Here is a 144179-nt window from a genome sequence, read left to right on the forward strand (position 1 = left end):
CTTCTTGGGGAACTTGACCCCAAGGAGAGAGAAGTACTGGGGGGACACAAATGGCGGGGGCAAGGGTGGGGGAGGCAGCGGAGGCTCCCTCTGGGGAGGGCAGGTCCGAGGCAGTGGGTGCCCACTTGGCCTTGTTGTCGTTATCCAGCAGCGGTGTGTTCTCGAACAGACGACCCACGACCCTGCTCGTCGGGACTGTCCAGAGAATGACAGAGCCGTGCCCGTGGTGACAGCACCCTCAGTGGGCTGTCCACACCCCACCAGGTCCCCCAAGGGGACACGGGCCAGCATCCAGGGACTGCTGCGTGCCGTTCCCCTGCTCGGAGACTCACCGGCCACGTTTCCTACTGTAATTTCGCCCAGCAGTGTCTCCTTCTAAAGACTCTCTGAGAAGCCTCACAGCAAGAGAAGCCATTTACCTTTCATTCAGCATTTTCCAAACTTTCTTGCACATAAGTCGTTTCCAATTTTTGCAGAACATCTGTCACAATCACACAGAACAAGTGTTCCGTGGGGCGCACTTCGGGAAATGCCACTATACGACAATCCAACTGCATGCCAATGCGATCTTCTAGTTCAGGTGTGGCTTCATCCATCCTGAGCCCCTCGCCTCTTGCCCCGTGCTTCTAGAACGAGTCCCAAAGCCGTGAGGTGGGCAGAGCAGGACAGGCCTCGTCCCAGCGGCAGGGTGGGCGAGGGTGTCCCTGAGGGGAGAGTGACCGGCAGGCGTGTCAGAGCGCCATCAGGATGAGGAGGGTGACCTCACGTGTAAAGGTCACCAAAGTCAAAGGCTGAGGAACTTTCCAGACTGAGGGAAACTCAAGAGAGACAGGGCAACTGAATTGGACAGGATTCTGAATGGGGTCCTCTTAGTGAAAACGGTGTTGCCATGATAACTGGCAGGACCACGTGGGCGTTCTGGGTCCAGAGAGTGCACTGTGCTCATGGGGAGTGACATCCTGAGGGGCCTGGGATGACAAGGCACCAGGGAGGCAGCTCACTCTCGCAGTTGCGGGAAAAAAGTTCTTTGTCCTATATGTTCAAATTCTCTGTGTTTTGTCAACCTTTTTTTAAAATTTGAAGCCAAGGGTCACAGGGTCTGCCTGGGACCTGACCCTCTACGCACCCACCCCATGGGATCCAGCCCCCACGTCACTTCCCTGCTCTGGTGGAATGAGCCTTGCTCCCCGGGCCGCTTTCTCCAGGACGGCGCTGAGAGCAGCTGCCGAGTGACCTGCATTGTCACCCTGTTCAGGGGTGACGACCAACAAGACCCCACTCAACTCTGCTTTCCCCTAACTCCACGAGTATCAAAGTAACAGCATGAATTTCACTGAATTTGATTCTCAAACTGGTCAAAACAAAATAGAATTAAGAGGTGGGCTTCCCTGGTGGCGCAGTGGTTGAGAGTCTGCCTGCCGATGCAGGGGACACAGGTTCGTGCCCTGGTCCGGGAAGATCCCACATGCCGCGGAGCGGCTGGGCCCGTGAGCCATGGCCGCTGAGCCTGCACGTCCGGAGCCTGTGCTCCGCAACCGGAGAGGCCGCGACAGTGAGAGGCCCGCGTACCACAAAAAAAAAAAAACAAAAAAAACCAAAATAGATTAAGAGGGAAAGAAACATGAGTAGCTAATAATTCGTGGCCTACCTTTGGCCTTTCCCTCTACTTTTAGGGGAAACACTGCATTTCCCCCAGGGTGGTACTGACAGCGACTTCCGTGGGACTCTCCAAGTTCCAGGACTGTTCCAGCCTTACCTTTGCAGCGCCTCCAACCCCTCCGTCCCTGAGCACACGGCTGCCTGTCTCCGGGCCCACCCCAGCCCAGAGAGGAGCTGCAGGACCACCCGGCCAGGCCACCCCACCCGGGCTTTGTGCAGCAGGCCACCCCGGGTACCCGTCCTTCCAGGAGGCACAGCACGCTCAGCTTCCCTTGAGAGACGCCGGCTCCACATCAGCCACGTTCATTTGGGGAAATAAGAAGTCGTGTCGTGATGTCAGAGTCGCGGGTATTCTCCAAAGCTGGTGAGGGGGGTTTTATCAATCTAAGCTGGCCAGTACCTTCCGCTCCCGAGGCACACCATCCCCTTGTGACCTGATCCCCTGGAAGGGAGCTAAGACCTCCATGCCCACTTCTTGAACTGGTACAAGGGGACCAAAGAATTCCTTCTGAATGCCCGGGTGGCAGTCAGCCTCCCTAAAGGAATCGTCAGATGACCAGCCTATGTCAGAGGTTGGTGGAGAAATGGATTCAGCTGCGTTTAGAATGTTCTTGGCGGGAGCCGTGTTTCCACTCTCCCGTGGATTTCCTGGGCTCAGGGTTTGACCCTCCACTTATCCCATTCCTCCGCCATTCAATGGACAGTCTCAAAAAAGCGGCGGGGCTTAAAGAATTTGGTTAAAAGGAAACTAACTAGAATCTTAAAAGATTCTAATTCCTATTTGCTGTCAGGGAGGCGTTTTCCTAAACTACCTGTGACCACAGCTGGCACGGGCTGTTAGTCTGTTTGCAGGAGCTCAAGAAAAGAGCCTGAGCAAAAGCTTCACGCACATGGTCACTTCCCCATCCCTCTGCGGCCGGCACAAGCTGGGCACCAGGGCAGGTGGCCCGAGGTGCAGACGGAGAACTTCCCCACCATCAAGTTTACCAACAGGGCCAGTGAGCACCTGCAAGTGCCCCCCGCCCCCGGAAGAGAGGGGAGTGGCTTAGAGAACACTGGGCACAGTGTCCAAGGACCAGCAACTCTGGGGTCACAATGTAAACCTTGATAAGACCCCAGAGTGCCTGTCTCAGGAGTGACATTGTAAAATCCTTAAAAATAAAAAAAAAGTCACCCCAATTGGAAATAATCAGAAAATGAGGAGGGAAGGATGCTAACGCCGAGAAGTCTAGTCTGACATTGTAGTAACTCCCTGTTGGGTCTGCTTTCACATTAATATCTAAGAAGCTCTCATTACTAGGCAGTAATTTCAGATGGAAACCCAATTTGTGCAAGAGAAGCCCTCCTGCCCCCACGTTAGCTCGGGCTGTGCACCAGGACGCTTTCTGGCAGTATGGGATCTGCACACACGGTGGCTGTTTTGGTAACAATACCCTTTCTCGGAAGGAAGAAGAATCAGGCGTGGATGGAGCTGACAGAAGCCCTGGGGGCCTCGGGTGAGCACCTACACGCAGGGAGACTCCAGAGAGAAAGCTGATGTGCTGCACGTGAAGGGCCGGCTGCCATCCGGACACGTAACAGGAGGCACAGAGAGGGCACTGGGCTTGGCAACTAACCAGGCAGCTTTTCACTCTCGTGGGGAAAAAGCAGGAACACCCGTTAATAATTTATCTTTTATTCAAATTGTTGAATACTTCATATTACAGTAAATTTGATTGAAAAAAAAAATGAGGAAAGAAATCAATTTTTAAAAATACACTCATGTTGAAATCAAATAAGCCATCAGCCAAACGGAGTACAAACCAAGGAGCCCTGTAGGCTGGTTTGCTTTCCAGGATATGAATACCACTGAGTCTATATACAGTTCTATAATGCAAGAAAAGTCATTCATTAAACACTTCAAGAAAGGAGCCGACAGCCGGGAAGGACAGTGGTCTCGCCCTCCCGTCCTGCAGACTGAGAGGCTGGCCTTGGCCGCCCCCCTCCCCACCCCCCACCGAGCAGGAATCCAGGTGCAACGCTAGGAGCGAGAATCTGGCCCACTGGCTTTCATGCAATTTCCGTGAGTCACACACTGTGCAAATTAAGGCTTCTTATAGGTCGAATGGTTGATAAACACTTTCTTCTTAAAAAAAAAAAAAAAATAAGCACAGTAAAGGTGGTATCATGTGAACCTGAAGAGGTGAGACCTACACCCCCAAGTCCGGAAAAAAGTCTGACATCTCAACTCCATTCTCTCTCTCTCACACACACATACACACACACACGCATGCACGCACAAATCAATCTTTGGGTGGGTTGTCTGACTTCACCAGCTGGCGAAAGAAATACTGATAACTGTGCTCTGTGCACCTAGGATTGAAGACGTCATGCAAAAAGCTGCAGCCGTTACTGACCAGAGGCATACAGCAGGCAGACCCTCCAGAGCCCAGGCACTAGGGGCGCACACACACGCCCTTACGAGACAGAAGCAAAAGGGAAAAGAGACAGAACGGCGGAGTCTAACTTAGAGGACGTGTCGTGGAGCAGTTCAAAACCTCGTATGAAACCACCCGAGCGCCCCAGCAGCCTCCCCGCTAAGGGACAGACAGATAGATTACCCCCTGCCGGCAGGAAAAAACTGTTGTTGTTATTGTGTTTTTCCTTTTTCGCAAACCTGAGTAATTGTCAAAGTCAATAAATAGGAGGAGAGAATTAAATGCTAAAATATAATGATCAAATACCCTACAGGGCCTAAAGCAGCAAGGGTTTTCCGCAAACGCAGCCCTCTGTTCCGAGACACGTCTGGCCCGGGCGCAGTAGGAAGCGCCCGGTGGCCACGTTCTATGCGAGGACTTGGGACTAAACACGGGGCCCCGGTGCCGCCCCCTGGCAGTTGGAGCGATGCCCCATCCCGGTGACCACAGAGAGCGGCACCCACCTCCTCACCCTCTCCCCCATCACCAAAACTCTTCCCTTTTGAGACAGTTTTTGTTAAAGGCAAAAATGATAGAAGCATCACGGAGTCAAAAGTCTTATTTGGTTGGAGGTGCCGGCGGAGTTGCCGAGTGCACCCCGCAGTCTAGATGTGCAGGAGGTCCTCGTCGCTGTCATCGTGGAAGGAGCTCACGGTCTTCTGAGCGGCCCGGGGCCTCCCCCTCCTGGCCTGCTCCCCACTCATCAGCCCCACCCGGTCGTCCGCTCGCTCCCGAAGTGCCTTCCTCGGCGGGGGCCTCAGTGGGTGCACGCCTTCAGCCCCGGTCCCTCTGCCCAGGTGCACTTTCACCTCCGGGATGGTCAGCACCTCATCCTCGCTGTCTTGGTCATCCCCGTGCAGGGAGGTAAGGGCTTCGGCTTTCACGGACTTGGTCGTGATGTGACCATTTTCCTGCCCCTCCTTCCCGGGCCTTGGTGACGGCAGCTGGATCTCTTCCATCAGCCACTCAGTTTCGTTCTCGTCCGCCTCTTCCTCCTTGTTCACCTGCCGGGACACAGCAGAGACCGTGGGTCCGCCTGAGACCTCGTCAGCCTCCTCTGCCCCCCTCCCTCCATGACCCACCCGGAGTCGGGGACCTCTTCCCAGCCCACCACAGCCATCACGGTCCCATGTTCCTCCTCAGGGAGAAGGGGAGGGCTGGCGACTGCCAGCTCCTGCTGAGACCCAACCAAGGCAGATGGTGTCAGGAGGCAAGAAGGCGGCCAGCGACAAGGCGGCAGTGCTGGGGGACGGAGCCCCTCTGCTCCAGGTGCCCTCGGGCAGCAGGGAGAGGGGCCGCGCGTGGGACACGTGGATGACTGTAGTTGAGGGAAGCCTTTCAGAAAGCAGTTGGCAGTACAGTCAAGAGCCATGAGTGCATTTAGGCACTCTGGCCTAAATTTCTAGACACTCATCCAAAGGAAGCCATCTAAATGCCAGAGGCACAGAAATTTTCATTACCATCTTTTTTTGTAGAATAGCCAAAAAAGTAGAAGTAAACTAATACTAAACACTGTAAGAAATTAGCTGCAACTACAACGACAAAAACTTGAAGGAAAAAGAACAAAAAGTGTGTTCGGGTTAAGAGCAGAGGGACATTTTCCCTCTGTCCACTTCAAACTTCCCGCGATGACAGTTTCCTCGTAGTCACTGACCAACAGCACGACAACGGTTCGAGCGCGTGCGAGCGTGTTGCGTCACCCAAAGACCTCAGCAGGGAACTACCTTTGAGTATTTGTAGGACACATTTGCGCTTCTTCGACAGCAGCTGGTGAGCTTGCTCATCACCGTCTCCCTGAAAGGAGACCCAAGTTACTCCAGGCTGGAGCCGCGCCCCCCTCCGGCTCCCGAGGGCCTGCTACTGGGAGGCTGCACCAAGAGCGCGCTCCCTCAACCCACGACAGCAGGGCTGTAAACCACTTCAGCAGGAAGGATGCTTTACAATCAGACGGACGCGGGTCCAAATCCTGCTCCCCGTTTTCATGGTGTAAGAAGGGCCAGAGTGAGTGAGCCAGCATTTGTCCTTCTGCTTTTTCACGTCAATACGATGACCCACACCCTCCCGCCGCCCCAGGGCTGCGCTGAGATTACTGGGCCGACGGACGAACGCAGGGCCGGCTCACACCCAGACCTCCTGCCCCAATCCTGCATCCCGCTGACAGCCTCTCAGGGTCGGGATGGCTGCGGTCAGCACTCCCTGACCCTCTCTCGTTTGCCGCTGGCTCCTCGGGCAGGTGAGAGAGGCAACAGGGAAGCCCAGAGCTGGACCATCCCTGCGCTCTGGACAGGGGTGACTACACACCGAGCCCTGGGCCTCATTCATGTGTGACATGAAATCTGCTGGACGGTCGTGCTGCCTGTGAGTGACAAGACCTTTCACCAGCAAAGGGGAGCCCATGCAGGAGGTGTCACAGCCGGTCCCTAACAAATGCTTCCCTTTTAAAGGGCAGACAAGTCAGCTGGTCAGAAGGAAGTCAGCTCGTGACAGGTGTTTAACTCTCTGTCCATCTGTGGACACGTGCAGAGAGCCACATCCTGGGAACAGGTGGGCCAGGCCAAGGCCCACAGAGCATCTGCCACGTGACCTGACAGGATCCACAGCCCTGGTCTGGTCAGACGGGACACATCGTCACAAGGACGCAGACGTCTACAAAACACAGCTTTGGGGACCGCTTCCACACTTTGGCTGCTGACGAGCTCAAAAAAAGGAGCCCAGATATAGACTCTGAACCACTGGCCCGTCCCCCGGCCCACTCCCCTCTCCTTACCTTCGCTCCTTCTTATGGAGCAGCAGGGCGAGCAGGCAGCCAGTGAGTGCCACCAGCAGCAGGCTGAGGACGGCCCCGACGGCCTGGCTCCGCTCCGAGAGCCCCTTGCGCTCCTGCGCGTCGTCCCCGGCGCTCTCACTGTCGAAGCCCATCCTGCGGGGAGGCCACAACACTCAGCCACCACCACCGCCAGTGCCTAGCGAGGCCCAGCTCAGGCGGGGGCCCTGCCTTTGCAGCCCCACAGTGAGACGGTTCCACCAGAGGTGGAGGTCAACAGCGGACAAACCCCTCTGATGATGAGACTAAGGCAGGAGGACTAGGAAAGGTGATCCCCCAGCCACACGACCCTTCGCCACTAAGGGAACGAGAAAAGCCGAGCTCTGGGCAACACGCCTCCCCCAGGCCTCTCTGATCCCTCTGCAGGGCCCCAAGAGCACAGAGGCGCTTCTGGAGCAAAGACTCAGGGACACGCTGGCCGCCCTCATCTCCCGGGAACACGGCTCTCTTCTCTGGGAAGAAACAGTGATCACAGCCCAGGTAAGAGCTTCTCCCTCTCAACAACTCACCTTGGGACACAGCCTCAATGCTCCTGGAGTTATGGGAACACCGTGGGGCAGGCCCCCACTTACCCCAGAGGACACACGGCAGAGGTGTACCAGGAGAAGAGGTACTGGCAGTCGGCGGTCTCGTGGCTGAACTCGGGGATCCCGTCCTTCACCAAGGGGTCACAGTGGAAGAAGATGGTGGAGGAGACAGATTTCGTCTTGTCTTTTCCACACTTGGAGGAAGAGGCAAACACCACATCCAGATCGCCATCTGTCAACAAGGCAGGCACACACACAAGCACAGCACCATTACCATTGGTGTTTCAGTAGTGGGCCAAGTTTACCTTTTCATAGCCTGTAAAGTTTGCAGAGAGTTAAAATCAGACGTAAGGGTCCTTCATCAAATGTCCCAGGTGAGCTCTCACAGACTGCTCAACACACATTATGGAGCCCCTGCCCTAAGTCAAAATGTGGGAAAGACTTGAACCTTGCCCAAAAAGAGGTCTGGCCTTTGTCCTCCGCTAACAATATGACCTGGAGAGGGGGCTGCCTACACGGTATCAGTCCACCTGGAGACCGAGGTTGACCAACCAACCAACCAACCAGCCAGCCAGTCAGCCCGTCAACCAACAAATCAGTTAACCAACCAACCAGCCAGTCAGCCAACCCACCAGTCCACCAACGAATCAGTTAACCAACCAACCAGCCAGTCAGCCAACCCACCAGTCCACCAACGAATCAGTTAACCAACCAACCAGCCAGTCAGCCAACCCACCAGTCCACCAACGAATCAGTTAACCAACCAACCAGCCAGTCAACCAACCCACCAGTCCACCAACAAATCAGTTAACCAGCCAGTCAACCAACGAATCAGTTAACCAACCAACCAGCCAGTCAGCCAACCCGCCAGTCCACCAACGAATCAGTTAACCAACCAACCAGCCAGTCAACCAACGAATCAGTTAACCAACCAACCAGCCAGTCAGCCAACCCGCCAGTCCACCAACGAATCAGTTAACCAACCAACCAGCCAGTCAACCAACGAATCAGTTAACCAACCAACCAGCCAGCCAACCAACCTACCAACCGAGTGATCAATCAGTCAAGCCTATGCAATGAAGCCCCAGTAAAACCTCTGGACACTGAGGGAGGGGTGGGCTTCCCCGGTCAGCTCCTGAGCGCTTGTGTGTGCGTTGTCACGTTTATGCTGAGAACATAACACGTCCTGATTCCACAGGGAGAAGACAGCAGAAGCGTCTGGCTCCCTCCCAGACCGTACCCTACCCACTCCTCCCACTGGCTGACTTTACTCTACGTCCTTTCATTGTAATAAACTGTACGCACGACTAAGACAGCTCTTGGCTCTGAGCATCCGTCTAGTGAATTATCAACTCTGAGGCGGAGATGGAGCCCCCTGAACTTGCAGCTGGTGTCAGAAGTGAGAGGAGCTTGTGTGGACTCTGCCTTGTGTGGACAACTTCGTGGCTGGAGACTCAAAATCCTCACGACCGGCCACCACTGGAGCACCAGGGAGCGCAGCGTGTGCAGCGACGCGCTCGGAGGGCGGCCGAGACCCGGCCCCGCGGGCTGGGCTCGGGAACGCCCCGCGTGTCCTTACTCACAACTGGCTGAGCCATGACCTGAGTGGGCTGTTCCCCGGGCTGGAACGAGGGCACAAACTGGTGAGCCAGAGAGGGGCCGAGGTGGCAGCTCTGAATCTCAGCCAGAGACGGGCTTTGCGGCTTCCCACTCTTGCCCACTCGGATGCATGCAGGCTCGTGAAGGGCGTTAAACTGCGGTCTTCCTGAAATGTGGACGAAGGCTTAAAACTAAACCTACTTCTTAGCGCTGGTGAATGAAGGCAGTGAAAACGTCTGAAATGATTTCATTAACCAAGAATAAATAAACGTGCGCACACAAGTGTGTGTGTACATACATACACACAGACGCACACACACCCTGAAGCTGGGGGGCCGCAGGAGGCCAACTAGACTAGATGCAGGCCTTACGGACGCGAAGGTTCTCACTCTAGTGGCTGGGCCCCTGACCTGGGCTGTGGCGTGGAGCCTGACCACTGCTGCAGGCACACCCGCAGCCGCGCCCCTGGGTGTGAGAAGGGAGCACCTCGCTGGGACAGGCAGCAGGAGGAGGATGGGGCGGGCGGAGGCAGTCCAGCGGGAAGGCCCGTGCAGCGGCGGCATGGGACCTGCAGGGGCTCGTGAGTAACCTGATGGCTGGGTCTGGGTGCGTTTGCAGGACCAGCCACTAAGAAAACGGCAGTCTGTCAAAATCTTCCAGGCTGTGCTCAAAAGAGCTTGGACTTTCCTTCTCTGCGGAGCAGTGGCCTTGGAGGCGTTTAAAGCAGCCCTTCAGTCAGTCAGCAAACATTTACCAAGCACTTACTACAGGGCCAGGCCCTGAGGACAGCACCTCAAGAGAGGGCCCAACCAGCCACTGCACAACTCCAGCATCTGACCCAGAATCACCGGAAGAGAACAGGGGACCAGCGGGCTGACCCTATGACAGGGAATCACGGAAGCGAGCCAGACTGACCTGGCAGGTCTCTGCCCGGCCCCTGGTGGGCGCTGTCAAGTGCAGTGACCAGCTCGGTATCTGAGCACAGAAACGCCCTCTTCTAGGCTACACCTACTCAGGGAGCAGCTGCTCTCCCCTCCTCGCCGGGAATCTCTCTCTCAGCAGCCCTTTGAGGTCGAAGTCAGCTGGTTTTGTAAACACATTTAATTGTTTAAAAAGCGAGTTCATTCACCTCGTTCAAAAATCACATCATGGGGCTTCCCTGGTGGCGCAGTGGTTGAGAGTCCGCCTGCCAATGCAGGGGACACGGGTTCGAGCCCTGGTCTGGGAGGATCCCACATGCCACGGAGCAACTGGGCCCGTGAGCCACAACTACCGAGCCTGTGCATCTGGAGCCTGTGCTCCGCAACAAGAGAGGCTGCGATAGTGAGAGGCCCGCACACCGCGATGAAGAGTGGCCCCCGCTCGCCACAACTAGAGAATGCCCTCGCACAGAAACGAAGACCCAACGTAGCCATAAATTAATTAATTAAAAAAAAAAAAAATCAAATCATGAAATGGTATATAGTGAAAGACTAGCTGTTTAAAACAAAAGCACATGAGCTGCCTCCTGGAAATATTCTTTCAAGGTCAAGAAGGAATTAGGAAAGAAGTAAGTGAGGGCAATTAAGAGGTACAAACTTCCAGGCGCAAAATAAATGAGTCACGGGTATGAAGTGTAGAGTGTGGGGAATGTGGGCAATAATCGTGTGACATCTTTGCGTGGTGGCACGTGGTAACCAGACCTAGCGTGGTGACCGTTTTGAAATAGCATTGTAGGTCACCTGTACTTCAAAAACAAACAAACTCACAGAAAAAGAGATTAGATTTGTGGCTACCGGGGGAGGAGGCTGTGGGGAGAGGAAACTGGATGAAGGTGGTCAAAAGGTACAAACTTCTAATTATAAATTAATAATAGGGATATTACATGCTACATGCTAAACATAATTAACCCTGCTGTAGGTTACATTTGAAAGTCACTAGGGGCGTGAATCCTAAGAGTTCTCATCACAAGAAAAAAAATTTTTTGTTTTTCTCTTTAATTTTGTATCCACAGGAGATGACAGATGTTCATTAAACTTGCGGTCATCACTTCATGATGTATGTAAGTCAAATCGTTAGCTGTGCCCCTTAAACTTATACAGTGCTGTATGTCAATTATATTTCAATAAAGCTCGAAGGGAACAAAAGGAAAAGCTCCGTCAGCGCAGCGGAACGCCCTCCCCTCCACACCCACCCGAATACCTGGGTCAGGCCTCTCTTTTCTTCTCATCCTTCTGACAAACACGAAACCTCTTACCCTTCTACAGTAACATCTGAAGTTTCAAAATAAAGATGTATCGTGACAAAAATCAAACCAAAGGGAATTCCGGACGTGGCCATGCACGCCCACCTCACCACCTCTGGTTTAGACCAGGTTTTGCTTGTTTGTTTAGGAGGTAAGTCTTCCCTACAGTGAACCGCTCGGGTCTGACACACGCTGCTCGTCCGCTACGACAAGCGCATGTCAAGACACAGGATCGGACCCAGGGCTTTTGTGCTAAAACTGATCTGACGTTTCAACCGCAGGGCGTTTGTTCATGAAAATATGTTACAGATCCTCCAAGGAAGTTAAACGTGGCACATGGATGGAGAGAGTTACCTTGAACGTAGTATTTGGTTTTGTCAGAAGTCCCAACTTTCCTACTGAAGTGCTGGTCGTTGGGCTTCACCTGACAGATGTTGGCCCCGGAGCACGCAGGGTTCGTGGAGCTCGTGATGGAGGACAGCTGGATCTCATACAGGTACTTGTCCCCATTCGTTCTCATGTCCCCAGAGGCGCTGAATCGCCTAAAGAAACAGTAAAGGTCGGGTGACTCCAACGGTCCTTCAAGAGAGCCCTTTGTCACCTGGACCCAAAGCCCAGGTACGGGGCAGGGCTGCAGGATACTGCCGAGGGCACCTGCCGTCTCTCCGTCCTACCGCCCACCCTTCCGTGCTCTGAGCTTCGCTGTGCCCCGCACCATGCCCGCTTCCCCCTGCCCAGGCACAGCCCCGGACACTGAGACCCACCCAGTGACACCGCTGAGCAACTGACTTTTTAATTCACAAACTAGTAAGCCCAGAAGTTCCTCATCAAAAATTGTGTCAGAAGGTTCCAGCTCCAACCCCTGGGCGAGGGAGGAGGGGCGACTTTATTTTTACGCTCAAGAGAACTCGGCACCTTTGGTGTCACGCTCAGTAGCCGAGCAGTGCTTGCCCTCTGCTTGAGCAAAATATGACGACTACCTGGAAACAGTAACTAAAACACACAAACACTTGGGCCTCTTTATCTCGCAGCCCTCGGCCGGGGAGAGATCTGAATACATGGCAGCACCCGGAAGGAAAACGCTCCACTGACTTGAAATAAATGTCCCCAAGGCTGAAGCTCCTGCCATTGGCCGGGTTGGTGATGGTCCCATTCACCATCTGCACCTCCTGTGGCTTCACTGCACAGGCTGCGCGCGAGTCCCAGCTGAAGTGGTAGGTGCAGCTGTCCACGTCGAACCTGCAGGCGGCACACACACCACGGTCACGGCCACCCTCCCGAACCGAGGACGCCGCCGAGCTAGGAGGGTGACTTACGGTCAGGAAGATGCCCATCCAGCATATCTGCCACGTGAAAGAGCAGGCAAGCGCTTACGCGTATTCTTAAAATTTAGAAACTGTGCACTGTCTAAAAGCTGGAAAGATTTGCTCCTAGATTTCTGAATATTTGCTTTACAAGCACCTCACGCTCTCCAACTGATTGAATCCTCTGACAACGCCTGGGTCTCCCCCTTCCCAAGCCCAGTTTCTGGAAGGAATCGGTCGGTTCACAAACACAGCAGCTCACACGCTCCCTCTGCTGGCCAAACGGTGCCGCCCCCAGCCCCAGACACAGAGCTGCCCAGAGATTTCCAGGATAGTCCAAGAGCAAGCATCCCAGGTGCCACCGTGCCGGCCGCGGGTCCCAGACAGGCTGCTTGAACAGCTGGCCTTGGGTGGCACCCATCAATGCCCTTTTGGTTACAATGTGACATTCAAAGCCGGAAGCCGGTGAAATCCTGCTTTTATGCCTGTCGCAGCCCCCATCCAGGGAACCCTCCCTGTGCGGGTCAGCCCCGGCTCCACCAGGCCGCGCGTCTCAGCGGCCGGTGCCCCTCGCCGCCCCCAAGGGGAAACCACGGGGAGAAATTCCGACGGGATCCCGGCACACCCTGCGCACAGCTTCCCTGGGGGACCCCCATCCCCTCACCTTGTGAATGAAGGCCGGCCCACTGTCTTCGCACAGGTCAGCTCGATGACGGCGGATGCCGTCTTATTGTCACCACACTGATGGCCTTTTGAATAAGTCACGATGACTCTGTCATCTGAAACACAAACGACAGAGCTGACGCTATTTCTAGGGCATCACCAGAGCCCCAGTGTCAGAAGTGAATCCTGTATCACGAACAAACGTCTGTGCCTCTGGAGACTCATTACGCGGGTCATCAGCACTGCCAAGCCTGGTGACCACACCCGGCCCGCTCGCCGTCTCCTCACCTGTGCAGCCGGAGACCCCCGCAGCATGCAGTCCGGGGCCGAGCGGGGAGCACCCAGTGCAGCGTGCACGCAGGGCCCCACCGCCACGCGCAACTTCTGTGCCGTTTTAGGCACTTCCCCACCCTGAGCCTCCCGGGCAGGACAGGGCAGGCGCCAGACGTCCACCCTCCAGCGTGACACTCCACACACAACAGCTCTGGTTTCCTCAGGCCCCCTGGCTCCACGTGGAGCTGTTTCTCCTTCTGAAGATGACGTGGTCAAAGAACCAGGGGAAGCCCAGCCTGCAGGGGCCGCGAAAAGCAAGGCCGCGCTTCCAGGGGCACGTCTCACAGGGGCCAGCGACTCCGACCGGCAGCCAAGAGCCGTCCTGGGGGTGCCCGAGGCCAGCCCGGCTCAGCGCACAGACAGTGGCTCTCGGGGGCAGCACGGGACAGTCCTCCGGCCTGACCCTCACACACCGACCCATGTCCTTCGAGGCAGGGGACGCGGAGGGGACGGCACCCGCTGCCCAGGTGTTCTCCGGGGCGTGGCCAAGGCACGGGGACCCCTTGACAGGAGGTGAGGTCCACGCTCCCGGACCCACCCAGGCTCAAGGCTGCTCTGGGTGAGTTTGTTTTAAATATTGGGCTTTGGTGAAAATTTTGTTAAGAAAGGGTTTCACAGCTTTGAAGAGAAATTCTTAAACTTCTGGAATGTGGAACCAACAGGTATAGGTCTTGATGAAGTGCCCCCAGCCCCATACTAGATGAACAACACACTCAACCTTCCACACATCCAGTTACCCAACCTGTGAAATGGAGTCTAACACCTACCCGGGCCACTGAGGACTACACGTGTACACACGCGTAAATCACACACGTACACACACGTATAAAGCCTGGTTGCTGGGGACTGTTAACTCCTGGGACAAGAGTCCAACTCTTCGCCCCACAAGGTCACACCCCCTAAATGCTCATGGGGGTCACGGCGACTGGCCTTAGATGGTCGTCCTGTTGGGGCCTAAGGGTAAGACCCCGCCTGGTGCGTCAGGGAACAGGTTTTACTAGCTCATCTTTTCCCGAGGCTTCAACGTTCTAGTTTTTCTCACCTGGCTATGGGAAACCGAGGGAGAGACGGGTCAAATATCTACATGTGAGGACGAGACAGCAGGGACAGACCCACCTGCAGCCCCTATGCCCTTCGTGGCGGCTACGGCAAAGATTTCCAACGGAGGGCGAGCCGTGGGCCACGAGGTCTGGCCACTCCTGCCGGGGGAGTGACTCGCCCCACTTCCAACCTGCAGAGTCGGGGTTTTTCTCAAGGGTAACAGTGGTTCCCCAGAATTCCCCTTCTCCCTGTCAACAGCTGAAGTGGACATAGGCTCCCCGTGTTCTAATCAGGACAGCTTGGGGACCCCCTCCAGCCAGACAGGCACAGCGAACGTTGTTTCTTCCTCGTCCTCCCAACGCACCTGACTGCTCCTAAACTAAGAAAACCCCGCCTTTTCCTTTTATGTGATGAAAGAATCCTTCAACAACCAACTGCAAGATGAATTTTCTATTAAAACTACTAAGACAGCTTCATTTTGTGTTTCCGAATTAAAACATTACGAAAATGTATCCTGAATCGTCTTTACCAGGTTCTCTCATGTCATCGTTCAGCTTCCCCGGATAAACACTTGCATATATACATGGAGGCTGGAGCAGGGACTCAGAGGAACCCTGAACGTTCTGCCCTCCTCCTGAGGACAAATACCTTCCCAGGATCGCCCAGCGCTCTAGACACACAGACTAGGTACCTGCCGTCCCGGAGGATACAGAGCAGTACCTATTCTAATGCTCTGGGAGGTGCCAAGTGCCTGAGAAACAGTCGCTGAAAATGACACCTGGAGGCTTCAACCAAAGCCAGTGCTGACCCTCCGGTCACAGGAAGACACCTCCACATTCCCGAATCTGACACGACACCTGTGACCATGCGACAAGGGTCCAGGCCTTACCTATGACGTCCAGCTTCTGCGTGTGAACGAGCCCCAAGACCTGGACGTCGCCAGAGGGGCTCTTTCTGCAAACGCTGGCTCTTTCAGAGCAGTCCAGGGGCCCTTTGTATATTTTCTGACACAAATTGATGTAGTACCTGTAAAATGACACAGAGAGAGGCAAGGTCAGTGTCTGTCCTGCGCACTCGGGGGCAGCTCCTTCCATTCCTTTCAGAAAAGGTAATCGTTCTGATAGCCAAGGATTTCACAGCACCTCTGCACGCAGCACTGAAACAGGTCTCAGGGTAAAGAAGGGCCAAAGAGCGGCTGGATCCTGAAGAAGCGAGTGTGCCAACCAGGCACGCGGGGTGAGCCCCGAGACTCGGGTGGTTTAGAGTCAGGACAGGCAGCAGCTCAAACCCCGGCGAGTCATTCCCTCGCTTACGGCTACTTAGGCCCTCCAGGTCCACACTCCCCCCTGCCGTGTGGACGGAAGGATCCCGGAGCGCCTAGGGGAAGGCTCTATGCAGGGAGCAGTCAGTCCAGCTAACCCACCGTGGGCCAGCATGGCCTAAGGGACTTCGGGCAGCAAAGCTGGGACGGTTCACGCACCCCGACACACGCAGCCATGGACGGCTGCCCCTCACAAACATGAACCAAATCGAGACTAATTCCGCCAGGCCCACAGCTGACCGGCAGCTTCTCTGGGTTCTGAAGGTTTCTGTCACCTCTGCTTCCAAACCACCCGCCGCGCACCAGGCCGCCCTGAGCGTCAGAGGAATGAGGCCATCCCGCCTTCAGAGTCTGAGCTCAAGCACCAAGCACCCAGCCCTTCGGCACGCGGCCAAGGTGGGGGGTGGGCACTCACGAGGTCCCGTCGTGGACAAAGAACCAGGAGCCGGTGAGAGAGGACAGCAGCCGCAGGTCGTAGGTCCTGTGTTTCTGGATGAACTTGCACTCCATCTTCTTCGGGGGGCAGATGACTTTGGTTTTCCACTCAAACGTCACCTCGCACCCACGGATTTCACTGAAGACCTGTGGCCGCCCCACATCGGCATCCTCGTCGCACTTGAAGATAATCGCAGACGTCCGGTGGCTGTTGGCTGGGGCAGCACACGGGGACCAGTCAGACCCGGCCTGTCCCTCGCTCGTCCTTAGGCTCCTCCCTGCCTCCGCTGCGCTGGCCCTTAGGGACCCTGTGCATCCCTGGCCGCTCCCCAGGCAGCCCCGGCCAGGTCTCGTTGCGTTCCATTCATGTTATCTCAACCCTAGATAGACCAAGTTCCCCCGGGGCACAGTGTCTCCTTCTGCACTCATCAAGCTCACAGCGATAGCGCGGTGCCTTGCAGACAGGTATTCAGTGTTCGATTAATGTATGAATGACAATAAAAAATGAAAACAGGGGCTTCCCTGGTGGCGCAGCGGTTGGGAGTCCACCTGCCAATGCAGGGGACACGGGTTCGTGCTCCAGTCCAGGAAGGTCCCACATGCCGCGGAACAGCTGCGCCCGTGAGCCATGGCCGCTGAGCCTGCGCGTCTGGAGCCTGTGCTCCGCAACGGGAGAGGCCACAACAGTGAGAGGCCCGCGTACCACAAAAAAAAAAAAAAAAAAAAAAAAAAAGGAAACAGTAACAATAAGATACCTGTAATTCATTACCTAAAAACGCGTCATCCGACAGACCAGGAGAAAGGTCCTGGCCTAATAAGCCTCTGAAGAGAGCTACAGTTGTCCCTTGTAAACTTACCGTTTCTGACTCCTGAATTTGTATCATTTTGCTCCCTGATGACTTACAAACACTAAACAACTTCTCGTGCATTTATCCCATCGCCATCCTTGGGAGCTCACGTCAGTCTGTGCCACACGTGTTACTAGGACTCCCTCGTGTGCCGGTTCTCCACGCGGCAGCAGCAAGGATGCTGGACCTGGCTGGCCGTGACCCCCGCCCCAGCCCAGCCCAGCCCAGCCCCCCACAGAGCAGACGGTCAGCCTACGAGCCCCTGCAGGCCTGACCACCCCACCACCACCCCGCAGACCCGGACAGCAGCAATCCTGCTGGGAGTGAGCATGAACCACTGGTGTGTGGACACAAGTCCCTCGAGCCGGGGAGTGGGCAAGCTGACCACCTCGAACCTGCCCCTCACCTGGCCCCGCGGCGATGCACGTTCACGGTTACGCAATACGCCCCACGGAACAATTAAAGACGACTTTTCTTTATGGAAAAGAGCCCTGGCTAGAAGATTATATGCAACAGAATCACTGCCGTTTAAAAGACCTGAGCACAAAGCAGGCCTCCAACGGGTACAAGGCTACTTCACTGGCCTGGCTGGGCCCTGGCGCTCTCCCACTTACAGTGTCTGCAAAAGCCCCACTCGTGGTCTCTGTCGTAGTCTGCGGTGGTCGCACACCAGAGCCTGGCCCTGCCCTCCAGAACACACTCCTCATAGCTCTTCCCATTGAACACAAAGGGGAACACACACGGGTCGCCTTCTTCAGTTTCTGGAAAGAGAAGAAGTCTGCGTAACCCTGATTATCAGCACCATGTTGGCTGTGCCTTACCAGGCGCCGTCACCTCAAACAAGGATTCCCCATAGAAATGGTCACCCTCAGCCAACGTGGGGACTGCCAGGCCTCCCGGCCACAACGTGACAAGCAGTTCGAGGGCCTGAGCGCTCACACCTAGGGCTGTTAGGATGGATCGTGCCACGGTCTGAGCAGCACCTACAGCATCACTCCTCAGCTCTCTCCTCCCGCCAGGTCTGCTTTCACGTTTCCTGGGAACGTAAAATTCACCCCCCTGCAAAGATTTACCTGGAGGACAATTATCTCCGTTGGCGTAACTTAAAATGACAGCTTCATCCTGGTGCCTGTAGTCCAGTCTCATTGACGCCAGCCTCCCGAAGGACACCCCCTTGCTCCCGGAGAGCAGACAGACGCTTCCGTCCTTGCAGCCTCCTTGGTCCAGGCCCGCAGCCGCGGTGCACACCCCGACGCTGTAGGTGCGCGAGTCTCGGGTCACCTGGAGAGACATCACCCCGCGGCTGTGAGGGGTCTCCAGGTGCAGGGGGCCAGCGCTGTGGGAGGCGGGCGCGTGCCGGCAAGCAGCAGCTGGGTCCGCAGGCTGTGCCCGGGCGCCTTGGCGCTCACCTCTTCCTCTGGAGCCCTGACCCCCTCCAGAGGGCGACGCCCTGTCCACTCTCTGGGCGCCTTCCACACCGAGGCCCTGCCCTCCGGTGGCAGCCCTGCTGGCCGTGCTCCCGCGGGCCCGTGGAGGGTGGCAGCTGCGAGACCCCAGCCAGCTCGCCCCCCCTTCCCGAAGCCCGCGTCTCCCGCCTGTAACCTGTGAGCGCCGAGGACTCAGAGCTGAGCGCAGAGTGGCCGCAGCCTGACCGAAGGTGCCTCCCTTACCGCCCAGCCTCTGCAGGCCGCACCTGCTGTGCACCTGTCAGGAGGGCCTGCACCCAGGCACGGTCTCTGTTACAGCAGCCAGGCCGCTGGCACCTGGGCACACAACTCGGAGCTCACCGCTCACCAGCTGCCGTCCCCTGGGAGGCAGGGGATCTCGCGGGCTCGGTCCACGGCCATACGACTTAGCAACGCCTACATCACAGGGACGTAGGCCACGGCCCCAGACACGTAACGAACAGTCCACAGCGCTCAGGCCGGGACCGGACCAGCCCCCTACACACCCAAACGTGTTCGAGTCGGGGGGCCCACAGCTCCCTCCCCCCGGCACCTCTGTGGTCACGCTGGAGACAGAGGGGGTCCACGGGGCCTCTGCCAGCCTCGCCCCTTACGGGCACGTGGTCACACACGTGTCCACATGCGGTCACACACGAGCGGACACCTGCTCTCCATCTGCGACAGGAAGAGCCCCCCTGCCCCCTCACCGGGCCGCGGAACCCTCCAAAACAAAGAATCGCTCTGACCGCGACACTCATCTCAGGTGTGAGCCGCGACTGGTTTGCACACCGTCCGAGCCCCACCCGGGACAGAGTAAGGCCACCCCCGGCCACGCACTGCCTCGTGGCCACACGTCCTCCAATGATCACACGTGCCACGCTGCGAAATGCAAGCGAGCGTCAGAAAGAATCCAGGCGGCAGCCCTGAGATGGCGGGCGCCGGGGGAGCAGCGCTACCTTGAAGGTGCTCTTGGAGAGGGTGGACAGGTTGAAGCTGTAGTGCAGCTGCTCGTCCGTCAGGGAGCAGCCCTCTGCCTTCACCTCGTCAGGACACACCAGCGGGGTCTCCCACTCGAACACGAAGTCGCAGTCGCTGGTCCTCAGCAGCTTCGGAGTCCCCTGTTTTAAGGAAGGGCTCGGGCTTGAACCCATGCGGGTTAATAAACACAGCGTCCTCCCTGTTCCCCCGCCAAGTGCCAGAGACACCTGCCCGGGGGCTGCGGGCTCCTGCGCTGCCTCCAGACCGCCAGGGGCTCGGGGTGACCCACGGTGGCCTCTCTCCAAGAGGAGGGAGCCATCGTCCTTGCCAGCGCCAAGGAAGCAGCACTGCCCAGCAGGCCTGCCCACGCCCCAGCTCCTCGCTGCCCCTAGGCTGTGGCCCTGCACCTAGAGAGGGACAGCGTCTCAGTGCTCCACGCTACCAGCTCAAAGGCAGAAAGGAAGGGATCTTTAAACGTCGTGACAGAGAAGTGTGTGAAACCAAGACCCTCCCGCTGCAAAGGACGGAGGCAGGTGATTCTGTATGCATCTCTGCTCCACCATCTCTGGAAACTGAGGATGTTTACAGTAAGGTAGAGAAGTGACCTGGCAAGACATTCCACAGGCCAAGTATCATAAATAAATATAAATCAAGGTGCTTTCTCCCTCCCTCATTCAGCAACAGCCACAAAAACAGATGAGGAGAAAAAAAAAAAAAAAAAAAAAAAACAGATGAGGAATTTCATTTTTAGCTGTAGCTGAAAATCTGTTTTTCTATAAATGTAAGTGAATAAAATATCTCCACTAAAGATAAAAAACAGGGAAATAAAATCTCCTTGAAAATCTTTCCAAACTTGACTGCACACGCAGCGTGAGATACCGTTTCTAAAACCCCAAATTACCGATCGCTCTTAGCGCACCGCTGCTCCGAGACCAGCGCAAGTCCAGGGGTACCTGCGGACGTGTGTCCAGACGCCCCCGCTTGCGGAGACGAGGGAGCCGACGGTCACGGCTTCCCTCGCCTTGATCACTCAGGATTATCCTCACACCCAACAGTCTCTGAACAGGGAAAGGTCTGTCTGGGAGCTGTGGGGCTCTATATGCAGAGGCCCCAGAAAGCAATGGCTTGTTTCTCCCCCTCCTCTCAGTGACGGTACTGTCTGTTCCTCCTCAGCCGGCTGCTGCCAGGCCACTTCCTGCCACTGTCCAGTCACCCATCTGTGGCAGCCACAGCCCCCTCTCCCTCACAAACCTGCTAGAGGCCAGGGAATCAGAATGTCATCTTACTGAGATTCCATGTTACAGAACCACGACCTTTTACTTGCACTCCTTCAGCCACAAGAGCCTTAGAATTCATCACCTTCAGGGTTTTCAGAGGCAGTTCAGGATACGTGTTTCTTACACACACACACACACACACACACACACACACACACACACACACACACACACACGGTCCTGTAATCAAGTACATTAACACTTCTACATATTCACGTTAGCTGTGACAAATACAGACCATAAGTCGCCCCAGTCCACGCACATCAAAGGACTGTAAGTTTTTGGAGTTTTAGAGATTTCAGAAGCACAGGGAAGGGGCCGAAAGCTAGGCTGCCTGGAGCAAAGAGTTCTCCACTGGAGCAGTGGGTGGGCGCCCAGCTGCCCCTGCAGAGCCATGTGACATCAGGCGGCCCTTCTGAGTCAGTGCAAAACAGAGGCCACAATCTACCAATTTATCTCCCATTCTCAGAGCGAGGTCGAGAGAAAACGAATGCAAAATTCTTTATAAAATAGCACTTTGTTTTTTAATGGAAACCAGTTCTGTTTTTTAAATGCATGTAAAACAAAGATCAATGGCCTCCTTAAAAGCAGGTTGTACGAGTTTGTTGTAGCTATTTTGATTCCAGAGGTCTTCTTTCGTTTGCCAACTTCCAAAGTTTGGATTATGTCCTGAGTGATTACAGCTGCCACAACATCTGACTTGCGAATAAGATCAGTAATGTTGTAATTTTTTAAAAAAAAAACTAAAGTTGACACTTTTGTATATCGGTAGGCAAAGGTGAAGGCCGCTTCTATGCTCAAGTGTTTCACATTTTTAAATTACAACAGGCCTCTGTGAGCAAAATCTGCCCTGGTAACTCAGGGTGGGCTTACTTATTGTTAACTTAATGGCTTTAAGTTACTCCATGCACCACTGGCACACCACACGATGCAAGACAGGCGTTGTGAACACAGGCACTCTTGGTCCGAAACAGATTTTATGGGTTTCCAGCTCTGGTTCATCGACCCACACTTTGGCTCCTACCTTGTAAACAGGCGCTCACTTACCATGCTCACACCCCTCTTACAATGAAAGGCGATCAGCGAGGTGTAGTTGAAACGCTTGTTCACCAGACAAGGAGTAGTACTTTCGAAGTTCAAGTAAACTTCGTTAGCTATGGGATTGAGTATCGGAGGTCCTGTGACTCGACCAATATCCTAAACAAAGAAAAAAGCCATGTTTCAGAAAAGTAATTTTTCCCCAAGTTAGTGGAGAAACGGCTAGCAGAGAATTGCAAAAATTACATGCCATCTGTCTCAAAGATGAGTAGCACCTAAAGACACTGGGTCAATAGCAGCTCACTTGAAATGTCCTGACAGTAAGGCACCACAAAGAAACCTCAGTCTGCCGGGGTGGTTATCAGTTTCGGTCCTACATTAATAACAACGGTTCTACTTCTACTCAGGGTCAATTTTTGACGATTCCAGGCAACAGGAATTTCTCTCCCCAGTTACACCGGGGCGGCTGCACAGTCTCTGGCTCCAGTTGGTGGGAAGCAGGAGCCCACGTGGCTGCCCCAACGATGCCCGTCTCATCCTGCCCAGCACTGCGCTGGGACAGCTGCTTCCTCGGTGGTGCCCACAGCGTGGCCTCAGGGGGCACTGAGCACAAGCTTACTCACTCCCCGCCATCTTCTGCGGCTTCGCACAGCCCCTGGCACACACTGGCTGCTCAGCAAGTGTTTTCGAGCAAATGAACACGCAAGTGAAAGGAAAGTGCCCGGCCAGGAACAGCGTGTGTGTACGTGTGTGTGATGACTGTGCGTGTGCGAGTGTGCGTGTGGTGAGCGAGATGAGTATGTGTGTATTGAGTATGTGTGTGTGAACGAAGCCACAACGTGCTTTGTTCACCACTGTGGGGCATGTTAGGTCCACGATGACACAACACTCTAATTAGTTCTCTAATTAGAGAACTTCCTGCGTTTTTTTAAATCTGAGAAAAGGTAGCCAGATGGGAAAAGCAGACTGGATCTGTAAGCAAGTGGTTCACACCAAGGCTCCCCCCTGCACCACTAGAAAGGCTGACACCACAGCACTTCCTGCCAACATCTGGTTGCTCCAGGCCCTGCACTTGTCACGTAGCTACGCCTCTGTCAAGTTCATAACACGGCAACTTCCCCACCCCTCCCAACATCTCTCCCCACCAACACCACAGCCAACATCCATTTCTTAAAAGGACACCTAGATACCTTATGACAGGACTCACTGTTTAAAGAATGCAGAGAAACACACCACTTTTGAGATGCATTTCAAATAAAACATACCAAGAATTTGACAAACCATGAATACAACTCATGGAGACAAGGTTTAGAGTTCCAAATCTGTAACGGAAGGCAGAATACTTGGCTATTAGCAAAGCAGCTTATACCCTTAATTACAACTCATTTACCAAAGAACCTGCTTGCACTTCACAAGCGTTTCAGTGACACAAGACCCGCGTGTAAGCCAAGAAACCAAGTTCCATCGACATCCTTGAGCCTTCTGACCTGATACAAAACGGTGTGTCTGCACGTGTGTGTCCACGTTTTCTCCCGTAACTGCTGACTACCCTCGTCTGCCGACAGCTCGATGCACAATTCCTTACAGCCCGCCTCCCCTAGGGGACTCAGACTCACGTAGTCCTGGCTCATTTCCCCATTCTTTCTGCCTGAAGTCTCCAGTGAAAGCCAGAAACACGGCATGAAGGAGATTGTTAAAAATGTCGCAGGATGGTCTCCGCCCTTGGTTCCCTACTCACCACGGGGGCGCCGTCGACGGGAACCTTGCACACAGCAGTGCCGGCGGGACAAGGCACCCCGTGCATGGGGTTCAGCGGCTGGCAGACGTTGATGTAGAAGTCAGGGCTGGTGTCAGAGGCGTCGTCCTCGCTCTCATCGTACGCTTCGTACCCCCCGGTGCGGTGGATGAGGGGGGACAAGTCGATGATGGAGCTGCCGTTCCTCACCGAACATTCCGTCTGTCGAGAAGGAAACACGCCTCCTTGGTGTGTGCAATACGTGTTCCCGACCACCAAGTCACCCACGACAATATAAGCTGATCCAAAAAAGCACGAAGGGTGGAAGCAGTGCCCCCAAATGCTTGGTTACCTAACATCGGGCACTTTGAACCAAGTATGACTGGGGGCCCCAGGAGTGGGTGAGACAGGCTGGGGGCCCGAGGGAGTCGCAGGAGAGGCGGAGCAGGGCCCCTGGGTGGGCCGTGCCGCACGCGCCCAGCCCGACTCACCACCTGCTCGCAGGCCAGGGGCGAGTGCCAGTAAAAGAAGAGTGTGCACGTCTGCTTGTCCAGGGAGATGAGCACGGGCCTGTTAGTGGGCCCGGACTCGGGCCTGCACACGAAGCTGATCACGCTCTTGTAGCTCAGGCCGGTCTTGGAAGGACAGGGGGAGCCGTCCTCGTACACCAGCTGTAAGACCTGGTCCACGTACTTCAGCCTCTTGTTCGCCTTGCCCACGCTGATCCTGGTCTGTCCGAAGCAGGCCCCTGTCCCAAACACAGAAGGGAGAGTGGAAAACACACAATTACGGATTGTGTCCAAACCACTCGCTTTCCGATGAGAACTTTCTGCAGAACCAGACTTTGAAATTCACAGCTAACACTCTGGAGGGTCCCGTGTGGTTTTAGCAAACGTTACACATCTAGTATCCCATCACGTGGCCACGAAGCCCCCACACCCCTACCAGCCCACTGCTGCCGATGAAGGAAGGCGTCTGACCTCTTCGCCGGAGGGACGCGGAGGCCGAGGCCGACCTCGGGGCCGGGAGGGCGGGCCACACACACTCACCTACACCAGGGGCGCAGTTCTCGTTGTCCCCGCACACGCTGAGGTAGACCAGCCCCTTCTCACTGTAGGCGGCAGTGTACCCGGCCCTGCCGCTTAGAGAGCTCAGGTCAAACAGGTGTCCTGCTCGGGGGAAAGGATGGGGACACCGTGACCCATCACCGGCGCTCACACACAGATCCCGCCGGCCATCGGGCCTCCTGATTCCTTGTCACGTGTCACTGCCCCCCTTCACTGACGCGGCCCCCAAAACCTTGCTGACAGCCAGAAAGTACCCAGGGCGTCCTCCTGCGCCTGGGCCACTGCGGCCACGGCGATTCCAGTGGGGTTGGGAGGGCCCGTCGGCATCCCTCCCGCTGCCAGTGACCCAGCCCCAAACCTTTCCGGGCCCCAGAGCTGAGATCCTGTGGTTTCCTCGTTGCCCCACGTCAACTCTGAAAGGACCGGGAGACTGACTCCAGCTCCGCCAGCCTAAAGCTTGGGACCAGCACCCCAGAAACAGGAGTTACGGGGAGCACGGCTTTCAGGGAGGTGCTTACTCTCTTCTCCGCTGAAGAACCGCAAGTCAACAGGACCGGGCCGATCCAGCAGAAAAGGCCAAACGCGCACCCACAGACAGGATGCTACTGCCCGGGGTGCCTGCCCCCCAGCCTCACACTGGGTCTCTCACCGCTTGCGTGCACACACGCACGTGTATGCACGTGCGTGTGTGCCCACGTGTGCGTGCGCGTGTATGCGTGTGTACCTGTGTGTGTGTGTTGAGGGTGTGGGGATGGGTGGCCGGCAGCGGCCCTCACCTGTGGAGGGGTTGGTGACCTGGCAGTCGTCGTGCACGTTGCTCTTCACAGGGCAGGCAGCGGCCGTAGGCCAGGAAAAGGTGTACTCGCAGTCCTCTATGGCACTGAGGAACATGGGCCTGGAGTTCTAGAAACAAGCGAAGGGCAGACAGCTGCTGACAGGATGCGCGCCTGATGCAGGTAACAGCGCCCACTGGCGCCAAGCAGGAGCTCCTCTGTGATGCACCACAAGCCCGTGACACACCCGTCTCGGTGTCTTCACGGGACGAGGGCAGACTGGGGAGAAGCAAAGGGTCAGGGTTTGCTCCTGAGATACCCCTGGGGGCTTGACACACACAGGGTGAGACAGAGCCGGAAATCCACTCAGGGGGCAGGGACGTTTTCCTACAGCTAAGGCTTTTAAGGTGGGGTCGGGGACAGGGTGGTGAAGGATGCTCAAAGGGCTACTGTGAGGCACGAATGAGGAAATAAATGATCATGTCCTGAAAAACGGAACCAACATCTGTTATGATGGACATAACAGGAAGACCCTCAGGGAGAACTAGCCATGAACTAACTAATCCCTCCACCCCCTGGGCTAAGGCTCCCTGCCTCTCAGACGTGTCTCGTCCACACGGCGAGGGTAAAAGGGTAAGGTTCGTGCAGCAACGCCCTCCTTCCCAGATAAACCAGCCCCCGGCACCCGCGTGCAGAGCCCTCCACGGACCAAGCAGCTGTCTTGCTCTGCCGTGAGCCTCTCTCCTCAGATACACAGCTGAGCTAGTCTATGGGGGCCCAGGAGTCCGGACCCCAGCAGCACAGGGGTCCAGGCTCAGCCTCTGCACAGCCTCCTGAGGCGGAACCTCAGCTGCCACCCCGTCAAGGGGGCAGACCTCAGGCTCCTCCCACCACAGCTGGCCGCACGCAGCTGGACAGTGGTGCTCTGTCCCGACACTGAGGATGGAGTGCACCGGGCCAGCCTGACCTCACTCCCGAATCTTACAAGACAGCACACAGGCTGCACCTTAATCTCCGTGGCAGAGATGCTCCCGCGGTGAAAACACAGTCCAGAGAAACCATTAATTCAGCCCCCACCTGCTGCACTGCATGTACCGACCCGTCAGGGAAGGATTCATCCAGAGATGAGACGAGAACCCAGTTACCACGCACCAACCACATGCCAGAAACAGTGCCCGGCGCTTCACGCCTCCTCTCTCTAACCTCATGGCGATCTGGCAGGACAGGCCGAGCTCGTGCTGGTAACAGGTGCCCCGTCTAGGGAGGTCAAGTGACCGAGGTCCACGGCCAGGAAGTGGAAGAGCGACCTTGGAACCGGGTCTGCCCGACCTTCTGCTTTACCCAAGTGCCTCCATGAAGACAAGGGCAGGTTACCAAATACCAGTTCTCTCTGCGGCCTTCAGGGATCTGAGTCAAACTCCAAAGAGAACCACCAAATTCTGGAACAAGAACTGCCGGGGTGGACACCCCGGGACCATGGGCCCGAGCCGCGCCGCCCACGCCCTTTGTTAGGCTGGGTCACCCTGAGCTCTTCAGCTCACATCCCAGGAAGTGAGACATCGGTCTCGCTGACCCTGGACTCGCACTGGGGCCGAGACAGCTGCGTCACTTACGACTTGGCTCTCGCTGCACGAGAAGCGGATGGTGGTTGACTTCTTCCGGATCTGGTCCGGACACGGGTCACCATCGACGTACCGCAGGAGAGTCATGCCCTCGCTCCCCTGAGGGCCATCCCTCACTCTGCCCAGGTTCACGGGCTTGGAGCCACCCAGCAGACACACGGCCGCCTCTGGAGGGCACGGCTCTGCAGCACAAGCAGAGACAATTAGGAGTGACCGTCAGCCCCTGTCCAGTCTAGGACTTAACAAGGGACGTAACGTCCGGCACGTGACACAGTCGATTCTAACAATTACCTCAAAAGAGAAATGATTTCTCTCATTAAGTCGGATGCCAATGACACCATGAGTTCTCACTCCATGAAACGCCGTTTTACCGCAGATGGGTTGGGGGTGAGCATGGAGTGTGGGGAGAATTCAAGGCAGAACAGCCTCAATTATTTCTGATCCCCAAACGAGATGAAGCTGAAACACCTAGATTACGCCCGTGGAACATTTTAAATGGCCTCTATTCACGTACTATCTTACTTTAAGAAGTCACCAGGAACCGTGCCAATCTCCCAGTCCCCGAAATGTCTGAGTCATCTGCCCTGGGTAAAGAACGAGTCCCACTCCGTGGATTAATAAGAGCCTCGGCGTCCCCAATCTAGCCAGCATACAAAGCAAGGGGAAGTGGGCCATGGCCTCAACCATGCAGAGGAGAAAAATAACTTTCTGGGGTTTTTGTTTTTTAAAAAAAAAAAAGACAGCAACAGTGCCCACTTTGAGTTGAGCCAGACAAGAGGCTGCCTCAGTGAGGCTGCATAAAACTCCAAGAGAACGGGACAAGTTTCGTCCCCAGGATCCCAAGGGGCCATGGATGGCACCAAGGTCTCCGTGGGATGCTGCTCCCAGTTGCACGGGCACAACTGAGTTCTAGCCTCATCACTGGCACCAAGGGTCTGGGTGCATCCTAACAAGACCCCACCCCCTCTGCTCTCCATGAATACAGAGGGCACATACCCAGAACTCCATTTCCCACCCTCCTATCTCCTGCCCTGGCTAAGAATTACCTGCCACGGTGATTATTTCTACCTACCCTCCAGCTCCCCACGTTCAAACGATGGTTACAACGCTCCCAACAGAGCCTTCAGCACTGATTTATCCTGGACCACGCCAGGGATGGGTCATCAAGACCCTCAGATAATTCCTCCTGCTGCTTCTTGGCAAAACCACTCATGTGTCAGAGAGCAATGCGCCATCGAAGAATCCGTTCTTACTTCCTCTTCACCCATAAATTCACTACAAGCCATGAGCACCTCCGCCAGAGACCTCACTCACCCGAGCCGGCCTGCGGAGCCAGAGACTTGCACACGTTGATGAGGTAGTGCTCGGTGGCTCCCGTCCTCGTGACGGCTTCCCAGTTGTCACTGTACCTCGACAGGGATGAGAGATCGAAGGTGTTCCCAGCCCCGTCTCTGAAGGAAAGAAAGCACCACGGTGAGGTTCGGCTGGACTCGAACGGAGTCTAGCGCTCCGTCTGCAAAGGATCAGTATAAAGGCAGAGTCTGCTCCCGACACCCCGGGAATCAGACCCTGCCAGGGACAGAACTCGACACTGGACTCTCCCAGATCCAGGCGGAACCAGCAACAACACAGCTTGAGTTCAGGAAATGTCAAGCCTTAGCTCAACAAAATTACGTATTAACCAAAAAAAGCTAAGAGTAAGCACCTGTCCTGCTCAGGCCGGTGAGAAGACAAGGGTACACAGACAGCTAAGACACGCAGCGCCCAGGGCAGCCCGGGCAGCCCTGTCCAAGCTGGAGGACACCAACAGTCACTGAAATAAACCAGGCTGATGTTGACCTGCTCAGGTAACGGTTTACTTACTGCATGAACCCCAAGTAGGGACAGACACCGAGAGCCAGCCCTACGCCAGGTGCAGAGCATTAATGGTAAGCAAGACAAACACTCCCTCTGCAGGGCGCCAGACCCAGGTGGAGACAGAGGACAGCCACAGATGCCACTTCACCAGGCGGTAACCTCAGCACATCAGAGGGGACTGACTGTGAATCACCCGTGAATCACCCATTCATTCAAAAACTACATGCCAACTGGGGCTACTGTGTTGAAGGAGAGATAAAAATCGCCCATTTTATGAAGTCTACAGAAGTCACAAGGTAATATTGTAAAACGTACAGACGTCAGATGGCAATTAGAGAGAAGAGGGGAAAAAGGCAGGGAGGTGGGTATGAGGTTTGGGAGGGGAAAGAGGAGGTGAGATTTTAGACAATGGCCGCAGAAGGCCTTCCTGAGGAGGCCACCTCTGAATAAACTCAGAAAGACGCGGGAGAGCTGGTCACGCGGGGACCCGGCAAAGCGCAGCACAGGCAGAGGCAGCAGCGGGAGCAAAGGGCCTGAGGTGCAGAGAGCCCGGTGCGCTCACAGGAAAGCAAGGAGCCCCACGTGGCTGGAGCAGAGCAGACACGAGGAGTGACACAGCAGGGGCTGAGCGTAGCATCACATGGAGCGTTCCCGCCAGCAGAGACAGGGGCTTCACCGCACTGAGGGGTCGCAGCAACGGCCTGGGCCGACTTACAGTCCAACAGGGCCACTGTAGTCACTGTGCGGGACTAGCCCAGCGTGGGTCAGGGGACCCCTGAGGGGCCACTGTGGCGATGCAGGGGCGAGATGAAGATGGCCTGAAACAGGGCAGGGAGGTGCTTCCGGAAGATAGAACCCTAGGCATTTTGAAAGCTGATGGACCATAAATGGGATGAGAGCGAAAGGATGGAGCTGGCATTGATACCAGCCTATGTGGGAGACACAGGTATTTATTTGCAAAAGCAGGTCCTCAAGAACTTCATATAATAGACCATCTGATAGAGACTTATTGTAAATGGTTAAAGACCTAAAGGAAGAAATTGAAACTATAATAAAAGAAGGGGGGTAGAATGGAGGGAAGAAATGATGAATTAGAGTACCAACACGGACTTCCCTGGTGGTCCAGTGGTTAAGAATCCACCTTCCAACGCAGGGGACGTGGGTTCCATCCCTGGTTGGGGAACTAAGATCCTACATGCCCTGTGGGGCAACTAAGCCTGCGCGCCGCAACTACCGAGCGCCACAACTGAAGAGAAGCCCGCATGCCACAACAAAGATCCCGTGTGCCGCAGCTAAGACCCAACGCAGCCAAAATAAATTAAAAACTTTTTTAAGTTAAAAAAAATAATAAACTGTTTCTAAAATAAGTTTTAAAACAGAAAGAGTACCAAACAGAACTCCTACATGAAAAGGACAGTCATGAAAATTAAAAAGGGAACAGTCAAAACAGCAAATTAAATCAGCTGATAAGAGAATCACTAAGTTGGAAATAGGTCTAAGGAAACAGAATACCGTCCAGAAACAGATAAATAAGATATCTAAAAGACATGGTGAGGGCTTCCCTGGTGGCACGGTGGTTAAGAATCCGCCTGCCAATGCAGGGGACAGGGGTTCGAGCCCTGGTCCAGGAAGATCCCACATGCCACGGAGCAACTAAGCCCATGCGCCACAACTACTGAGTCCACATGCCTAGAGCCCGTGCTCCGCAACAAGAGAAGCCACTGCAATGAGAAGCCCGTGCACCGCAACGAAGAGTAGCCCCCGCCCGCCACAACTGGAGAAAGCTCGCATGCAGCAACAAAGACGCAACACAGCCAAAAATAAATGAAAAAATAAATTTTTTTTAATTAAAAAAAAAAAATAAGTAAAAGACATGGTAGATAGAATAGGAAAGCCTAAGATATTAATACAAGTCCCAGAAGAAAAGAAACAGAATAGGTTAGAGGCAACCTTCAAATCTACAATGACTGCAAATATTCCTAAGTGAATAACAGACATTCATCTTTAATTTAGAAAGCGTCAACTTTCAAGCAACATAAATAACAAAGCCATACCTAACAAAACAGACTGAGACTGCAGAACAGATACGAGAGAAAATATACAGAAAAGGTAGGTTATCTACAAAGGAATGAAAACAGGACGGACGGGGGCAGATTCTCTAACAGCAATACTAAGCACGGGAAGATGGTAGATTACCTTCAAAGTGCTGACACACACACACAAAGTACTCACCTGGAATTCTGTGCCAAGCTAGTGACAATAAAACTAAGCCTTTTCAAGTAAAGACCAGTATTTAACTCGACAGAGTCTCTGTTCGAACCAGCAAGCAGTGTGACTCACTGTGCGATTTGTACCCAGGACCAGTCAGCAACCGTGGAAGGAGCCAGCGCCACAAGATGAACCAGTAATGGACACTGGTTCCTTCGCTGTCCCTAGTGCAAGGTGACACAGCTCTTCACCCCATCAGAGACCAGAAGCAAACAGTTTGCAAACCAGCACTATGCACAGCATTATACTAAACAGATACTTAAAGAGAGAGAATTGAGTCAAAAGCAAGGGGTAAAATGCAAAGAGGAAGGGTAAGCCAAAGAAAGAGAGACATTTCTTTTCCTCTTCAAAAGAAGAAATTTATATAGTCAAGCAACCAATGGATATTTTTAAAAATCACAATAATGACTTATTCAAGAGGTAAGAAAACACATCAGAACAAAAGCACTCGACCACAATACCATGGAGATGGGGAGAGAGTGTTGGGGCTACAACACTCTACGTTATTTTATTGTTGGAGAGATGGGTATAGTTACTAACTTTAGCTTTCCATTAAATCAAAAATACGTGTTTAAGGCAACCATTAAAAGAAAATGAATTATAATTCAGGGAATGCATGATGAGATTTTTTTTAAAAGAAACAAAAAAAATATATCATTAGTATCCTCAGAGATGATGAGAAGGACTTATTTGAAATTCCAAATAAAAATCTCCAAAGGATAGCTGATTTTCTCAAGTTCAGAAAATATTCCAGAATGGAGTAAAAACACGAAAACAGAAGATGAGCAATTAACTTTTCCACCATACATACACAGTTCTTGTAGGAAATGGGACAATGCCTTCAAAACTGAGGGGAAATTAATTTGAATCTGTAATCCTACTACAGCCAATCAGATTTAAGAGCAAGTTATGGGCATTTTCAGACAACGCATGGGTCCTCTCCCATCCAACCTCTCTAAAGTATAGGAGGATACACTCTAACAAAACGAAAAAGGAAGCCAAGACAAAGGGCGTGAAATCCAAGAAGCAGTGGATCCAAGCCAGGAGTGATCCCCAAATGAGCTCTGATCAAAGAGCAGAAAACACACGGCCCAAATCCGAACTGAGACCTTCCTGAAGAAGAACGGTGATTATTCGTAGACACAGCATCGTGAAGAGCCCTGACAGTCCGAGATACAATGGGAAGGCATATTATTCTGTCAACAATAAAAGAGAGAGACTACGTAAAATGCCAAGATTTAAAACCTATTCGAGGTAGCTATGTCCCAAGTATTAAGCAAACAACGTGGAATGATTTTTTGGCGCAACTTAGGAAATAGAAGAAATGGGAATCTTCTGACCTAAACACTAAGCCTATCTTCCTTCAGTTAAGAGGAAGCTAAGAGACACAAGATGATGTCATTTCTCTGCAGATCCAATCAGACCATGTGATCTTGCAGCAAATGATGTTTATGTGATACTGTAAACGCCGCTTATTAGTGTTTGATTCTTTAGAACCACCCTCTGAATAAAGCAGGTAAGACCATTAGAGTTACCCAGCAGGAGACACATGTTCTAAACCTTGGCAATGCACCAGCGACAGCCTGCTGGCACTGAGGCAGTGGGAGGAGCGGCTGAGGGACAGGCAGAATCCGAGGCCCTCATCTTACTTAGCGGGAAGTCAAGAGATGTCTAAAGGTGATGAAACAAGAAACAGAGCTTATAGTGTATCATCCCATATTCTAAAGGCAGCCAGAAGAGGAAATAAAAATGGAACTAATGAACGCGGGGCAGGGGAGAGGGGAGAGGAGACCAGAATTACATTTCTGGTGTCTGAAGACAGAGTCGACCGATACCATTTGAGGTTGACAAGCACGGGTATATTGCTCCTTTAGAGTCATGCAAGGCTCCAGACAGAACTACAAGAAGACACGGTAAAAAGTGGGATGAGGCTGAGGTGGGGGAAGCTTACTTCATCTGACACAGTTTTCTACACTTATGAATTCATACAATATACACGCATAAGCTTTCATTTTAACTGATTCTTCAATTAAGGATAAAAACTGGAAGGAAACAGGGAAATAATTAATTTTTCCCCAGGACGGAATGCTGTAACTCAGTGATTCTTTTCAGGCTGGGTCCTCATGCAACAGAAACGTCAGCATGTCCCTTAAATATCCAGAAATGTGTAGACCAAATGTGTAGAAACCAAAATCTCCAGGGATGGAACCCAAGATGTGTAATTTGTAACAGTTTTGAGGGTGACGCTGATGAAATTCACACACAATGAAGACCTCCACCTTATCTCAGGAGCTGCCAACCACCTCATTTCAGGAGCCTACTTGAGCCACAGGTAACAGGACAAAGGAACCGGTGATGGCAGCTGAGAACCTGCAGGGTGGGTGTCAGCCCCTGGTGCTCTCTACACACACACACACACACACACACACACACACACACACACACACACACACACACACACACACACACACACACACACACACACACACACACCCCACCATGCAGCTCCACCATCTCCCTCTCCACGTCTTTTTCACCAGACACAGGCAGCATCCAGGGAAGAGCAGAGGCCAGGGGACACCCTGGTCACTCCAATCCACTCACACCCATGAATCATACAAGGTTTCCTGTTTCAACTCCAGTCACCTCCCTGTACCTTAACACAAGGTAATCAAAGAATATGAAAGTCGTGAAGGATTTAGCAGTTACCCTAATCCAACTCCTCAGTTTAACATTCAGGAATTAAGGCTTAGAGAAATCACCTGACTAATCTAATCCTGTCCCCTGCCCAGACACTAAGTTTTTGTTTTTTTTTTTTAATATTTATTTATTTATTTGGTTGTGCTGGGTCTTAGTTGCTGCATGTGGGCTCCTTAGTTGTGGCATGTAAACTCTTAGTCACAGCATGCATGTGGGATCTAGTTCCCTGGCCAGGGATCGAACCCAGGCCCCCTGCATTGGGAGCATGGAGCCTTAGCCACTGTGCCACCAAGGAAGTCCTGCAGCCACTAACTTTTTTTTTTTTTTTTTGCAGTACGCGGGCCTCTCACTGTTGTGGCCTCTCCCGTTGTGGAGCACAGGCTCCGGACGCACAGGCTCAGCGGCCGTGGCTCACGGGCCCAGCCGCTCCGCGGCATGTGGGATCTTCCCGGACTGGGGCATGAGCCCGTGTCCCCTGCACCAGCAGGCAGACTCTCAACCACTGCGCCACCAGGGAAGCCCCCGGCCACTAACTATTAAAGCAAAATATTATCAAGTAAACCTGACTGCCCCAGGGACAACACCCGCATCGACTTACTTGAATGAGCACTCGGTCAGGTCGAAGGGCGGGCAGGCATACTGCGTGTGCCACTCGAACAAGTAGGAGCAGTCAGAAGTCTCCTGGAGAAACACCGGCTGCGGAAGTGGAGAGACAGTCCGTGAAACGGGACAAGTCAGATAGGCGGTGCTTTGAGGATGCAAGTAGTAAGGGATGGGCCTGCTCATTACACTCTACACAGACTGATCAAGGTGTGAACACAGTAACCAGGAAGTTTTATGAGACGTAAAAGCAGATTCACTTTGTAAAGACAAAGGCAAAGGGCTGAGGGCGAAGCGGACCCCTGCTGCGTTGAGCACACTCACCGCCTGGGTGCTGCGGTCACAGTAGAAGATGACGGTCGTGGAGCGCTGGTACACCTTATGGCAGGTGTCCCCACCGGTGTAGTTCATCTTCAACACCCCATTCTCATAGGTCAGCTTCTGGGTAAGGAGACCTGCTCGAGAAGCAGCCAGTTCAACAAGGATCAGTTCAGGAAGACCCAGGCTGGTCAACACAGACACGGTGCATCACACATGCTGAACAAACACAAGACCAAGTGTGCCTGGCCTATTGGACCACCGGCTCCGTCACGTGCCACCGTAGAGACCAGAATCAGTCCTCCTCTCGCTCAAGGCTGCGATCTTATAGACTAACCACGGGATCAATGACGTACAGAGACCCCTGGCCTGATGAGCTCAGAGGACGGCACTTCCTCTTCACAGCCCCTCAGGGAGGCCCAAGTACTCACCCCATCGGCTACTTCAACTTCTTCCTTAAAGATTCTTAAACTTATCACCGTGTGCCCAGCGGCTGAGACGGCGTGAGGACCAGCAGCCTGTCTTATGTATTTTGCAGCCCACCCTGTATGAGATGAGTCCCCTCTGCCTCAGTTCTAGAAGGTACTACCTCAGGACACCCACTAATAGTCCAGTGCGCCCCAAAGTTGGAATAAAAAGAAGACATACGATCTCAGAACTGGTAACTGGTATTGCTAAATAAGAATGAAATCAACACTTATCAGTACATGTCATGGTGACAAAAATCAAGTGAAATCAGAAACATCGTTGGGCGCGCGGGGGCGGGGGGGAGGGCCGGGGATGGAGCCAAGATAGCAGTGCGGGAATACGCAGAGTTCGCATCTCCCCACAACTAAGGCGCCTGCTGGACGTTGGTGGGGGACCCTGACACCTAAGGGGACGGGAAGAACCCCCGACCAAACCGGTAGGACGTGGGGGGCTGAGGGGGTTGGAGAAGTGGAGACCCGACAGGACCAGCGCCCCTGAGGGGTGGCTGAGGTGGGGAGGGGTTCCCATGCCTGAAGGGACCCCCAGGGGCTCCGATCAGCAGGGAGCAGGCCCAGTGTTTTCCCTGCCCAATCGGCCGGGGAAGTCTGCCCAGCTCCCAGACCGGGCCCTACACCCTCAGAGGTCCCCCTCCAGGCCGGGCTGATCCTGGGGACATAGGAGGGAGGCCAGGAGAGAACAGGAGAGGCAGCAGGGAGGCGGCTCTCCAGGACCAGAGGAGCGGGAAAGGAGCAAGGGCGTTTGCCCCACCCACTCAAACCCAGGAAGGCTGCTGGGCTCCCAGGTGGGGTCCCCCGCCCTATGAGACCAGGGGTGGGAGGCACACCTGGGCCCCTTCTGTTCCTTGAGCCTGAGCCCCACCCCCTACACCCCCCAGGGCCTTTTCCAGCCCTGTGGGTACTAAACACAGGCCCCACCCACCACCCAAACCTTGCCCCTGCTAGGGCCCCACCCTCCAGAGCCAAGGCATTTTCCACCTTTTTTTTCTCTCTCTTTTTTTTACTACTGTGGTTCCTTTTTACCTTCCAGTTGTTGTTTCACCTATATTTTTATTTTTATATTTTTTTCTAACATATCTGTTAGTTTCCTAGTCTGACTGTATTTTTTACTTTGTCATCGTTCTTTTTTTTGCCCCCTCTCGCGGCTTGCAGGATCTTGGTTCACAAGCCGGAGGTCAGGCCAAAGCTCCGGCAGTGGGAGCTCTGAGTCTCAACTACTGGACAAACAGAGAACTTCAGACCCCAGGGAATATTCATCGGAGTGAGGTCTCCCAGAGGTCCTCATCTCAGCACCAAGACCCAGCTCTACCCAACAGCCTACAAACTCCAGTGTTGGAAGCCTCAGGCCAAACAACCAGTAAGGCAGGAACACAATCCCACTCATTAAAAAAAAAAAAAAAAAAAAAAAGAGACAGCAAAATAATATATCACAGATGAAGGAGCAAGGTAAAAACCCACAAGACCAAATAAATGAAGAGGAAATAGGCAATCTACCAGAAAAAGAATTCAGAGTAATGACAGTAAAGATGATCCAGAATCTCAGAAACAGAATGGAGGCACGGACTGAGAAAATAAAAGAAATGCTTAAGAAAGATCTAGAAGAACTAAAGAACAAACAAACAGAGATGAACAACACAATAAGTGAACTGAAAAATACACTGAGGGCATCAATAACAGAATAACAGAGTCAGAAGAACGAGTACGTGAGCTGGAAGACAAAACGGTGGAAATAACTGTCAAGGAGCACAATAAAGAAAAAAGAATGAAAAGAACTGGAGACAATCTCAGAGACCTCTGGGACAACACTAAAAGCAACAACATTAGAATTACAGGGGTCTCAGAAAAAGAAGAGAAAAAGAAAGACTCTGAGGAAACATCTGAAGAGATTATAGTGGAAAACTTCAGACATGGGAAAGGAAATAGTCACCCAAGTCCAGGAAGCACAGAGTCCCACACAGTATAAACTCTAGGAGAAACACACCAAGACACATATTAATAAAACTAACAAAAATTAAATTCAAAGCAAAAACATTAAAAGCAGCAAGGGAGAAACAAAAAATAACATACAAAGGAATCCCCATAAGGTTATCAGCTGATTTTTCAGCAGAAACTCTGCAGGCCAGAAGGGAGTGGCAGGATATACTTAAAGCGATGAAAGAGAAAACCTACAACCAAGATTACTCTACCCAGCAAGGATCTCATTCAGATTTGATGGAGAAATCAAAAGCTCTTCAGACAAGCAAAAGCTAAGAGAATCCAGCACCACCAAATCAGCTTTACAACAAATGCTAAAGAAACTTCTCTAGGCAGGAAACACAAGAAAAAGACCCACAAAAACAAACCCAAAACAATTAAGAAAATGGCAATAGGAACAACATATTGATAATAACCTTGAATGTAAATGGACTAAATGTCCCAACCAAAAGACATAGACTAGCTGAATGGATGGATACAAAAACATGACCCGTATATATGCTATCTACAAGAGACCCACTTCAGACCTAGGGACACATACAGACTAGAAGTGAAGAGATAGAAAAAGATATTCCATGCAAATGGAAATCAAAAGAAAGCTGGAGTAGCAATACGCATATCAGATAAAACAGACTTTAAGACTGTTACAAGAGATAAGGAAGGGCACTACATAATGATCAAGGGATCAATCCAAGAAGAGGATATAACAATTATAAATGTTTATGCACCCAACATAGGAGCACCTCAACACATAAGGCAAATGCTAACAACCATGAAAGGGGAAATCAAAAGTAACACAATAATAGTAGGGGACTTTAACACCCCCACTTACACCAATGGACAGATCATCCAAACAGAAAATAAGGAAACACAAGCTTTAAGTGACACAACAGACCAGAGAGATTTAATTGATATTTATAGACCTTTCTACCCAAAAGTGGTAGAATACACTTTCTTCTGAAGTGCACACAGAACATCCGCTAGTATAGATCACAATTTGGGTCACATATCAAGGCTCAGAAAATTTAAGAAAACTGAAATTGTATCAAGTATCTTTTATGACCACAACGCTATGAGATTGGAAATCAATTACAGGAAAAACATTGTAAAAACCACAAATACATAGAGGCTGAACAGTGTGCTACTAAATAACCAAGAGATAACTGAAGAAATCAAAGAAGAAATTAAAAGACACACAGAAACAAATGACAACAAAAACACAATGACCCTATGGGATGCAGCAAAAGCAGTTCTAAGAGGGAAGTTTAAAGCAATTCAATCTCACCTCAAGAAACATCTCAAACAAACAATCTAACCCTACACCTAAAGCAACTAGAGAAAGAAGAACAAAGAAAACCCAAAGTCAGTAAAGGAAAGAAATCACAAAGATCAGAGCATAAATAAATGAAATAGAAGCAAACATCAATAAAACTAAAAGCTGGTTCTTTGAGAAGATAAACAAAATTGATAAACCCTTAGCCAGACTCATCAAGAAAAAAAAGGGAGAGGATGCAAATCAATAAAATTAGAAATGAAAAAGGAGAAATCACAACTGACACTGCAGAAACACAAAGGCTTATAAGAGGCTACTATGAACAACTCTATGCCAATAAAATGGACACCCACGAAGAAATGGACAAATTCTTGGAAAGGTACAATTTTCCAAGGCTGAACCAGGAAGAATTAGAAAATATAAACAGACCAATCACAAGAAATGAAATTGAAACTGCAATTAAAAATCTTCCAACAAACGAAAGTCCAGGACCAGATGGCTTCACAGGTGAATTCTATCAAACATTTAGAGAAGAGCTAACACCCATCCTTCCCAAACTCTTCCAAAAAATTGCAGAGGGAGGAACACTCCCAAATTCATTCTATGAAGCCACCATCACCCTGATACCAAAACCAGAAAAAGATATCACAAAAAAAGAAAATTATAGACCAATATCACTGATGAATATAGATGCAAAAATCCTGAACAAAATACTTGCAAACTGAGTCCAACAGCATATTAAAAGGATCATACACCATGATCAAGTGTGATTTATCCCAGGGATGCAAGGATTCCTCAATATATGCAAATCAATCAATGTGATACACCATATTAACTAAGGAATAAAAACCACATGATCATCTCAATAGACGCAGAAAAAACTTTTGACAAAATTCAACACCCATTTATGATAAAAACTCTCCACAAAAGGGGCATAGAGGGAAACTACCTCAACATAATAAAGGCCATATATGACAAACCCACAGCAAACATCATTGTCAATGGTGAAAAACTGAAAGCATTTCCACTAAGATCAGGAACAAGACAAGCATGTCCACTCTTGGCACTCTTATTCAACATAGTTTTGGAAGTCCTAGCCATTGCAATTAGAGAAGAAAAAGAAATAAAAGGAATACAAATTGGAAAAGAAGAAGTAAAACTGTCACTGTTTGCAGATAACATGATACTATATATAGAAAATCCTAAAAATGCCACCAGAAAACTACTAGAACTAATCAATGAATTTGGTAAGGTTGCAAGATACAAACTTAATGCACAGAAATCTCTTGCACTCCTATACGCTAACAACAAAAAATCAGAATGAGAAATTAAGGAAACAATCCTATTTACCATCGCGATGAAAAGAATAAAATATCTAGGAATAAACCTACCTAAGGAGGCGAAAGACTTGTACTCAGAAAACTGTAATACGCTGATGAAAGAAATCAAAGATGACATAAACAGATGGAGAAATATACTATGTTCTTGGATTGGAAGAACCAATATTGTGAAAATGACTATACTACCCAAAGCAATCTACAGATTCAATGCAATCCCTATCAAGCTACCAATGGCATTCTTCACAGAATTAGAACAAAAAAGTTTGCAATTTGTATGGAAACACAAAAGACCCCAAATAGCCAAAGCAATCTTCAGAAAGAAAAACAGAGCTGGAGGAATCAGGCTCCCTGACTTCAAACTATACTACAAAGCTACAGTAATCAAGACAGTATGGTACTGGCACAAAACCAGAAATATAGATCAGTGGTACAGGATAGAAAGCCCAGAGATAAACCCATGCACATATGGTCACCTAATTTACAAAAAAGGAGGCAAGAACATATGATGGAGGAAAGACAGCCTCTTCAATAAGTGGTGCTGGGAAAACTGGACAGCTACACATGAAAGAATGAAATTAGAACACTCCCTAACACCATACACAAAAATAAACTCCAAACGGATTAAAGACTTAAATGTAAGACTGTAAAACTCTTAGAGGAAAACACAGGAAAAATACTCTTTGACATAAACCACAGCAAGATCTTTTTTGACCCACCTCCTAATGAAAATAAAAACAGAAATAAACAATGGGACCTAATGAAATTTAAAAGCTTTTGCACAGCAAAGGAAACCATAAACAAGATGAAAAGACAACCCTCAGAATGGGAGAAAATATTTGCAAATGAAACAACGGGACAAAGGATTAATCTCCAAAACATACAAACAGTTCATGGAACTCAATGTCAAAAAAACAAACAATTCAATTAAAAAATGGGTGGAAGACCTAAATAGACATTTCACCAAAGAAGACATACAGATGGCCAAGAGGCACATGAAAAGATGTTCAACATCACTAATTATTAGAGAAATGCAAATCAAAAGTACAATGAGGTATCACCTCACACTGGCCATTCTGAAGAATAGCCATTATCAAAAATCTAGAAACAGTAAATGCTGGAAAGGGTGTGGTGAAAAAGGAACCCTGCTGCACTGCTGGTGAAAATGTAAATTGATACAACCACTATGGAGAATAGTATGGAGGTTCCTTAAAAAACTAAAAACAGAACTACCATATGACCCAGCAATTCCACTATTGGGCATATACCCTGAGAAAACCATAATTCAAGAAGAGTCATGTACCACAATGTTCACTGCAGCACTATTTACAATACCCAGGACATGGAAGCAACGTAAATGTCCATCGACAGATGAATGGATAAAGAAGATATGGCACATATATACAATAGAATGTTACTCAGCCATAAAAAGAAACGAAATTGAGTTATTTGTAGTGAGGTGGTTGGACCTAGAGTCTGTCATACAGAGTGAAGTAAGTCAGAAAGAGAAAAACGAATACCGTATGCTAACACATATATATGGAATCTAAAAAAAAAAAAAAAAAAATGGTTCTGATGAACCTAGGGGCAGGACAGGAATAAAGACGCAGACATAAGAGAAATGACTTGAGGACACGGGGTGGTGGGGGAGGGAGAAGCTGGGGTGAAGTGAGAGTAGCATCGACACGTATACACTATTGAATGTAAAATATTTAGCTTGTGGGAAGCAGCAGCATAGCACAGGGAGATCAGCTTTGCGATGACCTAGAGGGGTGGGATAGGGAGGGTGGGAGGGAGGCTCAAGAGGGAGGGGATATGGGGATATATGTATGCATACGGCTGATTCACTTTGTTGTACAACAGAAACTAACACAGTGTTGTGAAGCAATTATACTCCAATAAAGATTTAAACAAAAAAAATCACTCACACACTGTTTTATAGGAACACAGCAGACATTCCTCCTACTCAGGAAAGTTATAATCTTTAGATCTTAAATCATAAGATATAACATCTTAAATGTGGAATTCCATCCTTTTGCAAAAAGAGAAGAAACAACCATGGTACCTGCCACTTTCTGAAATCCATGGGGTCCCTGCTTTGCCTGACAGGATGAGATGACTTTGGACTTGTCATCGGTCGAGCAGACACCTGAGGACAGCTTTCCACAGACCCGGAAGTAATAGGTGTATTCGCCAGCACTCACGACGGTGTCATTTAGGCCAAGAGGCTTCAGGTCGTACACGTTGCCATGCCTTGGGTCTCTCACCTCACAGTTGTCCCCTTCGAGAACACGAGAAGGGAAGGGCAATTACACACACTCACACCTTGAGGCAAAAGTTCTGCAACTTTTAATCAGCTAAGTCCTGTCTTAACAGAGGCACTAAACATCACTTCCACGTTCTCTCCTTTTGTCTGTATACATAAGACAAACTGCCTGGCAAAAAGCTTTCTCGAAAAGCTTAGGTCACAGGATGAAGACCCACTTAAACAAAACCAAACCCCACGTTCATATTCTCAAGCGTGAGATGCCAAGAGTCCATCAGTCTGGGTGGGTGAGGAAAACGTAGCTGGCAAAGTGAGCAATGGAGTGGAGTAAAAAAAATCAAGTATAGGAAGCAGTCCGTCCACTGATGGACGTTTCACGATCACGCACGGGGTTAAGATGCTGTTAAAACACCCCCTACTCCACACATTCACCAGCATCAGTGAGCAGGGCTGGGTCTTACCTTCCACGCGGACGACGGGACAGGCTTCCACGGTTCTCCAGACAAACACATACTCACAGTCGTCCAGGAGCTGAAAGGTTGGGGATCCCTACAACAGAAACCAACAGCTCACTGTGTTCTCATTTATTTAAAATATGAGTCAAATGGTAGCTAGAACTAATACCCAACTTTTAACCTCCACGAGAAAAATACATGTCACTTACGAAACACATCAGATCTGGGGGAAAACAGCACATTCTAGTCAAACCCTATCGATGGCCTAAAACCCCTGAAAACTCAGGCAAGTTCTACATCAGACAGAAGATCTGGAGACTGGAGGGGCGTGAGAATGAGGCACAACAGACACGCACCGTCGTGTGGGCGCACTCGAGCGTTATCCTGGTGGAGAAGCGCTGGTTCCCGCACTTGTCGCCGTTGACGTAGACGATGCTCAGGGACCCGTTGGCGGCAACTTGAGGACTGACCTGCACGACGCCCAAGTTCCAGCTGTTGTCTTCCGACACGAGGCAGGACCCCACTGCACTGCCTGGAAGGGCCAGGAAAGCCGATGAACTTGGGGGTGGGAGGAAAGGCAGAACGAACTTGAGTCCACTGCTCGGAACTCACCGTGGCAGCCAGGAATATACGGGAGAGGATTGCAGACACTCAAGTAGAAGGTTCTCCTCTTTCCATCAGCCGAGCTGTCAACCGCAGTCCAAGGCTTCTTGGCTTTGCTTAGGCCGCTCAGATCATACTCGTTCCCAGCGAGGTCTGAAACACATGAAAACGCTGGAAACCCCTGCCTTCCTGGCAGCTTTGGGCACCGCCTTTCAACCCCAAAGACCAAGGATGCACGAACTTAACATTCATAACAGGGATTTCCCTGGTGGCGCAGTGGTTAAGATAAGACTCCGGCGCTCCCAATGCAGGGGGCCTGCGTTCGATCCCTGGTCAGGGAACTAGATCCCACACGCATACCGCAACTAAGGAGCCCGCCTGGCACAACTAGGACCCAGCACAGCCAAATAAATATTTTTTAAAAAATAAAAATATTCTTAACAGAGAAATGAGGAGATCTACAGGAAGCCGAGAGGCTTCTCCTACAGAAACATACACCTGCCCTGACCCTCAAAACCTCCATTACAACAAATCACCACGGGTGTGGAGGTGAGGCTGGGGGCCACCACAAGGAATGAGGGCTGCTGGAGACCCGGCTCAGCATCCAGGTACACCTTACGGAGCTTTATCCTCTCGTTCTTTTCTCCTCTTACACTGTAAGAAGCTCTGACCGTGTACTTGATTTTTTTCCCCTAGTTTTCTTCTCCGTTCTTAACCAGCTTCTGATCAAAACCATTAATTATGTATCTAGATTCTCTTCAAGAGAAGCTTTACAATTCCAGTATCATTCAAAGAAAATATGTAACACATCTATCATGCTGCCTGTAAAGTAAAACATACAGTACACAGAGACACATGTGCGCACACACACAGACACACACGCAGGCAAAGACACACGCTTTTGACCGGCCTCTTAATTCCTGGTCCCCCGGCCTCACCCATGACTTGGCAATCCACCGGAGAAGGTACACAGGCCAATGCAGTTTCAAACTCAAAGAATGTGTCCCGGATCCCCAGGTCAGAGTCAATGTCTTGATGCAGGAATCTGGGGGTCCCCGGGTAAACGTCGTCATTGCAGACGAAGCGGATGATGAAAGCATCAGCCCTCCCTGCGAACAGAAAGACCAGACTGTAGGAAACCACAGCGATCACAGTGCAGCCGTAACACGCGTGTGGCACCAGGACAGTGTGCCCGGGAACGAGCCTCCAAGCCACCCTCTAAGACAAACACGGCGAAGCGCCAGGTCTGCTTCAGGGACCCAATCTGAACTACAAAGTGGCCATGTTCACTGTGATAGCGACCCACGCAAAGACGGTTTGCACCGTGAACTTGGTGTCTTGGCATTCTTCTCTTCCAGGAAGTGTGCAAATGCTATATCCGTTTATCCATCCAAATATTAGAAAAATGTCACTCTCCTTTACGGGTTTATTCGACAATATTTACTAAGTTCCTTACTACACACAGGAGTGAAAGAAACAAGAAAACCCGCCCTACTGGGAGCTGACACTCCGGTCCAGCGCCCAAGTAGTAAGCAAACTAAAGGCAACCCCTCACAGACCAGTTGGAAACGAAGGAAAACGCAGCAGGGACGGGGCCTAAGAAACCCCAAGGGTGGTGGGGAAGAGGCATGGCGGTTTCCAACGCAGTGGCCGGGCTCCCTGAGAAGGTGCCATCTGAGCCCCCCCCACCCCGAAGAAGTGAAGAGAAGAAATGAACTGCCTGGCAGTCTTGAGGGGAGAGCACTGCGGACAGAGGGAACAGCAAGGACCAAGGCTCAGGTGGGGAGGATGGGCGATGGTGGGCCTCCCCAGTTCCAGAAGCAGGAGGTCAGCGGGAGTGAGCTAGCACAGTGGCGGGTGACCCCGTCAGAGGAGCAGCCAGTGTCCCTCGGCCACTGGACAGGGCTGGCTGCTACTCTGGGCTCCCGCAGGGCGGGGACCACGGCTGGGTGGTGAGCACCGGAGGCTGCGCTAGGGGAAGAACCCCAGGGTCATCAACACGTTAACCCTCACAGGGGACCAGAGATGCCCGGCTAATACAGGAGGAAACTGAGGCAAAAAGAGGGTAAGGAGCAGTCTGGGACAGCATGGCTCTACACTACCAAACGTAAAATAGATAGCTAGTGAGAAGCAGCCGGACGGCACAGGGAGATCAGCTCAGTGCTTTGTGACCGCCTAGAGGGGTGGGATAGGGAGGTGGGGAGGGAGGGAGATGCAAGAGGGAGGGGATATGGGAACATACGTATATGTATAACTGATTCACTTTGTTATAAAGCAGAAACTAACACACCATTGTAAAGCAATTATACTCCAATAAAGATGTTAAAAAAAAAAAAAGGGCTGGTTATACATGTGCTACGCCCCTGGGGTTGCCAGCGCCTGGATTCAAACCCAGCAGAGTAAGTGTCAGCGGCTGTCAGCCACACGATTAGGGCCAAAAAAAAAAATTATACATAAATGCCTAATCTATTTCATTTTTAAACAGCACTCTGGAACTGGAGAGCAGAAGAATTATAAGCCAGAATGAAGCACGCTGCTTTTTGGATACTGAAGTGAGTGAGCACCTGACTGTTTTGACCAAGAGTTGAAGAGCTTTCCATCTGTAAAGCAAAGGATTACCACTCCCCCGGCTCTACTAAGTTCTCCTCTAACCAACTAAAATTATCTCGGTCTGTGGTCCAAACCCTCCCCAACAAATGATACAGAACAAGATCAATTCCCTTTCTAGGACAACTCTTCCAGGAGGTGATAGCAGACCCCAGGCCCCATGTTTTCTGTCCCTGAAGAAGACCCCAGTTCTTCAATCCCCTTCACAGGAATCCTGAACTCATTCCTTCGATGCCCTAAGAGTTCTCTTCCCAGCGTGTTCATGGACCCGTCAGCCTGAGCGCGATGCACAAAAGTAGCCAGTGACCGCACACTGCCACGGGTGCAGGAGGGCAGAGCCGTCCCCACTCCCTCCTGGATACTAAGTTCCTCTGACGTCGACTCAGACGCCCCTCATGTTTTCCGCCCTGCACATCACATGACTGCCCCCTCCTGAGTCCATGCCGGTGTGGTGCACAGAGCACAGGTTCACAAGCCAGAAGGCGTGGGTTCCAACCTCCGCCCTGCTGCTCACTGGCTGTGTGTGTGATGTGGCTGCGCCTCTGTTGGCCTCCGATCCTCAACGCAACACAGAAACGTGTTAGTCGGCAGAGCCAGGATGAGGATCGAGAGACCTGGCTGCCAGCCCTGGCTCTGCCCAGGACACAGGGCCTTCCGGGGCCTTCGTCACCTGTGAAGCAAGAAGGTGGCTAAGCAGAGGGTGTGAGCGCAAATGAGATGCACGGGGTTGGCGGAGAACCAACCCGCTAAGCGCACACAGCACTCCACACGGGGGCACACACGGCGGACATTCACGACGGTAGCTGTGACTCCACCACCACCGTCCTCCCGAGGCCCTCAGACTCGGCCTTGCACCTTATGACACCAAAAACGGCAGCTTTCAGTTGACAGTCACAGCTGCAGTAAGCAGTAGAAACGTGAACCCACTGGAGATGCAAAACTGTATTTGAAGATACAATCAAGACTGAGCGGAGGGGTTGGCGGAAAGAAAGAAATTTAGGAAAAAGCAAAGTAACTTCTGTTACCTTCACCCACCGCTTCTTTAATACCTGAAAAACAGCACAAAAGGCCAAGCGAACACACTCCTATCAGAGGAGCCGCTGGAGGTGCAGGTGGAGGACACCTGGTGGCGGGCACAGCAGAACCTAGTGGCCGGGACCCCTCCGGCCACAGGATGCACTCAGGCGGCTGGGAGAACACACCAGAGGCTGGGCACGTGGGGCTCAGAGGCGGGGAGGGTGGCCAGGACTCAGAGTCTACAGGCACTCCCGTTACACTCTGAAAGGTTTACAGTCACGGAACCCCCAGGACACCGGTTAGCTGCAAACACAGGGATGTGAGCTCACCTCTGGGGTGGGAAGGAAGCCCCGTGTAGGTCAGAGTTATAAAGCCCTCGGTGGACAGCTGGAGGCTCTTCTCCAGTCCCACCAGCCTTCCTGGCTTCAGATTCTTCAGCTCTTCCGTCTGGGTCTCTGCCTCACAGCCGGAAGCTGGCTTTCCATCCAAGGTGCCACAGACGGGCATCGCGCCGCACACGTTAAACTGCAGGCCAGACAGCGAGAACCACACACCAACTCAGGCCACGTGACTCACCACGAACATAACCCCGAACAACTCAAACCCTGCCCAGCCAAACAGGGTTGCCTGCTTGTTATCCAAACAATTGCATAATTTGTTCCTTATGAGGCAAATGACCAACTTTGCGTGCCTGGGCAATTAAACCCTGAAGCTAGTCCATAAAGCAAAAATCAAAGTCCAAACGGCAATGCCCATAAATTGCCTGTAAGGCTTTATTTATACAGCCCCGTATCTCTAAATGCATGAGACACATTGCACGTAACAATGCAGCATGTATAAGAGAGGGACTCTAAGTAGCCAGTATTTTTGGTTACATGAGGAAAAGCACATATGGTTGAAGTCACATTAATTAAAAGTAGACATAATGGGATACCCCTGTATTTCTTAAAGCTGTCGATACCATTCGATTTAAATCCAGTAGTTGATATAAGGAAGCAGGATATGCTCGAAATGGCCACTTAAGACTACACCCAGGCAGGTGCCCTGCAGCCACGTGGGCTGCGTGGTCACAGAAGTAGGGGCAGCTGAGCCCGGCAGGGCCGGGTGATAAGGGAACAGTGCCAAGCAGCCGGCTGGTTGGGTGGTGGCGTCCTGAGCCCTTCTGGCAGCACAAGGGCTGTGTCCTGACTCCCAGGAGCCTAGACACCCACTAATCAACTCCACTTCCGCTTGCATCGTCCACAGTCTGTCCCTGCTGTCCGCAACTGTGCACCTGCTGCCTCCCGCCCCTGCTACTGCACGGGCACAGCTTCGAGCACACTGTCTACGGGGCCACCTCTTCCGGTATGTCCGCTACAGAGCTCCTCTTTGCTGGCACGTTCTCCCTGGGCTCGCCGCCTCTGGCATGTCCTCTATGGGACTCTCCTCTTCCGACATGCTCCCTGTGGGGCTCAGCAAAGGTCCTGTCTGCTTCTCACACTCACACCGACAGCCAAATATACTGTCACCTGTGATAACCTGGTACAAGTCGAACTCCAGAGCAGCAGCTTCTGAGAGGGGGTGGGGAGAGGGAGGGCTGCAAGCCACTGTGCTGCTGAGTGACGAGCCCTGTCAGGTGCCTTCTGGCTCTGGAACAATCCGCAGGCCCTCCCGCATGCGCTGTGCCTGCAAAGTCCCCTTTGCATCAAAGTGCTATGACATTCTCACCCCAGCTTCCTGCTTTCAAAGGGTATTCTCTTCTTCCACTGTGGATTTTGCTACAAGTTGTTAAACCTAAATGAAGGTTTTTAAAAAGCTTTCTCCCTGTCTAGCAGCGCTTAGTTTACAACAGAACAGCATTAAGTGGAGATTTTCCTCCTCACCGCTCCAGACACCCTGTCAGGGCCGCCCATGAAGGAAGTGCCGTCAGAAGATCCCAGAGCACTGCCATCGGTCTTCTCCCTCTTATAGGGGAATATCACTTCCATTTGACCAGTGGCTCTGAAACCCCAATGGGCATCAGAGCCACGTGGGGCCTTGTCAAAACAGACTGCTGGGGCTTTGCTGTTGTCGCAGTGGTTAAGAATCTGCCTGCCAATGCGGGGGACACGGGTTCAAGCCCTGGCCCAGGGAGATCCCACGTGGCTTGGAGCAACTAAGCCCGTGCGCCCCAACTACTGAGCCTGTGTTCTAGAGCCTGTGCTGTGCAACAAGAGAAGCCACCGCGATGAGAAGCCCGCGCACCGCAACGGAGTAACAACTAGAGAAAGTCCGTGCGCAGCAACTAAGATCCAACGCAGCCATAAATAAATAAATAAATAAATTTTAAACAAACAAACAAAAAACCTAGACTGCTGGGCCCCACCCACAAGACACTGCACCTCCTGCAAGCTCCCAGGCAATGCCCACGCTGCTGGCCTGGGACCACCACTCCAGACGCATGGCCACACGTTAGGAACAGCCTATCTTCTACAGAGTGACAACCTCACATCTGCAGCATAACAGGATGGGGCGACGGCTTCACCTCATTTCCCCTTCAGTCTGGGTTTTCTCATCTCTTCTTGGGTAAAAGCTGCCATCACAGGGCCCTGGGCAATTCCTGAGGGCACCTGCCTCCCCTGCAGCCAGCTGCAGGTGACTTCCACGCATCCTCCCATCCTTCCAAGGCAAGTCGGAAGTCATCACGCAAGCCTTACCACAAAAGTCTTCCCGATGCCCGAGACCACATATCCTTGGGAACTGTTTAGTGGGTTCAGATCAAACACATACCCACTGTTGGGGTCCCTGATGGAGCAGGCCTGCAGGAACAAAAGAGGCAAAGAGGCACATTCAAACCTGGTCCATGAGAACATGGCAAAGACAGAGCAGCTCCAAAGCCTGCCCCGCGTGGACTGCACTGACGCTAAACCCTGTCCGAGAAGCAGCCCTGGGAGAGCTCACGGCCCCTTCCAATACCGCATCTGAAGCGCTCCAAGTGGGACACCAGCTCAGAGATGCTGACCTCATCTGAGCTCCTAAGACTGCTTCATTTACCTGAACAAGACCGCTGCTGACCCCCAAAGACAAGTGAGGAACCGTAAGAGACCCACAAATAATTACCTGTCTCTTCCCCTTTTCTAAAAGGGATAACGAGCCCCCCTCTTCCCCCACCGCCTCGTGTCTTTTTTCCACCCCACCCGCCATATGCAGAGAATGGAGCAGTGGCCACAGCCTCAGAAAACACTGCCGGCGGGCCAGGGCGGCGGGCCCCAACTCCCACCCTCCCTGCGTCCCACAAGCCCGGGACCCTGCGCCGGGAACATTCATCTGGGTGAGCCTGGGCTCTGCTGCCTGATGGAGCCCTGAAAAGGGAGGGAAATCCGTCCCATCATAAAGAAAAACACCCCGTGCTGTGAACACAAGGTGCACCCCGGGAGGGCAGAGAACACATCTCGGAGCAGCCGGCTGCCACGTTCTGCAGGCAGGGGTTCACCGAGGGCAGGCGCGCATGCCAAGGCCGAAGCGCGGCGTGAGCCCGGCGCTGCAGCAGGCGCGGGGCTGAAGCGGGGATGCGGCTGGAAGCAGGGCATTAAAACCTTAAACATCACGTTAAACCACACGGGCTATGTCCGACAGACGATGGGGCACATTTTAGGCACGGTCGTGATATTTAAGCACCCATCTCTGCGGTGACGGAGAACCCAGAGCCACCGCCACGCTGACGGGACAGCGATGTGGAGAGAAAGGAAGGAACCCAGAGGGAAGCTGGAGGCCCTGGTTCTCATCCCAGGACTGGGAGCCGGGGCTGAGGGAGAGGCACGCGGGATGACTTCCAGATGCCTGCTGTCGAGGCGGAGGAAAGGCAGACACTGTAAGGGATTAAGAAGCACAAGGGGAGGGGTGCAGAGCCGGGACACCCGGGTGGGAATGGCCAGAGGCCCGGGACCGCACCCGTACCTGGTCTGTGTCTGTCGTTACTTGGACAGGACAGGCAGCCTCCGTGTTCCACAGGAAGCTGACCACACACTCCCAGCTGAGAGAAAATATGGGATGGGTGTTCTGAAAGGACAAATCCGGGATAGAAGTCAATATGAGAAAATGGAACTCGCTCTAACCAAAAGAATGCATGGCTGATAAATAACAAGAGCTAAAATGTATGGACTATCACGGGACAGCGCTAGGCCAGGTGCTGCACGTGACGTCTCTAATTGTAGCTCAACGTCCTCAGCATTCCTACTGAGGAGATGTTCTCTCTTACGCTCGGACGCTGGGAAATTCACCTGAGGTCACGCCAGGAGTCAGTGGGAACTGGGATCCAAACCTAGGTCTGAGTCCAGTCCACGCTTCTGAAAACCGTTCTACACCCAGATGCGGAACAAGAGGCAGAGCCCAAGGTGCCGGTGTACGTGATCACAGCCACGCAAGCGCAGACGCAGGCGAGACCGACCTATGGGGCGCGGGATCGGCACGGGGCTGGGGAACGGACCGGGAAGGGGCACAGGGAGGCTTTCGGGCTCTATCTGCAGCCGTGGGTCTAGGTACACGGGTGTGCTCATCCCGCCGTGAGTCACTGACCATCTGGGCACTTTCCTGGGTGTGTTTTCAACAACAGGTGTGATGAGCAGTCCTCAACTGAGCCTCAGGACAACCTCTACCTGCCCTCTGTGTACAGATGAGCAAATGGAGGCACAGAGGAGGTGAGACGCCTGCCCAGACGCACAGGTGAAGGAGATGCTAGGCTGGCCCGCACGCCTCACCCACCAAGCACCCTCTGACCTGAAGTCCCCACCCTCTCAGCCGCAGCATCACCAACAGTGAACTAAACACACACCCATCCCTCTGCCTCACCACGCGGCTGTGGAAAGTCCTGGGACTGTGCAACTCCCCGGGACACGACCCTCATTCAGTGTTTCCTGGGCCCGTGAAATGCGCCACCCCCTGCAGCACTGCTGAGGGATACAGTTAACAACGTACAATCGCTCTGAAAACTGAACAGCACTGTCCAAATAGGATGTCACAGGAAAGCTGAAAAAAAATAAGGGTCCGAGAGAACTTCCTGGAACTGTCCACTATCTCTGTGGCAACGAGACACCAGAGAGAGGAAGCGGAGCGGGATGAGGCCCAGGGAAGGGACGCCCGGACGTGCCCAGCAGGAGGCGAGGGCCGGGCTGGGCAGCCAACATTCCTTCCTGGGACGGAGAGCAGAAATCGGGAAGCCGACTCTGGCTTATCGGAGTGTGTGTTTACAGCTCAGTTATGCGACACTTTCCTTGCACAACTCAGGCTGTGCTCAGCCAGCTAACATTTTCCTTCCCTTATCAGAGTGACCTTAAGCTCTAGAGACATTATCTCTTGGGAAAAACTCGTGTGCTGGCAAAGGACAGAGAAAACTTGGCGTCTGCAGGACGCCTAGTATGTAAGTGACTGAGGCCCCCTGCCTGCGGAGAGGCGTGGACACACCGGGCCGGGTTCTTGTCTACGAAGTGAGAGGACGCTGTAGCAGACCCTTAAAAAGTGGAACCGGCCCTTGGAAAGAATCTGTTTGATAATAAACATGAGCTCTTTCTTATTCCCACTCAGTGTTCATCGAAGAGTTTGGCGATGATTCAAAAACACACGTGACCCAGGTATAAGTGTAAAGCTCCAGGTTAAAAAAAAAAAAAAATTAAGTTCAGAATAACAAAGTTCTGGAAATGGACACCAGTGATGCGTGCCCAGAACTGTAAATGTACTTAATGCCACTCGACTGTACATCTAAAAACAGCTAAAACGGTAAATCTTATGTTATACGTCTTCCACCACATTGTTTTTAAAAAACCAATGGGGACTATTCCCAATGACCCCGGGGCATTTTTATTTGGAGTTTTCTCTTCTGTTCTGCCCTGGCCGAGGAACTCGGGCCCAAATGCAATCTCCATCACCTCCTCCATTTCCCAGCCTTGAGTTTTCATTCCTGCTTTTCTGACGTATCACACACACCTCCCTCCGTGTTCACCCACTGGCCTGAGCTGCACCCAGCCTCAGTCTCCTCTATGAAGTCTGCTGTTTGGACTGAACCGTCTCTAAGACCTATTCTGCAGCCGTGATCCTCAGATCACCAACTCACAGGGACTAACAGGCAGGGCGGCATCTGTACCACTCAGAGAAAGAACTCAAGTCTACAGAAGACCATACAGTGTACGTCACAAACCAGCAGTAAGAGATCAGGCTTAAATTTGAGAAAGGACAGCCACACAAGCACCATCACCGTGCTCCTTGCCTCCTTGAGTTTGTATCACATGCTGGCCTGAAGCAGAATTAAGATCAACCTTTGTCCCTGTGAAGAGACACCCAAAGCAACCAAGGTCATGGGTGACAAGCAGCGCCTTCCTTACCAGGCTGCCCCTGGAACAGACGAGGTGGATCCTGGTGGTGTAGGTGGTCCGTCTCCCATCGCTGGTGGTACAGGCTGAGCCGTTCACGTACTCCAGGAGGAGGCTGCCGCTGTCCTCCACCATGGGGCCCGTCTTCGCCATCCCCAAGTTGCTGATGGAGACGGTTTCAGAAAATGAACCCTGCAAACATGCGTGTCCGTTATGTTTCCTTCTGAAGAGAAAACAACTGATTTCCTCGTTACTAACACAGTGGATTCTCATTACTCACAGTAGTTGTGTTCTATAAACTCGCTACAAATGCTGAATTAGTGAATACTGAACCACCGTTCGTACACAGAGGGGAAACACAGTCAGCCCTCCATATCCACAGGCTCTACCTCTGCAGGTTCAACCAACTTCAGATCGAAAATATTCAGGGGAAAGAAATTCCAGGAAAAACAAAACTTAAATTTGCCACCAGCATCTACTAACGTAGCATTTACACTGTGTTAAGTATTGTAAGTAACCTAGAGGGAACTTAAAGGTGAGGCTGTGTGTAGGTGATGTGCAAATACTGCGACACTGTACATAAAGGTCTTGGGCATCCTTAGCTGTTGGTATCTGCCGAGATCCTGGAACCAATCCTCACCCCACGCACCAAAAGGGACGACTGGAAGTACCTATATGTACACTTATGTCACACAGACTGTGATCCTGAATACTCAAGATCCTGGTAGATTCTATTTTCTTTATTTTACAAAAGAGAAAACGAGGTTCAGACATGCTAAGTGACTTATCCAAGGCCACCCCACTAACGGGCATCAGAGGAAGGACTCAAACCCCGCCCACCTGGCCAGGAGCTTCTGACACCGCACTGCCCACCCCCCGTGTCTCCACCCTCTGGCCGTCTGGGTAGGAGAGCTGAGACGAGAACGCAGAGCCACGTCAGGCCCCTCTGCACATGTCCACGGAAGACTGTGAAAGCACCCGGTACTGATTTGGAGTTACAAATAAACACGAGCAAGTAGACAACTTCGCAGACACAGAATCTGAGAATAACGAGGACTGACTGTCCTTTGAGGCCGTTGCTCCGACAAAGAGCACGCGCGCGTACGTACACGTGTACACACCACGGGGTGCTCACTCTGAACCACCAGAGAGCGCTCGCCAGCTTCCCTTAAAACACCTCCAAGCTGCCGTGTAACAGAAGCCAGCAAAGTACATTCCCGGCATGCTATTTTTAAAGAAGCACACGTACATCTTTATTTTAAGATGCACCGTGTACACGGAGCCCAGGGAAACATACCAAAGCTCCAGCAGTAGCTGCATTCCATCGGATGACAAAGTGCAGCTCGCACCCTGGCGAGAGCTAACACTCGGATCTAGTTCATCCACAGCAGCTCTACCGAGCAGGTGGCCCCCTAATTAGTCCAGAAGTAAGAGCTTTGGGAAGCAAAAACTATGCTTTACAGATGTCTGCTGCTCACGCAAAGACACTTCCTCTGCCGAGTACTGGGAGCACAGGAGGTTCCCCGACACCCAGGCTTTTTTAAATTTTAAATCTGAACCATGTCTCGAATAGGATCACATCTGTAGGGGGCAGGGGAATTCACCCCGAGGCCCCTCTCCCACTCAGAGGGCTTCTCGTCAGCAGCCAGGCCTGCTTAGATCTGAGAGTCCCGAAACAGCCCCCTCCACCACCAAGTCCTGGGCTCAGGAGGGGACGGCAGACTCACTTGGTCGTTTTGGTACTTCATCTGGCAAGCGGACGCGTACCGATCGCAGCCCGGCACTGGGTTCAGAGGTCGACACACATTTATGTAGTACTTCCTCCACGTGCTGTGTGCCCCGGCATTGTCCAGGGCATACCAGTTTCCTCCATGACCACCCTCGGATTTTGCTAGCCTGAAATTTCAAAGGGAAATGCATGCTTTTCAAGCTGACAGGTTTCGGTCCTACGATCCACTTCTAAGCAGTTAGAGAAATACTGAAGGAAACGTGCCCCGCCCACCAAACTACCAAAGCCGGCACACCTGTGTTCTCGAACTCACTAAATGCAGCCCCCGGCACACCTGGAACTGGCCCCGCACCTCTGCACCAACAGGCATTGCTTTAAATGATGCAGTGAAGACTGAGGTTTTGCTGGGCGAAGACTGGTTGATCTCGCACAGGCTACAGGACCATCAGCAGAATTCCTGCTGCTTCAAGCTCCCACCTTGGTCCTGTACCTAGAGCTAACCTGATCCCCTATCATCGGCTGAGTTACATGCTCACCAGCAGGGTCTAATCGACCTCAGTCAGCGCTTTCTGGACTGGGGCCCGGCCAAGGGCAGGCTGACATGCCTCACCTAGAGAGGTCGTACTGCTCCATCGTGGAGGGGTCAGTCACCACACACTCCAGGGGCTCCACCGGGCAGGCGTAACTGCTGTACCACCGGAAGTTGTAGGTAGAGTTATCTTCTTCCTAATCTCAGGATAAGGACAGACATGGGAGGGGTGGCAGAAAAGAGTAATCATTACACAAAGCCAGCATTTCTAAAAAGACGGGGCACTTTTTTCTAAATAAAAACCACAGGAAAGTTAATTTACTTTGCCCATCCCTCTCATTTTATTATAAAAAAGATTGCCCAGCAATAAATTAAGATGGAAATCTATCCTCTGTTAAACGGGAATAAGGGATGGTTTTGATGCTTTTGTGTGTTTTGTACCCAAAACCAACAGTGTCATGGGCTGTGACTGAGGTGTACAGCCCACTGAAGCAACAGCTCAGAAAATGAATACTGCCCGTGTCCTCTGGCAAATCTAAAAGGATTAATTAAAATCATACGAGATGACAATTTGCCCAGGAAACCAGACTAATAATAGCTCTCCTTCTAAATAAAGTTCCCAGGACAGGCTCCTGTGTAAGTCCTGAGGAGCCAGACAACTTGATGGTTTATCCCCAAGGACCATCCCAGCTCCTACGTCACCTACAACAGAATCTTGTCTCGCTCCAGAAAAGTCACAAGCCCTGTCTTGACCACTTTTTTCTCTTCCCCTGCCTTTACCAGACTGACGTTCTCTCCCTCCTTGCCTGTCGCTCTGCAGACACACACACGGGCACACACATGTGCACACACACAGCACAATTCCTACCTGATATTCAGGGAGACCCACTCCAGCGTCTCGATCACAGAGAAAGGTGAGCAGCGTGGCTCTTGGCGTGTGCCTTTCGTTATTGTAGGGCGTGCCATCTTTGTAATTCAGCTGGATCATCCCGTCATAATATGAAAGCTTAGCATTACTGCGTCCCAAGTTCCAAGAATTCCCACCACTAAAACAAATAAACAACGTTTCTCAGGAAAGATACCAAGACCAGAAGCTCTGTGATGCCGCGATGCTGAAGGAAGCGCCGGGGACAGCGTAGGGGGTGGCAGTGCCGGGACGGCAGTTAGGATCTCAGCGCAGCAGCGGTGCGAGGGCAACCCCACCCCACACCGGACCCAAATCCACGCTCAGCGCGGCTGGCTTAAGGCACAACTCCCTGGACGAACACACTGAAGGGAGAAGCGTGTACATAAACCCATCCAACAACTGCGAAGTGCCGACTACACAGAAGGGAGGCACTGCACGAATCCACTGCTGTCCTGCTCCTTCCCTGGGAGACGAAAGCTCCCGGCAGCATCCTCCGGTTTCCAGTCCAGGTCTTTCCAGAGTTCACACACTCACCATAAAGCAAAGATGTCAGCAGACAACACACCTACTCCAGAATAAAACACCTGTGAGCACAAGATACCTAACGAAAGACCGGGAACTGGGAACAGTTACTTGCCTTTTTGACACCTGACAGGCTCCCGAGTCCAGCTGGCAGGAGCCCACGGACACCGCACCACACACGTTGATGTAAAACTCGTACTTCTCCGTCTCAACTTTGTAGGCACCATTCTTCTTTGTGAGAGGCGACAAGTCAAAAGAAAACCCTAAAAAAGAATCAAGACCATCCCAGGTCAGTGAGACCACAGTGAAGCAGAGCCCCCTCAGCTCCCGGCCTCCAGGAGAAGCTCGTGGCCAGGCCTGCCCAACGGCTGGGACGGGAGCTACCAGGACCACTGTCACCAACACTTTCCCCTTGGAGACGGGTGCCCCATCACCACGCCCCTTCTGCTGCATTCACCGAAGACCCGAGTCAGAGCCCGGAACTCCTGGGTGAATGAACAACCAGTGTGTTCAAAGCGGGACGACCAACGGCCATGAAAAGTCAACGGTGCTGGGTTTCCTGGCCAGAAATTCATGCGAAAAGCCTTTTCAAACATGATTTACTTCCTGTGCTCCTCAGGTTTTGCGATCAGCAAACCTACCTCGACTTTGAATATGACAGGTTTTTCATTATCTCAGATAAGCCTGAAACACCAGATTTCCGGAGTTTTGGTCAAACAGTATTAATATAATTCTAACACAGATTATCTCTGAAACACTCATAGAAAATGTTAAGAACAAAACAAAAACAAGCTAAGCAGGTGCAGGAGAGCCTGCCCCACAAGGCGCTCGGACACACACCTGCCTGGGAGTCGAAGACGGTGCAGTTGTCCCCCTCGGTCCTGGACAGCACGCAGGCCGCCGCCGTGTACCACTCAAACTCGTAGAAGCAACCGTTCGCCGCAGAAGTTCTCAGCACTGGGGCACTTTCTAAATCACCTGCCGAAGGGGAAGAAAGACCCATCGCTGATCCGGTCTCAAAAAGCTTCCCTTGTTCTAAATACACTCCGCCCCTACAAATGCCGATCTGACGCCCCTACAAAGAGTGGTCAAACCTTCAGAGACAGAAAGGACAAGGCTGGGGGCCAGGGCTGGGGGGGAGTCCGTGTTTAACGGGACAGAGCTTCAGTTTGGGAGGACGAGAAAGTTCTGGAGACGGGTGGTGGTGTAAACATACTTAAGGTACAATGTACACGTAAGGTGCTTAATTGCTGAACTGTGCACGCAAAAATGATTAAAATGGTGACTTGCATGTTGCACGTATTTTACCACAATTCCTTTAAAATGATGAATCTTATATTATGTATATTTTACCATTTTCAAAAATTAAAAAAAACTGTCCTGGTCCTTGAACTTATCCCACAGCTGGGAATTTATCCAAAGGAAATTTTCCAACAAGAGGTAGAGAGGATATGTCACAGCACAATCACCAACACTGGAAACGTGCTATTAACCCAACAATAGGGAAAATGCTTAAAAATAGTAAAACCAAGCCATTAGCAACAAGGAAGCCCCTAAAAATTATAAACACAACTGTGAAACATAAGAGAGTCTTCACAAAATACTATGTTTTGAGGAACATAAAAATGTGCGGATCTATATAGACCTTGACCCTGAAAAACAAGGTGCACTGAGTGTATCGACGCTGAGATCACAGACAGTGTTTTCAAGCACTTGTGATGTGATGCTCCCCCTTTGGAGGAAGTGGAGCAGCCTCCACGTCAGCCCGCGCCGGGCCTCAGGAAGAGGAAGCCGTGCCAGGAGCGTAACTCATCTGGAAAACTGCAGCACAACCCCCCTGGACACCATATGGTTTCTTCATCGCTGCGCTGGGGCTGGGGAGGGGGATCGAGTCCAATGGACCAACACTAATGCTTCTGTAGCCTCGGTGCTCGGCCCGGGCCCGCTCTGCCTCGTCACCCAGGCAGGGGCCGGCGGCAAACCGAAAACTAAAGAATGCGGCTGCCGCTGGGGAAGCCCACGAAGGCGCCACGCGTTTGTAACGTGTACCTGGCTTGCACACGAGTGTTATATTTGTGCTCATTTTCGTGTCGCCACACTCATCACCATCTGAGTAAGACAGCTGAATGTGTCCTTTCTCTCTTGTGGGAGAAGAAAGAAATTTGCCCAGATTTTTACTTCCGTCCTTATCTGGAAAAGAGAAGAGAAAAGGGAAAAAAACAGAAGACGTGATTAAAAGTGAGAATGACACAGACGAAGAGGTACCAAAAATGAGCCGAGGCCCCGCAGGTGTTCGGAGGGTCAGTGGGTTTCTTTTGAGTGACAAGTTTGACAGGGCAGCGGCAGCCACACTGAGGACCCCAAGGGCACCTTCAGGCTTAGGAGGAAAGTACGAGAGTGAATAAACAACGTCCTCTGAGGGCACAAGAGGCAGAAAGGCAAGAACGCACGTTACACCATCCTGGAAAATAACACTGTTCCCCCCTGTGTGGGGCCCTCAGCTCTCCTGAGACCCAAGGCCTGTCGAAACCGAGGGGGCAGCATTTGTCCCATGACCAAAGCAGAAACTAATTAAACCTGTGCAGCCAGCCAAAAACCGTGACCACTTAATTCTTGGTTCAATTGACTTTTACTGAAGGTCTGTCTCAAGTCCTTCTTAAATAAAGGCAGGGACATGGCTGGACCTGCTTTTAAAAGACACACCACCAATTCTGAATCCTGGGATAATTCCTAAAATCCAACCTGGGTTCACAATCCCTTATCTAATGCTTGTAACAGATTCCAATTACTCCCACTGTCTGTCGTTTTCCAGGTGAGTCTTAAGTGACAAACAACTAATATGCTATAAACACTTACATCCAATTGAGAAGTCGCAACCAACACAGTTACAGCAAAAGGAACCCAAGGGGTCCAGTGCTCTCGCATGAGGCTACGAGAGTCCACCGGCCTGAAGCCATAACACTTGAACAATTCCAGGCAGAAAGGTTGTTAAAAATCAAAATCAGTTCTACACGAGCACTGGCAATGCTCCTCCACAGGTGACGGAGCAGAAAGATAACCAAGTTCCCCCCAGCCACTTCCTCCTGTTTCCAGTGAGCCCACCTCAGAAGGCTTCAGCCAACTTCAAGATACCCGAATGCACCAGTTCCCTACATTTGAGTCATTAAACTCTTTTCTTCACCATCCTTTATACGCTGAACGCAGAGAAAGGAGGCTGAGATAAACCGCAGGAAGAACTTCTAATTCACTCCCACCTGGATGCAGCCGGGCTCCGCGTTACCTACAGGCACAGGGCACCACTCACCCACAGCGCACACGGCCGCGTCCTCGGGGCAGCCCCTCGCCCGGCCCTTCTGCAAGACCCTGTGGCAGACGTTAATGAAGAAATGCTTCTTTCCTGGTTCCCTCTGGCTGCCATCCACGGCTTCCCAATTCTGTTCCAGTTCTGTAACCAAAAAAAAAAGAGTCTTCCAGCCAAAGGCAGTGATTATTTCTCTGTGAGTCACACCATAAATGGTGATTAAGCGGAAGGTAAAGGCCTGAAGCTCACCAGGCCTGTGGTTGCTAGACGTCAGGCACTCACGTTTCTGGACCCGGCAGGCTGAGGGCACACAAACTCAGCGAGAATCTCAAGCCTGTCTTGAATGTGACAGAAACAAGCCAGCCCCGAACAGCTCCTCAGAAGAGGAGGCTTAAGGCGGGGTGGGGGGGCCGCCAGAGGATTAAACAGCAAAATTCTCCCAAGCCCCAAAGTCTGAAATCAGAAACTGAAAAGCAAAGCCAGACGCCAGCCCAGACTTGAGATGCCACTGGTGACGCATCTGCCTCCAGACCACAGATAAGGCAGACCTGGCCCAGGGCTTCGTGCTCCGTGCCCCCGGAAGATAAACAAGATACGTGGTCCCTTAACTCAAAGGGTTCATGACTCAGTCAAGCATGAACAGAAGACAATCCGTGGAAGGTAGAAGGAGCACAGGCTGAGAGCAGACAGCAAGTCAAAGGCGGACCATCCCCCAACAGCCCCCAAAGGCATCACTGGAACCGTGTGGGAAGGAGGACACACAGACAGTGAGGACGCTCCCGTGCGGACTGGAGACGGAGGTTTAAAAGGAAGATCCCGCGTCAGTGGTAACACGGTCACTACGCACCGGTGTCAGTAACCGGGAAGGGCTCACGGCCGACCACGACAAACACTGTCCTGAAAGCTTTGGCTGGGCTGGGGAGGGCTGAAGGGCTTCAGGCAGCAGGACTTCTTTAAACTATCAGAGAAGGATGTGAGCTCTCACCTCACAGCTTCCTTAGATATCTGGGTGCAAATGCTACACAAATAACCCGGGTCCCAGAGAACCGGAGAGGTGGCCCAAGTCAGCCGAGTACGAATGTATCTCTGCAACCTCGCAGATCCTAGGATCTGAAACCACCACTCAGTTTACTGTAAGAAAACTGGGGGGCAGGGGTGTAACTTGCTCAAGTAAGTAAACACAGCTGGATGCGGGGCCTCAAACCCATGTCTGGGCGGAGGTGAGAGCTCTTCCCACTCGGCAGACAGAAATCCAGCCTCTTGACCAGGGCACAGACTGTAACCACGGCACCAGCCCCAGGGCTCAAAGGTGCTGAACCAGGAAAGCACGGAGACGGTTATTCCCCCGGGCAATTCGCTGCCCGACAGCATCTATAGTGGGGCTCCTGTTCAAAGGACAGCGTTCCAGCACCCCACGAAGGAGGAATTCTCCTTCTAATGTGATACTTTCCCAAGCAGCTGGGACTCTGAACACGTGAGTAATTGTTCCAATAGTAGCTGGTGACTATGTGGCCTCAGGCCGTTCTCCCTGTCTTGTGTACTATTCCACTTTACAGAGGCAACTTGCTTCTATCTATGCCCAATTCCAGGGCTGCTGAAAGGGTGGAACTAGAAATCCCCACCTAGATCTGGTTATCCCTGTTGGGTGACCCCACGCTTACTGTTCAGTCTTCTGTGCCCCCTGCTAAATTCCACGGCCCGAGGGGGCAGGGGTCGTGCTCGCCAGGTTTGCTGCCGTATCCCCAGCACCTCGCCCAGCCCCCGCCAGCAACAAACACTCCGCAAGCCTTGGTTCACAGGACAAATAAATTAACCTCGATGGGTCTTCACCATGAGCCAGTCCCTGTGACAGGTCCCACATCCCGCCTCCTTTCAGCCTCACAAAAGAATCTGAGATTGGTCAGGGAATGCAAATCCTCATTTAGAGACAGGAAAGAGGCAGGGAGACGACACACACCTGTCACCCCAGGTGTGCAACCCGCTGGGCCTCACAGTCTCTGTGTTAAGTGGGAACACCGCCTGCTTGAAGGCTGTTGTAAGAGCTTAAACTCTTTAATTGAGCTATGACTGACACATGACACTGCATCGGTTTTAGGTGTACAGTACGATTCGATGTATGTATATACTGCACAACAACTGCCTCAGTAAGTGCAGTTAACGACCATCACCACACAGAGGTACCAATTTTCGTGGGGATTTTGACAACTTTTAAGATCTACCCTCTTAGCAACAAAAGTTTTTAAAAAAAAATTTTTTTTTCTAATCACAAAGCACAGGGCCTGGCACACAGAAGGCACTTGGCCGTTTTTACTGAACTACGATAAGATGAGCCCAAGATATTCCAAGTAGAAAACGGTAACGCCAACCTCAAGTTCAGATATCTCGCCTCCTGATTCGGTGTCATTTCTGATAATTCATACTGCTCCGTGAGGAGCGGGGAAAGGCCACGATACAGTTAGCTGACAAGGAAAACTGTAACAGCATTTCCAAACGTGCTCACGGGAAAGACCCAAGAGAACGTGCGCGAGCACACACGGAGCGGGCGGTGGGCCTACCTGAGTGCCGGGCCAGGGCCGACAGGTCGAAGCGCTGCTTCCCGTCGGAGACGCCGCAGAGCAGGGCCTCCTTCTCGTCCACGCAGGCGTACTTCGTGTCCCACGTGAAGAAGTAGGAGCAGTCCACCTCCCCGGTGAACACGGGAGCCCCTCTCCCATTGTTACCTGTGCCGCATCAAAAGGAAGAAAGCACCCATGATGTGACCAAAACCCAGGAACGTCCCAGGAGCAGAGACAGCAAACAGGACACCCGTAGCAGGTGTGCAGGCAAACCAGTTCCGGGCTCAAACCCCAGAGATCAGAGTGGCTTTACTGCGTTTCACACGACCTAAACCCTACAGGGCAGGCCTGTGTCCCTTTCATCTTGGTGGGATGGTCTCAAGAGGACAGAAGCCTGTTTTCAGCGGGGTGTGAGCCCCAGGCAGCGGTCAGTCTCTGAGAGGCTCATGAACACCAAGCCAGAACAGGGAGTCACCGAAAGGGGGGCAGAGATCAGGGCTCCAGTTCCAGAGAAGTGCCACTGGCTTAATGATGTGCGTGTGAGCAGGACACGTTCCCCAGGACTCGCCCCTAAAATGAGCATGGAAGAGGGATACGGTCTGCAGCCGCTCCCAACTGAAGGGTGCTGAGGTTTAGTAACCTCGCCCCGAGAGGGGCCAGCATCCTGGATCCTGGGGACTCTGGCACGCGTGGGTCTCTAACGCCCCACTCCAATCAGCCCGAGGGAGCCCCACGGGGCTCTCAACCGTGAGCCCTCCCTGCTCAGCTCCGCTCTGCAAGCTAGGCCTTCATGTGCCGCCTCCCCGTCCACGTAGCGTGGGCTTCAGCAAACTCTGTTGACTTTTCCCGTACCAGAAATTCTATCCCCTCGCCTTTCCGAGCTAGTGCACTGCTGGCACGAAGGTCCGTTTTCCACCCCTTGATGGTTTAATAACCCTCCTCTGGACCTCCTACATGATTTACCTTTCTTGAGGTTTAGGGCCCTGAAGTGCACAATGTTCTAACGGAAATAATATTCTGTACCAAGGGCGAATGTTGTTTCAACTGCAACTTCTATTGAATCTTTAATATTATAAACATCATAATTGTAACACCAGCGACAGCGGCTAAGGCACACGGAGCACAAGCTGAGGCAGGCGCCATGCGAAGCACTGAGCCCTCCACAGGGGTTGGATGCAGAGAACAGGCTCTGTGTTAGGTACTTCACATACATTCGCGTATTTCCACCGTGAAATCCTACGACACAGGGACAAGCTTAGCCCCGTTTTGCAGATTTAGGGGGGCTAAATAATTCGCCTATGGCTTCATAGCTAGAGGGCAGAGGAGCCAGAAATCAAACCCAGACGGTCTGGCCCCGGAGCCAGACTCATAACCGCAAGGCAAGACTTCCCTGCGCTACTGTGTGTCTTTGGTTTGTTGGGTTTTTTTTTTTTTTTTAAGTCCTCTAAGCCATTCTCTTTTAAGAACCAGCGCTCCCAACTTCCCTTCCGACAGCACACGCTCTAGCTGGGGGTCCGCCGTGCCCTCCACCAAGGGAGCAGTGAAGCTGCTTCGCCTCTTTCCAACATGCTCCCCACCCCTCTGCCCCTTCAAGGTTTACATACAGTTTAGTCCCACTGGACTGGTATTTCACTGTTCAGAAAAGATCTGTGTTTCCTGAAAACTTGACGCACTCAGTGTTTTTCTTTTACCAGGTAAGTTTACAGACGATTAAATGATACTATGAATGGTTCCAGGGTCCGTTCCTACTCAGGAGCTAGATTTGCATCTGAAACTTACTAATGATCTGCTGGGAGAGCCCATTTTAAATAAAATTTAAATAACCACTGGCATGCACCCTACCTGCATTCTTATTTAATTCCTCCAAGAATTTGAGGAGAATAGTAAAGGAAGACTCCCCACTACCAAACCACGCTGTTTATTTAAACACAATGGCCTTGCCATCAGGACAGCTAAGCCGTACGGTTTCCGGCCACCAGCAGGATGAGGATGACTTTCTGTAATCTCTCCATCAATCTCATCCCTGAAAGTTTCCCGGCTCTCCAGGCTCCAGCACATCCCCCAGCACACCCTTTACGTGGCCTGGCGGTACGTGGATTCTGCACCAGCTGAAGGCAGAAAGTGGACCCTCCCAGTGAAACCCAGCTCTGGCCTGGGCAGCAGGCGGCTGCCCCATCCCCCCACCGCTCTGGGACAGAAACTAAACCGGTTCATCTTTCCCTCTAGGCCCACGGCTAAACTGCACGTCCCGCCTCACTGCCTCTGAGGTTGGGCCATGCCTCTTAGTTCTGGTCCATTAAAAAAAACAACTGCTGTTCCCATTCTGCAGAGTCCTTGGAAGCCATGTCCACAGACAGCAGCAACACGAGGTGGAAAATGCAAAGGTCCCCACACGACCACGTGGAGCACAGCCCCCTAAGGCCTGAACGCAATTAAAGAGAACAAGTCTTCAGTGTGATCGTGAGTCACCTGAATCTGTGGACAGTTTTTACTGGCCTATGCTAACACACCGCACTCCTCCCCCCAAAACGGTCTCATGTCCTTATGTGACAGGATCACCGATAATCAGGTATCACGTTACATCAAACTAGATATAAGTTATTGAAACAAATGGTAAAAAAATATATATATATATTATGGACAAAAAAATAAACTTATGTACCTCTGTGTCTTGAAATGCATGAAACCCTAGATTCAGAAGCATAAATAATTCCTGGAGATCCAAGTTGAACTATAAACCACATTTCATAATATTCCATAGCCAATCAACACCCAATTCAACATGCAAAAATACATTATTACCAATAAACCCAGAATCCACCAAGGGGTTTTCTCTAAAAACTCTAAATTTAAATTCAAACAAGGTAAAAATGGAATAATTTTAGCGTACACAGAACATAGTACCTACAGTTGGCTCCAAATCACAGAGCTAGAAGGAGTCTTAAATATTTCATAATCCAGCTCCAGCCTGAGAGTAGGCTCAGAAACACCTAAAGTCTCTGGATCTGGTCTCCGTGTCACGATCACAATGACATGAGTCTTCAGGATTAAGGCACTGCTATCAGTTTTGTCAGGTCTGATAATGGCACTGAGGCTACGTGAAGGAACGTCCTTTCCTGCAGTCTGGGTGGAGTGTTAACGATCCACTGGGGACGTGACACAGCATATAAACGTGAGGCAAGTTTGGTGGAACATTAACAGCTGTTAAGCCTGAGTGGTGGGTGTGTAGGTTTTCACTATAATGTTCTTTCTACTTATATATTCGAAAACGTGTATGACAAAAAGAAATAAAGGAAAAACAAATGGCCTCTCCTATTTGTTTCCCGCCTCAGCCCCCTTGGGCTCTAGCTTCCTGGCACGACTCCTGGAGGTCCATCCCTCTTCCCTGGGAGCCCCTGACCAAGGGCCCTTCTCAACATCCTCCTCGTCTGCTGGGATCTTTCTGGATCATTATTCCATCCTCCCAACATGCCCAAATGAGATCAGCGCGTTCCCAAAGATCGCGGCCAAGTCATTTATAAAAAGTGCGGACAGAACAGGGCCAAAGGAGGTAGCGACAGGACAGAGGGAGCCTCGGCCCACACAAGTCACCCACCCCAGAGCAGCCCAGCAGCAGGGGAGTCTGGGAGACCCGGGCAGCCCGAGTGCCTGAGGGTCTGGGGACTTGGGATAAGACGGAGGCTGCATTTCCCAGGGGCCTGGACACAGAGTAGAAGGGGTGGACTTTGGAGAGGGTCTCCTACGAGCCTGGAAAAGGTGAGGATGACGGAAGAAAGATGGAGAATCTGGGGAAGGCAGGGCGGGCATTCAAACCAAAGGGAGATGGATCCAAAGGCCACGTCCAAGCCAGATGCACGGCCACCCCTGCTTAGTCCCTTCACGCTGATTTCTAGATAAAGTCCAACTCCTCTGCAGGACACATAAGCTTTTCACAACGTTGCTCCAGCTCCTTCTTTAGCCATGGCCTGGACACCCAGCTCTGACCTGCTCACGGCTACCCAAATTCCCGCCTCTGCATGAGCTGTTTGTTCCTCCTGCCACAAAGACCAGCCCCCATGGCCACCCGGCTTCTGCGCCCAGCTTGCCCCTAACTGTCCTGCAGGGCTCCCTCACCCAGCACCTCCTCTTAACTGCCTCGGTCCTCGGGGGTAGCCAGACCCCAGACCCCTGACCTCAGGGCCTCCCTCCGGATAAAGGCCCAGGTGACAGACCTTGCCAGGCACCCGCGTCCCCTGCACTACGTCATCACCATCCTCATCTCTCTCTCTGCTGCTGGTGTGTAAACGCCCGGGGAGCTCTCAGCCATCACGGCATCCCTAGGCTTCGCAGGGTCTGAGCAAACACGTACTAATATAATGTGTTCAACGCATCAACTGAGAACATGCCTCCAATGTAAGCTCGGAGCGCACGTGGCAGGGGTAGGGGGCTGACAGGCAACAGTGGGCTGAGAACAACGGTGACGATGGCCAGCGGCGCCAGGAGTCAAGGGGTGTCCTGCTATGAGGTCTCCCTCCTGCTTCAGCCCAGGTGATTCTCTGCTGACTCTCCGGGCGGGTTACCAGCGCTCGGCGGTGGTCACCACCCCTCCTGCCCGCCTCCACCACCAGAGCCGCTTCTGGAGCACGGCTCCCGTCACGCACAGCTGCCTCCCCCAGGCCCCGCAGTGAGTCACACAGGAACCTGCCCCGTGACCAGATGGTTAAGAGCTCTACCATAGAAACACACAAAACAAACAGTGAGGGGCCAGGAGACCCTCAGGGGTGGGGCGGCCGTGCGAGACTGTGCCAGCTGTGCGGACGGGGCCAGACCCAGGCGGCTCCCAGACCGGAGCTCTGTGCAGGGGCTCAGCCGGCTTGCAGGGCACCTGGGGTCACGGCTTGGGGGTCCACTGATTGGACGGCTCTCTCAAGATGGTGGGATCCCATCACCTCTCAAGAGATGCAAACTGTGTTCAGAATCTCTGAGATACGGACGGCAGTGCGGCTCTGTGAAATGCCAGTGCCACTGTGACGTCAAGGTAGCTTCTCCGAGTCACTCAGAAAAACCAAACATTCCACTTAAAGTTGCCCTGGGGTCTCTCGAGATCCCCAAATCCCACCTCTACAGCAGGGCCACCATTTGCAAAAAGGGTCACCTAAAAACTCAGTTCCTAAAAGAAGAGTTGTTTAGTGACAACCCATCAGAAGGTGGTGAGTAAACCCAGACTGCCGGCTTTGAGCGCACTCCGGGAGAGCCAGAATTCAGGACAGAGAGGCTTTCCCAGCGAGCCTGACTCTGGGCCCAGTCCCCACACAAACAGAAGACAGAAACAAGACGTGTGTGTCAGGCGTCGGCAGGGCGGGGTGGGGTACTCCTACCCGCTACGACAGAGGGGGCCTCAAAGGGGCCACGTCTGCAGGAGGACGTCTGAGCACCCCACTCAGCGCTCCACATTTCCACGGAGCCCGCCCACCCGCACAGGTACGCGGCTGACCCAGGGCGCACTCACCCGCAGTCTGATTGCACGCGAAGTTGATGACGCTCATCCGCTGGAAGCCGGAGCTGCACGTGTCGCCCCCGAAATATACCAAGGTGAGGTCTCCGTCTGAGTACCTAAGTTTTTACAATACACACACGCACGTGTTTGGTAGAACCAAGAAAGAAACTTGAATCCTTAAACACTTCTACAGTGAGCCTTCGCATACCATCCACAGAGCAGCAGCGACACAAAACAGCGAGCCCTCTCGCAGGCTGGGGAAGAACCGTCTACAGGAGATGAGTTCCAAATGGACGGGCTTCCCGTCCTCTTACTTCAAAGTAATAACTGGCTGGGAAAAGGCACTGAAGGTTTTGCTAGGACCATGAGGCCTCTTCTGCTCTCATTTTCGGATTTTGTACAAAATAAGTAACGCCCAAGAAGACACAGCTTTTCCAGCAACTGCCATAAAGTGTGACCTGAGGGATCCTGGTCCCTCAGCTCAGAGAAACTACATTTTGATAAAGCTTTTGTGAAGGTAACTACCGAGGTAAGGGTCACAAGAATTGTGATGAATGCGTTTTCCTAGTTGTTCAACACTTGTGTGTGATGTCCATGGTGTTTCAGAGTCTCAAACCACCAGAGAAAAATCAAAACTCCTCGGAAACGTAAATTGTAACATACAAAAGCCATATCAACTAATGAAATAGCTTTCCTACAGTACGGTTCCCTGCAAACAACAGATTATAAAGCGAACCGTATTAACAGAAGCATTCTTACTGTAAAGCCAGGAAAAGCATCCACTGGTCAGGGATAGACGGCACCTGCCTGACTCACGCAGGAAAATCACGCCAGCTTAACTGATTTCCCTGTGCTGTGCGGAAGGTGGAAGGAGGAGGAAGGCGGGGGAGTATGTTACGTCTCACAGGAACACGCACGATGCACCTGAAGTTACGTGGAGGCCATACGCACCGAAGGGTTTGACCCTGGAGCTTCCCTGCCACTTTGACTTGAGTGGAATCTGACTTCTTCACTTGGCAAACTGCAGCATCCTTCTTATCACAGATGTGTGCTTCAGTTCCTCCACAGACATTCAAATAAAAAACATATTCCTCCCCCTCTGCGGTATAGTACGAGGAGTTTGAAGCTAAGGAAAAGGGAATAAACAAGAAGAGGCTCTGTTACGCACACAGGTGTGGGTGGCAAAGTGACAGCATCAAACTCGAAACGCCCACCCCAGGGCAGGGGGAGCTCGGTCCCTGGGCTCTCATTCCCTCTCCCACTTCCTGGCCCCCAGGCACCCACTCACCTCCGGGCTGGCTGAGCGGCTGGAGGTCAATGGCGATGTCGTGCTGCTCGCTGCTCAGAGAGCAGTTCCCACTTTCCAGGTAATCCCTGTGGCAGGCGTACTCAGTGATCCACTCGATTTCAAAGCGGCAGTTGGATTTCGCCGTGAGCTTGGGAAGGGTGCCCTATCATGAAAGGGGTGAAAGGAATGCAATTAATTCTTTTCATGAAGCTTAAATGCAGATGTTTCTGTGCTTCTGAAAAGCCAAAGGTATGTTATTGGGGTTTGACATTTTTCTGTTCTTTTGTCTGCCTTACAACGACTCCATTTCCTTGAAACCCTTCCGGTCCCTTCCAGAGTCACGCGCAAGCGTCAACCTGTGAGCCCGCCCTGAACGCGGTATCACCCGCCCACCACGCCCCTGGCAAGCAGTCATGACATGTGAAGGGCCTGTGGTCCGTGCACCCCTTTCAATCACAGGTGCCGCCGAGCCTGTGCCAGATGGACCCCCCCCAACCCCTGCCCGCTGGGTGGACATCACTGAGCCTCCATGCATCTGGGGAGATGGTCCCTAACCCCTTTCCACGGGAACGTCCATGGCTCTAGGGCACACTTCACCTGTATTCACATCTGTTCCTGCCCCTGGGTGAAGCCAGGGTATCGCCCACCACACACCCGGCTTCTGGGAAGGATGCCACGAAGTCACTGTTTACTGGGGGGCGGTGTCATCTTTCTGACCTTCCCTGGGAGAAACGTCTCCCTGGCCTTAGCATCAGGAGTAGCTGTGCTGATTCCAGGCGCCTCACTCTGCAAGCGCCTACTAAGCACCTGCTACGTGCCAGGCACGGGGCTAAGTGCCGGGTTTACCGTCACTTGATTAGTAAGGTGCAGAGCCGCGGTCCAGCCCCGACTACGGACGCAAAATCTACGCTTTCAGCCCTTGGCTCAGAGCAGTCAGACATACATACAGTGACGTGGACCAAGTGCTGAGTGAGAGAAGCTGGACACCACGTGCTGTGTGACTCCACTTGTGTGGGATGTCAGGAAAGGCGAGACAGAAAGGTGGTCCACAGCTGCCGGGGCTGGGGGAGCAGGGGAGTGATGGCAACTGGGCAGCAGGCTTCTCTGGGGTAACGGAAAAGTTCTAACACAGACCGTGGCACTGACTGTGCAATTCTGTTAGTACACTAACAACCGTTAAATTGTACTTAAAACAGGTGTTATTTTTAATGTACATAAATTCAATAAAACTCTTTTAAAAAGATCTGTGTGGCAAGGCGAATGTTTACTCAAGTTCCAGCTCCTAGAAGCGTTCAATAAGCCAGTGGAAATTCTTCAGTAAACCTTCAAGTGTTAAGGGGTCCAAGCCCACGTCCCCCAAGTTCTACCCAGGGAACAGTCAGGCTGGAAACAGAACCCTCAGCTCCACTGATAACCCACCAGCCCAACGGCCTCACATCCCACGGAGAACAGAGGGGAACTTCTCCATCCTCTCCCTCGTGATAGTGTGAAATGATTTCTCACTGAATGCAGCACAAGTAAGAAAGGGACACACTAAAACCACTGCCGGCTTAGAACATCTCATCAGGCTCAAAAGATTTTGATTCACATCTGTAGGATGGAGAGTATAAATAAATAGTCCTCAATATCGCGTTCAGGACTAACGCGGATTACCGGTCAGTCAGGTCCCTGCTGAGCGGACACCACGCGACCCTAGAAGTCTGGGGACAACGAATGGAAAGCTGGCTGGACTGCACTTTTGTCTCCATAGACGCCCCCCTACACACACACACACACACACACACACACACACACACAACAGGCCAGTTGCCTGCCAGAAACCAGAGCAAATTCCACGTTTGTTTGGGGGGAGGGGAGGACATTCTTTGGCAAAAGAATTCAGCTCCTCCTACTTCATTCTACAAGGAGAAGGCAGAAATAAATTGGAGGAAAGCCCTACCCTTCCTTCCTCCCTGGGGATGTCTCCCCTCATCACCACCGCATCTGCAAAGACACTTAAGCAGCAGTGGACCGGAGAGACACCACTGGGCACGGGGCCCAAGGACACCCCAGACGCAGGCCCTACCCTCAAGGAGTTTACAACCGCACTCGAATTGAGTAAACAGCCAGAGGACAGGGTGGTCAATCTGCCCGGGAGAGTGGGGGGGGGGGGGGGGGGGGGGGGGGCAGGGCGGAGGCGGGCAGGCGACGGGGTGACACGCTCCACTCTGAGTTGGCAGGAACCTCCCTTCTGGCCCTAATTCTCCTACACTGGTACCCACCCCCGGAACCTCAGCCGCTGGCCCGAGCCATTTCCGCCAGGTCTGCATACCATCTGTACTACTCCTTTCTGACTGTGTTTCTGTAAACCAATCAGCTACTTTGGCCGTGCCTCAGCTGAAGCACTAACAGACGTGAAGCCACAGGGTTAGGATGGTACGTACGGTCTTTTCAAATACTCATTCCAACCGGCATCGCTCTACAATTTTTTAAAATCTGTCTATGGACCACTTAATATCGCACTCGACCCTTGAACAAAACACCATTCTCGTAGCATAGACACCCCTCCGGGTCGCTGAGAAACAGCAAACAGCAAGCCGAGCACGTGCGTCCGAGTCAGTCCCGGGAAGCATGGCTGCCACCTCCACGGAGGCATCTGTCCTGCACCAGCCCCACCCTGACTTGTGCTCACGCCACTGGGGCGTCCTCTCAGACAAGCCACTCACCTCTCTGCGCTCCGACGGGCAGACAAACGTGATAGTCACTGCCGGGCTGTGACCCTCACAGAAGTCTGGATGAACTTCCCCTTCTTTCACATAACTCAGGACAAGCCTGGAGGATACACGTCGAGAAAAGAGGGTTAGGGTTACAAAAGTACAAATTACATTCCAATTAGCCTGCTGCCCTGAGCCTTCAGCTCAAGCTTCTGTTCTCCCTTTCCCCATGTGTGCAGAAAGGGAGAACAGAAGCTTACATTACGAAAGAAGCCATAGTACGAAGTAAGTTAAATTTATTTCCATTTGGGAAAAAAAATTTTTTTTTAAGTAAACTTCAATGAGTGCTTTAAAAAAATAAGTAGAACAACCAACATATAAACTTAAATACTAAGAAAAGCTGTTTGAGTACAACAAAAAAGATTATAAACAATCTAACAAAACAAAACAAACACAGCCCAGCCAGCCAATTGCATTTCAGCCCGCAAGGCTACACGACCACTTCTTCTCTAAACAACCACTTCTCAGTGCGAGCGGAAGATCTTTTTTTTTAAGCCTGAAGACAGCCCAGCATCCTGGTGACACGGCCTCCCGCGGCCAGGCAGAGCCTGGAACCGCCATGGGGGTGCTGGCCTAGCTGTGGGTTGTGGCCACAGTGGCCACAGTTCCCGGTGCACCGGCCACAGGACCACCGAAAACAGATGACCTTCCTTTCCTGTGAATACACGCTCAGGCTTTCGCTCGATGCCCACACTTTCCGAATTCGTCTCTAGCCCTCCCAGTAAGGAAAGACACCCATTTATCACTTAGGATGGTGCGATAGGCTGAACTGTGTCCCCGCAAACTTCGTATGTTGAAGCCCTAACCCCCCAGGACCTCAGGATGTGACCGTATTTGGAAACAGGGCCTTGGAAGAGGTGATTAAGTTGAGTTCACTGCTGTGGGCCCTAATCAGACAGTATGGGTGTCCTTATAAGGAGAGGAGATCAGGACACAGACACACAGAGGAGAGGCCGTGAGGGGACACAGGAGGTGGCTCTCTACGAGCCGAGAGGAAAGGTCTCAGAAGAACCCGCTGACAGCTCGGCCTCCAGAACTGAGAGGAAACAAATTTCTGCTGTTGAAGCCGCACAGTCTGTGGCACTTGCTGTGTCAGCTCTGGCAAACGAATACAGACGCACATATAGAAACCTCTCAGATGTTTTTAAATTTAGGTTACGCTCCAGCTCTTTCTGGGGACAGAAGTGTGATCTATGGCACACGGTGACACACCACTAGTTCCAGACTAGAGCAGGTGCAACGAGGCGTTTACCAAAGGCTCCTGGAACAGGGAGAAAATCAAAATCCTCGATCTAAGTTCAGGATGTGGTCACGTGTGACACACTGGAGAAAAACCTCTCCCCACCGAGAGAGGTACAAACGCATGAGAAAAATGTGTGTAAACAACACAGCTTATTAGGAGAAATGAAACATCCCCACTGGGAACTAAGGAGCGCCCCCTCGTCCCAGTCGGGAAGCGAACTCTGCACCCAGAAGGGCAAAGCGGCCCTCCTGTCACTCGCCTCCAGGACGGTGTTTTTTAAAGAACAGATAAAACCACGGACGTAAAACCAACGTCACAGGTGACAAAGCAAGGAAGATGCCCAAACACACCTTAAGGTAGGTGTGACTTCATGAAGTGGATACCCTATGGACATGGGCTGGATCACGATGCACATTTTCCTGCCTAAGTCACCAAGCCTACGTGACTCAAGCAACGACCAATAACTTTACAAGCATATGCGAAGTAGTAATAGTAACTCTGTAAGCCCTGTTGAAAGGGATATTCTTGCAACTCCCTGAAAAGCCAGGCTCTTGCTGAAGATTACACATGCCACCAGCAGACCGACCTGTCATTGCTCATGAGCTTCAGTCCCTCCTTGGGCCGGCCGACGTCAAATGCCCGGTCCCCTCTCACCAGGCAGGCGGCAGTGCCGGTGGGACAGGGACGCACCTCTGGACTCGTGGCCCGTAGCACCTCTGTAAAACGTGTGACATTGAATCAGAGAATGTGTCAAGTGTAGCAATCACACTTAACCTTAGGTCCAGGGTCCCTGGTAAAAATTACCAAATTGTTTTAAGTCTCCATAAGTGATATAAGGTAGCAGAGGTCTGGAAACCCAGAAGAGTAGGATCCCATCCCATCCTGAGACCCTGGGCAAGCCAACGGCCGATCTGAAAGTGGAAAATGGGAACAGCTTTCCTGCCCTGCAGGGCAGCCGAGAAGTGAGGGCGAAACAATGTAAGATGCTCACTCTGTACCTGGTACATAAGAGGTGCCGATAAACAGGGACTAAGATGCTACTGGTAGTTAAGGGACACAGCCCTTCTCCTAGAGCTACAGGAACCTTAGAATCACCTACAGACAAGAAAATGCAGGGTCTCCACGGAGTGGATTGGTGGAAAGATGAGTAGATTCATGGAAACAACCTATGGGCAGTTCTGGGTTCGAATCTTAGATCCACTCCTTTCTGTCTCTATAACTTTGGTCAAACTGCAGACGGATCCAACTGTCAGGGCGCTACCTCACCAGTCTGGGGGAGGAGTAAAGAACAACCTAGATGTGCCTGGGATAACAGCCAGACAGGACAGCCTGCCGGCAGCAATACCACAATGACTACAGCTGTGTTTCTCTTCAGGCTGCATTACTTTTATCGTCACCTGCTGCCTTACACGTTACAGGAGGCTTGCTGTGCATCTTCCCCAAGAGTGCGGGAACCTCCATGTGCTCAGTGCTGCCGCTCAGCGCCTAAATTAGAGGCCACCACATAACAGGGGCCCTAAAATAGCTCTGCCATGGATGGGTAAGTATCACCCAGCCTGGGCTCTACCTAGTTCAAATCTTATAGCACTCATCGAGGGCAGGGTTTCCATGTCTCTCTTCTGCCCCGGCAGCTCTCAGCACCCCCAGTAGCCAAATCAGCCAATTCTCCCCTCATCGTGAGAAGGAAGGTTTACTTGAGAATCCTGAAACCCAAAGCATCTGGCAGACAGAACATGTTGGCATGGCCAATGGTCAGAATGGACTTCGCGATGGCATCAGAATTTCCTGGGGGCAAAGGGGAGGGGTTGTGCAGAGAGCATCTTTGGGGACAAGCTTTCTTAGAGGGCCCAATCAGCGACAGTGTTATCCACAAAGGAGTACGGTGCAAGGGCAAAGATACTGAAGCCTCCAGAGAAATCCTTCACCATCCCCACCCACAACGCCCCCGGACTCAGACCTATGTCTCTGCAAACGTTGATGAACAGAGAAGTGTCCGGGTCAGAGTCGTCCACCAAATAAGCACCGCTGATCTTGATCAGTGGGTTTAAATCATGCTTCTTGAGCTCTCTGTCAAACACGTAGCATGGCACCTAGGAGAGACAGGAGAGAACACGAGTCTTTGACACACACCTTCCTGGGGGCTGGGGGCTCAGCAAAGCCTATGCCCCACATCATGGGACACCAGTCTCCACGCCGTGAGGTCCCCCGATGACAGCAAAGCCAAGGCCGACAGGGCTCTGGCTGCTTCTGCCCACCTGTGCCCTCCCAGCCGCTCCATCCTCGTCCCCCCTTGGCGTGCTGTCCTGCTGCCGCCTCTCACGCACGTCATCCCCTGTCCCTACACCCCCGCGGCCACCACGCCGCAGCCCTGCAACCAGCGCAGACGTTCCCGCCTGCCCACCCTCACTGTCCTCTCTCCCTCTCCGTCACCCTCTGCTGGACGCAGCCACTACCCACTCTGGCCTCACTACCACTCTCGGCCTTCCCCCCGGCCTCACGCCAATGGCCTTCCCCTGCCCGAAACTCTTTCTTCACTTGGCTGCCTGGCCTCCAGGGGCTCCTGGGGTCCCTCTGCCCACAGCCTGCTTTCTCAGCCTGCTGGGAATGTGCCTCAACTTCCTTTGAACGGACCCTAAGTGCAAAGGTGTCCCACGGCTGACTTCTCGGCCGCTCATTCCCCTGGTGACCTCGTGCACGACGCCATTAGGTACCCGCCACTGGCTCCCAAGTGTATGTTTCTAGCCGTGACCTCTCCCCGCAAGCCCAGACCTCACAGCCAACGCCAGCACAAAAGATGTGTCCATGAGCAGACTCTGCAGACAGAACGCCTGGGTCCAAACTCCGGGGCTGACACTTAGTATGACCACGAGCCAATCGAGCCTCTGTGCCTCGGTTTCCCCATGTGTCAAGTGGAAATAATAACAGTAACTATCGATACTTCACAGGGTTGCTGCAAAGACTGAACGAGTGCAGGTCCTGGTGGGTCAATGTAAGTGTCACCTGCTGTTATTTACCGTTGTCACTTAGATACACAAAAGCATCTGAACTTTAACATATTTAAAATAGGCCTTTTTTCCCCTCAAAACCTGCGCTCATCCCAGCATTCCCCACCTCAGTAACGCACAATCGTTCAGCCCGTTGCTCAGGGCCAAACCATGAAGGCCACGTTCCACGTGCACGTTCCACATCCAAACCATCGGCAAGTCCTCTCAGCGCTTCAAACCCAACCCTGGATCGGGCTCCTCCGTTACCACCCGTGTCCAAGCTGCCATCACCTCTCGCCTGCAACAGTCTCTTTTAACGGGACCCCTGGTTCCACCTTCCATGTCCCCTTCCCCCAGCCAATGTCTCCACAAGCACCAGATCAATCCTTTTAAAATACCATTGGGTCACATCACTCCCTGCTCAAAATCCACCAGTGGCCTCCCATCACACTGAGGGCGAAATCTCAGCTCCTCTACGGTCTCCAGCCTTGGGGACCCTCCACGCAGCCACGCTGGCTTCTGGGTACAGATCAGCCCCGTGGAAGTGATGCTGCCTCTACCTGGAATGATTCCCTTATAGCCCCACGGCTCTCTCACTGCGTTCCGGCCTCAGGTGAAGGGTCACCTGCGTAGTGGGGGCCATTTCTGACATCGCCAGCTCTCTTCTTCAGAGCACTGGTGTCTATCACCAGGCACCTCCACCTGCTAACCTGAGAGTAAGCTCCCCGAGGACAGGGCCTTTGTCTGTAGCCCTAAGCAAGACTTAGGACAGTACCCAGAACCTAACAGGGGTCCGTTGAACACCTGCTCACTAACCTGAAGAGAAGTTCCTCCTCTGGGCCTCTAGCTGGATTCTAATTTATGAGCGCTCTCTCATCTCTATGAACGAATGGTCTTTTATTTTTTCTTAAGTCAAGGAGTATATCAAATCACGTTATCCACTTTAAGTGTATGAAGTTTTATTTGTCAATTACACCTCAGTAACGCGGGTGGGGAAAAAAGGGGTGTAGGAGGAGTGTCAAGGAACCCATTACAGGTGGCAAAGACCCTGTGCTTTCGAAGTTCCACCAAATTCGGAAGGCAAGGCATTCAAGCCCAGAGATGTGCCCCCGAGTAAAGGCCCAGGTCGCCCAGTCTTTATGTGAAACATCCCCATATCATTTTAATCGCCTCAGCCAAGGAATATTCTAAAAACTCAGGTTCGCTGCAATCATTTCAAAATAGTTTGTTTCATCACTTCCTATGGGTAATTTTCCTTAAATTGGCTTTTAGAAAACTGAAGCTATTCACAGGCAGGTCCGTTTACAAAAGTTAATGTTTAGCTTTTAAATGTTTCTCAGAAAGATGCTATCAAACCCGCAGGAATGCGCTGACCCACTAACACTCTTCCCCTGTCCTGTTTGCAGAGACTTTGCGGAGAGCAAACGGATGGGACCCAAGGACTTGCACCCCCTCGGAGCCTCAGGGGGGCACCTAAACCCACTTCAACCAAACCCTTAAAGCAAAGTCTCCCGTTGCCTACAACGCTGACCAGAGATGCTGATGCCAACCAAGGAGGGCGAACATGGGCACAGAGCAGGTGAGGTCAGGAGGCCAGAACCACGCCTGGCACTACGTCCTGCAGAAAGGCAACGGAAGTGCAAGAAAGGGAGGACTGCAGACCCGGAGGAGGCTCTGGTAAAAGTAACCCGCGTCCATAATCCTGCAAATCTAGAGCTTGTCAACTCCTAGCAGGATAACACAGAAACATGAACTCAACCCAACGGGGCAGCAATTCAAGAAAGGAGACAAAGAAGCAACTCTCCAGCTACAAAATAAAGGCGAGGGAGCGGGACGGCACACAGCAGGAGGGAAGATGGGGCCACACTCCTGAAACTAGCTCGATGTCACCGAAAGGCTTGAGGGCTTCCAGTGAGCCACGCCTGCTGCGGACACCCGGCTCAAGGCCGTGAGCAACTTCTGGCTGTCTCCCGACTCCAGGAGGCAACAGGAGACACGCCCAGTGCAGCGCCCCCCACAACTGGAGGGAGCGTCGGAAAAACAAGCAAGGCTCCTGGGGAAAGTCCTCCCACTTCCTGCTCCCCCGAGCAGAGCAATGGAGACATTCATCAGCGCAGGAATGCAGCAGCCGGGGAAGGAGGCTGGTGCCAGCTCCCCACACTGCACACTGAGTCACCCTTGTTAACGGTGTAGGGATGTACATTAACCGTATTTATGTAACTCCGGTAAGACCACTGGCTTGCCAATTCTGCATTCTCTGTGTGTCCCAAGAGTAGGATGGTAGGGGACGTATGTCCACGAGCTTTCACAGAAATTATGATCTAAAACGACCCCACCAAAATCCACTGAACGAGCACTACCCCGGTGGGTTCAACAGGCACTTTCTGGAACCACCGTGTTCTTTGCTCATCACACCATTCTAAATCTGACAAAGCCAAAGCAACAGAAGAAATGAGGAGCTGTCAATAAGGTGTAGAATCTAGGCTTTTCTTAAAGGAATGATGAGTGTTTCGACATTTCATATAATTTTTGAAGTTCTATCATAGCCTGTAAGGTTTAATCAAATCCTACTGAAGACAGTGAAAAGGGACTATGCTTCACAGTGATCTGCTGGCGGTGACAGCGTTGCTTTTGCAGCCATCACGCTCTCTGGTTCTTCCCGTCTAATCTAGCTACACCTAAGGCAGAGCGATGCCCTCCATACCTTCGGTCTATGAGCTCCATGAATGCGACAACCCTTTCAAAATGGAAGGAAATTCCTAATGCTTAGCCCACAACATGCCCTCGATAAATGAAAACTCCATGAATAAAGCCCAGCTGCCAACCAGGCCCAAAGAAATGATCACTGGGAACATACCAGGATTCCTCCTGCATCTTTGGATCAGCTTAGCTTCTAAGAGAAGTTAAACGTCACTTCTGAGAAAAACACAGACTGTATCTCCCCGTTCCCACCCCACAAAACGACTTAGAACAGGGGTCAGCACACTTGTTCTGTAAACATGTTAGGCTTTGTGAGTGACGTAGGTCTCTGCTGTGTATTCTTCTCTGCTTTTTTTTTACAATCCTATAAAAATGTAAAAACCATTCTTAGTTCTGAGGCTGTACAAACACAGGATGTAGTTTGTGACTTCTGACCTATAGCACAAAGAAAATCAAAAACAAGTCACTATTTCTTTGGGGAAGCAATTATTCCCTAGGTGGTGGGAAACAACTGTCAGTTCAGCAAAGCAAGGAAAAAGGACGCTCGGTTAAAACAGGAAAAATGGGTGTAATAACTGTCAGTTGGAGAACCAGGGCCCAAGAGAAGGAACCTCCATGGGGCCTGGAAGGCCTGGGGTCTCACAGGAGAGCAGAAGGTGTCTGGCACTGCGGTTCAGAGATGCTTTTCCTGCCGTTAACTGTACATTGGCAAACGGCTGAAGCTAAGTTTCAAAATGCAAAGTTTAAATATGACACCATCTCCTACTAAATATCGGTGTCATTTCATTAGGCCTTACTTCTTCCCACACTTTGAACTTTCTTCCCATTGAACATTCCTTACACCCATGGAGGCAGCATTCCGACTGCCTTTTCTTTTGTAGATTGCCACAGCTGAAGAGTCGGTGATAACTTACTATTCGTAACTAAATTTGTTTTTGTTTTTGTTTTTTAATCTCCTGCTCCCTCCCCCTCCCCCTGCGAATCCCTAAATTCGGTTTTATTTTTTAAGAACAAACATCTCTTTTTGCCCCTCTTAAATGACAACACATTAGGTCATCAGCAGAAATGACTGATAACTCTCATCTGTCAGTTCCTAGTTCCTGAGAGTCTTTGAACTCAACCCTTCAGAACAGAAAACTAACGGAGAAAAATGAGAAAACTCAACCCATGAAGACTGCTGTCTGGGTGAACACAGGAAGTCACCTTTAAGACCCGGGCTGGTGGAAGTAGGGAAGTGGCAGAGGAAACTGTCTTCTGCCCCCTCCAGCACCAGGGCAAGTCAGAGGCTCTAGGCTAGGGAAGAGGGTGCTTCACCAACCACCAGGAACACTTGACCAGATACCAGAGAAAGAAGGGAAGTAATGATGACAGTCGTCTAGTCTCTGAGGTGAGCTGGCAAAGAACTGAAGGGCCAGGCACACCTGACCTGGATCCACAAGGCGCCCAGAAGCCACCCCAAGGCTGAGGAAATGCCATCTGTAGGTGGCATGGTACCTAAACCCAAGCTCGACTTGGGACTCGGCTCTTGAGTTGCATGGCATCAGAAACCAAGAGCTAACCTGCTCTATGCAAGTGAGCCATTCCATTTCCAGTCCGTCCTGTGTATTTAAAATGCCCCGTCGTAGAAATAAGAACCACCCAGGACAACTTAACAATTAAATCACATGGTATCTCTGCTCAAATGGAGTTTGAAAACCACAATAAGATTTCTACCCCAAAAAGTTGGCGTCAGTACTTCAAATCCTAAAGGTCCCAGGATGTATTGCACAAGCATGTAACCTTGAAGGGCCCTTGTTACCTCTTTATTCGCTTTAAAAACGTCTTTCTTGCAGGCTGCAGTTGTCCTCCACTCGAAGTAATGCACACAGTCTGTTGCAGTTACAAATTCGGGAGTTCCCTTTTTTTTTAAAAAAAAAAAAAAAGGAAAAACAAGTTAGCATATTGTAAAGTGTTCTTTTTTTTTTTTTTTTAAGTCAGAAACAGTGAAGGCTAACGAAAAATCTTAAACTAGCAGCGGGAGGTGGGGAATGACACACAATTGTTTTAGTTAAACAAGGTCATCAAGAAGTTCCCAAACCCAAAACTTCTGAGACAAAAGCTTCATAAAATCATGTTGGAATTTGGCTATAAATGATCCAAAACTGTTCTACTGCCCCAACTATGCAAGTACAGTAAGCTCATGGGAAGTAATCTTCACTGACCTCCCACTCTCAAACTCCAAATGTTCTCTGAACCAAAAGCCAACAAAACCAAAGCCAGAAAATGTGACCTCATGCTTCCTGGAAGCCGCGGGAGGAGGCCCATCTGGACCTGACCGAGCTCGTACCCCAGCCTTGCTCAGACGCCCCTGCACTTGAGGGCGGCCCCTCCCAGCAGGACGGGGCCAGCGAGGACTCCGAACCGGTCGGCCACAGTGTGGCTGGTTGACGAGACGTGGCGGGGACTTACCTCTGGGCGCCCATGTGCAAATCTGAAGAGTTCTGTGAATTCTGGTTCTCACAGGGCGAACACAGAATTCTTGAAGACAATTTAGTTAAAATTCAAACAACAAGCTGGCTTATTCTGTAACTCAGACCTCCAGATTTCATACCACTGCAAACAGATTTTTTTCCCAAGGTTTCAACATGGGCAACAGTGCAACTGATAGGCTGGTCCAAAATTAACAACGTAAGTTCTGTTTTTAAAGTTCTCCAGACAAGACAGTGTGGCCCTGAAAATGCAACAGTCACAGCACCAAATTCTAAAAATGATACTTCAAAGCAATCTGGTAACCGCCTAAGTTTCACTCAACCTGATTTTTCTGAACACTTGGATTCTTACTCTGATTAGAGAACATTCACAGGGTTTGTACACAAATTGCTTTTGCTAAAAGCTAGCAGCCATTTGCTGAGAGCCCCTTTCTAAATACTAAAGATGAAAATCGAAAAATCACATACAATATGCAGACAGTGAGAACACCAGCATCACGCTTTCGACAATGAGGTCCCATTTCAACACTAGTGATACCCCAAAAGTTGGGAACCCCATTACCCACTGGCCAAGGCTTCTTCTAGACAGATGTTAATATGTTCCATTTAATGTAAATGAGGACAAATGTTTAAAACAATAAACACATTGCCTTGACAATTATCAAAATAAAATGCTGCGAGAAGTAGTTTCAGAAAGAAAAAAAAAAAAATTCATGCTGCAACATAAACATTCAACAGTGCTTTGAGTTTAAACACCCTAACCTTTACACTGGAGTTTTACACAGGATGTGGGTCGAGTTTCACTTAAACGTTGTAACTACAGGCTTCGGATTTGTTTACTTATTGGTTCTTAATGGTGACGGTAATTAGGCTGGGGTTCCTGTTCATCTGTTTGCTCGTGTTTTTATAATTTTGCTCCCTTGGTCGTCCTAGAATACCCGCTACAGCAAGAACGCCCCAAGGACAAACGTTTTTAAAAGAACGATGATAAAGTGCCTCTGTGTGGACTCACCAAGGTTTTCCCACATAAGAAGGTGATGCTGCTCTGCACTCTGTGATTTGCGCTCTGCTGCCCGCAGCTCACCGTGGTGTTGAATTCCAGGAGGGATCTGGTTGCGTTCTTCAAATGAGAGTCACCTATTCGGAAAGAAAAGGGTATGAACGAGCCATAAAACATGCATAACCACAGAGCTATTTCCAAGCATCAGCAAATTAAAAATGGCACTATAATTCACTTGAAAGCTTACAAACTTACAAACGGCCCCTTCCCCAGAATTCTCCGTCTCGGGAATGGCATCCCCACACAGCCCCAAACACACTGCACTCAGTCCTATCTTCCTCTCACCTGTCACATCAGAAAGTTGTATTGCTTCTACCTGCACCTCAAATGCGTCCACCTCTCTCCTTCTCTACAACTACTGAAACCACTGTCACCTCTCACCTGTATTCTGGCAACAGCCTCCTAATTGGGCCCCTTGCCTCCAACTCCTGTCTCGTCCCTCACCATCCTCCCTTCCCCATCCATCTTGCACCAAAAACATAAATCAGAATATATAGCTTGGCTGCTGAAATTCTTCAATAACTTCCCATCATACATGCTATAGAATCAAAATTCTTTAGAATGGTCCACAAGTACGGTGATCACTTCTCAGTCTGCCTGGGATATTATTGCAGTAAAAAGTCTCCATAATATCAATATGACGGTAGTTGGCACAGGAACAAATAAACTGACAAACAGACTGTAACAAAGATCAAGACACCAGAACAGAGAGCACACAGACATATCTATGAGTCAAACTTTGATACACAATAGAAGTAACGTATCAGGTCAGTGAGCAAAGAGACTGTTCAATAAATGAAACTGGAAACAAAATGGCAATCCATACAGGAAAAAGGACAAAAACTGAATCCCTACCTACCACTGTATACAATCAACTCTAAATGGATTAAAAGATGTAAACATCAGAAACCAAATTTTAACTCAGTAAAAGCTAGTTATCTTTTAGATCTTAACGTAGGGAAATACTGAAGACTCAAAAGCATTAACTACAAAAAAAAATAATAACTGTGGCTTATTAAAAAGTTTATATTCATGAAAAAGTAGCTTAAGGAAAACTATTTAAGCTATTTTTTAAAAATAGCTTTAAAAAGTTTAGAACAAGTTATAAACTAGGAGATACAAAGAGCTGGCAAAGAACTAGCATCAAGAAGATATATACTCACACACAAAAACAAAAGAAGTTTTTTTATAATTGTAGGAAATAAAATGAACGACGTATGACAGAGAGAACACGCTGAGAGGAGAGAGAAGGGAAAACCCACACCTAGTCACAGTATGGTGATTCTAATATCAAAGGCAAAGATAAAATTCTAAAGCTTCTAGAGGGAAAGAATTGATCACATGCAATAGATAACTCAATATAAAATGGACAAGACATGATCAGACAGGAGAAAAACACCCTCATAAATAGATGTTCAACATCACTGGTGATCAAGACCATGCGGCTTACCAATTCCAGCCATTCTATCAACAAAAATTAAACACCAAATGTGGGAGAAGAGACGATCCAGAGCTCTCCCGTGCTGCTGGTGGAAGTGTGAACTGGTACAACCACTACATAAGTGGGCATGGCATTGTGTCCTATCATTGAACATTCATGTACCCTACGGCCTAGCTATTCAACTCTTAGGTAAATACATAAGTGAAAGCCATAGACATATACATGACAAGAAACATGTGAAAGACCATCTCGTGTTCTTCACACTAGCAAAAACCTGGAAACAGGGACTCCCCTGGTGGTCCAGTGGTTAAGACCCTGCACTCCCAACACAGGAGGCCCAGGTCCTATCCCTGGTCAGGGAACTAGATCCCGCATGCCACGACTAAGATCCAGCGCAACCTAATTAATTAATTTCTTAAAAGCCTGGAAACAACTCAAATGCCCATCAGGAGAAGAGTGGACAAATTAACTTTGGTAGATCTACAATATTACGTAGGAATCAGAGGAATAAATCACAGTGGAAGATAATACAGTTGTTTTTCAACAATATAATATCGTTACCACTTAAGTCCCAAAAAATTACACACAGCGTGATACATACTTTCTATTAAGTTGAAAACACCACATACAGCCAGACATTTGAGAAAGAGAGAAAGACAGACAGACTCTGGGAAAGAGAGGAAAGAAGAAAGAAAATCATTCGCTCACAAATACAGGATGTGAGCGAATGATTACCTCCAGTGAAGAGAGACAGGAGGATGGAACACCACACAGACAGTGGTTATAGTCAAGGTCCTGGATTTTGTTAGAGAAGGGGTTCGTTGCATTATCCAAAACAACTAATTAAAAAACAGAAAGAGGTGACCTCACAGATTGATGATGAGTGCGTGTCATGACCTCAGGATTACAACTGGTCCAATTTGATAAATACACCAGAGATCTTTAAAAGAGAGAGACAGAGAGTAGAAAGGGTAAAAATTAAGACGCCAATGGAGAGCGGATAATGGCTTTCAGACCCACAGCACCATACCAACAACAGTACAACGGTTCTTTCTCCTGCCTGCCTACGTGATTCGGCCTGCCAGAACCGTCCTTCTCTGCCAGAAACTCCAGGGTTCTGTTTGAAAATCTTTTTTCGACTGCATAGGCGCAAAAGCCCTGAGGCGGCTGCGGGACCGAGGACAGCGCCCGTAGCCCCGCCCACAGTGGGAGTGCCTGGGACCGGGAGAGAGGGTGGGGCTTCGACGCGCCCTGCAGCGCTGAGCTCCGGGAGACACGGAGGGCGGGCTAGGCCGATGGGAAGCGGCGCGCGCAGCGGCCAGGAGGGGGCGCTCCCAGGCTGCGGGTCCCCCACCTTAAAGACCCTCCCCCCACGCCTCCTGTCCCCCCACACGGCGGCCCCATCCGGCCCTGTGCCCAGAGCTCCTGGGGGCTCCTCATAACTGCTGGGTTCGCCCTGAAAAGAAAACGAGGAGGGCTCTGGCCTCAGGCCGGGAGGGATCCGGCCGACCTCTGCCACCGCGGCGCGGGGCACCGGCATCCCTCAGCGTCAGGCCCCATCGGCATCGCGCCCGCCTGTCCACCTTGCCTTCTTCCTCTGCCCGCTCCACCTGGCGGCCAGGACCGACTGCCGACCCCGGCACTCGGAGAGAGGCCGCAGTGCACCGCGGCAGTGAACCGCGGCAGACAACCGCGGCAACCGGCCAGCCTGGCCGTCCTCCCCGGACGAGGGCCGGGCGAGGACTGCGGGGCGGCGGCCAGCACGCCAGGCCCACGGCCAGCTCCCGAGGACGGCGCCAAATGGGCTGGGCCGCGCTCGCCGGGCCCGCCAGACCGCGCCGGGTCCTCCAGACCGCGCGCCGGGCCCGCCAGACCACGCTCTCCAGGCCGGGTCCGCCAGACCAGACCGCACTGGCGGGGCCCCACCAGACCAGACCGCGCCGGGTCCTCCAGGCCGCGCTCTCCAGGCCGGGTCCTCCAGACCAGGCTGCGCGCCCCAGGCCCGTCAGACCGCGGTCTCCAGGCCGGGCCCGCCAGACCAGGCCGCGCTCGCCCAGGCCCGCCAGGCCGCGCCGGGTCCTCCAGACCGCGCTCTCCAGGCCGGGTCCGCCAGACCGCGCTGGGTCCTCCAGACCGCGCGCTGGGCCCGCCAGACCGCGCGCTGGGTCCTCCAGACCGCGCGCTGGGCCCTCCGGACCGCGCCAGGCCCACCAGACCGCGCGCGCCAGGTCCTCCAGACCACGCTCTCCAGGCCGGGTCCGCCAGACCAGGCCGCGCTCGCTGGGCCCGCCAGACCAGCCCGAGCTCGCCGGGCCCGCCAGATCGCGCCGGGTCCTCCGGACCGCGCCAGGCCGTGCGCGCCAGGTCCTCCAGACCACGGTCTCCAGGCCGGGTCCTCCAAACCAGGCCACGCGCGCCGGGCCCACCAGACGGCGCTCTCCAGGCCGGGTCCGCCAGACCAGGCCGAGCTCTCCAGGCCAGGCCGCGCCGGGTCCTTCAGACCCTGCGCCCCGGGCCCGCCAGGCCGCGCTCACCAGGGCCCGCCAGGCCGCGCCGGGTCATCCAGACCGCGCTCTCCAGGCCGGGTCCGCCAGACCAGGCCGAGCTCGCCCGGGCCCACCAGACCAGACCGCACTGGCGAGGCCCCACCAGACTAGACCGCGCCGGGTCCTCCAGGCCGCGCTCTCCAGGCCGGGTCCTCCAGACCAGGCCACGCACCCCGGGCCCGCCAGACCCGCCCGACCGCGGCCTCCAGGCCGGGCCCCCCAGACCGGGCCGCGCTCACCTGCGCCCGCCAGACCAAACCGCACTTGCCGAGCCCGCCAGGCCGTGGCGGGTCCGCCCGACCGCGGTCTCCAGGCCGGGGCCACCAGACCGCGCCGGGTCCGCCAGACCACGCGCTGGGCCCTCCAGACAGCGCTCTCCAGGCCGGGCCCTCCAGGCCGCGCTCGCCCGGGCCCGCCAGACCAGGCCGCGCTCACCCGGACCCGCCAGACCCGGCCACGCGCTACCGGCCAGGCCCCGGGAGGTCCTCCCGACCCTGCGCGCCAGGGCGCCCGCCAGGCCACGCTCGCCCGCACCCGCCAGACCCGGCCACGCTCCGCAGCCCAGGCCGCGCCGGGTCCTCCCGACCCTGCGCGCCAGGCCCGCCCGGCCGCGCTCGCCCGCGCCCGCCAGCCCCGGCCACGCGCTGCCAGCCAGGCCGCGCCGGGTCCTGCAGACCCTGCGCGCCAGGCCGCGCTCACCAGAGCCCGCCCGACCAGGCCGCGCTCCGGGCCTGCCAGGCCTCGCCTGCCACCCTCGCCGTCCGCGGCCGAGCCCAGCCGAGCTCGCAACCCGGCCTCGCTGAGGCTGCCGGGCCTGGCAATCGCGCCTCCACCTGCTGCCTCGGGGCCCAGCTCGCGGCCGCCGGGCCTCCTCAGCACCTCGCTCAGAGCCTGCCAGCCAGGCCGCCAGCCCTCTCCGTGCTAGTCTACGATGTGCTCCAGCAAGGAAGGCTTCCCTCGCTGTCCACTCTCCCTTCTCTATTGTACCGTGTCTTTCGACGTGTGCTGTTCACGTGTTAGTTCACCAAATTAAGAGTCCCCTCTGTCCAACTTTCCCCTACAGCTACTGCCTCACTTTTCCGCTCCTCTTTATATGAACACTCTGAGATTTCTACTCTCGCTTCTACCAGACACTCCCCTCCCCTTGTCCCCTGCACTGGCTGTTCCCCCAGAGCCACGTGACCCACGGCTTTTCGGCTTCAAGTCTTTGCTCAAATGTCACTTTCTCAGCGACACTTACCCCACTGAATATTCCTGAACACACACTCCTGAGACCCCCAGCACTCCTGACACCCCTTCCTTTTCTTTTTTACAGCATTCATCACAGTCTGATATACCACTGAGCCATTGTTTGTTCTTGTCTGTCTCCCACTCCACTAGAATGTAAGCTCCATGAGAAAAGGGATTTTTGTCTGTTTTGGTGACTGATTCAAATATTTGTTACAAATAAATAAATGAATATTAAGTGTTGGCTGTTTTAAAAATATTTATATATACATATATCTGTCATGGTGTGATTTAACCAAGTAAATCAATAAAATACACTAAAATTTATTGAACTATCCCCATAGTTAGGCTGTTTCAGCATATTTGCCACCATTACCAATGCTCCAAGTAATTTTTTTGTACAAAAATCTATGTACAGTATTAATTCCTCCATTGTTGGTAAGATTACAAAAGTACATTACAGGAATCTAAGTTTTTAAATTTGATGGACAATGCCAGACAACCAGGAGAGACTATAAATGAGATGAAAACATGAGTTATACCTAAAAATCAACCAGATATCATCTTAAATATCCAATAGAATTATATAATTTTAGAAAATTAAAGATACAAGAGGAAAAGGTACTTTCACATGTTAATAGAGATACAAAATTGAATCTAGCGATCAACCTGGATAGCTGTTGTAGATTTCTGTGAGTGCACACAAGAATCAGACAGTAAGTATCACCTGAAGTCAAGGGTCAGGCTCCTTAAGAGTAAATGAAGTCACATGACCAGCAACTACAACTGAATTCACTCTACCCTACACCCAGGTCACCTATAAAAAAGCCAGGCAGCATCCCAGGCTTCGGTGGTGAGTAACCTCACGTAACATCCTTCCTTAGTGGGTCTGCTACCTCGGTTGAATGGGCTGGTAACAGCCTTCATGAAGTGGACACCTAGTTTTTAACCCCCAGAAAGATTAATTAAATGAAAACCATGGTATTAATATTTAGGATTTTAGGAGGAATGTGAATATATTCAGTATTTTTACATACTTGCAATGTCTAATTTTATAACTAATTCAAAGGTTATAACTAAGCAATTGATTTAGAATTGTGACAGTATTTGAACAACTAAGAGAACTTCAGGTTTATCATATTTTTACATTTAAACTATTAAATTTTTAAGAATTATTATTAGTCCTTAAGTTTTTACTGTCAGATCAGACACCTGAGGTACTTTAAAGAGAAATCAAATATATAAAATGTATAAATCACTTTAAAATGTGAAGATGATTCAACTCGGTTGTAAATGGAACCAAATGGTTGTTCACAGACCCCATATAAATGACTGCTAAACTCTTGTTAGATTTATACATGTAACAATATAATATCCTTGGCCTAAGGAAGAACTAACACAGGATTTTTTATCAAAAATAATGTAATATTATTTAAACCAAAGTTGAGGTCTTAATATTTGTTTCTAAGTACAAAAACTGCCCTTGTGGGCACTATAAAACTCACATCAACAACGATCTTCCCAGAAGGGTTACAGACAACCATCTTCCTATAGCAATGTATGAATGTGCCCACTTCTAGGCTCCTTGCCAGTAGTCCACGATTCAACCATTTAAACTTCTGCCAATGTGACTGAAGGAAAACTAGATTTCATTATTGCTTTGATTTGCATTTACGCCTGGCTTACTAATGAAGCTGAATTGACCATCTGGATTTCTTCTTTTGTGAATTGCCTGTTCTTAGACTTTGCCATTTTTCTACTGGGTTGTTTTTCTTACCATTTATTAAGAGAAATTCCTACCTCCTCCAGATTAAGTTTCTATGTTACTAAGTTTTTCCCAATGTTCTACTGTCTTTTTACGTTTAATTTTAACTAATCCATAATTTCTGTTACACAACATGAAGGAGAGGTCTAACGTTGTTTCCTAACAGATAAACAGCTTAATTACATACAAATTTTAGGTTATACGTTAAGTTCTCGTATGTATTTGGATCTACTGTTAAACTAACTCTTCTGTTCCTCTGATCTGCTCCAGTTTTTGTGGCTATTTTCAAAATTCACATTTTTTTTCCTTTCTAGGAAGTTCATGTTAGTTTCCAGCTGTCCTCTAAGAGCCAGGAGTTCAGGTTACCCACCGTAGTTCCCATATTAGCTCTACAACTGTCTGATGTGACCCTGTGACTAGCAGAACAAGAACCCTGAATAAATCGACAGGCTCTGCAGCTGGCCTGCCAGCACTCAAATCCATAACCATGCAACCTCTGGCAAGCTGCTTATCCATTTAGCGCTTCAGTTTCTTCATTTATAAAATGAGGGAAATGAGATCATCTACTGCAAAAGTTGCTGAATGAATTAAATGAGATAGTCTACTTAAAAACGTAACACCTGGCATGTAAGCGCACACCAAATTTCATTATTATTTAGTTATAAAACTAAATTTACAATAACAAATGTAGTTATTTCTACCGTACAACACCAATTAGCGAAATTAGATCAGATTCAAGATTATCTGTGATAATGTTAATGTCACTCTCATCCGTTCATAGTAATGTACTCTCCTGAGTTGGAGGACAGGGTAATAAGCACTACTGCTGAAAGTACACATCATCTAGCATACCATTCTCTCCCTCGGGGAGTTTGAGGCCCTAGGAAAAGTATGTCATGTGTGTCTGGGGGTAAAATGAGATTAGAAACAGCTGGTTTATATCATCATCAACTAGTAACAATTCATCTTTTTAACTCTCCCTTTTAACCAACCTTTCCTAGTCCATCAGGCCCAGCCTTCTAAAAACACAATCTATCAGATTACCTCCCCCATTATCATCACAAAGAACCTATAACAGATCCACTACCTACCCCAGAAAACATCAACTCTCCTGCCTGGCCTTCAAAGCTGACCTGACTTGGTCATTCTCAAATTTTGCGCCAACCTCACAAATCACCCTCCTAGTGACTTGTGTGCATCTATGTTACATTACACTATACTGCACTACCACAAACTAGAAGACACACTTTCATTAGCCAAAAATGCTATAGCCAAGTATTATAATAAAGTCAAGAGGAAAACTACTTTTCCTCTTTCTGAAAACCTAAGTAACACTGGCCAACAGGCCCACTTGTGGCCTCTCTCTCTGAATGGTCAAAAGATCCCAACCAGGAAACTGGTGATCTCATTTCCAAGTTTTTTAAGTATATCACAAAGTAATAAAATTTGGTCCAAGAATTCAGAACAACCTGGTGCTTTCTCAGACCTCTACCCAGGGCCTCAAATCCCTCTTACCAGTGTTTTCAATCTAAACCGTCTCCGTGCTGGAAGAGAGGGAAATCAAAACACACGCTGGACCTGACCAGGAGACCTCCCAGACCTCGCTCTTCTTACTCTAAACCATTACTTTCTAAAAAGCCCTTTTTAACTGTGCTTAGGAATTTCCATTCAAGATGAGAGATGGAGCTACCAAAGTAAGCTGCCCCTCCCAACTCCAAAAACCTACTGAGTTCCCTCTTCTCCCTGCTACGCTGTCCCCGGTCACACGCTGTCTCAACTTCATGACTGACCCTCACCATCAGACCTCACCATTGAAACGCCTTGGTCAAAAGGCCACCACCCACCGACATCCATGACATCACATCCAAGGATGGCACTGGCTGCTTTTATGTCTGCCCTACGTCTCTTTAGGCATCTGCCCCTTTCCCACTCCATGTAACTTGGTAGGGCTGTCAACCACTTGGATTACCCTGCCAAAGGAAAGGGATACTGACCAAAAAAAGAGGGCTTTGGGGGAAATGATATGAGCCCTACCTAGGAAAGAAAGGTTTGTGCTTTTTCCTCTGGGATGGGCGGTCCTTAGGACTATTTAATTTTTAGTGTAAGCCCAAAACCAGTGACCGTCTTTGACCCCATGTGAATACAGACTGCCTGAGACTCAAACCACCACAGAAGAAGGCAGAAAGATATAAGGGGGAAGGGATCTAGGTACTAGAGGAAATGAGGTGAAACAGGGAGAAAAGTAAGGACAGGGTTTAAGAAAAGCATGAGGAGGCAGATCCATGGAGAAAACATCCTTCTAGATCAATAAACACAAACATGCGTAATTCTTCACAATGATTGCATAGTATCCGCTAGATGGGAGTAACCTAATCTGGTCTCAAATTGGACGTTTAAATTGTTACCACTTTTAACTCCTATAAAGCATAAAATGTATATTATGTATCATAAGCATATATAATTGTATAGACAGCTGTATATACATAGAGTCATTTTTGCAAAATTGGGATCCTGAACATCCAGTAATTTAAGGGTAGTTTTACTTACCCACGGAATGAAACCTGTTTGTCTTCAAGTCGTGCATACAAACAGCACTTGATGTTCCACACTGGGCGATATTCACGTTTCCACAGATGTTGATTTTATAAAGCATGTTATTTCTGGTATCAACAGCTTCCCATGTATAACTAGAAAGGAAGAAAAGCAATTTGTCACTGTTACTGATCTGCCAATAATTAAACTTCTCTCTAGTTTCATATTCAAGCCACAGTTGCTTAAGATTACCATAACCCAGAAGACACACTTTCATTAGCCAAAAATACTAAAGTCAAACTATGTTAAGTTAAATAGAAGCCAGGGCAGAAACCACTAAATACCACCTCACTCTGGTTCAATCCACCCTGAAGCAGCCTCAAGACTCCATGAACATTGAAATACTTAAAATTCTACCATTAATTTAAGAATAGCAGCTCAGATGTGTAAGTCACTGCTCAAGAATCATGATGAATTTTAAGAGTGACCTTTCCGATCACACTGGAATGCTGAAAAGCCAGATGATTGTTTTTAACTTCATCTTAGTTAAAAACTAGTTATGGCATGAAAGACAGTTCTAGTTCTGGTTTTACTTTTTACAGCTACAGTTCAGATCTGAACTGACAAGGTGAAGCTGTGCCATGAGGCAACTGATCCAAAATCAAACAAAATTTACTTTAGGTTGATTCAATGTTATCAAGCATTTTACATGCATTAAAACTTGCCGTCTGGGGCTTCCCTGGTGGCGCAGTGGTTGAGCGTCCGCCTGCCGATGCTACGGGACACGGGTTCGTGCCCCGGTCTGGGAGGATCCCACATGCCGTGGAGCGGCTGGGCCCGTGAGCCATGGCCGCTGAGCCTGCGCGTCTGGAGCCTGTGCTCCGCAACGGGAGAGGCCACAACAGTGAGAGGCCCGCGTACCGCAAAAAAAAAAACAAAAAAAAACAAAAAAAAAAACTTGCTGTCTGTTCAAACCTCTGGCAAAGTAGATACTGAGCAAACTGCCCATGAACCAAAATGCACACTTGGGACAGAACACAGTTGACCCTTGAACAACATGGGTTTGAACTGCATGGGTCCACTTAATATGTGCATTTTTTCCCCTAAGTACTGTACTGCCATATACCGAACTACATGACCCACGGTTGGCTGAATCCACAGAAGCCAACTGCGGATACAGAGGGCGAACGGTAAAGTTATATGCGAATTTTCGACGGGGGTGGGCAGGGTGGGGGGTGGCACTCCTAACACCCACACTGTCCAAGGGTCAACGATCATGCTGTCAGTCCTGCCATGAAAATTATTCTCAATTCTCCACTCTCCCCAGGGAAAATGCTGTGTCCATTTTGTAAAACTTCCTCAGCAAGGGTAGACAGGAAATGAGGAAAGAAAATAAAAAGTTCCCCGCAAAACGCAAGGATACATTCATGCAACAGTATTGTTGAAAGGAAGATAAAGCAAATCAGACTTGCTTAGGCTAGGCCTATCCTGGAATTGTGGAGGGCCTGGGTGTGAGACCCTGAGGTTGCTAAACCCTAAGGGCCTGTGTGTGTGTCAGGAGTACCCACAGCAGTACCAGCTGGATGAGAGAATGCACTCCCCAGGAGTCCACTTACCCCAGCGGAGACAAAACACCAGGCAACACACCCCTCCCTGACCAGAGCCCGCCTCCCCAGAGCCCCGCCCAGCAATGGAGGAGCCCTAACCCAGGGTTACTGGCAGGCAAGGAGCCAAGCATTCTCCTGAACCCAGGTCTGGGGACCCATCAATTCCACCTGCTAGGAAGCCAAGGACCTGGGCACAGTCAGCACGCAGGCAGGGCTGCAGAATGCTCCCCTGGGAGTTCTGACAGCCTCTGAAGTGCAAGAAACCTGAAAAACAGGCTGGGCTGCTTTGGTGAGGGCCCAGCTGGGCTCAAAAGCAGTTACCCCTGAACGCAGCTTCTTCATCGGTAACACCTTAGAGATACCTCCCAGAGTCAGGAGAGTTACATGGCCCGAGAAAATGACCCAAATAATACCAGGCACGAGAAAATCAGCCATCAAGGCCTGTTTCTTTTGACCTTCACGAACCTTCATTCATTTCCCTTCACAAGATATTTTCTGAAGTACTTAGTGAGGAGTACAGCGACAATCAAACAACAATCAGACCAAAAAACCCCTGCCCTCCTGGAGTGTATATTCCAGGGGAGGACAGAAAATGAACAGGTAAAGAAATACACAGGAAAATTCCATCTCCTAACACCAGCATGCTTTTACGAAAACAAAATAGCAGAATGTGATAGGAAATGACCGAGTAGTTGCTTAATGTCGTTGGGGAAGTCTTTTGAGATCATACTCACCCTGGGGCTTGAATGACAAAGAGCAACCCAGGGGGAGATGTGGTGGGCAGAATATCCAGCAGACTTACTAGCCGTTTTGAGGTCCTGAGGCAGGAATAAACTTAGCATGTGGATGGAAAAGAAAGGAAGGCCCTGTGGCTGGAGCAAGGTGGATACAGAGACCAGGAGAAGATGACGTCCAGGAGATGGGGACACCTGGTCACACAGATTAAAGGAAGCAGTTTTGATTTTGTACTTGAAGCAAAGAAAGGCCACTCAAAGACCCACTCTGTGGATCGTTCCTTAAAAATTTAAGCTAGGGTTTTCATGTGCAGAGTATTAGTAACTTTTCTATTAATTACAGTTAATTAAGGAAAATCGTGAATCTCTTACTCAGGACCCCTAAGTTTTTCCAGGATAGCAGACATCAGATTTAAAGCCAAATTGAAAGCAATGGCATCATTAAAGTGTTCCAGAATCCTAAGAACATGAGAGGTGTGTGAAGGTATTTGAGAATGAGTGAATGAGTAGGAATCAACTCCAAAGACATCCATGTGGTTACTGAAAATGCTACGCTTTTCCTAAAACAGAAACCCACTGCTGTTTTTGCAGAGGTGATAGTTAAATAAGCTAGATGGAAAATGCCTGTGTTTGTGGAGCAGAAAAGAGATGGAAAAGAGTAAAATGCGGGATGTTGTCCTGATTATCTGGAAAGCAGCGTTCCTAGAAAGAAATACGTTGCTCTAGTCAACTATATTTCTTTTCTCTATTTGTATCTCATCATATTTGCTTTCTGTCAAGATTTATCAAAATGATAAGCGGTGGGCCTCCCTGGTGGTGCAGTGATTGAGAGTCCGCCTGCCGATGCAGGGGACACGGGTTCGTGCCCTGGTCTGGGAAGATCCCACAGGCCGCAGAGCGGCTGGGCCCGTGAGCCATGGCCGCTGAGCCTGCGTGTCCAGAGCCTGTGCTCCGCAACGGGAGAGGCCGCAAGAGTGAGAGGCCCGTGTACCGCAAAAAAAAAAAAAAAAATGCTAAGCGGTTATCAGATTAAGGGGTGAGGACCCTGCGAAAGTACGTGAGTGCTGGGTTTCTTCAGGACTTTCATTTAACCACGCACCACAGGGCAGCAACTCACAAATCCAAACTGCAGCACCTGGGCAAAGAGTCCTTCGTCATCTCCCTTAAACCTGGAGAAAGGGCATCTGCAGGCTGTCAGGGCTTGAAACGCTTGGATTCCAGTGGACGCGTTTTGCTTTAAAACAGATACACGTGCCCAGTGCCTTGTAGCAACAGGAGCTCAGGGATAATCATTCCGTTGCAATCATCGAGCTGAAAACTCACGGAGCAGACTCCCAAAACTACAGTGCATCCTGTGCCCCCAGTCAGATTCAAGTTATCATCTAGATAAGCTTTCACCAGTAGGAAATATGTTTTAAAGATGACTTCATTAAACTTGAAAATCACAGAAATATCTGATAGCACTTTTTAAGAAAATTACATGTTTGGAACTAGATGATCCTACACTCCTTGCCAGATTGAAGGCCACATTACCAGAATGGCCTAGGCTGAAACCATTCTTTAAATTTATGCTAAAGTTTTAAAGCACCATGATCATATTCTAGAACCAGAGAATGGCTTCAGAAATAAAAGTTCATAGACTAAATAACATTTAATGATACATTTAATGAATAATAATCTTTTGTCCAAAGTTTTCCACTAGAAAATTCTCTGCGATAAAGTGAAAACGTGCAGCCAAAATGAGGAAACCCAACAGTATGATTTATTTAAGAGCCAAGCGGCTGAGACTGTTCAGCTGAGATTCCCAGGGAAGTCTATATTCTAAACTAAGCTATTTGGACTTACACAAATAAAGAGGAAAAGAAAACTAACAGGAAAAAATGAGACCAACATATTAGACCAAAGAGAAAACTAAGCTGTAATATTAAAATTTTAAACTTTTAGCAGGAAACAAACGGTAGAATAAAATACCTGCAAGTTGTGTGGAAATGTAGTCTTCGTTCAGAGATACACACACACACACACACACACACACACGAATGTTTTAAATACATCTGTGCTACAAGCATCTCCTGCAGCAGGACAGGTATGAAAGCCCAGTGGGCATTTTCATGAACTCTGACACTCATATCAGGTCAAGTCTTCTTCTAAAAGACACCGTGGTTCTATGCCGTCCTCCATCTCACCTGTGAGAAACAGGATGCAAAGAGGTGGCGCAGAAGAACCACGAAGGCCCGAGGAAGCGGGTGGTCCCCGGGGAGCATCACCCAGAAGCCCCGCCCACTTCCAAGTCTTGCAAAATTCAGTTCATACCCTCTGAGGAGGCAGCCTAATCCCGGTTAGAAATGTTCCTCCAGACACAAAACCACCTGTGTTAGAACCCTGGCTTCGAAAATCAGCAAAAGCAAGCAAAATCCTTGCCATTCTTACCTCATTTTCCAGAGTATAACATGCTGCTAGCCAATGTCCCCCTCGCCCTCTTAAAAACTCCAAATTCATTTCAAAGCAAACCTGACGATTAGACACACGGGTGCGCATGCAATGCCCCCCGGACCACGTGGGCTAGTCCCTGCTGCATCCTTAGCTCTGATGCCAGCCCTCCTGGCATTTCCCACCACCCATCACTAGATCTTCTTAGGTGTCTGGCATCCCCAACTGCCCCGTGGCTCTGGACAGGAGTGTCCTCTGCCCCAGAATGACATATGGACATATATATGGACAGAATCAATATATGCTGGCAGGTTGGGAAGGAAGCCGGTCAGTGAACTAAGAACGCGTCACAGCAAACTCTCAACCACAGGCGCTGACGGCCACTCAGCAAGCCACCCAAGCACCTCACGCCATTAATCAACTCTCCCGAATTCCTCTGCTTCAGAGCCAGAGACTCCAAGGCTCAGAGACTTGAAGCTCCTTGCCCAACATCACCCAAGTATGAAATGACAAGGCCAGGCTTATGCCAGGCCTGTCTCACCCCCACGGGCCAGCACTTACACTAAGGTAAACTGCCTCATTTACTTTCTATTTTTTTACTTTTTTTTTTTTTAACTTTTCAGAAAATATTTACTTTCAATTATAACACTGAAGCTGGCAAACCATTCCAGGAAACTTCACAATTTAAATCTTGTCACAATAGATGCCCCTAAAATGGCAGATCCAGGGGCTTCTCTGGTGGCACAGTGGTTAAGAATCCACCTGTCAATGCAGGGGACACGGGTTCGAGCCCTGATCCAGGAAGATCCCACATGATGTGGAGCAACTAAGCCCGTGCACCACAACTACTGAGCCTGCGCTCTAGAGCCCGTGAGCCACAACTACTGAGCCTATGCTCTAGAGCCTGTGAGCCGCAACTACTGAGCCCACGTGCTGCAACTACTGACGCCTGCGTGTCTACAGCCCGTGCGAGAGGCTGTGACCTTTGTGAAGATCCAGGCTACCCTATGTGAAACTGATCAACAGATGAGACACTTTTCTGAGCTCAAGTTCTTGCCTAAGTTTTCAACTTCTGCTACTATTTCCCCCCCATCCCGTCCAGTTCTGCTTCCTCTTTTGCACAGTCTGAATTGCCACACACCAGAGGCACTGCCTTCAGCAACCTATTTCCCTCACCCAACTGGTTTCCATGGAAAGAATATCAATTCCCTCAGCCCCCTTCTCCCCATGGGCTGCCCTCACCTCACTTTTGTATCCAGGCCAGTTGAGGATTCCACTAAGAAGGAACACATCTGTACTGTTTTCCCCGCCTCAGATTCACACCCTCCTTTAAAATGACTCCTTAGCTCAGCAGAAAGCTGCCCTCCGAAAACCTCAGCCGAGAGTCCAACAGCGTCATCAGTACCTGGGAAACATTCTGCAGTCGAACCATCGAGCCAGCAGGGAACAGCGGAGAGGACAGAAGTCGCACACAAGGCAAATGACTTTAAGACATAATTCTAAAGTGAATTCTGGAGACTTCCCTGGTGGTCCACGCTCCCAATGCAGGGGGCCCAGGTTCGATCCCTGGTCGGGGAACTAGATCCCACATGCACGTCACAACTAAGAAGCCCACATCCCCCAACTAAAGACCCAGCTCAGCCAAAATTCATTAATTATATTAAAAAATACAAAAATAAAATGAATTCTGTGGCTGAGATATGCCCTGGAGGTGGACAATTCACCTCATTGTATAAGGTGAGCACACAGGCTGTCGTTCCCTTGGTTAAAGAAAACTTGAGACCATCTGCCCCTGACTGTAATCCCACCGCTTCTGCCGAAACTACCCTGGACGATGGCAGTCAGTCTGCGTCTATTCGGTGGCACAGAGGTTCCATTTTAACCTCATTTGGTTTACATTTCATAATATCCTGAAAGGTGTTGGCAGATCACCAATTAGAAGGAAGTACACAAGTAGCATACTTGTGTCAACCAACCCAGAGACAGGAAGGCATTTCTACTTTCCCAGTCCTGTTCGGCAAATGCCACATTGAGAACGCAACCTGGTCAAAACGGGACCAAGCTAGAGGCAGCAAGGAAGAAGCAAATCTAACTGGCTATCGCAAGTGCCTAGAGATCAGAAAGCGTCATGAAGAGAAACACAAAGCCATCTCCACTGAATGCGGTGCAAACGTCTGTCCAAAAGAGAGCAGTCAAAAGAAAAAGCCAGGCTTCCCTGGTGGCGCAGTGGTTGAGAGTCCGCCTGCCGATGCAGGGGACACGGGTTCATGCCCTGGTCCGGAAAGATCCCACTTACCACGGAGTGGCTGGGCACGTGAGCCATGGCCACTGAGCCTGCGCGTCCAGAGCCTGTGCTCCGCAAGAGGAGAGGCCACAACAGTGAGAGGCCCGCGTACCGCAAAAAAAAAAAAAAAAAAAAAGCCAGAAGGCTACAACTGGACAATTATTCTCAACTATGTGACACTGGTGTCTTAATGTGACACCTCTCAAGTTTTCATATATTATCATCACTCAATACCTGCAAAACTGCAACACCTTGCAAATATAATTTGCGCTTCTTTCTAAATTTTTAAAAGAGCTAACATCTAAAATGAAGTATATAAAGTCCCACTATAAAATGTATGGTATGCCCAACCCCTTAAAGAAAAGAAAAAAAAAAAATCTTAGAAAAACCAAGTCCCTGGGACTTCCCCCAGCGGTCCAGTGGTTAAGACTCCAAGCCTCCACTGCAGGGGGCGCGGGTTCGATCCCTGGTCAGGGAACTAAGATCCCACAAACCACGTGGTGTGGCCAAAAATAATAATTTTTTAAAGTTTTAAAAATATTTTTAAAAAGAAAACTGAAAAAAAAAAATAAAAAAATAAAAAAAAAAAAGAAAACTGAATCCCTTCCCTCCAAAACAGCTCCATGAACCTTCATTCTGTCCTTTACTCACATGTGGCCACACGGCCACACTCTTTTGAAATCTTAGTTCCCCCACTCGCCATGAGTCTTGGGGTTATGGTAATGGCCATGTGGCTATTAAACACTTGATTACTGGCCTACAATCATTGGTACATAAAGCAGGATAGGGGTATGATGTAATCAGTAGCAAAATTAGTAAGCATGTACGAATCTATAATTTGGTTTCCTTTTTAAAAAAAAAAGATATACAAGCTAAACTCACATAGCATGGTCACTGGCTAGAGGGAATGTTTTTCTGAATCTAGAGTGAGCAGCGAATACCAAATTTGGGGGATGAGGGGAATGTAAAGTCTTTGCAACCTGAACATCAAAAAAGATTTCTCTGCTTCTGGCCTGCATCCAAGTCCTCTAACAGAACATTCAGGAAACATTTGGCTCACTACTGCCCCTTATCATCATCAGATAGTTTCTCAGCTCATACCTCCAGACCACCAACCTTCAAAATCTGCAACAGTCTCCTAAAATAGGAAGTGGGGAGGGAGTGGTGGGAAATGGCAGAGGGAAAGGAGGTCATGGAAGGAGGCAGGGTTTCCAAAACGGACATTTGCAGCAGAAATGTCAAGAGCATAATGTAACCACTGTTGTCAATAACTTTTTGCTGCTGACACTAAGAGAGAAAAATCTGATCTGGCACAATAAATATGCACCCTGATCTGAAGGCCGGGGGACACATGAGTCTGACACAGCATCATGGCCAAAGCTTATATAGGAAGTACTTCACTTCCTATTCTAAGAAACCCACAAAGCTGTGGATAAAGATATGGAGCCAGCAAAAAAAAAAGCAAGGAAATGCCAGACTTTAGTCTCTGGTTTTCCCTGGTAGTTACACAGGGTCTGGGAGCAGGAAGCCAGTGTCTGGAGAGGGATCCGCTGGAGGCGAGGCTCTAAGTCAGCGTTAGGGCCCAAGGCACCAGGGGGTTGGCAGGGATGCTTTTAAAACCGGCATCGTGAGTGAGTGACCAGGAGAGGTCACGTGAACTAGAGGCAAGCTCCCCCAGAAAGGTGCCAGGGCAACAGGGGAAGGAGCCCACACACCTGGGCCTGAATCCTGCCCCGCCCTGACCAGCCCTGTGGGACACACTTAAGCTCTCTGAGCCCCGCCTTTCCAGTCTACACAGTTGTCTACCTCACAGCCACAGCGAGGAAAACCAAGACTGGGAACGTGGAGTTTTTTGAGACTATTACGATCTAAGCTCTCACCTGGATCAACAGCAGGACTCAGATTGCCTAAAAACTGAGTTCACCAACTTACCTTGCTGAGTCCATCCTGAAGGACTGTCACGTGGCACTGCCAGGCTCTGGAGAGGAGAGGGAAAGGGAGGGGGGGCAGACCCTTGTTTGGGGGCCATCTCCAGGAGCAGCTCAAGACAGAGACCGGGGGCTCTGGACACACACGCGCTCACATACACACACACAGAGATCCGCGCACACACCAGCCACCTCCTGGGACGTCTCAGAAGACAGAACAGGCACTTGGGAGCACCCAAGCCTGCACCATGCAGCCACCAGCTGCCACCAGAACAGAGGTCCGATGAATCAGAAACTTGTGGAAAAGGATAGGTCATACTCTCCCTCAAGAGGTTTCACCGCACTGCAAGGCTGGGCTTCTTAGTAAATCGGCAAGTGCCCTCCACAACAGAAATCTACCATGAAGGACCGGCCTGTCCTCCCTCTGCTACACCTGCCGTATTTTTCATCCCATCCACTCTATGGTACCAGGATGCAGGCCAGGATTTCAACCCGAAACCCTGCTCGCTGAGGACCTTTTTAAAATCTAGATGCTCTCATACTTTGTTCCTCAAATGCAGAAAGAAGGGTTGAATTACAGGCTAAACCTCCTCCTTAATTATATGGATGTCGGAATTCAACTGCCTTTAACGTCAACCCAGCCCACAGCAAAGATATCAAACCTTAAGGCTCGGTCCCCTCATACGCCATCACCAATGCCCCCCAAACCCTCCCAGATCTGGTACCCTTCCTTCAGAGCCCTCAGTACAAGAGGAAGTCTGCCTTCCTAATTTCCGGGCAGTCATCTCAGCTGGTTAGCTCGCGATACTGATGAAAACACTCTCTGGGGGGAGTTCTTCACAAAGGCCAGTGATGTTGTCACAGGAGAAGACTCTGCTTTCAAGATGCTGGAGTCATACAACTCAGAAACCCTAACACCCAGCTGGGGACCAGAAGCACAGTGCCACGTCAGCGGTCACCTTCCTGCGTTCATCTAAAAGAACAACTATATCCCCCCACCCCTCCCCAAGCACTTTCCCTGAATGACCTGCGAACACTGTCACAACCTCCACCCAATCCCTCCAGGCAGTCCCTAAACCTGCTTTCCCCACAACCCTGCCCACCTCTGAAAATGGAACTCCATCCTTTCAATTACTCAGACCAAAAACCTAAGAGTCCGCCTTCCTCTTTCTTTCCTTACATCCCATACCCAATCATGGGCAAATCCTATCAGCTCCACCTTCAAAGTATCCACAATCTGACCACTTGTCACCACAACCCTGGTCCAATCTGTTATAACTTCTTACCTGGTCCATCAGAAATACCGGCTTCCCCTCTAGGGCACTCCTGTGCTCAAAATCCTCCCAGACTCCTGCCTCCCTCAGAATAAAAGCCAGAGTTGTACATTTTTTTTTCACTTTTTTATTGAAGTCTAGTTGATTTACAATGTTAATTTCCGCTGTACAGCAAAGTGATTCAGTTATATGTACACATACGTTCTTTTTCAGAGTCATCTTGATGGCCTGTGGGACCTGGCCCCCAGCTAATCCTCTGCTAAACATTCCTGCCTTCCACCCTCTCCCTTGCTCACGGTGTTCCAGCTGCGTCAGCCAGCATCCTCGCCAGAGCACTGCTACGTGGGTCCCTCTGCCTAGAACACCCTTCCCCTGTTAGACGCGCAGGTCTCCGCCTACAGCAAGACCTCGGGACGGTGCACCCTCTATGAAACAGCTCCACCCACAGACCCTCTCCCCTGCCTCACTCAGCCCATCCACCCAAGTGTCTAACTCACACGGCCCCCTATAAAGGATCCACCCTCAAAAGGCAGAAGAGAGAGAGAGCCTTGTGGGCTTCTCACTCTGTTTTGTGGTAACACTCCTCCAGCAGACAGCAGGTGGAGGGGCCTCAGAGGACACAGAAGGTGGCTCAGTGGAGGCACGCCCTTGTCACTTCTAGGAAGCCACCCCTTCAGCACGTCCATGCTGGTGGTTTGGGTTTCTGTTTGCAGGCCAGGGGTGAGGGGCCAGGAGTGCTGGGGAGTGGCTTTCAGTACAGAACAGTGTTTTTTAAATGTCTAACTGGTTTTCAACTAGAGAATCACACAGATGGTAACAAATTAACGTCACACACAATCAAGACCCAATGGGCTGTCGACCCCTGGATGAGCTCTCCGTGTGCGCTCCGCATGTTTTATTACCACACACACGTATGTGCGAAGAATATTTACAGCATTAAAGCACAAAGGCTCTGATTTAAAAGACAGCTCCTCCCAGGCTGCCACCGGCAAAGGCCACGTTTCACTCTTTCCACATTCCTTCGTCTTTCCCTGGCCCCTCCGTATCCTGAAACAAAACTAGAATTGATACTTTCACAACCTCTGATTTCCTGCAACTCTCCTGGCCCCCAATGAGCAGTGACACGTGCAGGACTCTGCTCCGTCGCCCTGGGGAAGCTGCCCTCCGCAGGTTCACCAAAGGATCTAAAAGTAACAGCAAAATCCCAGCGAAGGTCTCTGGTCGATCTGAAAGGCAAGTTTCATGCTCCCAGAAACTAGAGGGACTGGGATCTCCCCACCCTGCACACAGGCCGGCCCCCCCCGCGCTGGTTACCATAAGGACAGAAATAGGCGTGTGACACACTGCTTCGGGCACCTCAAAACCCCAGCAGCAGCAGCTGGTTCTTAAGTTGTACGGCAAAGTGGAGCTGACGAAGGGCTTTCACATCCATCCCGCCGGCCTCATTCTTGCACCCGCTCCCCACCTACAACAAACGCCCCGGAACCCAGCACCCACCCCCTCCAGGGAAGCCGGGATGGGAGCCCCTTCTGACCACGGACACCGTGCAGAAGTCCTCTGGGCCTCCAGGGCCCCTACAAAAGACAAACAAGGAGGCTCTCTCTTCTCCCCTGGATGGTGGACTAATGCAGCCACCACAGGAAGGAGGGCGATGCCAAGAAAACGGCAGGAAAGGGCCTGGGGCCGCCTGACATATGGCACCTGGCACCCGCCCAACCCTACACCTCCTTGTGCAAGCGAACTCGAGTTGGGCTTTCTGCTACTCAGAGCTAAAGGAATCCTGAAGGATCCATACCTCGCAACCGCAGAATTCTGGATGCAAAATGGACCCTGAGAGTCACACAGCCCAGTGGTTTTAAAGCTTTTTTAAATGATGGAGATGTTTCTTTCTCAAAAGAACTCTTACATGGAGTGCCAATGGCTAGAATGGATAAAGACGAAACGCCCTCTGGTTGAGGCAGAAAGCCCTAGGCACTAACGGAGAAGCCGGGGGTTCAGAGTAACCAGCTAAAAATATCACTGACCTAATGCAGAGACTCTTAACCTATAGAAATAAAGCAGTCACTGCCGTCACCACCATTTATGAACACTGAGGATGGCCAGGCACTTAAACGCACTCTGGTTCTCATACCACCCTAAAAACATGATTCACACCCTGATTTGACACAGAAGGAGACCAAAACTGTCCACATTCAAAAGCTGGACAGTTGACTTCCAAAACTCCACTCTCAGCCCTCTTGAAGAGGAAACGGAGATCCAGAGAAAAGAGGTGATCCTGCCACACCAGCACAGTAACCCAGCTCTCCAGACTCCACCTGCAGGCAGCCCTCACTGTACCCTGCCAACCGCAATCAACAGAGATCCAGCAGCTGTCTCCAAGCGGGAACAGGGCTGGGTGTGATACTTAGGACAGAAAAGCACCTCAGACCAGCCACACAGACACACCAGCCAGAGGAACGCCCTGCCCATCCCCCGGTCTCCGCCCAGCAACTTGCAGCCAAGCTCCAACAACTGCTCCCAGCTCAATCCTGCACAGCTACACAAAAAGAGACCACAAACGTCCCAGAGAAGGCTTACTGCAAAGAGCACGATCAAGAAGCACCAGTCGTCATGAGGGCAACAACACCATGAAAATGAGATGACAAATGCCAACAAAGAAACTGGGCCCAAGGAAAGAGAATTAATAGAGCAATCAGAGCAGGATTTAACAATGCATCTTCCACGGGATGAGAAAAGCTGTGGCATCCATGAAGAACAGGCAGCTGTGAATATATATCAACTCTAAACCTTGTTGGAATTTTTTTAAAAAACAGGAAAGTTGAAGAGCTTATGAACAACAGGAGAATTGCTGGCCTGGGAGACAGAACACAAGACATTCTTCTGGAGCCCTGACCAAAGTGGTAGTCAGATACAAAGTATAAAAGAGAAACCAAGCAGAACAAAATATAAGTTATGATAAAGAACAGCTGAACAGCACAATTAATGAAACTCTGACCCTAGCAGAGAACATTTTTTCCAAACACACAGAACACTATTAACTTGACTAGGTGCTAGGCCACAGTTTCACCACATTTACTGCCCACAGTGCGGGGGTGGGATGGGGGTGGGGATTCCATTTACCTGGGGAAAGAAAAGAGTTTTAAAAATTAGTGGGCCCAGGAAGTTTAAATAGTTAGAACTTTTGGGTACAAGAAGGAAATATTTAGAACTGAAGGATGAAAAAACTATGTATCAAAACCTAAGTAGTATAGGACTCAGGACAAAGAAACACATAGCTTTAAATTCATCCCTCAGTTATGTAAACTGATTTAAAAGATCTAAGCTTTCAACTCGAACTAGAAAAAAAGAGGATAAACAACAAGATCCTACTGTGTGGCACAGGAAACTATATTCAATATCCTGTAATAAATCATAATGGAAAATAATATATATGTATAACGGAATCACTTTGCTGTACAGCAGAAATTCACACAATATTGCAAATCAGCTATACTTCAATTAAACAAATTTAAAAAAATAAAAAATAAAAATTAGGCAGAAGTTAGAAATAGCAGAAATTAATAAAATCAAGATTTAATGGTGATAGAGATGGTGAACCAAAAAAAATGCTATGGGCTTCCCTGGTGGTGCAGTGGTTAACATCCGCCTGCCAATGCAGGGGACACAGGTTCAAGCCCTGGTCCGGGAAGATCCCACTTGCCACGGAGCAACTAAGCCTGTGCACCATAACTACTGAGCCTGCGCTCTAGAGCCCGTGAGCCACAACTACTGAGCCCAAAAGGCACAACTACTGAGCCTGTGTGCCTAGAGCCCGTGCTTCCCAACAAGAGAAGCCACCGCAATGAGAAGCCCACGCACCGCAACCGAGTGGCCCCCACTCGCCGCAACTAGAGAAAGCCCATGCGCACAGCAACGAAGACCCAATGCAGTCAACTATAAATTAATTAAAATGCTAGTTCTTTTGAAAAGACTAAAAAAGGGTAGAAAAGTCTTTAGTAAATATGTTAAGGGAAAAAAGAAAAATCAGGAATTTTTAAAATGTACCTACAGATTCAAAAAGTATTTCCAAAAGCAAATATGTAGCATGCTACATATTTATATGTGAATACATAATTAAAATGACAATTTCCTCAGAAAATAGAGACTATCAAAATTGGCTCAAAAAAAGTACAGAATCTTAATAAACAAAGTAGATGAAATGGAAACCATAATCAAAACTCCTCTTCCACTACATTCTACCTCCACAAAGGCACCAGGCCCAGATAGTTTTACTAGTGAGTTCTACCAAAATTTAAGGAAGAGAAATTGTCCATCCTATACAAAAACTGTTCCACAGCATATAAAATACTAAAAGCTAACTGGCTCTCTCCACAAAGCAAACATTCTTTATACTAAATTCAGGCAAGAATAGTACAGCAAAGAAAATTATAGCCCAAGCTCACTTAAAAACACAGTTGCAAGCCTCCGATATAAAACATCAAGAAATAGAAACGGATCTATTTCTATTTCACCTTTTCCTCACATCACACATAAAAATTAACTAGCAAAATTGATCACAGGGCTAAACATAAAGTTAAAACTATAAAACTTCCAGAAACAAACATAGGAGAGAATATTTTTGACCTTAGAGTAGACCAGTTGTTCTCAAGTGGAGGTAATTTTGCCTCCTCCCCACCCCCTGGGGTCATTTAAAATGTCTGAGGACATTACTGTTTGTCACAAATGGGGGAAGGGTTGTTCCTGGCATCTAATGGGTGAGACCAGGGGTGCTCTCATCAATACTAAGGATGGGGGGCTTCCCTGGTGGCGCAGTGGTTGCGAGTCTGCCTGCCAGTGCAGGGGACACGGGTTCGAGCCCTGGTCTGGGAGGATCCCACATGCCGCGGAGCAACTGGGCCCGTGAGCCACAACTACTGAGCCTGCGCGTCTGGAGCCTGTGCTCCGCAACGAGGGGGGCCGCCATAGTGAGGGGCCCACGCACCGCGATGGGGAGCGGCCCCCGCTCACCTCAACTAGAGAAAGCCCTCGCACAGAAACGAAGACCCAACACAGCAAAAATAAATTAATTAATTAATAAACTCCTACCCACAACATCTTCTAAAAAAAAAAAAAAATACTAAGGATGGGCCCCACAACAAAGATTTATCCAGGCCAAATGTCAAATGTGCTGAGGTTGAGAAACCTTGGAACAGGCAAAGATTTCTTAGGCTACACAAAGCACAAACAATTAAAAAAAAAAAAAAAAGATAAATTGAAGTCCATCAAAATTAAGAACTATCCTTTCTTCAAAGAATATATTAAGAAAATAAAAAAGCAAGCCAAAGACTGGGAGAAAATACACATTATACATACCTGAGAAAGGACTTGACCCATAATATATAAAGAACTCTTAAAACACAGTAAGATGACCCCCAAAAGTGTGTTAAGGGATGAGAGGGAAAAACAAAAACAATTTTTCTTAAAGAACTACAAAAGATATCCAAATGGTCCATAAGCACATGAAAGATGTTCATCATTAGGCATCCCAAGAAATACAGAAAAAGATGCCCAACATCACGAGTCAGCAGGGATATGAAAATTAAAGCCACACTGAGGTACCACTAGACACGCACTAGGATGACTAAAATTAAGACGACTGATACGATCAAGTGTTGTTAAGGATGTAGAAACACTGGAACTTTCACACTGCTGATGGGAATACAAAATGGACAACCCCTTTGGAAGTCAGTTTGACAACTCACTCACTCCCCATTCACTGAACAATCCCACTCCTAGGTATCAAAAAAAAAAAGCGTATGTCCACACAAAATCTTACACACTAATATGCACAACAGCTTTGTTTCATAATAGCCAAAAACTAGTAACATGTAGATGAGTCTTGGGTCAAAAAGAAAATCAAAACTAAGACTACACATTATTTAAAACTGCAGGACTTCCCTGGTGGCGCAGTGGTTAATAATCCACCTGCCAATGCAGGGGACGTGGGTTCGAGCCCTGGTCCGGGAAGATCCCACATGCCGTGGAGCAATTAAGCCCGTGTGCCACAACTACTGAGCCTGCGCTCTAGAGCCCGCGAGCCACAACTACTGAGCCCACGTGCCACAACTACTGAAGCCCACGCCTAGAGCCCGTGCTCCACAAAAGAAGCCACCACAATGAGAAGCCCGCGCACTGCAACAAAGAGCAGCCCCCGCTCCCCGAATCTAAAGAAAGCCAGTGCACAGCAAGAGACCCAACGCAGCCAAAAATAAATTAATTAATTAATTTAAAAAACTGCAAAAAAAATTTTTTTTAATAAATAAAATAAAATTAGCAAAACTAAAGGGAAAAGGACGTTTGTTGCTGCCTCCCTGGGGGGAGCAGTCGTAGCCAGCGGTCTTCTGGATCTGTTCAGTTGGTGGTGTCTCCACTCCAGCTCTGGCCCTTCCCAGTTTTCCCCTCTGCTTAAGAAATGCCTAAGGAATACTTGGAGAATAAATGAATCCTGTGTCGCCCTGCCAGGATTAAAGGGGAGGAGACACCATTAGCATAAATTCAGGCCTCTGTCCCTCACTGGTCATGAGCCAGCTATGAGGAAGATACAAAGGACCCACAGGTATACCGGATCTCAGCTACCTCCACCTCCATGACCAGTGGGGGCACTACCAAGAGAGCTCGCGGCTGGGACAATAAAAAGGAAAGAGAAAAGAAAAATGAGAAGAAAAAGAACAGTATCTGCAAAGGAACAAGCTACTTTCCACCATCAGTCCCAGTTCTTCGACCCTCATGAATTCTCTCTGCCCAGCACACTACAGTTTTATAGGCCAAGATCAAAATAAAGATGAGACATCTAAATTATTTTACTCAACCCCCATCTTTTAAAAATCCCTCCGTGAAACGCTGATAAAAAACATGAAGCCCGATCAGGAATTCATTTCCTGGGAATCTGTCAGGACGCTGTTCTAAGAATTAAAGCATGCGGTCTAACATACCCCTAATTAACAATCTTGGGCTACACACACTTATTGTTGCAAGAAACATACACAAATGGATGTGGTCCAGGTTCAACATGTGGCCTAAATTAGGCATATAAGCACTATTCCTTCAGAAAAATCACAGGGAAAAAAAATATCTCCTTAGAAACATCAACTAAACCAACCTCAACTCCCAGCTGGCTTCATTATTCTCTTGTCCTCAATGTAACAAAAACTTTCCAGCATTTATACCCAAACAATTGGGGGAAAACTTGTTCTGAATAAATTTTAAGGTACTTAACTAACTAAATCAAGCCAGCCCAAAGCGTTACTTTATCACTAGTACAAACTGTTAGAACCGCACTCATTAAGAACGTTGTGAACACCAAAATAAAGGGTGGAAACTAACCGATTACATATGTAAGATGGCCTTTTACAAAATGTATCTCACACAGTAAAGAGTAAAGCTGTGGACAAGTGGAGGGCCTTCTGGTCACTCTGGTGACTCTGCATGGCTGCCCTCTGCCCCCCTCACCTCTTGTTCTCGTGGGTCCTGCCCCAGCGACCTTTGGACATCCCTCACCAGCACAGCACTCCTTCGGGCCCCAGGCCCTCCATGCGTGCCAGTCCCACGGGCACTCACACTGGCCTCTGGATTCAAGTGCTTTCTTTCTACTACACACCACCTCCCGAGAAATAGGTGAGTGATAAGAATCTCCGACTTTTTCCACAGCATAGGACTCACCTGGTGCGTCAATCCTTGTGAAGCTTAAAAAACACACAACTGAGGCTCTCCAACGAACAGGCGCTACAAGTGCCGAGAGCGCAGATACACTTTGGGAAACTTGCCTTTGTCGTGCCTGCTTTTCACTGCCCAGCTCTCTCCACAGACACAAAGGTATTAAAGCTGCTGCTGATTCAGTTGCTTCGCTGTTGCCTTCATCCCCGCCATTAACGAACTGCAAGGGGACAGCACCCTGCCCACCACCCTCACCCCAGGAGGGGTCAGAGCCACACGGGTGCCCTGCAGGCAACCCTGAAGCAGGCCCAGACCTCCCTCGTGTTGGTCCTAAGGGACTGCAGGTGAAAAGTGCCCTCTCAGGTTCTAGAGAGCTGGGCTTGGGAGGAGAGGTTGTTTTCCCAGAAATCCAACTCCCTTTTCCAGTGACACGAGAACTGCCTGCCAGGGCTCTAGCTGATGCTGGGTGGCATCCGGGCACCCCAAACCTGCACCTGAGGGGATCTGGAAACCGCGCCAGGCACCAAACCACCAGGAACAGGAGAGTCTTCCACGGAAAAACATGTTTCTCGTTACAAGCAACCAATTTACAAACATTTGGAACGTGACCCGGTGTCTACGGGGACTGCTACCACCGACAAGCTGCACAAACAGTAACAGCAGAAGTCTGCTTTTCACACTCACAGTGAGACCTGGGGAGTTATTTACAAGTGGACGCCCAGGGGTGGAACAAAAGGCAGCTGAAAACATCCGGCTTTGGTGCTACTTGGTTTTTTTTGGTGCTACTTGGTTTTTCAAACTGCATTTAAAAAGATGTTCAGGGCTTCCCTGGTGGCGCAATGGTTAAGAATCTGCCTGCCAATGTAGGGGACACGGGTTCGAGCCCTGAGCGGGGAGGATCCCACATGCTGCGGAGCAACTAGGCCCGTGCGCCACAGCTGCTGAGCCTGAGCTCTAGAGCCCGCGGGCCACATCTACTGAGCCAGCGTGCCATAACTACTGAAGCCTGCACACCTAGAACCTGTGCTCTGCAATGGGAGAGGCCATCGCAATGGGAACCCCACGCACCGCAGTGAAGAGTAGCCTCCGCTCGCAGCAACTGGAGAGAGCCCGCGTGCAGTGAAGAAGACCCAACACAGCCTAAATAAATAAATAAATAAAATTTAAAAAAAAAAAAAAAAAAAGATGTTCAGCCCATTCAAGTATGTGCTAGAGTTAAGGAACTTCTAGCCAATGTTACCTCATTCAAGAAAACCAATTTTTTTAAAACCCCCTCCCCAAGGGTTAAAAAAAAAAAGAAACAAGTCTTAATGAGTATTTAAGCCAAGGAATCCATTTGAAACAGGAACAAATAGAAAGAATTCACTTTGCAGGTAGGGAGTTTGAAGTGTAGATTTTTAAACACAGCTATGGGGAAGTCTCAAGGAGAAACCATAGAGCAGTAACGGGAAAGAAATGTGCACAAGCCCAGCTGTGACCTGCCTGGGGTTGCGGTCCTGAGGAAGGCTGGCAGAAAGGACCTAAGCCAACGTGAAAGCTCTCCTAAGACCTCAGAGGGCACATGCTAAATGCATATCCCCTCAGAACACCATGGAGCATTTCCTGAGTTATGCCCACGTGTGACCATGAGGCGAAGCATTTCAAGATACAACGGCCATTTCCTACTGGACCAAGAGGCCGAAGTCCACCTGGAGATGAGGATCATAAACCAGGTTCCAGGCGCTGGGACAATACCACCCTAACGCAGAAGTGAGGGCCCCCGCAGCAGCCGCGGAGCAGAGGTCTGCCGTCGAGGCCAACTTTAACCTCAACTATTAAGAAATCAATTCCAATTTGCTAACAACACCAAGACTTCAACACCACGAGCCCAGCTGAGCTAACTTCTCACAGATGCGTTTGGTCACAGCAGCCATTATTCGAAAACTTCCTCCTTTAAAGGTCAGTTGCAGCTTGACCTTGCGTCAGCTAGGGCCCTTTTCGCTGTAACGGGGGCTTCCGTGAGTAACTACTATCTTAGGGCGGCTAACTGGCCTACTAACTTATGTGCTGTAAACTCTCCCTCCCGCCCCGCTACCCCTTTCCAAAAAAGGGAAAAGAAAGAATACGGGCCTTTCCATTTCGATTGTGAGCTCAGCCTCACTCTCCTCAGAGGAATAATTTCTCCAAGTTCTGAATTCAGGGGTAATAGGACCATCTCTGATGCCAGGGAAGAATATGAACCCCATAAACGCCACCACAAACTCAAAATTCAGCTCAAAGTGGGCTAAACCTCACTTCATTCTGCGAAGTAACTTGCTAACACCAGGGATAACTGTTGACTGTTCACTAATCTTTCAGAACTTTTCATCCTTTTTTTTTAACCAAAGTTTAAAACATAAATAAAAGTTGTACTTTCCATCATCCTAAACAGTCCAGAGAAAGTTGGTTAGAAAATTCTCGGAATTGGCAGCTCCCCAGCCCCAGGACTCCCGGCCATGGCAGGACACTAACAGCCCTCATTGGGACGTGCGATTATACAATCATGGTTCCCAGAGCAAAAGACTCCACTAGAATAATCCACCCGGAGACAATGACATCATGTGAACAACTAGACAGGAAGTTAGGCTCGGAGAAGTGAAGGGTGAAGTCTTGAAAGCCAGTACTGGATGACCACCCTCCATTCCCCCGATCCAAAAAAAAAAAACCCAAAAAGTCACCTTCTGCAGAAAGGCTACTTTAAAGAAAAAATGGAAAACCCACATGGAGGAAAGCAATCAGCAAATGAAACCAAAACCCCCCAACTCCACGGCCATTGGTGCGGGTGAGTCTTTCCAAACTAATGGCCCCCTCTAAAGCCCCGCTGGTGGAACTTTGAGGAAAACGTGGAGTGGGAACAAAGCAGAGCAGTAGTTCCTGCGTCCTCCAACTTTCGCAGGCACACCGCTGAGAGGGCAAGCGCTGGGCGTGAGGTGGCCGCAGTGTGTCACCCGGGCGGGTGGCGGCGGCCGGCCCCTCGCACACAAAGCCGCCCCAGACTTAGTGACAGCCACAAGTGGTCCGGCGACGGACCCCAGCCAGCGCCGGGCCGCCGGAGCCCCCGCGCCCCCCGCCCGCGCCCATGACCCCCAGCCTCTTATCCTCCGCCACCACGCGGGCAACTTTCCCTCGGGGACGGGCTGACCCAAGCCCGGACCAGAGGCGACTCGGGGACCCCGGCCCCTCCCCCGAGCGCCCCTGCCCCCCACCCCGCCCGCCGCGCGCTGGGGCACCGCGATAGAAGCCTGCACCCAGGCGGGCCACCCACCTGCACAGCTCGGGGAACTCGGCGCCCTGGGTCCCCGCGGCCCCCGGGGCCCAGACCAGTAGCAGCAGCTGCAGCAGGAGCAGGGAGCGCGGCGGGCGGCCGGCGGGCGCGGGCCCCAGGTGGGCGCTCCGGCCGGCAGCGGCCCCCATCGCGCCGGGCCCCGGCTGCGCGGCTGGAGCGGAGCTAGCGGCGCGCGGCTGCCGGGGGCCGCGCTCGGGACATGGCTGCGCCGCCAGGGCGGAGGCGGAGGCGGAGAGGAGCGCGAGGAGCTGGAGCAGAGCAGGAGCCCGAGAGGCGCGCGGCTTGTCTGGACTCAGCTGCGGCCCCGCGACCGGTCACGTGACCGCCGGGCGGCACCGCCCCCTCCCCCGCCCAGCTCACATGACTCGCTTGTTCAGGTGATCCCCGCCCGCCGGGCTCCGCCCAGGCCCGGTCACGTGAGCGTCGCACGCGCCGGGCAGGAAGCGGCGCGGCGGCCTCGCGGGCGCAGGTGCGGCCTCGAGGCCTGCGTCACGGATGCTGTCACGGCGGGGACACGGCCACCGCCTCAGTTTCTCCCAGCGCGCACTCTGGGTCGCGATGTGGGTGCTTCCCAACTTGGATTCACCGTTTCCCACCCTGGACCGTTAGGGAGGGGAAAATAAGGCTTAGACTTAAGGTGCCGTAAATGCCACCGCACAGCCCTGTTATTTCGGATCCTTGATGAATGGGAACCCACTTTTCTTGCCCTACGGAAGTAGATCGCGGAGCCCTACACGGGGCTTTCCAACCATTGTCCAGCAGAGCTTCTCACAACCTTGTGTGACAATGTTATTTCCCACGCGTGGGCTTCCTACAATAAGGAAGGGCGGCGCCAATATAGGAACTTGAAATATAGAGGAGGCCAAAATGTAGCTATCAAGCGAGTGCCACTCAGCAAAGCTTTATTAATCCCTCTAGTCAAATATTTTATTAAACCCATACTATGTGACTGACTGAGCTAGGCACAATGAAAATAAGAAGGTAAATCCGAAAAGACATGAACTCAAAAAGTTTACCTTACACAGAATAATCTGATTATTATACAGAATTATCATGATGGTAACCGCTCATCCTTTTTAATGCTTACTCCATACCAGACACTGTGTTAGCACTTAACATGCATGAATCCAGGAACCGTTATAAATGAGGAACGAAGGCACAAAGATGTTAAGTAACTTACCCAAAGCCACTTTGATGTGGCAAAGCAGGAATTCAAACGCATACAATAATAGCTAACATTTATTGAGCAGGTGATTATGTGCCAAGTACGGTTGTGGTGCTTTGATTTAGCTCAGTTAATCTTAACACAATCCTATAAGAGATGTATCTTTATAGCACCCATTTTACAGATAAGGAAATTGAGGCACAGAGAGATTAAAAAGCTTGCAAGTCACACGGCTAGTAAGCGGAGAAGCCAGGGTTTAAGCTCAAGCTAGACAGTCCCAGAGCGTGTGGCTTGGCCACGATGCTATATTGCCAAAGAGGAATATGGCCCAAGAAAGGAAAGTTGGTGTGGTGGCTCAAAGGGCGTGCTCAGATATCCAACTGTGGGCATCATGAAAGTGTTCATATTTTGCAACTCCAGTGTTATAATTGTTACAGGCAAAGATCTTCAGTGGAAACTAAAACCATCAGGTGAAAAATAATTGCAAATCGGAACATTCACTTTGTCTCAAAGGATATTTCCCTAATAAAGAAAAATATATCTTTACAATGGAAAGGTCTGGTAGAACCAACTTTATCAAGAAATTAAAGTTCATATCACCAAGATTTGGAAAAACTAACATTTTCTGCTTCCTAAAATGATGCAATGAAAAATACTGCTAAAGGATAATATTTAAAAGAGAGCATAATCATGACTCAGACACAGGTGTAAAATGAACATGTGTCAAAGATAATACTTAACTCCTTAATGTCAGACCACTAACATGTTCCAACTGGTTCAAAAGAGAATCCAAAGACGATCCAATGCATACACACGCAGTCAGGAATGCTGAAGTTAAGTTGCCTAATAGATGGAAGATTAGTCAACGCTCATAGGTCAAATGAATGTCAAAGGAACAAAATTTGCATTTCTAAAGACAAGAATGCCAGACATTACCATCAGTATTCCACAATTTAGAGAGCTGTAAAATAGCTCAATGATAATGAAAGGCTCAAAACCCCAGAGAATCAGCTAATGCCCAAAGTTGCATTAGGCAGCAGCTAGCTTTCCACTGAAGTTACCCAATAATTTTTTTGGTCCATTTCAAAGTCTTTCACAATTTCCCCCTGTAGTACACAATATCACTTATGTGGTGTTATTGCCAAGATGTTTAACCTAAATCTAATAAAAATAAAACTATCAAATCCAGATTGTGAAACATTCTACAGGAAAACTGAACTGGACAATTCAAAAATGTCAGTGCTCTGAATGACTTCCCCCTTCCTTCCTTCACCCACCCCCCCCCCCAAAAAAAACAGCAAGAGTAAACAACAGACTGAGGTCGGATCTGACCAGGTAGCTGTTTTATAAATAAAGTTTTACTGGACTGTAGCAGCACCCACTTACGTATTCCTGTGGCTGCTTTTGCCTACAATGGCAGAATTAACTGGTTGCAACAGAGTCTAAAGTATTTTACCATCTGGCCTCTACAGAAAAAACTTGCCAACCCTTGTTCTAGATCAGTAGTTATCAAAAGTGTGGAGCCTGGACCAGCAGCTTTGGCATCACCTGCCAGCTTGTTAGAAATGCCAATTCATGGGCCTCACTCCAACCTGTTGACTCAAAATCTTTGGAGATGGGCCCCAGAAAATTGTTTCAATAAGCTTTGTAGGAGATTCTAATACACATGATGGTATGAGAACCACTGTTGCAAAAGGGTGAGTGAGAGAATTCCCAGGTCTCTGGAGAGTTTCTGGGATGGGCTGCCAAGTGAGGGTCCTTGGCTCCAATCAGGAAAGAATTCAACAGGGAGCCATAGTAAAGTGAAAGCGAGTTTATTTAGAGAGATACACATCCCATAGACAGAATGCAGTCGTCTCAGAAGGTGAGAGTGGCCCCGGGGTGTGGAGGTGGTTAGCTTTCATGGGCTGGGTAATTTCATAGGCTAACAAGTGGGAGGATTAATCCAACTATTTGGGGGGAAGGGGTGGGGATTTCCAGGAATTGGACTACCACCCACTTTTTGGCCTATTATGGTCAGCCTAGAAATTGTCATGGCGCCTGTGGGTGTGTCCTTTGGCATATGCTAGTGTATTACAGTGAGTGTATAATGAGGCTCAAGGTCTACTGGAAGTCAGATCTTCTGCCATCTTGGACATAATTGGTTCTAACCAGTTTTTGTTGTATCCTCAAGGGCTGTGTCATTATTTTAATGGTTGTGCCCTGCCCCCTTCCCTCTTGTCTCACCACTGTCTTAAATTAAAGGAAAATAAAGAGGCAAGACAACAAAATGTGATACATGACCCTTAACTGGAGCCCAGATCCCTAAAAAGGAAGGTGTAAGGGACACTTGGGGATAACTGGGAAAACTTGAATGTAAATTGCATATTAGATACTCTAAAGTCAAATGGTAGAGGGCATAACTCTCCTGTATTTCATTTAAATTTTGCAGCAAGCCTTTGAGAAAACAGAGACTTGGAGATGTAGCTCAAGACCCCGTGTTATGGGTTCTATTATGTCCCCTAAAAAGATATGCTGAAGTCCTAACCCCCACTACCTTGGAATGTGACCTTATTTGAAAATGCGGTCGTTGCAGGGTAATTTTTGTTAGCTCGTACTACAGGAGGGTGGGCTCAGTCCAATATGACTGGTGCCCTTGTAAGAAATGGTGCAGAGACACCGAGACACACACAGAGAAGAAGGCCTTATGAGGATGGAGGAGTGAGATATCTGCAGGCCAAGGAATGCTTGAATGAAAACCACATGGGAACACAGAGAAACAACTCTGGCCAAAGATTGCGCTAAATCCTGGGCTTATAGAATGTGATCCTTCCCTCAAGTAGTTTATGATTTAGTAGGGGAGATAGTCGATTTTAATATAAGTCTGGAAAAATTGTATTGGGGTCAGCTCCTACAGGATCTTAAATGGGGACCTAAGAAATTTAGATTTAATTGGATATAAAGTGAGGAACAATAATGGCTGATAAAATACTACCTATTAAAAAGTCACTGTGTCAAAAACCGTTCCTGTATTTCATGGTTTACTCTTTATAGAATCCTCTGAGCATAGGAATCCTATCCACACTTAAAACATGAGAAATTCAGGTATAAAATTAAATACCTTCCCTGGGGTCATGCAATTAGTAAGAGCTTCAATGTGAATGATATGATCTAGTATGAAAGTCCAAGATTTTAACTCATAAACTTCCTTCTCATTGAAAGATTTGGAACATGAGAGAGAGAGAGGGAGAGTTAGTTCACAGCTATACTTCAGGAAAATCCATCTAGCTGCAGGATGGACTGAAAGCCACTTTAATAAAAGCACCAGAATTAAGGTGACAAAAGAGACAGTGGAGGCTCTTGCCCTTCCCCAGGAACACCCAGTTCCCATTTGGTTAACACCCGGCCAAAAGTAGAACTCAGGTCTTGTGACTCTGCAGGGCACTTAAGTGCCCAGTGACCACCTGGAACAGCGGCAGTGGGAACAGAGGGGGCATGGGAATAGAGATGGATGTGGTTGGCTGCCTTCCCGCAGGCATTGCCCATGCCCTTGTTTGCTGGCAAAGCCCACGTCCCACTAAAGAGGCTAAAGATGTGAGACCCTTGCAACACAGCCTTTCTTACAACGGAGGGAAAGCATATGCCCCAATCCTGACCGTGGAAATTGACGGGAAGTCTTCTGAGATTTTTCTGCAAAATGTTTTTCTCTCCAATAAGTGATGCAAAGGAAATCCTCTCCCCCCCAACCCCACATTTTTTTTTTTTCCCCCTGGAAGCAGTACTGTCTGTATAAGGCACTTGTAGCTGCTACAGCCCCTTGTAATTCCAAGGGAAGATATGGCCGACACAATGGGGGAAAGATGGAAAACGTCAGGATCATTGGTGACGTTGCCGACCACTTCACCAAAAGCCTAGAACTGGCCAGTATCTGATCATTCACTTTATGACATGATAAATAAATTTGCTTAAGCCGTGTGTGTTAGTTAATAATTTATTGCCTCTCAGCTCCAAGCGCACCCTTCAATATATGCTATTTTATGAACAAAGGGATTCTTGTAAGTAGTTCTCTTTACAATGAGCATGATGTTAAGCTTTCTGACCGTAGAATACGCTCTGGAGGGAAATCTCAAGAGAAGAGAGTTTCCTGCTGTTTCCAGGACATCCACACCACTGGTTGCTGACTGCCTGCCCCCCTACCTGCATGTCAGAGGGTGACCTAATGCAACTACAGACCAGCCTGGCTATACTAGGGAACTTCTCTGCTATTCAGTGAGCTGAACCACACCTTCTCCAATGAGATCTAAACCCCTTCCAAGCTTGTCCTCCCTTGGTACCAGCCCTAGGGTACCATATAGAGTTCCTTTATATCTTATAGTTTCTCTTTTGTCATAGTTAATAATTTTCCATATTGAATATCCCCTGTTTCTATCCTCTGATTGGACCCAGACTGCTACACCATGTTTTTCTGGCTTTTGTATTCCTTGCAGCCCACAGCATACCAACTGACAACACGGTGCAACGCTTGGCAACTGGTTGGACAGGACAGACAGAAGGCGTCAGTGAAAATTAAAGTTTCTAGGGCTTCCCTGGTGGCGCAGTGGTTGAGAGTCCGCCTGCCGATGCAGGGGACACGGGTTCGTGCCCCGTTCTGGGAGGATCCCACATGCCGCGGAGCGGCTGGGCCCATGAGCCGTGGCCGCTGAGCCTGCGCGTCCAGAGCCTGCGCTCCGCAACGGGAGAGGCCACAGCAGTGAGAGGCCCGCGTACCGCAAAAAAAAAAAAAAATAATAATAATAATAATAAAGTTTCTAGATTGGAAAGAATGATGCCAAGAACAGAAAAAGGGAACAGAAGAAGAAAAATGGATTTGAAAAGAAAGATGTTGTGTCTTTCTGTGCAATAACTAGTCAGGAATAGCCAGGGGAAGGTGCCCTGCAGGCACCGGTAATACAACATGAAACAGAGCTGGGAGTAATTACAGGGGAGACAGTTGCAAAGACAGGAGCATTGGTGATGGGAGGGGTAACTGGACATCAGCAGAGTGAACGAAAGAGCCCAGGGAGAGAACAAAATGGATTCTTGGTGTATTCGTGATCTACTGGAGTATGATAAATTACCTTACAGTGACAATCATCAGTTATTAATTCTCACAAGTTTCTGTGGGTCAGGAATTCAGACAGGGCCCAGTAGGGAGGTCTCCTTTCTGCTCCATGACTTCTGGCTCTGAGCTGGAAGATTCGATGGCTCAGAGCTGGAATCATCTGAGGGTTCATTCGCTCCAATATCTGATGGTTGGTGCTGGCTGTCGGCTGAGACCTCAGCTGGAATGCCTTGCATGTGGCCTCGACACATGGCCCAAGCTCCTTCAAACATGGGGGCTGGGCTCCAAATAAAGCAGAGAGAGAGAGAAAGAGAGACAGAGAGAAGGGGGAGAGAGGGGGACTCAGCTTGAAAGTCCCAGAACACTGGTTTGGGTGTGCGCTCTTGGTCAGGGCAGCCCCCCTGCCCAGATCCAGGGGGAGGAGCCCTGGACCCCAGTTTTCAATGAGCAAGTGGAAGGGAACAGGTATTAAGGTGTGGCCATGTTTGGAAAATGCAAAGTGCCCCTTTGGGGAGCACCATGTTTATGGCAAAGAGAGAACAGGCCAGAAAAGAAGCAGAGACATGGAAAGAAAACTGAGGGGATTCATGGGAGCCAAGGGGGAAGAGAAAGTTCCTGTGAAATTCCCCTTGAAAACTGTGTGGAGCTCATTATGAGACGCACATGTGAGAATGAACGGTGGCAGCTGCATTGTGGCAAGTTCAGCAAGAATCTCACTTTAGGTTGGTGGCTGGAAGGGAAAGTCCTCAGATTAATTACAACATTCATTCTTTAAGTTCTCCTGAAGTAAGTGAGAAGATGGGAAATAATGTCCTTCAAACAAACCATCATGTGACTGAGGATATGTGCCGTGGTTTCCTTAGTTTGTAACATTCTCTACAAGGAAACTCAGGAGCTCATGAATAAATACAAGCATTTGATTTGTATTAGCAAGACTTCTACGAGTGAGGGCTCTCAAAAAACTATAATAGGACCACTGGACCATCTTTCTCTTCTCTACTCACTCTCCACAAAATGCATAATTCCATGAGAAGACAGTAAAGTTAATTCAACAAACACATATTGAATATTTATTTTTTAATTGATACTATACTCGACACTAGGAGTGCAAGGAAGGCACAGTCCCTGCCGCAAGGGACTCAGAGATTTAAGAAGAAAGATGAGAAACCAACAATTTACTACTTAGTGTCATAAGGAGGTAGGCAATTACTTACAGGGAGCTAAGGGAGACAGAATTTCCTCTAAGAGGGATTCCCGAAGGAGAAGATTTGAGCTGGTTTAGCCAGAACACAAGTCAGAGTAAAGGATTGGGGATGGGGCGGAGGATTGGGGAGGGGAGGTGCTAGTGAGGGTAGCTCAAGCCAGATTTTGAGGAACTTTGTGCTTTGCTAAAGAGAGGTAAGTCAGAAAGAGAAAGACAAATACCATATGATATCACTTATATATGGAATCTAAAATATGACACAAATGAACATATCTATGAAAGAGAAACAGATTCACAGACGTAGAGAACAGACTTGTGGTTCCCAGGGGGGAGAGGGGTAACAGAGGGGAGGATTGAGAGTTTAGGGTCAGCAGATGCAAACTATTATATATAGAATGGATAAACAATGAAGTCCTATCACAGAGCACAGGGAATTATATTCAATATCCTGTAATAAGCCATAACGGAAAAGAATGTGAAAAAGAATATATACATATGTATAACTGAGTCCCTGCTGTACAGCAGAAATTAACACAACATTGTAAATCTACCTATACTTCAATAAAAAAATAATAATAATAATAAAGAGAAGGGAAACTCGGGAGGATTTTTAGCTGAGTAGCCACATAATCAGATTTTTATTTTAGCCAGATCACACTGACCACCCTGTGAAGGATAGGTGTAGGGCTCACGTGAGGGGGACTTACTAGAGGCAGGGAGGCTGGTTGAAAAGACTGTAACTTAACCCAGGTGTTATGGGTTGAATTGTATCCCTCAGAAAGATGCTAAAGTCCCAATCCTCAGTAACCCAGAATGTGACCTTATTTGGAAACAGAGTTGTTGCCGATGCAATTAGTTAAGATGAAGTCATTCTGGAGTAGGGTGGGCCCCGATCCAATATGACAGGTGTCCATATAAAAAGAACATTATGGGGCTTCCCTGGTGGCGCAGTGGTTGAGGGCCTGCCTGCCGATGCGGGGGATGCGGGTTCGTGCCCCGGTCCGGGAGGATCCCACATGCCACGGAGCGGCTGGGCCCGTGAGCCATGGCCGCTGGGCCTGCGTGTCCAGAGCCTGTGCTCCGCAACAGGAGAGGCCACAACAGTGAGAGGCCCGCGTACAGCAAAAAAAAAAAAAAAAAAAAAAAAAAAGAACATTATGGGCTTCCCTGGTGGCGCAGTGGTTGAGAGTCCGCCTGCCGATGCAGGGGACGCGGGTTCTAAGCCCCAGTCCGGGAGGATCCCACGTGCCGTGGAGCGGCTGGGCCCGTGAGCCATGGCCGCTGAGCCTGCGCGTCCGGAGCCTGTACTCCGCAACGGGAGAGACCACGACAGTGAGGGCCCCGCGTACCGCAAAAAAAAAAAATTGGGGTTTGTATTTTTTAAAATACTTTTAATTGTGGTAAAATACACATAACATAAAATTTACCATCTTAACCATTTTTTTTTTTTTGCGGTACGCAAAAAAAAAAGAATAAAAAGAACATCATGTGAAGAGGCAGACACACACACCAGGAGAACACCAAGTGAAGGCTGGAGTTACGCCACCGTGAACCAAGCAACTACCGGAAGTTAGGAGGGACGCCTGGAACAGTCCCTTCCCTAGAGCCTTCAGACGGAGCACGGCCCTGCCAATACTTTGATCTCGGACTTCCGGCCTCCAGAACCATGAGACAATAAATTTCAGTTGCTCTAAGCCACCCAGTTTGTGGTACTGGTTAGAGCAGCCCCAGGAAACTGATCCACCAGGATAGAATGATGAATGTTCACGGGAAGGCTGCAGCAGTGGGAACAGAGAACAGAAAGAAGTGCAAACTCAGCATGTCGGGGACCAGCTGTGGAGGTTGGAAGAGAGAGGAATTAGGATGAGTCCCAGGGTTCTGGTAGGATGCCTGGGTATTTGGTGATGCCATCCACTGAGAAAGAGAAAATCCTCCTAAAATGCAAGCTCTGTGTCTGTGTTTGCTCGTGCTGGATCCCAGGGCCAGAACAGTGATGGCTCAGTACCTAGTTATTTATTGAATCAATGGAAAAATGAAATGAAATAGGGAAAAGAGGAAGAGTGTCTTATATCTATAATACACAGATAGGTATTTTCAACATTTCCCCTTACCTCATCAAGTTTTTGTTTGTTTGTTTTTGTTTTTTATTTATTTATTTATTTTGGCTGAGTTGGGTCTTTGTTGCTGCATGCGGGCTTTCTCTAGTTGCAGCGAGCGGGGGCTACTCTTCATCGCGGTGCATGGGCTTCTCATTGCGGTGGCTTCTCTTGCTGCGGAGCACAGGCTCTAGAGCGCAGGCTCAGTAGCTGTGGCCCATGGGCTTAGTTGCTCCGCAGCATGTGGGATCTTCCCGGACCAGGGCTCGAACTTGTGTCCCCTGCATTGGCAGGTGGATTCTTAACCACTGCGCCACCAGGGAAGCCCCTCATCCAGTTTTAAAAGTTCCATATAAATATATATTTTTTGTTTAGCCTTATTTTCAAATTGTCCAGATTTTCTCCCGCGTACTTACTGTTCCCTCCCTTTTCCTCTTCCCTTATTCTAAGGTGCATATTTTCTAATCCAAGAAATCAGAACCGTGGTCCCTTAAAGAAAGTACACTTAGAGATACCACCACACATAGTAAGTGCTCAATAAAAGCTACTGTTGTTATTGTTATCAGAATAGTGAGCTTGTACTGCTCTGAAAAATCTGGGCCATATAGCTATCATACATTCCCCCTTTTATTTCCCTCCTCCTCACGTCATCTGACTTCTTACTAAGTCTCCTTCTTTGTCCTTTGTTTCATTGCTAACCCTTCTTTCTGACCTGCCTGCTACTCTACCATGAATCTTTTGACCTAAGATGGAAGAAATGTATATGTTATCTATTGTCGCTTAACAAATTACCCCCAAACTTGATGATTTAAATAGCAATAAGCATTTATTATCTCCCACTTTCTGTGGGTTTGCAGAGAAGTTCTGGCTCAGTGTCTCTCTTAAGGTTGCAGTTGAATGTTAACCAAGGTTGCCATCACCTGAAGGTTTGATGGGCTGGATCTGCTTCCATGGTGCTCACTCATGTGGCTAGCAAGTTGGTGATGCTGTTGGTGGGAGGCTTCAGTTCCTCTCCGTGGGGCCTCTCCACAGGGCTGCTCGAGCATCCTCACAGCATGGTGACTGGATTTTCCTCAGAGCAAGCAATCCAGGAAACCAAGATAGGAGTTGCAATGTCTTATAAGGCAAAGCCTTAGAGTTACATAGCATCAGTTTGCCCATACTCTATTGGCCACATAGACAAACACTTATATAATGTGGGAGGGAACTACACAAAAGCATGAATGCCAAAAGCTGAGGGTAACTGAAAGTCATCTTGGAGACTGGCTGCTACAGAAAGGCAGAGGGGAACGTGAGGGGCTGAAGAAGGAAAGGTGGAAGGGATAGTGAATGCGTAATTAAGGAAAAGCAGATATCAGAGGTAAGTCTTTTTTTGAATACTGTATTCATTCATTCCACTGTTTTCTTCTTCATTTGAAAAAATTTTTTTCAATTGGGTTGTAGCTGTTTTACAATGCTGTGTTAGTTTCTACTGTACAGCGAAGTGGAGTTCCCTGTGCTATACAGCAGGTTCTCATTAGTTGTCTATTTTATACATATTAGTGTATGTATGTCAGTCCCAATCTCCCAATTCATCCCATCCCCCTTTCTCCCCTTGGTGTCCATATGTTTGTTCTCTACATCTGTGTCTCTATTTCTGCCTTGCAAACCAGTTCATCTATACCATTTTTCTAGATTCCACTCTCCTTCATTCTTAAAACTAATTTTTTTGTGAATAAAATTCATCGAGGTAACATAAATCAACCTTTCATCTATGTAAAGTTATTTTCTGAAAATCTTTAATTTTATTCCCCATGGTTAATGACAAATTTTATTCCTGTCCCAGTTGTTTGTGTTTTTTTGAATGGCGTGTCAAGCTTATCATGATGAATTATAGAATTCAGTGTTCTCATACCCCAACCTATTTCTCTATTTATAGTAGCGTGTGAACTTGTTGTTCCTAAGAATTGAATTTGTCATTATGGACATATTTATTTCAGCAGGCCTATGTCAGTGATGCTGTGTGCAAAAGGCTGCATTGGCACACCTCACAAAAAATGCAAGCCTATCCCAAGAAACTCTCCCAGTGGAACTGGTAGCAGAGAGAGCCTCGGGCATCTGAGTTATAATCCAGTCTCTGCTTCTTTGACTTTGGAGGTCATTTAACCTCAACCTTCCTTCCTTCCTTCCTTCCTTCCTTCCTTCCTTCCTTCCTTCCTTCCTTCCTTTCTTTCTTTCTTTCTTCCTTCGTTTTCTGGAAAACAGCAATGGGGAAAGTTAAGTTTGAGGAATGTGGGACTAGAGTCAAAAATCATCTTCTTTGACTATCTGACTTCTGCCCCTGAGTAAATAATTACATACTAGATCTGACTAGCCCTCATAAGTAATATTCTCTAGTATCAAAAGGGTATTAATGGGGACTTGTGGTTATTTATGAAGATCAAAAAGTGCTGAGAACATGATAAAGTTAAAATGCTCCCAGTCTCATTTTCCCTCCCTCTCTCTCCACTCCCCCTGGAGACAGTTCTCTCAACTAGCAGTACTTCTTTTCTGTTTCTTTTTTTATCTATCCATGATGACCCAGTTCCATGACGATTTGAAATTTGAAACAAAGTAATGAAGTAATCCAATACAACGTTTCATAACTTATATTGCTGGCAACTATGTCATAGGTACAGTATATGAGAGATGGATAATAAATAGCCATTCTAATTGATCGAGAATTTACAGTGTACCAAGTATTATACACGTACGGGGTGGTGGACAATCATTCACCTTCACAACAACTCTGTAAGGCATCATTTTCTTCATTTTACACATGAGCAAATTGCAGTTCCTAAGAGAATAAAGAGACTGCCTGAGGTTGTAGAACAAGGGAGTGGAGGGACCTCGAGTGGGATACGGGTCTGTCAGATTTCAGAGGAGGTTCAGGGAGAAGAGGTCGGGTGGGAAACTATGAGAAGTATGAGAAGAGCTCATGTTTCCGGAGCGCTGCTGGCTGAGGGTCGGCTCCAGAGTGCACAAGCCACATTGGGGTGGCAGGGCTCGGGACATGCCCATTGCGCACAAGCAAGGAAAGGGGTAGTGAGACCCGTGCCAGCCCCTGGACACGTCACGGCTGCACGGCTGCCCTCACCCCCAGGACGCCTGGACCGGGCTCTGAGTGATGACGGAACTGGGGCTCAGCTGAAGTCTAGTTCCCAATTCCAGTCTATCTTCCTGGAGATCTTCCGTCTTGCCTGGCAGCCCAGCACAAACCCTCCTTTTCTATGATGGCATGGTGGTTCCCTCCAGCCCGGTGGCACCTCCGCTCTGAATGCCAAGGACACTCCTCTTCCTTGGCATTGGCCAGGTACTAACTCACTCATGTCGTTAGTTAACTTCCCATGTGGAGGCATTTATTTCGGTAAACTCAAAGGCAGGGGCTGTATTTTATTGATTTTTTGTGCCCACATATTATTTTTTTGTGTCCTCCACAGGATCTAATACAACGCTGAAAGGGAGCAGAATCGGCCGCCCCAAAATGTGCCACTTTGGCACGTGGATTGTTTTGAGCTGAAGGCAAACAAGACCCAGCAGATTCAAGAAAACCGTTTACTCTTCCCATAACTACCTGAAAAAAATTTAGATAGGGGGCCTGGCCAAAAAAGAGAGCTATGATCAGAGATGATTTTTTATCTGAAGGACCTACCTGTGGCAAGACAAACATCTAATTACCAAACACCTGCTCTTCTCTTGGCCTGTGAATCCCCCTCCTGCCCTTGGAAGCCCCAGACCCCATCCCATTCCTTAGCTCAGGATGGCATATAAGCGCCAACTGCCCAACTTGTCCTGCGTCTCACGTCATTGAGCTCCCATATGTACGTAATTAAAATTTTCTCCTGTTAATCTGTCTTCTATTAATTTAGTTATTAGACCAGTAAATTTACGTATTAATTATTAGATCAATTTAATCAAAGAACCTCGAAAGGAGGAAGGGAAAAGTTTTTCTTCCCGACAACAAGAAGCATGTAATAACATTCCCTTATTTGATGTTGAATCGACCTGGTGAGAGAGACTGACCGGTGACATAGGTCTACATGTCTGGACCTTTTTCCGTAGACCCTTGAAGGCACAGGGGTGTTTATGGGATGTACTATGGTTTTGTGGTTAAGCATCTGGGCTTTTAAAAGGCATCCCGGGTCTGAAAATTTGTTCTCCTCTTACCTTCTAGCTGGGCCACCTGGGTGACTAACTTAACCTCTCTCCACTTTAATTTCCGAATCTGCAAACTACAAATAGCAATTCGTGGCTGGACAGTGCCCACCACTGTCTTGACAGAGAACTTCCATGTGCTCCGTACACATTCAGTGCTTGACAAATAAGATAGGTGTGGTGATGGTTTTTAAACATCAGTGACCAAATCATGTGTTGAATGCACATGAGAAGGTAGACTAAGAATGAGTAGAAAGGAACTTGACATTCAGCTGTGCTGCTCTCTTGCTGTGCACCTCCTCTGGAGATATATTTTTAATTTCTATAAAATGGGAATCCTCTTCTGTTCCACATTGTGCTGTGGCTCTTTCTTTGGACTGTAGATTGTAAACTAAACAGTGCTAATGGAGTGTCCCTCTGTACACAGAATTCAGTTCTTCAGTGGTATTCATCAGGGACCCAGGAATTATTTACATTTCTCTACATCAGTGGTCCTCAAAGCGTGGTCCAGGGACCCCTGAGGGGTCCTGAGACCTTTTTAAGGTGTCCATGAGGTTAAAGCTCCTTTTATAATAATACTAGGATGTATTTTGCTTTTTTCACTCTTTCACGCATGTACACTGGTGTTTCCCAGAGGCTCCCTGTGGTGTGCTGAGGACAGATTGCTCAGCTAATGGCTTAAGGGTTTCACTATTCCTGTGTTTTAAAAAATTCTCAGTTTTAATATTGAATACGGTAAATATCAGTAGATATAACCCACACTTAAAAGAAAGTACTTTGAGTTCCTCAATAATTTTTAAGAGTGCCAGGGAATCCTGAGAGCAAAAGGCTCAGGAACCCCAGAATTAGATGCTTTTGCACTAGTTTCCAAGTGCAGTGTGTGACGTCACCTCACCCACATTCCTGCATCAGCCACCTTACAGTCTTCATTGCCTCTGTTATAAAGCCACAGGAGCGGGGGTGAAGATTCCCTTTGATTTTAGAATACATATTTCTGGTCTGTTTAAAGAGGCCCTGCCAGCATTCTTGTTTACAATTACAGTTGCAAAAAAAGCAACACCCTCTCCAGCTCCAGGCCTACAGATGTTCTTATGGAATAATCAATCTTCCTTGTAGCTTAAGAAAAACGCACACCATTACAGGCTGCTACTCCAGAAAATGGTCCCGGCAAACCAGCTGTTCTAAGTGTGGCTTTGTTCTGCATTTGATTTTCCACCTTGAACGCTGCGCTTTTCTTTAAGCAATTCTGCTCTAGAGTTTGTGAAATAGCTCCACTGAGCAGTTCTTATAATGATTTTCTGTTTCCCAAGAGTATGCTATAGGCACTGTGGTTACAGAAGTTAGAATAGGCCGGCGGGGTGGGCTAATTATACATAGGGACTGTTGCTTCACGCTTTCCTGTCCTGCAGACTCAAGGCAGATGGTGTGATTGTTCACACAGCAGGGACAGATTTGCCACCAAAGTGACAGGAAATCTCGGCGGGAGGCACCCAAGTACCAGGGGTGTGTCGCTCATTGACCTGGGCATCCCGCCAGCAAAACTTTCCTTTTTGGACAATGAGAGAGACCGCTTGTGTGGGCTCCACCAAGGCTAATCGAGCTCTAATTTGCCCGAACTTTGGAACCTGCTGGCTTTAGGCTAAAAAGAGAAATTAGACACCTTTCAAGAACAAACAGCAAATGCACATTCCCTTTTAATTATACTGTCTAATCGCCTACAAACAGGATCCTTCCTGAATATAGCCCCCTCCGGAGATGACTATCCAGTAGACAAAGTAGATCCTGAGTGTGTTTACAAAAGATAGCTGCTTTCTTTGGCTAGTTGTTGCCATTAATCAAAATTTATATGGAATGGCTAGTCTTTGCCAGAACGAGAATATAATCAAGATGACCCTGAAAGGTTGAGAAAGGTTAATAGACTGAAATAGAATTCATAAATTCCACTCATATGCAGAACTAGTCTCCAAGTGTCCTTCATATATTGAAAGAAGGTCCCTTACTTAGAGGCACACACAATATAGTAGGTCTACAAATACAAAATACAAGACAAATCAGTACAGTTCTGTGTGTCCCCATCCCTAGGGCCACCCCAGGCCCAGCCACCATCTGCGCTAGCCTACTGCAGCCTCATCCTCCGCTGCCAGGCGGCAGCCACTGGGAAGTTTTAGATGTTTAGAATGTTCTAGAATCAGATTTCAACGCACTCGCTGGTGAATTTCTCTCTCAGCAATCCACACCCACTCCACCTGAAAGCTGTCCTCTGGTAACACAGTCCCTCCTCCTTAGCCGTGGGCCTGAGTCACCCACTTGACCCAGACCAGGAACAGCAACGTTTGCAAAATACTTATCTGTTGGGCTCAGGAGCCGTTGCCTGGGGACCCTGAGGATGTGAAGACTCAGATGCAGAGTTACAGAGCTGGTTTAAGCTCCCAGAGCTGAGATAAAATATGCCAGGAGCTGAGGAAGCAGAGAGGAAGCGGGAACGCCGGGTGTGGGCCTCCGGCAGCCTTGAGCCTGAAAGAGTTGGAGAGACCAGCCCCCGGTGCCCTTTGTTGATGACCAGCACCCTGTCTATTGTCTGAGGGCCCAGGTCACTCCCGAGTCCCCTAATGTGGAGGACGGAGGTGCTCGTGGATGTGAGCATCCTGGAAGTGGGGCTGGCGGGATGAAGGGAAATTTGACCTTTGACCAAGGGCTTAAGTGGAACCACTTTTTACCCTCTCCAACCAGGTGGAATATCGTGGCCCTGTTACACTTCCCAGGACTGGGGTAACTCTGCCTTCAGAGTGGAAGCACGTGGAAACACAAGAGCCATTTCCCACCCAGAAGGCTGAGTTCAGCCTGCAAGTGAGAAAAAGGCAGTTGTGAGTCATCCATAATTTAGATGCTGGGAGGGGTCCCTGGGAAGGGGTCCAGCATCCCATCTCCTGGGCTGACTGCTGCAATGGGAGAGTACAGCAAGCGTGGTAGAAATCCCAGGTAAGTTGAAGGATGCCTGGCCCCCAGGAACTCATCCTAGAGGCTGCAAACCCCCGAGACAATTTCTGCGCCCACGGGGCCCCTGAGTGGCTGGGCAGCAGTGCTGAGGGGCTCAGGCAGGTGAGCCTTTGAGAAGCTTCACAGGCAACAAGGCAGCAAGGAAATGGCCAAAGTGGCCAGGGGTCCTGGGCTCTCCCGATTGGCCCGGTGAGGGTGGCCTTGCAGGACAGTGTACCTCCTTGGAAGGTAGCGAGAACAAGATGACCAAGGACCATCGAGCACCTCCCTGACCCAGAACAGTAGGGGACCCTCCCCCCGAACCCTGACACCACCCAGGGAGAAAGGACAAGGGAGAGAGGTTGGAGAGGATCACCAATTAACCGAGCAGTTTCCCAAAAGAATCTGTTGTAAACCAGAGGCAACCGGATTATGGCAAGGTGAAGTTCTCCTCCTTCAGAAGAAATGAAACGTTGTCAGCTAAGTTGAATTCCATTTTAGAGAAGTCACGTTTCTGCGCACCTCAGTTTGTGGATAGAGAAATTTATGCCTGTTATGAGGTCACAGCAACATCCTGCTAAAAGAGTATTGTTTCCCATTGCACTTGTAAATTAATCCAAGCCCTGGCTTCTGGCCTCCAAGACCATGAACCTGTTCTTCCTCCTCTGGCTCCACCTCTCCCCCTCACTAACCTTTTGTCCCACTGGACCCCTTTGTGAAAAGCGTGATGGCTCCTTCTTTCCTGACTCAGGCTTATGTTTCTACAGTTTCTTCTTCTAGGAACACTCTTTCCCACACCAGCAGAGGAAAATGGCGTCTTCTCAAATTCGGAGAGGCCAGCTGCAACCGTGCCAAACAGCTGTTCTCGCCACATCTTCTTCTCTATCTCAGCACTCTTCTCTTTTCTTTTTCGCTCCATACGTAGCATTTCATACTTTATTGTCACTTATTGCGCAGCCAGAAGAATGCTGAAAAATAATGATAATACAGGTGGTCTCTTTTTAAAGAAGAAATTTCGTATTTACGGAAGAGATAAATGAAGTCAATTATTTCCTTACAAATTATTCTTTTAGTTTCACCACCAACAAAAATGTCTACTGTTTGCTGAATGAATAAATGACCTTAAACACTGCTAAGATTTGGGGTGTCACTTTATATTCATTCTTATCTGAGGCTGAGTGCATGCTGGATGTGTCAGGAACTGTGGCTGCCTGAGACATGGCTCTGTACAATGTGTTGGAGCACTGTCCAACGTGTCAGTCTCATTCCAGAGAACTCTGTGTCATCAACTCCTGACAAGCCTGACATAACTCGTGTGACCATTCTGGGTTGTTATAATTCTTGACTCAAGGAAAGAAATCTGAGAGGGTAATTATTCTGTGAGAACTCGTGACTGGTATATGTACACATTTTGGAAATGTTTTTCAAAATTATAATACATATATGAAACTCCTAAGGACCATGTGTCCCCAGACTGGGATATGCTGCTTCAAATATTAACCCGCCCCCCGCCCCCACTTAAAGACCAGGCACCTTCTTACAACTCAATTATAAAAAGACAAATAACCTAATTTTAAAATGGACAGAGGAGGGCTTCCCTGGTGGCCCAGTGGTTGAGAGTCCGCCTGCCGATGCAGGGGACACAGGTTCGTGCCCCGGTCCAGGAAGATCCCATATGCCGTGGAGCGGCTGGGCCCGTGAGCCATGGCCGCTGAGCCTGCGCGTCCAGAGCCTGTGCCCCGCAATGGGAGAGGCCACAACAGTGAGAGGCCCGCGTACCGCAAAAAAAAAAAAAAAAAAAAAAAATGGGCAGAGGAATGAAATAGGCATTTCTCCAAGAAAGATATACAAATGGCCAATAATCACATGAAAAGATGCCCAGTGACATTAGTTATTAGGGAAATGCAAATCAAAACCACAAGATACCACTTCACATTCACTAGGATGGCTAAAATCAAAAAGGTGAGATAACAAGTGTTGACAAGGACACAATATAACACATATTATATAATTCCATTTATATGAAATGTCCGGGAAAGGGAAATCTATAGAGAAAGTAGATGAGTGGGTGCTTAGGGTTGGGGTGAGGGATGGTGGGGGGACAGGTAGCTAGAGAGTATGGGGTTTCTTTTTGAGGTGATGAAAATGTTCTAAAATTGACTGTGGTGATGACTGCACATATCTGTGAATATACTTAAATACAATTCAGTTATATACTTTACTTTTTTTGAATTATTTCATTTTAATTTTTACTGGAGTAAACTTGCTCTAGAAGGTTGTGTTAGTTTCTGCTGTACAGTGAAGTGAATCAGCTATATGTATACCTATATCTCCTCTCTCTTGGACCTCTTCCCCACCCCATCCCACCCATTTAGGTCATCACAGAGCACTGAGCTGATCTCCCTGTGCTATACAGCAGGTTCCCACTAGCTATCTATTCTACACATGGTAGTGTATTTATGTCAAACCTAATCTCCCAATTCGTCCCACTCTCCCCTTCCCCCTTTGTGTGCACATGTCTGTTCTCTACATCTATGTCTCTATTCCTGTCCTACAAATAGGTTCATGAATTATATACTTTAAATAGGCAAAATTCTATGGCATGTGAATTATATCTCAATAAACCTGTTTAAATAATAATTTTTTAAAAGACCAGGCAGGCTATGGAATGGAGTTAGAGAGGTTTTCCAACACACATATTCCGGATAAATCATCTTTTTTTTTTTTTTTTTTTTGCCATGTCTGTTCTTTATTTTTTTTTTAACCTCTTTATTGGAGTATAATTGCTTTACAATGGTGTGTTAGTTTCTGCTGTACAACAAAGTGAATCAGCTATATGTACACATATATCTCCATATCCCCTCCCTCTTGAGCCTCCCTCCTACCCTCCCTAACCCACCCCTCTAGGTGGTCACAAAGCATCGAGCTGATCTCCCTGTGCTATGCAGCTGCTTCCCACTAGCTACTGATTTTACATTTGGTAGTGTATATATGTCCATGCCACTCTGTCACTTCGTCCCAGCTTACCCTTCCTCCTCCCTGTGTCCTCAAGTCCATTCTCTACGTCTGCGTCTTTATTCCTGTCCTGCCCCTAGGTTCTTCAGAACCTTTTTTTTCTTTTAGATTCCATAAATATGTGTTAGCATATGGTATTTGTTTTTCTCTTTCTGACTTACTTCACTCTGTATGACACACTCTCGGTCCATCCACCTCACTACAAGTAACTTAATTTTTTTTTTTTTTTTTTTTTTTTTTTTTTTTTTTTTATGCGTTACGCGGGCCTCTCACTGTTGTGGCCTCTCCCGTTGCGGAGGACAGGCTCCGGACGCGCAGGCTCAGCGGCCATGGCTCACGGGCCCAGCCGCTCCGCGGCATGTGGGATCCTCCCAGACCGGGGCACGAACCCGTGTCCCCTGCATCGGCAGGCGGACTCTCAACCACTGCGCCACCAGGGAAGCCCAAATAACTTAATTTTGTTTCTTTTTTTTTTTAATGTCTATTGGAGTATAATTGCTTTACAATGGTGTGTTATTTTCTGCTGTATAAGAAAGTGAATCAGCTATACATATACATATATCCCCATATCTCTTCCCTCTTGTGTCTTCCTCCCCCCAACCCTCCCTATCCCACCCCTCTATGTGGCCACAAAGCGCCGAGCTGATCTCCCTGTGCTATGCGGCTGTTTCCCACTAGCTACTGATTTTACATTTGGTAGTGTATATATGTCCATGCCACTCTCTCACTTTGTCCCAGTTTACCTTTCACCCTCCCCGTGTCCTCAAGTCCATTCTCTAGTAGGTCTATGCCTTTATTCCCATCCTGAGCCTAGGTTCTTCATGCCCTTTTTTTTTTTTTTCTTAGATTCCATATATATGTGTTAGCATACAGTATTTGTTTTTCTCTTTCTGACTTACTTCACTCTGTATGACAGACTCTAGGTCCATCCACCTCACTACAAATAACTCAATTTCGTTTCTTTATGTGGCTGAGTAATATTCCATTGAATATATGTGCCACATCTTCTTTATCCATTCACCTGTTGATGGACACTTAGGTTGCTTCCATGTCCTGGTTATTGTAAATAGTGCTGTAATGAACACTGTGATACATGACACTTTTTTTGAATTATGGTTTACTCAGGTATATGCCCAGTAGTGGGATTGCTGGGTCATACGGTAGTTCTATTTTTAGTTTTTTAAGGAACCTCCATACTTTTCTCCAGAGTGGCTGTATCAATTTACATTCCCACCAACAGTGCAAGAGGGCTCCCTTCTCTCCACACCCTCTCCAGCATTTATTGTTCGTAGACCTTTTGATGATGGCCATTCTGACCCGTGTGAGGTGATATCTCATTGTAGTTTTGATTTGCATTTCTCTAATAATTAATGATGTTGAGCATCCTTTCATGTGTTTGTTGGCAATCTGTATATCTTCTTTGGAGAAATGTCTTTTAGGTCTTCTGCCTGTTTTTGGATTGGGTTGTTTGTTTTTCTGATACTGAGCTGCATGAGCTGCTTGTAAATTTTGGAGATTAATCCTTTGTCAGTTGCTTCATTTGCAAATATTTTCCCCCATTCTGGGGCTGTCTTTTCATCTTGTTTATGGTTTCCTTTGCTGTGCGAAAGCTTTTAAGTTTCATTAGGTCCCATTTGTTTATTTTTGTTTTTATTTCCATTTCTCCAGGAGGTGGGTCAAAAAGGATCTTGCTGTGATTTATATCATAGAGTGTTCTGCCTGTGTTTTCCTCTAAGAGTTTTATAGTTTCTGGCCTTACATTTAGGTCTTTAATCCATTTTGAGTTTATTTTTGTGTATGGTGTTAGGGAGTGTTCTAATTTCATTCTTCTACATGTAGCTATCCAGTTTTCCCAGCACCACTTATTGAAGAGGTTGTCTTTTCTCCATTGTATACTCTTGCCTCCTTTATCAAAGATGAGGTGACCATATGTACATGGGTTTATTCATTATCTTTTTAAACCAGGAACACATTCAACACAGTGGCCTCTAAGTGACCAATGCAATGCTGTGCACATAAGAAGAATTCAGTAAAATTGCTGATAAATAAATGAGCAGAAAAGTAACATACTTATGAGTGAGTATTTTCTGTTTTTCCTAAGAAGACTGAGTAAGAGGGATAAATGCCAGGAGGAAGCTTTAGATTAGGCATTTGGCAAAAATGGCCTAACATGAAGGCTTGGACCATATAGAAGAAGAATCTGTCGTGGCCTATTCATTATAAAGTTGAAAATCAGTTCAGTCCAGGAAGGGCTCAGTGAACTTTTCTCTGGCAAGAATCAAATGATTCAACCCCCCTGTTTGCCGTTACCAGCCCTTGACTTTTCCTCAGCTGTTGTAAACAGCATGGAAAGCCAGAAGCATCAAAGAATCAACAACCTAGTGGGAGAGGCAAAAATAGCACCCCCCGAGCAATTAAAGAGTAAGACCTAGGGGCTTCCCTGGTGGTGCAGTGGTTGAGAGTCCGCCTGCCGATGCAGGGGACGCGGGTTCGTGCCCCGGTCTGGGAAGATCCCACATGCCGCAGAGTGGCTGGGCCCGTGAGCCATGGCCGCTGAGCCTGCGCGTCCAGAGCCTGTGCTCCGCAGCGGGAGAGGCCACAACAGTGAGAGGCCCGTGTACCGCAAAAAAAAAAAAAAAAAAAATGGGAGCACAGCTGTATCCCTGTTCTGAGTCCAAACCACAGGCTAATAATGGTTCAACTCCTCCCAGACAGGAAACCGGACTCATTCTGAAGAACAGTGCACGTGGAACATACTTGGTAAAAGTTGGACAGATGAATCTCTAGAAGGATCCTGGATCTGGGGTCGGGGGGAGGGTGAGAGGCCCTGGTTTCCAGAGAAGGAATGCTTCCCTTGGGGCCACAGTGGCCACCAGATCTCCCTGTGCCAAGAGATGAGCTGGCAAAAAAAAAAAAAAAAAAGGATTCTTCATGTCAGCGGGGGGGGGGGGGGGGGGGGGGGAATTGGCCCTGGCCATCGGGAGAGTCTGCCCTTCCACATGGGGGTGTCGAAGAGCACATTTACACACTGGTGGTCTCGATGTTTCCCTGCTCAATTCTGATGGTAAATAGTCATCACGTGACAGCCATAGCCCGAGAAGGGCATGATGACCAGGATTTTCAACCCCTGGAGATGAACACTTGGGTCATCCTACCTGGAAGGCTGCCTAGACCAGCAGAGATACTGGCTGAGTGGCAGGGGGATCTAGAATGGATGGAAAAGGAGGGGGTGGGGAACGATGAATAGCATGTGACCTTGAGCAGACCAATCTTCCTCCTGTATGTTTCCCAGGGAAAGAGACTGACCAGGATCCTGGAGTAGCTATTTCCAGATGAGGTGAACTTAGTATATGAAGCAGTTGTGCGGAAAGTGGGCTGTAGTGGATGATGGTGTCCTGCCCACTTTCCCCCTTCACATTCAGGACACTAGTTTCTCCAAATTCAGGGGATGTTTACTGCTGAAGGCTCACAGCTGTGTTCTTTTCCGGGTGTGGTCCTCAACTGAAGGGAGATGCCCCACCTGAGTGACATTCCCTCTCCAGGGGCAACCCCCAGCCAACGACTAGTTAATGCAAAGTTAAGAAGATTCCGTCCCCTTACCTCATTAGAGACATCGCTGTGTATCCTGGTACGTATTTAGCAACCAGTTCTCTGGGAAGAAAAGCCCTGGTTTGTTGGGCGATTTCCATGGTGTAAATACTCCCACCCACTGTGGCCAATTTCCAGATGAAGCTCATCACTGAATGAGGAGCTGCAGGGAGATGCACACAGTCACCCTCCACGAGCCGGTAGGAACCTGCCAGCCACACCTCCGCGTACCTCGTGAAGGGCCATCCCAGACTCAGAGCTCCTGTGGCATCGGCTGAGACCTGCTGAAACCACGTCACATCTCGGCATCTCCTCCACTCAGCTCTGCTTCTTCACTCCTTACAGGTGATGGTCCTGAGACTCTCTCACAAGCTCACGATCCTCCATCGCAGGGTCTATTCCTGGGGAACCTGCCCTGTAACTGCCCCCGGGACTCTGTGTCTTTGGGAGTCTGTCCTTGGCTTATTTTCTCCTCACTCTGTAATCTTTCTCTGGGCAACTCCATACCCTCCTACCGCTAGCCATCACCTCTGAATCAGATGACACTACTCCACTCTGGACTTCAGGAAAGAAATTTCCAGATCCCTATGGAAGTCAAACAGATTTCACTGCTACTTAGAGCTCGACACGTACAAGCTCGTTATCTTCTCCCGAAATCTGCCTTTTCTTCTACATTCTCTTTCAGCCAAAGATTCAACATCTTCTCAAAGGCATATAATTTCAATACAAAATAAAACAAAAACCTAAGATGTATCTTTAACAGTTCTTTCTCCCTAACTCTTGGCGATCCTCTAGTTCTCTCTCTCAAAGTCTGTCCCTTTTCTCACATTCTGTCTCCACCTTACTTAGGTTCATAATAGCTTTTGCCTGCACTGTCTTAATGCCTCCCAGAGTCTCTCTGATTCTTTTCTCTCCACCTTCCTGCCCACACTGGTCCACACCAGCAACATCCAACGTAGCTAGGTCTGACAGTCCAGTAGGAAGCAAGAAGTGCAAGGGCTACTCTATTATTTTAGTCTGTTCCTCTTAATATATGCCTTATAATTTACATGTTATATCCGTAAGTCCGTAAGCTTTTATCTTTTATAAATAAAATACTTTTAGTGGAATGCGTGCTCACTTTTTTGTTTGTTTGACTTTTAGTGGTACATGATCAAAAAAGTTTGCAGGTCACTGCTCGCCACTAAGCCCGTGACCTTTCTACCTCACAGATCCTCTTATGTCCCTCCTGTATTTGGTGACTCCCTGGACTCAGATGTCACCTCCCTCACTAGACCTCCCCCAGTTTCCCACATCACCAACTTCCTTCCTCATTTATCCAGAGATCCTCATATGATACATACATTTTGGGGGTTTGCCTTGTAATATAGAAATTGACATAAAATGTTGTTATTCTCTGGTAGATTTTGACCTCGTTGAGGACAGAGACTGTATATTTTTCCCCAGAGCCTCGCATATAGGAAGATCGATGTTTGTTGAATGAATATTTTAAGTATCATACACCTCAAAGACTGATCTTAATGATATATTTTACATTTAAATAACCTATCTTTCATAGAAAGCATAATGGTAGTTAATAAGACACTGTGTAGGATTAAACAGTCATCCTTTTCAGGAAAAGTTAGTGCTCCCTGACAGTCGTTAGGTTACTGACCACAGAAACAAATTCACAGAATGATATTACCACCAGGTGGCAGGATGACAGTGCTCTTCAATTTGTATTTTTCAACTTGAGTTCCCTTCCGAAGCTACCTTAGAACACATCACATGTCCCCAGAAGAAAGTGGAGTTGGAGTTCATTCTACTCCTGGGTCATCCTCACCCCTTTCTGTTGAGGCCTGACCTCTGCAAAGGGCAGCAGGTCCCAGGTAACGCCGCTCTCCTGAGCCCGTGCTGCGGGAGGTTCTGACCCGGCGGGTCTGGTCTCTGCATGGAGAAGTCTAATGCGGTCATCTCGGCCGCAATACCTGTGGGGTCAGGGCACAGGGGGCTTCTGCTAGCAATTCTCCCTCTGTACCAGACACCTCCTCTCAGACCCCAGCGAGCCAGGCAAAGGATAACCTTTGGAGATGTTAACACAGGGTGCCCCCTGCATGTCCCTGTGTCCACATTCAGTCACAGGGTGCCCGCCCACATGGCTCGTCATTGGTGTCCTGCATCACACAGGACGCAGAAGCAAAAGAGTCAGTACTTGGCTTTGAGATTTGAGAGCCTAGTTGTAGGTACTTTTTGAATGGATTTTGGGGGAGAATGCAACAAGGTGTTCTGCTCTTCCCCTTTCTCCCCCACACTGGATAAAGATTCCCAGATAGGGCCTCTCTGGAGAGAAAAGCCTTAAGTGAGTCGATTATGCTGGAAACTTGGGCCCTGACTTCTCCCTCCCAGAGAACCCCCAGATCATCTGGGGGAAGATAAGACCAAAAGGGCAAAGTGCCACCTTTCCTGTTAGAGCCTAGAGGGGCCAAGAGCCAAGGCAGAAGGACAGACAGGGCCCTGTACACTCCAGCACGACAAAATAAATGTCGTTTATCAAAGACTTGCCAAGTTCTGGGCACTATTTTAGTTCTGACTCATTTGATTTTCACAACCACCCTATGAGTTGAATTATTTTAATCCCTATTGTTTTCGAAATTATTTTAAGCCCTATTGTTTTCGGATGTGAAAATGAAGTTTTTGCCTTGCTAGGAAATGGCGGGGCAGATCTTCACATCCAAGCAGGCTCTAGGTTCATGCCTCTAACTTCCGTGCCAATTGCTTCCCTGATTGGGGCATAAGGAAGCAAAGGAGCAGAGCCTGCAGGGGGCTGAGGTCGCAGGAAGTATGACTCAACCATGAGCCGTACCACTTGTCCCTGAAAGGCCAGGCAAGACATCTGATCAGACCTCCACCTCCACCACGGCCCGCACTTAACCCTCCAAAATTTGGAAGTTAGTCTGAGGAAAGGCACTGACCAAGTTGATTTCTACTCTCCAGTGGGTTGATGTCTCCACATAGAAATTAAATTCAGTGTCAAACTCCAATTACAAAAAAAGAATGAATTAAAAAAAAGTATTTATAAAACAGAAACAGACTCACAGACATAGGAAGCAAACTTACGGTTACCAGAAGGGATGGCGGGCCGGGGGCGGAGAGATAAGTTAGGAGTTTGGAATTAACATATATACACTACTCTGTATAAAATAAACAACGAAGACCTACTGTACAGCACAGGGAATTATATTCAATGTCTTGTAATAACCTATAAGGGAAAAGAATCTGAAAAAGAATAGATATATACGTATCACTGAATCACGTGGCTGTACACCTGAAGCTAACATACATTGTAAATTAACTATACTTCAATTAGAAAATAGTTAAAGGAAAAAAATTCAGTTATCAGAAAGGTAAAGAAAATTTCCAATTATCCAATTTCTTGCACATCTGTCTTGGTAGACCGAGATTCATGCCCAGTAGAATAAGGGCAGGGAAGAATTGAAGCCCATGCTGAATAACTGCTCAATCCAGGCACTCTTTATCATCAATACCTTAATCCTCCCCACAGCCCTCTGGGGGCTGATGACCTCTCCACGTTGACTGAGCCAGGATCTAAGAGAGCAAGTTTACAAGGCTGAGACCAGTGCGAGGTGGAGCCAGGATTCAAGTTCAGATTTGTCCAGCGGAAAAATGCAGGGCATTTGCACCGTGCCAGGAAGCCTTGCTATTAGAGGTCAGCCCATCCGAGGCAGCTGTCTCACAGGTGAAGGATGAAGGGAAGGCTCTTGGACACGCCAGCCAGCTGGTTCTTCTCCATCCCCTCACTCCATCGCTCTGACTGAACACAGACAATTCTCTTCTCATTCCGTAGGAGTGATTCCTGGTTTGCAGTTTTGGGCACTGGCTTATCTCTGATTCTGATAAAGGGAACTCTGCTGAAAAGCTCTTGGCAGCGGTTCAGTAGAGGAATTTTGAAAACTTTAATAGCTTTATTGAGGTATCATTGGCATGCAATAATTTGCGCATTGACAGACAATAAACTGTCCATTTGAAGCAGACAACTTGGTAAGTTCTGCTATACGTACACGCTTGTGAAACCGTCAGCACAGTCGGGATGGTGAAAATATCCACCCCCTCCGAAAGCTTCCTTGTGTCTCTCGTCTGTAAACCCTCCCTCCCTCACTGCTCCCCTCAAGCAACTGCTGATCTGTTTTCTGGCACCCCAGATTAGTTTGCATTTTCTCGACTTTACATAAATGGATTCGTATAATATGGACTCCTTTTGACTGGAGGTTTTCGCTCAAAATAATTATTTTGGGATTCATCCACAGTGTTACATGTATCAGTGGTTCGTTCCTTTTTCTGGTTGAGTAATATTCTATTATACCACCGTTTGTTTATCCATTCACCTGGTCTCTCTATTCTGTTCCATTGATCTATTCATCTATCTTTCTATCAATGCCACACTGTTTTGATTACAGTAGTAGAATTTAAGGTGGGATGAGAAAATGCTTTAAAAATGCCCCCGAGGTCCATTCCATGCAGGAGAGTCTGCAGGTTCCTCTTTCTTTCCCAGGACAATGAAAAGCCTGTGTTCTCCTCCCAGAGGGCAGCAGGGTCCACCTTTTGCTTAAATGGTCTTAGAACAGTTGCCACACAGGTTGCAGCAGAGAATATTCTGGGCTTCTGTGGGGAATATCAGTGTGGGAAACTGCAGAAAATTGCCCCGTCATTTGCTCCTTGCTCCCTAAACCAGCACCTGAGCCAAACTAAGAGCAAACCCAGTGACCTGGCGCAGCCCCTCCCTCAGGCAGGGAGGAGCATCCTCCTTCAGGAACGAGGCTTGCTGGTGTTCCCAGCACGGGGTCACCCAACTGGACCCTTGCTAGCAGTTTCTCTAGAGCTGTGCAGATGGTAGGAGACTGAAATTAGCCATTAAAATACAATTTGAGAATGTTAAAGAATCCATGGCCCTATCTCCTTTCCTTCCCTGTCCCTCTTCCAACATCACTCCCAATCCCTCTGCTTTGAAAATTGTGAGCCAGTTATGTACTAAAAAGGAAATAGAAAAAAGAGGCTGTCTTTCGTCTCCCCACACCCTCTGAGCACGGTACTGACTCTCTGTGTCAGCTTCACGACTGCACGCTGCAAAGCTTTGAGCCAAAAGGGAAGAAGTGTCTCTGGAATCTCTCCGTACTATCTTCACAAACTGTCTGTAAATATAAAACTATTTTAAAATTAAAACATTATTTTAAAAAAGTCAACAGAGCCATTTGAAAGGGAAGTTAGGGAAAGGGAAGATTTACTAAAATTGCTGAAAAATAACACTACGGTTCTAAAAAGTAACCATCCTCTTTCTTTTCATCTTCCCAACTGAAAATTGACCGTTAACCTTCCATCTTCCAGATGCTCCTCTCTGATTGGGTATTTATTTCTTCAAGCTGTAAGATGGTCCTTAGATGCTCCAGGAAGCAGAAGCCTGAGTGTGTTTTTGTTTCTCCCCCACCCTTCTGGGTGAAGACACCCACCCATCTGTTACTCCCTCTCCCCAGCACTGATTGTGTCATTTTTCCTGGTTTAATCAGAGATAAGTAGAACAGCTATTGAAAGCCTCCTCAAAGGAGAGTCTGGAGATGTTCAGTGCTCACAGAAGGTATGAAAGCATGGAATTTAAACATGAGAACTTCAGGCTGTTGTCATGGTCACCACTGATCTTGTGTAATAAAGATGGAGGACTTAAAAACATCCATTCTCTGTGCTGGGAAGCAGGGTTGGCAAGGCTGATACTGAAGAGTATCCCACTAATGGGATAATCACATAAATGGATAAAGACAAAAACACAGGGTCTATCACCCACTAACACCAACCTGTCTCCTGGTTACAGCTTTGCCTGGGAGGGAGCCCATCCAGTAAACACAAGTGTCTAAATGAAAACAGAGTCCCTGGAATCTGACCCTGACAATACACACTACTGAGTGGAATTCCGCAAAAGGCAGGTCTATCTTGAACCTCAACTCAGTTATTACTTAAAAAAAAAAAATCACAAGGAGGAGTTCAGGTTCATACTGACCACTGCATAGGGCAGCACCAACCTGAGACTTTTAGGTACTCACCAACAGAACACGGAAGGTGTTAGATACTCATTCACAGGTCAAGTCAATCCTTCCCTGTGTGAGCCCTGTGTAAGAATGTGTGAGCGGCCCTTAGGTGACCCCCAAGGAAGCCCACCTCCTGGGATTCATACCTTTGTGTGATCCCCTCCCCCTGAGTGTGGGCAAGACCTGTGACTTGCTTGTAACTAAGAGAACATGGCAGAGGTGATGGGATGTCGCTCCTTGATCAGTTTACCACGTATTGATAAGATCTATCTTGCTAACAAACATGCTGGACACTTCATCACTGGCCTCGAAGAAGTTGCTGTGGAGTCAAGGGCCACGGTGAGCAGCCCACGAGACAGAGAATCATGGGTGCCTCTATTTTCAGAGAGCAGCTTCCAGCAAGAAGCCAAAGGCTTAGCCCTGTGACAAGAAGTAAATGAATTCTGCCAACCACCTGAAGGAGTGTGGGAACAAGCCTTACTCAGCCCCGGCTGACACCTCGACCACAGCCCAGGCTAAGGACCCAGCCAAGCCATGCCCAGATTCCTCACCCACAGAAGCTCTGTGATGATGAATGTATGTTATTTTAAGTTGTTAAATTTGTGGCAGTTTGTTATGCAGCATTGCTGACTGATACAGGGAATGAAATATACTTTTGTGCCTTAGCCATTTTTACTTTAACATAAAAATTTCGTTCCTAGGAGGTCCCTTCGTGCTATACGAAGCATCCTTTCCAATTCCTTCCTGCCACAGAAGGGATCCCCAAATCCAGGCTTGTGTTGGAGCCCCATCTGAAAAACATGACAGTGGAAGAAGGGTGGTGCTCCAAAGGAAAGCCAGAGTCCCATGACCAGAAGAAAAAGGAAACAGAAAGTGAATATCCCCCAAATAACAATTGCCCCCCTGAGAGTCCAACCCACTTAATTTGACAGAGGAAGAAATAGTCCCCAAGAGGTAAATGGCTTCCAGAGTCCACACCCCATGACAGGGTCAGGAGCAAAACCACGTTTTCTCATCCCCAGTCCAGGACTCTTATCACTAGAGCACATTGTATGACTCATGTTTTTGGATGATCTTATTTCTCTGTTCCTTTAACCTATTTAGGCATATTTATTCAGTGAGAAAACACTAAAATCAAAGTTAAATTATTCGTGAAAAGTTTAAAAAATCCAACAGTGGAATCAGACTTGTTATTTGGAAGAGAAACGCCTATCTGGCTGCCCTTTTAAAACATTTCCAACTGGGTTTTGCATACTTGGGACTTTGAATTACTCCCACAATCA

General features: G+C 49.5%; 1 protein-coding gene across 1 annotated transcript; it reads right to left on the reverse strand.

Moving 5' to 3' along the window:
* Positions 1–3318: 3318 nt before the first annotated feature.
* On the reverse strand, positions 3319–113837 carry IGF2R (insulin like growth factor 2 receptor). The gene is made up of 48 exons (XM_032651793.1): positions 113508–113837; positions 92291–92430; positions 82717–82841; positions 81035–81133; positions 75510–75642; positions 74139–74268; positions 72262–72367; positions 69557–69719; positions 69220–69394; positions 68281–68384; positions 62793–62957; positions 60241–60381; positions 58986–59126; positions 57777–57914; positions 57052–57199; positions 56376–56553; positions 55589–55704; positions 54977–55145; positions 53262–53441; positions 50845–50946; positions 49605–49706; positions 47259–47454; positions 44244–44414; positions 43315–43458; positions 43059–43234; positions 42709–42796; positions 42047–42262; positions 34919–35049; positions 34593–34690; positions 28484–28620; positions 27161–27351; positions 25551–25677; positions 24757–24876; positions 24199–24455; positions 23711–23929; positions 21982–22131; positions 19636–19797; positions 18308–18515; positions 17849–17995; positions 16367–16601; positions 15520–15656; positions 13258–13372; positions 12382–12528; positions 11644–11831; positions 7512–7698; positions 6883–7035; positions 5840–5909; positions 3319–5119 (listed from the first exon to the last, which is right to left on the reverse strand). The coding sequence occupies exons 1-48, from the start codon at positions 113654–113656 to the stop codon at positions 4721–4723; spliced, it is 7473 nt and encodes a 2490-aa protein (XP_032507684.1). The 5' UTR covers positions 113657–113837; the 3' UTR covers positions 3319–4720.
* Between the last annotated feature and the right edge of the window lie 30342 nt (positions 113838–144179).

This window comes from Phocoena sinus, chromosome 12, assembly GCF_008692025.1.
Source record: "Phocoena sinus isolate mPhoSin1 chromosome 12, mPhoSin1.pri, whole genome shotgun sequence".
NCBI classification, from domain to species: domain Eukaryota; kingdom Metazoa; phylum Chordata; class Mammalia; order Artiodactyla; family Phocoenidae; genus Phocoena; species Phocoena sinus.

Bases quoted from the DNA above. Each gene is read 5' to 3' on its own strand.
- IGF2R (XM_032651793.1), bottom strand. From the start codon at position 113,656: ATGGGGGCCGCTGCCGGCCGGAGCGCCCACCTGGGGCCCGCGCCCGCC. The intron at 68,385-69,219 runs GTGCGTATGGCC...GTAAAAACTTAG, and splicing joins CTCCAGGGTCAAACCCTTCG to GTACTCAGACGGAGACCTCA. The intron at 5,120-5,839 runs GTAGTTCCCTGC...GTGTCCCGGCAG, and splicing joins TGTCCTACAAATACTCAAAG to GTGAACAAGGAGGAAGAGGC.